The 144,179-nt window shown below is 35.5% G+C and overlaps 4 protein-coding genes and 1 long non-coding RNA gene across 7 annotated transcripts; 2 read left to right on the forward strand and 3 right to left on the reverse strand.

Moving 5' to 3' along the window:
- The first annotated feature begins 4,629 nt into the window (after positions 1-4,629).
- esyt1b (extended synaptotagmin-like protein 1b) lies at positions 4,630-49,758 on the forward strand. Its single transcript, XM_046844640.1, has 52 exons — positions 4,630-5,245; positions 6,240-6,281; positions 8,373-8,507; positions 10,944-11,017; positions 13,074-13,146; positions 13,294-13,383; positions 13,628-13,683; positions 14,276-14,396; positions 14,521-14,697; positions 14,829-14,911; positions 15,603-15,651; positions 15,813-15,902; positions 16,088-16,183; positions 18,156-18,227; positions 19,059-19,145; positions 20,273-20,422; positions 20,608-20,712; positions 20,788-20,964; positions 21,046-21,131; positions 21,216-21,264; positions 23,667-23,756; positions 23,844-23,939; positions 24,901-24,972; positions 25,232-25,318; positions 25,754-25,900; positions 26,790-26,893; positions 27,024-27,195; positions 29,247-29,423; positions 29,542-29,624; positions 29,772-29,820; positions 30,498-30,587; positions 30,675-30,767; positions 31,483-31,554; positions 31,630-31,716; positions 31,797-31,943; positions 32,387-32,661; positions 34,632-34,740; positions 34,818-34,933; positions 35,333-35,438; positions 36,650-36,826; positions 38,190-38,272; positions 38,622-38,670; positions 40,786-40,875; positions 40,983-41,078; positions 41,193-41,264; positions 41,526-41,612; positions 41,701-41,847; positions 44,843-44,982; positions 45,914-46,045; positions 46,263-46,368; positions 46,454-46,503; positions 47,367-49,758. The coding sequence occupies exons 1-52, from the start codon at positions 4,910-4,912 to the stop codon at positions 47,389-47,391; spliced, it is 5,574 nt and encodes a 1,857-aa protein (XP_046700596.1). The 5' UTR covers positions 4,630-4,909; the 3' UTR covers positions 47,392-49,758.
- A 2,128-nt stretch (positions 49,759-51,886) lies between these two features.
- On the reverse strand, positions 51,887-57,962 carry eif6 (eukaryotic translation initiation factor 6). 2 transcript variants are annotated; one of them, XM_046858325.1, is made up of 7 exons: positions 57,844-57,962; positions 56,455-56,601; positions 56,265-56,350; positions 54,655-54,830; positions 54,240-54,416; positions 52,358-52,539; positions 51,887-52,232 (listed from the first exon to the last, which is right to left on the reverse strand). In XM_046858325.1, the coding sequence occupies exons 2-7, from the start codon at positions 56,559-56,561 to the stop codon at positions 52,223-52,225; spliced, it is 738 nt and encodes a 245-aa protein (XP_046714281.1). In that variant the 5' UTR covers positions 56,562-56,601; positions 57,844-57,962; the 3' UTR covers positions 51,887-52,222. The 2 variants fall into 2 exon arrangements, with proteins under 2 accessions (XP_046714281.1, XP_046714289.1); XM_046858333.1 differs by lacking the exon at positions 57,844-57,962 and adding an exon at positions 57,672-57,835.
- Positions 57,963-58,095: 133 nt separating this feature from the next.
- On the forward strand, positions 58,096-60,336 carry LOC124391646. Of its 2 annotated transcripts, none has more exons than XR_006927019.1 (3): positions 58,096-58,230; positions 58,455-58,646; positions 59,791-60,336. It is a non-coding gene; the product is annotated as an uncharacterized LOC124391646 (long non-coding RNA). The 2 variants fall into 2 exon arrangements; XR_006927020.1 differs by having other exon boundaries at positions 58,519-58,646.
- Positions 60,337-61,537: 1,201 nt separating this feature from the next.
- Positions 61,538-100,098, reverse strand: mmp24 (matrix metallopeptidase 24). Its single transcript, XM_046856682.1, has 9 exons — positions 99,811-100,098; positions 79,625-79,773; positions 78,370-78,477; positions 75,707-76,011; positions 74,314-74,475; positions 73,373-73,587; positions 73,011-73,149; positions 70,354-70,620; positions 61,538-68,056 (listed from the first exon to the last, which is right to left on the reverse strand). The coding sequence occupies exons 1-9, from the start codon at positions 99,934-99,936 to the stop codon at positions 67,719-67,721; spliced, it is 1,809 nt and encodes a 602-aa protein (XP_046712638.1). The 5' UTR covers positions 99,937-100,098; the 3' UTR covers positions 61,538-67,718.
- Positions 100,099-122,307: 22,209 nt separating this feature from the next.
- fam83c (family with sequence similarity 83 member C) lies at positions 122,308-133,858 on the reverse strand. Its single transcript, XM_046855233.1, has 5 exons — positions 133,522-133,858; positions 132,867-133,385; positions 130,882-131,049; positions 130,308-130,432; positions 122,308-124,569 (listed from the first exon to the last, which is right to left on the reverse strand). The coding sequence occupies exons 2-5, from the start codon at positions 133,353-133,355 to the stop codon at positions 123,630-123,632; spliced, it is 1,722 nt and encodes a 573-aa protein (XP_046711189.1). The 5' UTR covers positions 133,356-133,385; positions 133,522-133,858; the 3' UTR covers positions 122,308-123,629.
- Positions 133,859-144,179: the final 10,321 nt, after the last annotated feature.

The following is a 144,179-nucleotide window of genomic DNA, read 5'->3' on the forward strand; positions in this document are numbered from 1 at the left end:
CCTTTTGTGAATAAGTTTTTCTTAAGTAAAGAAGCAGATCTAAAGGTATTATGATTATAGAGTATTAAATGAACTACGATGTTTGGATGCTGTCATCTGCCAACTCTAAGTTTTTTGATAATTTCTTGCTTGATGGCTTCACTGCTGGCCTATAACTACCAAATATTTTTTTAAGAGTATGAAAAATCTTTTGTTAATTTACTACATTCTTAAAGTGACAAGATTTGATGAAATTTAGACAATAGTTTGTAAGCGGAATAGCAAAAAATTGCTTCTCAGTTGGTAAGAAAATACACAGTAATTAGAAATTGGTATTGTAGGGCACAATGAATTTTTTTGCATCCAAGAGAATCCAGTTTTTATCCAAAATTTTAGAGACAGTTCAAAAGTTATAACCATAAACATACTTTTTATGGCTAAAATTTGATCAAATGATGGTGAAGCATTGGCAGCACTTGGTCCTTCATCATACTTATAGTGTGCCAAATTTGTAAAATTTCTGATTCTTTTGGCTACAAAAAACATCCTAGATAGTAGAAGAAGAAAGTAAAAGGAAAAGAATTTGTATCCTGCCCACCCTTTCCTGAATCCATGGAAAAGGCAGATCCTGGTAATTGTGATTTCAGAGAGGGGGAGCTAAGAAAGCACACATGCCTTAGAAAGTATGGTCCAATTCACCCTTCTGTGGATACTACCCCCTCGCTGTCCCAGACTGCACAGGTTGCAATAGGAATTTTCCAATGTTTTTTCCCACCTTTACCTGGTTGCAAGAACCTCACAGAAACACCACATTGAGACTTCTCCAGGTGTGGTTGTACACAGGCCCCCATAGCTGAAAAAAAGGTTTTATGGTTAACTCGGGGCTATGCTTGAAATGGGAGTAATCAATGTGATAAAAAAAAATGCCACAGTGATTGGAGCAGCCTGGTGGTCTTGGCACCAGGGAAATTGTAGCTAAGTGGTTTACTACTCAGAAGAACAGGGGTTCAAGCCCCAGTATCGCAAGCTGATGTGGTAATATTTCCTGGATTTGGTAAGGACTCTTGCTGTTGCATTCTTGACTAACTAATGCTTATTTATGCACTGGAACATCCACACAGTAAATCATTACAATAGTCAAATCTAGATGTAACCAAAGGATGCCTTCTGTAATAACATTATATTTCCTACTTTAGCAATATTTCTAAGATTTAAAAAAAAAGGCTATCCCGGTAATGTTTTTCACATGAGCCTTAAAGAAAAGACTACAGTCAATAAACAAACCAAGGTCTTTGACTGCTGTACACACAGAGACAAAAAGACCATGCAGAAATGCTATGTAATATGAAGGTTTAGTTCTAGCTGCCTGTGGTCCTAGTAAAAGTACTTCCATCTTATAACAATTAAACAGAATGAAGTTATCAAGCATCCACTGTCTAATGCCCTTTACACATTCCTCAACATATTTAACGTCTCTTATCTGGCTTTGCTGAGACATACAACTGTGTATCATTGGCATAGCAATGATAGATAAATACATGTTTACAAATAATTTCACCCAAAGGTAGCAAATCTTTCCTCAGTGAGTGTGGAAAACTCACTATTTACATAAACAACTAAAAACAATCAGTGAAATAGACCTAAACCAGGAGAAAGCTATTCCCTTTATTTCAACATTTTCTAGTCCAGCACGGAAAATTTTATGATCAGTAGCTGTCAATAGGTGTCAAAAGCTGCACAAAGATCAAGCAACACAAGCAACGAAACACAACCCTGATTAGAGGTCAGTAGCTGGTCATTTACCACTTTAACCAGCGCCGTCTCTGAGCTATGATGAGGCCTAAGTCCTGACCGATACATTTTATTAATGTTATTCCTTTGTAGGTGTGAGCAAAACCGCTGTGCTAGAACCTTTTCTAGGATCTTGGAGATAAAAGGGAGGTTTGATATTGGCCAATAGTTGGACAGCTGACAAGGCGCAACTTTGTAATTGATTATCTGTTATAATTATAGTGGTATATACAGGGTTATTTCTAAAATTGTTGGAATTAAATCAATAGTCTGGATTTTTTGGCTAATATTTTAAATTTTATAATTGAAAAGGTTCATGAAATCATCACTCACTATTGATGGTGTGGATGTTAGTGCTTTCCTAGTTAAGAGGTGGATTAAGTCGGGTAAGTCCCCACTAAAGGCCCAGGTACCAAATGCACGGCCTGCCACTGGTTGAAACAATAGATGACCACCAACAAACTATCAACAGCACTCAGTTGCTTTAAGAGATGCAGAGGCTAGTTTGAAGTTGCTGCAAGATTCTTTCAAGCAGGCATTAGAAAAACTTAAAAGGAAAAGTTAGATAAAAAAGGTTAAGCAAATCAGAACCCCTACATTTTGCAGACTACATTCCCCAGTTTATTCATCAGTTTCACCTTATATCTCCTTATGCAAGTGTCTTACCCCCTGAGTGGTAAGTGCACTATAAGCCAGCCGATGCATACCCAAAAAGCAATGCATACCATCTCAGTGAGTCCTCATTTTGAGCAAGATCTCTAATATGTCAAGACATCGTTGACACCGGCAGCACATATACTTTATTGCCGCAGAGTTGATGGCACAAAAAACTAAATATTGATAGACTACCCAGTGCCAACTGCCTTAAAAGCACTCCAATGCATCCTGAGTTTTTCAGCCTGAAATCATAAATTCATTTACGATTTTACCGATCTTGCAGTTCCTTTGAACCACATAAAGAAAAAGGGGACTGGTCACTGGAGTGTCAGGGCTCCTTTTAGTAATTAATAATGGCATTAAACAACCACTAATGCTTACACACCCTAATCTTTCTCTAAATTTCCAGGTCCTCACTGAGGCTAGAGAGCTCACAGCAGGCTAAGGAGGAAGTACAAGTTATTCATCAGGGATAAACTTTTTATAACAATTATATGAAACAAACTGATAGGCACTGAACTTATACATTCTTTTATACAACTTTATAACCGCTTTATCTCTGTAAATCTGCATTGAGACAATATGCATTGTTAAAAGCGCTATACAAATAAAATGAATTTAATTGAAGGTGAATCTGACACCTTGTCTCAATGTTTCCCACCAAACATTTACTCACCATATTTGGTTTGAGGTCCACCTAGTCGTAGTCCTACTAAAAGATAGTGGGGATTATTAGGGGAAGGAAAATGTGCAGTGCACTGAAAGACTCACACAGTGGAAGTAGCTACAGGAATCTCATTAGAAGCCAGTGTTGGATTGTTTTTGATCCCCCCACATGCAATGCAGACATTATATATTTATGTATATAAATATAGATATATATTTATTATGCATGTATGTACCCAGGACTGAGTGGTCATCTAGGGAAACCTAAGCTGAAAACACCCAAGAACATTATTGTGAGCTTTTGAATATCTCACAAGTATGTATGTGGGTTGCGACAGCGATAAGTTCCCTAAATGGCAAGCGATAGATACTGAGGACCCAGTGTCAACCACCAAATCCATCACACAAGTTGGTGAGTCAGAAGTAGATGTAGTCACTTCGCTTGCAATGCTGGGAATACAAGCTTAATATTTTGTTTACAGTAAAGTAATGTCTGTTAAGTTGATTTCAGAGACTTTGCTCATATTTGATTGCAAGGATTGGCACAGTTTTGCGTAATGTCCAATCTTTTTACACTTTCTGCATGTTGCAGTGAGAGCGGAACAGTTTATGGCATTAGCTAAGTTTCCTACAATCCACAGCAAAAGCATGACCTCCTCTTCCACATCAGAATAGAACAGAATTTAAAGTTATGGTTTCAATGCACCAATGCATCCTCTGTGAAGTACAGTTCTTTATCTTTTGTCTGGCCAGGCATCCTCTGTAGCATCAGTGACTCAGATAATTTTCAAAGATCCGGAGCCAAGTGCTAAATGGCAAGATGGCTCACCGGGCAAGGCAGGGAAAAAAAATCAGGAAATGCACATTTGCAGCAGCCATCTTTGCGATGCTTAACCCTTAATACTAGGGAGGTGGTAGCTCAGTCAAGGTGCTAGGTTACTTATCAGATGATCGAGATTTCAAGCCCCAGTATCGCCAAGCTGCCACTTTTAGGGCCCTTGAGCAATGCCCTTGAGGGGCACTGTATCATAGCAGACCCTGCCCTGATATGTGAAGAGAGAATTTTACTGTGCACTAAAGTGCCAGTAGTAAAAAAATAAATAATTCTACCACACATAACCCTGAACTGCATCATATCATTACTTTTGCCATTTAACTCCCACTTCCTGCTTCAAAATAACAGCAACACAATACACAATACATTAACACAAAATGTAGGCCTTTTTGTTTTTGACATACTAAAGATATGCAATATTATAGTCTGTAGTGTTATTCTAGAGCTCATAACTGGCCCAATCACTCTGGAAAATATCTTTTTATGATGTCAAAATAAACAACACTTATAGTAGGTCCCAAATAGTTACGTTGCAGAAAGACGTCTGCTGTTTTGCTAGAAGGTAAATATTAAGAAAATATATTCAGATTCGAATCTGTGTATATATGTGTGTGTGTGTGTGTGTGTGTGTGTGCGTGTGTGTATATATATAGTGTACACACTGCAACTTTTTGGGCGTTTCCATCAGTCGAAAGTTCTGCCTTGAGACCAGCAGTAGGCAGAAAGAGGGGCATGTGGCGCACGAGCTCATTTCAGGCAACGTTACAGAGTGAGGAGGGGAAAAATCCCATGCTTTCGAGCTGAGTCACGACTCCCTGAGATCCGCACTGCGACGCGCTTTTTTTTATTATTATTAATACCGCTTGAACCTAGTGCAGCTAGAACCTGGAACCAACTCGGATGCAGAATTTAAGCTGTAAATAGTTTTATTGCATTGTTGCTGTTTGTGATTTAAATTAACTGTTTACAAATTGTGCAAAGATGTCACAGAAAGATACAGAGCCAAGCTCTTTAGCAAAGGAGGACCTAAGTGAACCAGGAGAGAACCAGAACCCAGTCCCTAAAGCCAAGGGGATTGATGCGATGGGTATTTTATGGACTTTTGGGAAATGCCTGACAGCTTTGCTGCCCGTTTACCTGGCGGGGTATTACCGAGTCAGCAGCAGTTTGGTGGTGTGTGGGCTCGCGCTCTACTCGGGATGGAAACACACTCGAGAAGCCAAAGAGGCGAGGTTGAGGTCCGCCATACAGCTTCTCAACGAAGAGCATGAAACATCCGCCAGCGTGTACAAAAGCCGAAAAGACCTACCTGTCTGGGTGAGAAAGCGAAATAAAGCCGAGAAAAACTAAGCAAAAGAAGTATTGCGACATACTTTTGCGCCAGTTTGTAACATATCACAATCCACTTCATTTTTTTTTGCAATGCAACCTTACCGTTATGTACATGAGGAGCCGCTAGCAATATATCATTTTTCTTTGCCTTAAGGATATATGATTAAAAATTATTATGCCTTTACATAATATGAATTATATCTTGACTGCATCTCATTTCCGTACTCGTTCGCGTCAATGTTTTTTATTTCATGTTGCACTCCGTTTTCCTGGAAGAACTGCTTCGTGTTTATCATGAAATGTGTTAAAAATGTAAATAAAGCCGATTTTCACTTTGTTTAGAATAAACCATGCGTGCTCACCTACACCTCAAACTGTACTAAAGAAGCATTTAGGGGAAAAAAAACAGCCGACTTTAGTACAGTAATAGTCCATAATATTTCACATGCTTGATTCTTCTTGTTGACTGGTTGTCATTCTAAAAATTGTAACTAAATCTAAATACTTCTTAAAGCTATGTTTATGAAGTCATGGGCAACATGCGTATTATATAATAATCCTCCAGCATTGTTTGTTAACAATGTTTACTCTGTAATTACCCATGTTTTGAGCAACTAAACCACCTCCTAGCTTTCTGTCCCACACTCTGTCAGTGTATCTGTGTCCCAGCCCCCATTTCTAGTGTATTTTATTGATCCTGTTTAGGCAGTTCATGTTGTCCATTTCCCAAATGACCTGGCATGTGTTTCTTTTAAGGGCGGGTGAAATTCTTTTTGAGCAGATAGAGGAAAATGGCTGCTGTTATATCCATAAAAGGCATGCCTGTTGTTATAGTAATGAAAGATTTGAGCTAAAGGGGTTATGAAAAAGCTTTTTTTGTTTTTCTAAAGCCACTTCCTTGTACAATACCTTTTCTGGTGCAGTTAATGCAATATGGTATGGATATTTCACATTTTCTTTTCTCCCCTTTATCCCACAGGTCAATTTCCCAGATGTGGAGAAGGTTGAATGGCTTAATAAGGTATGCCACTTGATTTAATGTTCTGAAATACGGTATGTTTACTGCCTTTAGCAGTTTTTAGTGGTTGCATGGAACCACAAAGCCCTCACTTATGCTCCACCTATAGCCCTCCCACAATGGCAGAGCAGAGAAAACCCTTGATGTCTCCTAACTTTGCATAATCTTTTTATTTAAATAAACACAGCTTCTTTGTAATAAAAAGCAGTTGCATTAGTCAAAAAATTATTTTGTAAAATAAAATAGTACGAGCAATGAATGTTTTTTTTTCCTTTCTCTTCTCTTTTTCAGTTCTGGAAAGGTTTAGTCAAAACACGTAAGAAATGATCTAGCCCTGCCTAAACCAAATTCTTGGCTTAAGAAAAGGGTAGCTACTTCTGTTAATGGCATCAGTGTTGCCGAGCATACACACACACACACACACACACACACACGCACACGCACAGGCACATAACCACTTCCTGGAATAGATGTGCTTTGCCCCAGACACTTTTCGGTTGTAGAGTTCAAAACCTTCTATTGTCAGATTTTCCAAATTAGTATTTTAAAAAAGGAGGCGAGAGAGAACAAACACCATTCCACTGGCCATAAGCCAGAAACTATTCGCTCATCCTGAAGCCATGCCTATGCTCTAAGAATGAATTAGCTAGAGTTTAATCTGAAATCTCTGTGTAACCAAAATAAATCCAGTCAAGCAGTTTTTGAGTTTGTGTAATAGTTGCTCTGGACCACACCCAATGAGCATGTTCAGCTACTTCTAAATGTTTAATAAAATCAGTAAATTGATCAATTATTTGTGTGTATGTACATATATACACACACACACACACACACACACACACACACACACACACACACACACACACACACACACACAAAACATGCCTGGGCAATAACATTGGTGAACTTTCACCGGATCAAATCAAGCAACCACAGATCTTTACTGCCACTGCCTCCTTTTCTAACCCTGATATGCTCATCTCTCTGGAGCCAGTGTAATTCTGGCCCACATCATTTTCCATAGCTTCATAATCCAACCTTTATGCCCCAGAAAAACCCTAACCCTAACCCTAGTTCCAATTCCTTGAGTTCTGTTTGCATTGTGAGCACGTAAATGCTTTTACTCTCTGCAGATTCCATTCAATTTCATGCTATCGTGCTTATATGTCCCAAAATATATCCAAGGAAAATAATGACACCTTTGAATTATTACAGCCAAGTCACCTAAAATGCCAGTTTTAGTAAGTAAATGTCAAGTCAAGTTTATTTCTATAGCGCGTTTCAAAACAGACATCGTCTCAGAGCAGCTTTACAGAATTTTAAGAGTTAAGGTGTACGGTGTGCATTTATCCCTGATGAGCAGCCGTGGCGACTGTGGCAAGGAAAAACTTTTTTAGACGTTATGAGGAAGAAAACTTGAGAGTAACCAGATTTAAAAGGGGAACCCAACCTCATTTGAATGACATCAAGAGTGTGATCATAAATCTTTAAACAATACAGAACACTGGAGAGTGAGAACTAACACGAGCACTAAAGTGTGTGATTATGAGTAATGTTCTTTCTACAGTCTTAAAAGGTTAATTAAATAGCATGAATACTAATTCCAAACATTTCTTCTAAACAATATATTGCAGTGTGTCATTAAGAATATTAAGAAATCCTCTTGCACAGGAACTTTCTGTGGTCAGTCGCCAACACATCCAGGCATTTAACATAGCAGTTTGTTGCTATGGCAGCAAAACAAATACGGACAATAGGGTTTTTGGAGATGTGTGAGGTCGAGGGAGGGAAAGATATAGCTGTATAAGATGCACAATAAGTTGTGTTGGTTGACAGTTTTAACATTCTCGTTTAAATGTTTAAACAGTGCAATCCTAAATAATAGATAATTAAAACTATATATTTTTTATTGGTAAATAAAAATATTACAGTTCTTATTAATTGTTCAGAGATAATGATTGTCAATATATTAGTTTTTTTCAGTTTTATAAATTGACATTTAAGCATAATTATGTAAGCATAAGTAAGTTATGTACTTATGTAAAGAAATATAACTTCAAATTCTTATTCACTCTTTCTCTGTCCGCTTTACAGGTCATCCAGCAAGCATGGCCATTTATTGGCCAGTACTTACAGAAATTGCTGACGGAGAGCATTGCACCATCCCTCAGAGCATCCAGTCAACACTTGCAGACCCTCAGCTTTACCAAAATTGACTTTGGTGACAAGGTTCGCCTTTTTTACCATTTATTTCCATTTTACTCATTTATTTTTTAGAATGAAAATTAATACAAAAAAGTGTGAATATAAAAACTTTTATTTTAGGCTCTCATCATTCCTGATGAGCTCAAAATGTCTGCTAAATCCCGCAAATGTAAATGTAAATGTAAGCAGAAATAGCATTTTTTAGCTTTAGATCTGTGTAAGGAGCAATATGTGTATTTAAATGTTCACCTTGCTTTAGTGGTAGAAAAGGGGGTGTTTGGGAATAATATCTCTTCCTTTATAATTTCTGAATTAATGTTAATAGAGAGAACAGCATGTTTTTCTAAAGTTGAAAGGAAATCGCAACATAAATGCCTGGTCAAATAACTGCAGCAGTGTTTCTGTTCTTCTTCTGATAACAACTCATAAGTACACAAGGATGAAATTTGGTCTTGATAAACACAGTTGTTTGTTTAGTAGTGTTTGGGAATCATTGCTTAATATTATTTATTATTTAAGACAAATTTGTTTGTTCTCACTGTAAGTGGGCATTGTCTCACTGCATTGCTTCATTAGTTAGAGGTATTTCTTTGTGTACATAAATGAATATAAAGGTTGCACTGTATATGTCTAATGTTTTGGTTTTGAAATATTCAGATCAAAATCGCATGTCAAGGCCACTATCCAGAAACAATCAAAGGTTAATGGCATGTGGAAACAGACTGTCACATAACAAAACTATGATTACATAACAAGAAATGTGGGCCAAAACCTGAAATAGTGCACATGAACAATGGCTTTGTATGCCAGATGAATGTCAATTCTGAATAAATAAATTGCAAAGTGTTTGTATTAAAAGAATACTTTTGTAGTGTGAAGATGACTAGGTGTGTGCAATTAGTTGGAGTCTATGATGGTCATGATTATAGGCAAAGGTGCATTCTGGGAAATGAATTCTGATTGCAGTTTCAGTATTTGGCTTTTCCCATTAGGGGTCACCACAGCGGATCATCCGTCTCCATACTACTCTGTCCTCTACATCTGCCTCTTTCAAACCAACTACCTGTATGTCTTTCCTCACCACATCCATAAACTTCCTCCTTGGTCTTCCTCTTTTCCTTCTTCCTGGCGGCTCCATCCTCAGGATTCTTCTCCATCCTCAGCATTCTTCTACCGATATACCCCATCTCCCTCCTCTCCAAACCATCTCAATTACGCCTGCCTCACTTTGTCCCCAAATTGTCCTACATGTCAAGTCAAGTTTATAGCGCTTTTCACAAAAGACATTGTCTCAAAGCAGCTTTACAGAATGTTAAGAGTTAAGGTGAATGGTGTGCATTTATCAGTGATGAGCAAGCCACATGCGTGGTCCCTCTAATAAATTCATTTCTAATCCTGTCCATCGTCGTCACTCCCAGTGAAAATCTCAGCATTTTCAGCTCTGCTACCTCCAGCTCAACCTCCTGTCTTTTACTCAATGCCACTGTCTCTAAACCATACAACATCGCAGGTCTCACCACAGTCCTATAAACTTTCCCTTTCACTATTGCAGATACCCCTCTATCACAAATAACTCCTGCTATCACTCTTCTCCACCTACTCCACTCTGCCTGCACTCTTTTCTTTACTTTTCTAACACACTCTCCAATACTTTCACACCTTCTCCACCTCTTCTCCCTGCAACCATACCACTCCATTGCCCTCCCTCTCATTTACACACATTTACTCTGTCTTAATCCTACTCACTTTCATTCCCAGATGTTTTAAAAAACATACACAACGTGCAACTTTTTGAGCACATTACAGTGATCAAAATTGGAACATTACTGATAGTTTTTTCTTGTTTGCCAGCTGTGCCAGTGCAATGTCATGATTACTGTCACTTGTTTTCAGTTCTTGCCTTGATTAATATGTGTATTTAAGCTCTAATGTTACTTTTGTCTGTTACAAATTAACAAATGTGTTTTTGTCGTTCTTGACTTACCAAGTCTATGAAAATCAAAATATTTTGTATACATCTAAAAGTGTCATATTTTATCAATAAATAGTATGTTATAAATATTCTGAGAGAGTCATATAAATTATAAATATTCAGAGAGTCATATTTTATAAATAAATAAATAAATACAGTACAGCATAGGACAATTTTAAAATCCAAGTATGTATGTTTTACATGTTCAGAATACATGTTCTGTATTACCACAAACAGATTTGAATAATGATGCAGATTAGATTTTAACTGTGGACATTGCTACTTTGGACATTGTTACTTTTAACAATGGATTTTGCTGATTTGGGACAATGTTTATTGTTAAAAGTTAAATTCACATAACATTTTATTGTACTGAATAGATTTGGACTTTGTCCTATTATCATTAATACAATATTAATAGTGGCATGGTTTCTTTAAAAAGATTTTTGGTGTCTTATGGAGAAATAGGCATTTTCTTGATTTTACAGGCTATGAAGGTTGTAGGAGTGAAGGCTCATAGTGAGACTGAAAAAGGACAAGTGCTACTGGATGTCTACATCAGGTGAATCTAAAATGTTTTGAAAATGTTAAATGCTATTCCAATATTTTGTCATTTTTTAAACATTTAATAATTTGTATCTTGATATACAATGTATTCATTTAAATATATTTAAAAGTAGGATAAAATGCATTTCCTCACTCTTTACAGCAATTGTGCTTATGGGATTTAACCTCTTTTCCCAGTGTAACCCCCTACAGCATAATTCTACTTTTGTGCTGAATCTGGTTTAGTGTATTATTATTATTATTGTTTATTCAAACCGTCGTGCTGCTGGATGCAAATCCCTGCTCAACCAATAAGTATTTGCTTTAAATATAGCACCACACACTTGGACAATGCTTAGTTGAAGTATTGGGGATGTGTCTTAGACATTTGGCAACAGTGAGTCAGGAACCACATGACTAGATGTGTCAGAAATAAACTTAACTTTATGTACAACCAGTGGATGTTTACAAATTGTACGATCTTTCAAAAAATATATTTTGCTTGATCTTTTAATATAATTTTTTTGTTTTGTATAATATCTTGAAGGAATCATGCACAGTTGGTTTTGCTTGAGATTATTTTTTTCTCCCCCCAATCACGCAAACCAAACCACAAGTCACAGAAATGTGAAATTTGTTCAACAAGTCTCACCCACTACTCAGACTCGCCTGTCATTCTAATTATAATCCTATAACAGCATTATAATATTTGCTGTATATTAACAAATGTACTCAGCTGTATAGAACCTCTCAACATTTTGAGATAAAAAATAGTTTACATACTGCAAACTTTCTAATCTACTAAATGTATGATTGAGTAAACATTTGGTATTCTGCATCTATGTGCAAATATTTTATTTGCAAAATTATTATTTCTTATCTCGCCCTTAGTTGATTTTGGATAATTTCCACCCCCAACCAGCTCTGCCATATCATACAGCTGGCAGGAAGTTTGGTCACGATGCGTCACAGATCAGCATAACACAAAAAAAACCCTTTCCACCGTCTTCTCATACCCTTCGGTATATATGGACACACCCATAATGAACAAATTTCACTGCGACGATTTGATAGACACTGTGTTTATTGTGATACTGTCTGGATTTAAGCATCCAATCTTTGGTTAAATGCTTTTAGTTATTTAGAATCTGCCATTGGGCAATCAGCTTTAGTAAAGCTTTCACAGTGACAGCATTAACAATTGTTAAGAAAATTAAGTAGGTCAATCGAGGAACCTTCGATACACTGATAGAATAAACTATGAACTACAGTATTTTCTCACCCACATGAGAACACAAGAGGAAATTAGTAATTAATGATTCTATTGCTTATAAAAATACACCTACACTTTTATTCACTCTGCTGCCACATGATTAGTAAATTAGACAAATGATGGAATATGCAGTGATACTTGAGTTCCTAATAAGTTGACAGTGGAGCAAGATATACACAGCTGTACAGGACTGCATGGATTTGAATGAAATTAAAAAGATGAAGATGAATAAAGGGGTGACTAGTCTTACGTTTGACCGTAAGAGCAGATTTAAGTTCAGATTGCTGTTCCTGTTAGTTTAAATGGCAGAAGGAATGGTATTACAGGGTAAATTTAAATATCGTCAGCTAATAAGTACCGTAGGTATTTCACAGGCTGGACACAATGATATGAAAGGCTGGGTACAGATAAATGTAAATTTTTGTATGTAGTGTAGTTTTTTATTTGTTTTATGCAGTTTGTTTTATGCTATCGCATATAAAAAGAAAAATTAGCTATAAGACATTTAGTTTAAATAGAAAGGCCAAACCTCACATTTAAAAATAAGCCCTTGATATGAGTATGTATCTAGCCATTTGCTAAGTGTACTCATCCATTTGGGCTGCCATTTGTTGTGAGAGTGAGACAGCTGCCCAGGGCAGTCACTTTTAAAATATTTTATAAGTTTCATAAAAATTACTCTGTAAAGTATGGCTGTCAAGGTAGATATACTTGATAATAAATGTTCCTTGTTTGGACAAAGATGTTTTTGCACTATTATTTAGATGGCTAAGTAACTGTATATTTCATATTTGTGCAGCTATGTGGGGAATGTAGAAATAAATGTGGAGGTGAAGAGGTATTTCTGTAAAGCAGGAGTGAAGGGGATACAGGTGAGCTTTAACTCATTTTGTTCTGTGGCTAGTTTTGAAACATCAGACTATAATTACTGTACTTCTAGAATAACTTGCAATTACTGTACCAAGATAATATAGTAATTACATGGTGGTGAAGAAATATTCTATGACTGTCTTTTTCAGCTCAACGGTATGATGAGAGTGATTTTGGAGCCTTTGATTGGTGATGTTCCCATTGTAGGCGCACTCAGTATGTTCTTCATCCGTAGGCCTGTAAGTTTCTGTACATTCACAGCTCCTCTGCATCCATCTATACTGCATGCTTCTTTTTTATCATATTACTTTTTTAGAAGTCTGTTTAAGATTGATCAAGTTTTGTCTTTTACTATATCAGTGCTATAGTTTTACATTATTTTGTATATACTTTGAGCTTATTAATATAGAATTTTGTTATGGAAATGCCTTGTCTTCTATTTTCCTGCTCATCATACTTTATCCTTGGTATTCACTTCATCAGAAGCTGGACATCAACTGGACTGGTCTAACCAATTTATTGGACATTCCAGGACTCAAGTGAGTTAAGTTGAAATATTTGAAATATATAAATATTTTTTACAGTGACATTTTTGCACAATTGTTGAAAAAGTTTTTGTTTGTTTGGTTAACCAGTAAAACCTACTGTTTAAAGAATATTATTTTATACAATGTGTATGTTCTTAAATAATAACAAAATCATGTTGAAAAACAAGCATTATATTGAAATAATGCTTTATACACAAACACAGAAGCTTTGACATTTGAGTACAATTATAAAAATAGCTTTTATTCAAAAGGCCCATATTTTTAATATTGGTTATCAATATTTTCAATTTCATATGGACTGGTAATAGGGTTTACCTTACAAAGAAACTTTAAAACAAACCCACTGTTGCTGTAAATGACAGAAATAATTAGAACACTTAAAAGATAATGACACACAGCATAAGAAGCATTGAGAAAGATATGAAAGCAATTGGTAGCCTTATTGATCACTTGATGGTACCTTTTGTGTAATGGGGAGGACTAGCCTGCTAGCGATAGGACATTTTTGCAGTTGAACACATTGGAAGAAAATAGGGTAAAAAAAACTTTGTATTGACTTTTTATTACTTTTGCTCTCTCTCAGCCTGAAAACAGACACGATGATAATGGATGCCATTGCGTCTTTTCTGGTGCTGCCTAACCGCCTTACCATTCCATTAGTACCGAATTTACCAGTGGCACAGCTACGCTCCCCTCTGCCCAGGGTAACACAGATAGATGCGAATCCATACAGACACATGCATTTAACTTTCATTTATACATAGGTGCTTTTACACAAAATGATGTATACCTATATTTATTCTGTCCTGCTTATTTCCTTCCTTTTAGGGTGTGGTTCGTATTCACCTATTGGAAGCCGATAAATTGCCTGCTAAGGACAACTATGTGAAGGGTGTGATGTCAGGCTTGTCTGACCCTTATGCATTGATTAGAGTGGGGCCACAGACATTCAGATCCCACCACAAAGACAACACAGACAGCCCAAAATGGGGTGAAATGTATGAGGTAAGACATACAAACACACTCACCAATCACCAATCAAGCGTTTTAATGCACATCTGTAACAAAACAAAATCACATAACAATCATATAACAAGATGTGATCCACACTGTATTTGACCTTGCCTGTTTTTCAGGTAATTGTTCATGAAGTACCTGGACAGGAACTGGAGGTAGAAGTGTATGACAAAGATCCAGACCAGGATGACTTCCTGGGGAGGTACCATCATCGTTCTACTTGCACTCATTTTAGACTTTTGCCCCGGAAAATAAATTTCATGACCAATATTTTGCCAAGGAATGTAATTACATTACATGTTTATGATTTGTATTATTGCCCTGTTGCAGAGGATTTATAGTCAGCCCTCAAGGATTTTTATTTGTTTAATTTGAATGCATATAAATGTCAGATTCTGTTTATAATTCTCAGTATTCTAAGTGTCCTGGAGTAACTAAACCTGTAGAAAAGATACATTTTATTGCACAGTGTAAAAGATTTACAATAACAAAATTATGATTATTTGCAGACATCAACACAATTAGGCTACCCATGTGGGGTCACAGTCTTGCGGTGATGACTTTCTGAACGAAACCTGGTGTTTCAAAATGTAAAGAAGTTACAAGAAAGAATATGGAAATGTTTACATTGCTTAGAATAGTTTGTTTGCATTTATTCATATTTATATCTGCCTTCATTTAAAAAGTGAACAAGAAAATATTAGGTTTAAGGTTTCAAGGATCCCCCTTTTAGAATTCTAACCATGGTAACAGCAGACAAACATTACTTTGCAAAAAAAAGTACACTAGCACTCAAAGTGGAAAACAAAAGTGCTATTGTTTTGTAAAAGTAGCACTAAAGCTGTGAAGTAGCTAGATTTTCTTTAGGACTTTATTTTTGTGTTTATTTTCAGAACTAATGTGGATTTGGGAATTGTGAAAAAGGCTAAAATTGTTGATGAGGTGAGATATAAAGAAATATTTTTCATATTCGTTTTATCTGTTTGTGTTTTCTAGACATATACACACATGAATAAAACTGTCTAAAAGCACTATCTGTCTAATGTTATTTATGACTCATTATTGCTCTACCTTAATTTCTTAACTTTTAAACTTTTTTTCAGTGGTTCACTTTGAAGGATGCTCCTACAGGGCGTGTTCACCTCAAGCTGGAATGGCTGACATTGCAGGACACCACTGATTCCCTTGAGCAGGTGAATGTGTAGAAACACAATTACATGTACACATGCATTATAATAAAAATGTATATTAATGATGGGTAATAGTGAATCTGAGATGCTTTACTGAATGCTTTACAGGTATGAATGTTAAATAGAAGTAACAAGGTGTTCAACATTGAGTTCTCTGTTTTTAACCACAAATTTCTTTTTTACCACAGGTTCTGAAAAGAAACAAATCAGTTCTGAGTAAAACAGCAGACCCCCCCTCAGCAGCCGTCTTGACAGTGTATTTGGACAAGGCAGAGGCACTTCCTGTGAGTCACAGTTTTCATTTATTTTTTATGTGCTTAAAATGTATACTGTAGGTTCCATAAGTATTTGGACAGTGACAACTTTTGGAATTTTTGGTTCATTTTTCCTCTATTTTTACATGCTCAAAAGATTTTAAACAGTTGACTGATAATTAGTTTCCTGATTGTAAATAGTTGACTGATAATTGGTCTATTTCATGACAAAACAGGTCTATTATTGAATCAAAATGCTGAATCTGGGAGTAGTTCTTGGGAAGTTTTAGTAAGGCCATCATTAGTCTGAAGAAACACATGTAGGAAATCCCTGGAAAGCTTTGAAGCTCCTGAAGAACTTGAAGACCTTTGTAGGGCAACTAAAGGGGACGATTGCAGTGTTCCTTCCTTGTGGAAGACAAACCCCACAGATTAAAAAAATAAAAGTCAAACGAAGTAAAAAAATAGACTGAAGGGTGTAGGCTTATTGTTCATGTTTAAAGTCAAGGTAGATGATTGTACGTGAATGTAAATACAGTGGGTTTACTTGCAATTTATGCAAATTCCTGGTAGCATGTAGAACAAGAAAATCAGATTAGCCTGCTAGAAAAGATCTAAAAAGCCTGCTCGTTTATGGAACAAAATTCTTTGGACAAATGAAACCAAAATTAATAGGAATAATTTAAGAGAAGTATATGGAGAAGGAAAGGAAAGCTCATGATCCAAAACATACCGCATTATCTGTGAAACATGCTGGAGGAAGTGTAATAGCTTGAGACTATATGGTTACCAATAAAACTGAGACATTGGTGTTTATTAATGATGTGATATCTGATAGAAGTATCAGGATGAATTATAAGGTAGCGCTAAATTTTCTGTTCAGATTCATTCAGGTGCTGCAAAGCTGATCTGACAGTGATTCACAGTGCAGATGGATAATGACCCAAAACATACTACAAAAGCAACCTAAAAGCTGTGCAAGGCAAAAAAACATTCTTAAATGAACCAGTCATCTGACCTTAACTCAAATTAGAATACTTTTCATTTACAGGAGACTGGAGGCGGAATGACTTGCTGAAAAGTAATAATCAAATGCAGTTGCAGTAAAGTTGCTGGAACTCGTTTGTGATTATTCATGGTTCCAGACTTTAGACTAACTGCAAATGTATACCTTCTAAGTATCAATAATAATCATTGTAATTATAATTATTTTAGTTTGTAAGTTACTTTTAAGCCTGTGAAAATAAAGGGAATATAAAGTGGAAAAAAAGGCTGTCATTCTCATGCAGTCGAAATATTTATTCGAAAGATGTTTCATTGATAGAAATAAGGAAAATAATGGGAAGACAGGGGCATCGTTACAGATAGCACTAATTCACTTTCAAAAACAGCACTGGAGTCATTGAAACAATATTTGAATTGGTATTTGATTATGGTTTAAGCTTTGTTTAACACTTTAGTCTAAATAGGTCTTTCAATTGTTTGATATACATATGGTGATTATGAGGACAGTAGCTTGTAATTAATATAATTTTCATTTAAACCATTCAGTAAGCCCATTTGTCCTGTAGATTTGGTTATTGTAATTCATATTAAACTGTTCCATTCGCAAAATGTTACACTATAGATTAAAGCTGACCAATCAAAATAATATTTATTGGTTTGTAGTAACCTAACTGTAATTAAGTCATGGTAACAAAATACCCTACACAGCATGTCAAAGCCACAAGCTTTTTGCTTTGTCATTTATCTGTATATACTGGATGATGCTTTTTTTTTTTGTAAGCCTTGATTGAAGGTACTGTAACATATGCAGCAGAAATATTGATTTTCTTCTCCAAACAGACAAGTCTTGGAGACTATGCTCCATAGTCTGTATTATAAATGAAACAAATGGACAAAACAGTGACTGATAGCATCAAACCTCTTCAAAAACCAAAGAACTTGGTTGTGCTCAGATGTTTTAAACATCATTTCAAATACTTTTTTATTTAAATTTCAGATGAAAAAAGGCAATAAAGATCCCAGTCCAATGGTGCAGCTTTCTGTGCAGGACGTAACCCGAGAAAGCAGAGTATGCTACACAGATAAGCACACACAAACACATGGATTATCTTTCCCAGTGCAAGTATAATTTCATGATTACGGTTAAGCAACACTTAATTTTGTTTCCTCTCATGACGTATCTAATGCTTTACATTTAGATGTGCTTTTTAAAAGAGCTGCATTCAGACTTGAGTTTGATAAACACATGAGTCAGAGTTTGCCACTGAGGCAGTTCTCGGTTATGTACTGATTCTGACCTTAATTGAATTTAAGTTCAGTGGAGGCAAAGAGCATGCATCAGAATTATGGAATATGTAATCAGTTGTACTTTCTATTTTCTCCAACCTTTTTTCCATTAACTTTTGCATGCAGTGACAGACACATAAACTGCCTTTTTGGCTCCAGTGACAAGTTTGTTTATAACAAGAAGAATTTTTATTATAACTTATTTTTATCAACACATTATCTGTGTAAAGCTGCTTCGAGACTATGTTTATTGTTAAAAGCGCTATACAAATAAAAATGAATAGAATTTAATTGAACTGAATTGAATACTTCGAAAATAGCATAAACAGCTTAATCAGGAAGGAATTCCTGAAGGGAATGAGAGGAGCTGATATGTTTAGATATTGCGGTTGTCTCACCAAACCCCTTAATAATACTTACAATTATTTTTTTTCTTATGATTACATAAACAAAATGGCATGATCTTATGTCATGTGTGGTATGATTTAAAAATGGAGCATATATCTGTTCAGCAAGCTTGCAGAGATACAATTCTATTGATGTACTTGATTATTAGTATTCTTATATTATAACTATTATTTGTACTCCATGATACCCCCATGATTTTGTGTAGACCTGCTGGAACACGGTTAATCCTTTGTGGGAAGATGCCTTCACATTCTTCATCCAAGATCCACACAAACAGGAAATTGATATCCAGGTACGGAAATGTATTAAGGTATTGTTTAGCTGGAGTAATGGTGCAATACTGCAGTGCAACAGCACAACACTAGCTCCATTTCTGTTTCTATAAATAAGATATCACAGACAACACTCTAAAACAGTATGCTTTAAAATTGTGTGTGTTTCATCCCCTGACCTCCTTTAGATGCCAAAAAAAATCACAAGACTGTCATGTTTTTAAAACACAGTAAAATCCCTGTGTACTTCCTGTTGGTTTACTTATTTATTTAAAGAAAGCATTAAATTCTGAGGTTTGTGCAAGTATTTGGTTACTTGATATATCATAAATCATAGACTGGGATTAAATTGTTGTGTCACACAAGCACAGGATATAATACTTGTAATAGCCACAACCATTTTAATTCACATACCCTTGCAGGGCTTTAGGCACAGTTATTATTGTTAATAGAAAAAAAATCATTAAAAACTGTCAATTATAAAATTTAGATAACTAAAAAAATGTATCTTAAATTAAACTACGACTATAATATTCACCTGCAATACGATTGGAAACTATATGATATTTTAGAGCAGCACCTCCATTTTCATGTTTCTGGGTGTTTGACTTGAGAATGGAATATGTTGAATGGAATGAATTCATTAATGTTGCAAAATCATAGATGACCAGTAGGTGACAATGTAACTAGTTCCAGGGTTTAATGGCGCAGCTGCAAATTGAAAGTAATGGAGTATGTTTTCACTGCAGCATGTACTATACTATGACACTCAGATTGTGGGGGGAATAAAAAGACAATAAAAGTAATTACTGCGCTGGTTTGTAAAAACATTTAATATTGTTTTGTAAGAACAGACAAATGTGTACTAGTTTGCACCATAATTTAATAATAGACTGAATTGAAAATTGTTAACATGCCTGAAATTTTTTTTTGGTGCTATGAATTAAGTTATGGTAAATTGACAGTGGCCCAGTCAAAGTGATCAATTGAATTCTCAGTCTCACTGAGAATCTGTGCCATTATTGCATTGATTATTGCAGTCCATAAGTATCACCCAATCTCTTTACCAGTATTCCATTGAACAAATAAATGCTTCACATTATTATAAATATTTAACTTTTTATTTTCTTTTTCTATGTCCTGCCAGGTGAAAGATAATGATCGTGTACAGCCTCTGGGCAGCCTGTCCATCCCAATCTCCCGTCTTCTCTCATGTTCTCAGCTCAACCTGGACCATTGGTTTGATCTGAATAATTCTGGCCCAGCCAGTCGTATTCACATCAACACTATTCTCAGGGTAATGTCATTTCTAAAAGTTAAAACTTTTTAACAAACAAATACAATATGACCATAAGCATGTGCCTTAAAATTAATATGTAACCCTACTCTATTCAGATTTTTCCAACAGTGGAAAACTTGATTTAAATTAAAAAAACATTAAGAATTATTGTAATAATAAAACTGTGATTTTTTTTTTAATAGGTGCTCTGGATTGATGAAGCTGCTGTTTCCTCCTCCCTTCTCTCAAGCAGTCAGGCTTCTACACGACCTCAGCATACCTCCACTGATGACAGTTTTGCCACTGAGGTAAACCAAAAGCTAAACATTTTTGACCTTGAAAAGCATTGTTTACTCTGTTTTACTGTTGATTCCATTCCATAGGGGGTGCTGCGTATTCATCTGGTGAAGGGACAGAATTTGATACCCAAGGACAACTTGATGGGGGGCATGGTGAAGGGCAAGAGTGACCCCTATGTCATCATCAATATTGGGGGTAGCACCTTTAAAAGTTGTGTGATCAAGGGAAACCTTAACCCCACCTGGAACGAGATGTATGAGGTAGTAATGCTGGGATTTTTGAGTCTGCACGAAATGTTATTTTCTGTTATTTTTATTCAGTACATAATTTCCTGTTTTTAGGTGGTTTTGACTGATCTCCCTGGTCAAGACTTGTCATTAGAGATATTTGACCATGACATGGACATGAAAGATGACTTCATGGGCAGGTGATGTACTAAACAAACATAGTTGGGTTTCTGTTCTACTGTGTTCACCAACCATGTTAATGTGATATTTTTTTTTATTTCCAGATTAAATATCAGTCTAAGTGACATTATTACATCCAGATATAGGGATGAGGTGAGTTTTTTATGACTAGCAAGCTAATGCTGAATGTAATATAAAGGTACACGTATAATTGTCTAACTGTGCATTTTTATGTAGTTTTAACAGTGAAAGAAAAATAGTGACGGTAAAATCCTGTAAATGATACAAAGAAATTACTGTTTATTTAACAGTTAAATACTGTTAATGTAAATACAAGTAAACCTATTACTTTTTGCATTATTGTTTTTTAAATCTATTCCCTACATTAGTTTACTAGTTTCTGTTGACAGAGTGAATGAAAACAAATGAGTAAATTCAAACACTGATGAACACCTGCTGTTAACAAGCAGAATCACTGAAGGAAAGAACAAGAATCAAAACTACATAGTTACGGCATTAGATGGAATCAACTGAATTAAAACAGGATGATTAAACAACTCCAAAAACAGAATTACCAGCTTCACTTATTATAGTTTGACTTTGAGACTTAACAGAGGTTTATATTATATTGAAATTATTTTTTTGAGATCAGTTGGGCTCTTGACCCGTGACTCTTTAATATTAAATAATATTTTTCTCTGGTTGTTGTAATTGTGTTTGTAAAGCACATTTGTTATGAAAAGAAAAGTCAAGAGAAATTGTAATTTGGTTGTTTTGGTTAACTATCGATGGTGAAATGATCATCATTTAATAATATTATCTTTTATTTTTACGTGTGGTTTTTAAATATTTTCTTTTTTTTTATAATGTTTATATGACTTCAAGGTAACCTGACAAAATATTAAGGCTTTTAAAAAGATTTTATGTACAAAACCTTTAGAGCTCTAGCACCATTTAGATATTAAGAATAAGCACATGAAACCCAAGAATAGTGATTATTAACAAGCTTTCATGCCCCAATGTATTCTGGGTGCCAGAATAGTACAAAACTCCCAACATGCATTGCAGCACAAATAAATTATTTCAGCTGAATGTTCTTACTATTTTCTTTATTATGTTTTATTTTAATGTTATTTGATTTATGACTTTTTACAGTGTTGTGTTGTGTTGTTTAGCTATTATATGCAACTAAAGCAAACACTGATCTCTATTATGGTGACTTAAAATGAAAGTTCACCTAAACACCTAAAATCTCAATTAGCACTTTTAATAAGTGAAGCTGGTAATGCTGTTTTGGGGGTTGTTTAAACATCCTCTGCTGAAATCCTGAGAGATTTAATGTTTTATTTTCATTGGATTTCATCTTTGGCTTTGGCTCTAAGTTGTGTTTCTCTGCTCTTGATTCTATTTTTATCAGTGATCCTGAACACAGTTGTTCATTAAAATTCAATCCTCATTTAAATAGTCACTTCATTGTCTCATTAACTTCATCACTGCTTCAGTGTTACTTCAACAATCTGTTGTGTGGACACACATAAGTGCTCTTTTAAAACTAAGGATTTTGCTGTGGGAATAAAGTGTGTAATGAAATGTATTTTAACAGTGAAAACTTAAATTGCAAAAGAAAACTGTAAAAAAAATCTCAGAGATTACTTGCAACCCTGCTGCCTTTAGTTTACCATAAAATCAAGAAAATAAACAGCTAATTACTGGAAATCCTAACAGACAAATTTCTGTTGTGTGTTTTGTGGGTTACCTGAGAGTAGAGCCTGTGTGAAAGTCAAGATCGGACAGCAGGAAATGTTGATGTTATACTGTATGTTGCTTTATATAAAGGCAGTAATTGTGTTGGATTGATGCAGTGAGAATCTCTTTACTAATTTCAATTGCACGTGAATGTGTGCTGCAGTTATCTACAAGAGATAAGAGAATTTTTTTGTCATGGATCTACATCATAGAATACATTCTGAGTACTAATATGCTCACATTTTTTATTTAAATTACAATATATTTGTTTATAAACAAATGGCCATTGATTAATTTAAGTGCAGCCAGTTTCTGCAAATACAATGAGCTGGCAGTATTTTACCATTAATTTACAGAAACGTTTATTACAATGTAAAGTACCAGTTTAACCTCAAATGAAGACACAATAAATGTATTACATCGTAACAAAACGGAAATAATTTTTTAACTAAGCTATATTCCTGTAAATGACAAGGAGTCAAGTCAACAAATGTTGTGGTTAAATATAGTCAGTCTGCCTAAAGTTATCTAAACAGTGAATGGCAGGCTTTCATCAAGCTAAAGATAGCTACATGCCATAGCGACTGAGACATAAGCCTAACAAATTTACTTTGAAATCTGACACCAGTTATTAAAAGACCAGCAAAGTTTTTGTGCCGCAGTTGTAAATGCAAATTACTCTCTTTTTTCTCTCTTTGCGTAAACGGATTTAAAATGTTACAACTTTACTGGACAAAAGGTGAAATTGCAGTTCAGAAAATCTTTTGTAAATTGACTACTGACCATATTGACTCCTCTTTCCATCGCAGTTGTTTACTCTGAATGACGTGAAACATGGCCGTGTTCATCTTGTTCTGGAGTGGTTGAACAGTGTAACCCAGTCAGATAAACTGGACCAAGTATGAAGTATTTTCTTATTCCAACTTTGAATGATAAAAGTATTTTAAAAGGACATACTAAGATGCTTTAATTAATTCTCACTGCAGGTGTTACATTACCAGTCTAAGAGTTCGTACATGAACAAGGCAACACCTGCTGCGGCCCTGTTGTTTGTATATCTGGAGTCTGCCCATGATCTTCCAGTGAGTGTGGTACCATATCAATTCACTTAAACTTATCATGTGGAACCAGTGAACTGGATTCGATCTAAGTCAAAGCTTTTTCTCAGAATTTGAAAATTATGTGAATTGAATCTTGCTATTTTAGGCGACATCTAAACGTTGTTTTCATCTAAAACTTTCCTCATCCACTTTATCGTTTTCAATCGTTTCCCAAATGTTGCTAATCCACACTGAAATGTATAAAAACTCTTACATCCCTGTACTGCATATGAGCAAAAAGTACAAAGAGTAAGGCGTTATTTCCACCTGGCATATATTTACTTTTCGGTTCTTTCGTTATGCCAACGACTAAAAATGAATCAGCATTTCGAAAAGCCTCCATTTATACAGTTCACACTGTGATGCGAAACCACGTTTTCAGATTTATTCACTTGTTGAATGTTTTAAAAAAAACTACGTTTTCGTTGACAGAAAACTCTTAAACTCCGTCTCAGTGTAGATGAAAGGCCAAAACGAAGAGAAGAAAAATGTAATTAGTGTGGACATGGCGTTAACTTGCTTTGAGAACATATTTGTCATATTTATTTAAATTGCTAGAATTTCATTCAGAAATTGACAAGTATTGCCAATTATTAATTTAAGTTTGTGATTTATATTTATTTTGGGATGTGATTTATAATTAATTAATTATTTTTTATTGGCTATCACATATGAAACAAAACTGCATAAATTCTAAACATATGTAGATGTAAATTGCACATAGGTAATAATGGTAAATTAATGGGTGGCTAGGAAAATAAGATGCACAAGATATCCTTAATATTATTAACCCTGAATACTGTAACTGTGTATTGATTCGCATATGTTTTGAAATCTGTTTTCTGGCCGTTTAGTTTATTGTGGCTAATTGCTGAACTAAACATTAAATTAACAATATTTTAGACAACAATGAAAATGAACTTGATTATGTTTGTCTATGTAGTTAAAGAAGAGTGGCAAAGAGCCTAAGGTTGGTGCTGAACTTGTTCTAGGAAAGACCACACAGAAAACCACGGTGAGAATTTCACTTTTGCTATTTTATTAATATAGAAATGGTTGATATTTTTCACATTTCCTAAATGTGGTTTATTATTTTGATCTGTATGGTCCTTGTACACATTACATGTAAGCTATCAATGGTTTTATTTGTTCACTGCTAAAATATTTATTATTTGATATAGTTCTGAACCTTATCTCATTGGCTTTTATTATTAAACAGCACAGCAATTTTGTGAATTTAATCAATTTATTCTCTGTTTTTGCTTTAATTAAAGGTGTGTGAACGTACCAGCTCACCCCAGTGGAATGAGGCCTTTCATTTTCTAGTTTATAATCCCAATGAAGATAACCTTATTGTGAAGGTATTAAAAAATTTGTTTTAAAAGCCAGTTAAGAACATATTCTGTAGAACCTTTACTTCCTTTTTGGTAGTGTAACTGGGTGTTAATACAAAGTAATGTTTATCGGCAAAGAACAACAATTTACACATAATCAACTATGACCTTAATTCATATGTTGTATGCTTCCAACTTCAGGGCAGTAGTTTGTGAAAGGCCCAGAGCCTTTGATGGTGTGTGACGGTGTGTGATAGTGTGGTGGTCATTTGCCACATATAATTGGCCATATAGTAAAAGATATCCATGAATGCAGTGCTACTTTGTCATGGATTAATAATTGAGATTAAATAATGAATAGATTAATAATAAAAGATTAAATATTTTTTAGACTTTGCGATGTAGAACATTTACCATGCAGTGATCTGGACCAGTCATTGTTATGAAAAATTTTCTCTACAGCTGTCACACTGCTGGGACTTCTCTCTTGGCTCTGTGGTGATTCCTATAAGAGAGCTTCTCGACCAACCAAATATGCTGCTGGACCAGTGGTTAAATTTGGATGGCGCTTCACCTGAAAGTCAGATCCTACTGAAAGCACAGCTTAAGGTATAAATCACAGACCATATCATAAAACTAGTGAGTCCATGCTGAACTTTAGTTAGTAGCATAATTCAAAGAGAAGTCTATATTCACCGCCTATTATATATATTGCACATTTATGAAATATTATATAATTTTTTTTTTAACAGAAATGTTATTTTTGTAACAATGTCTACCATAACTTAAGAAATATTATATAAAGGAATTATAATATTACAAGCAATGAAAAATTCTATTTAATAAATTCTAAAGACACAGGAAAAAACATGCTAATTAAAAGCAGTACACCAAGAGAGAGATAAGGACCTTGCCCAAAAGTACAGTTTGGCAGGGCCAGGAATGGATTGTTGCCCATAAGGTTAAATGATAATCCACCCGTGCTTTATTACTATTATGAAAGTTTGTGTAGAGCTTAATTCTTAAGAAGTTATTTTTTTCATTCAACAACTGCCATGCAGGGAGGGAGAAGGCTATTATGTGCTTGCTCCAAGGCATGTTAGCTTAGCCAAAACTCTAAATTTTTTATCACCACTTTTCCTATGCATGTACACACCTACACTGTACACATACGTACATTGCACAAGCTTCAACAAAGCCACAACTTTTTTTCCAAGCTGACAGTGTCAAAGAGGCAGCATTGCCATGTTCAACTTTGACCCCAGCAACATCTGAGGCTGGGTGTGCTAGATATCAGAAGCTGCTGACAGGCTCTAAAATAGGTGCATTAGCTAATATTAAAATAGTAGCAGTCAAGGTTGTATTGAATTGTGCGAGGCAATAGACATAATAAAGTGCACACTTGAACAGTGACAGTTTTAGCAGAATTAACGCTACCCTAGTAAAAAGTTTGTACTGATAGAAAGGTTATTTTGCACTTTAATGTTTAATGTCTTAGATCCTGTGCCCCAAAGTGACAGAGAAATCCACAGAGAACATAGAGACTGCTGTACCAAAGACCTCTGCCAAGGACAGCAAACCAGAGAAAGAACAAGATGCAAAGTAAGAATGAACACATAAACGCCCCACATGCACCGCCCTACATAAACACACAAATACATTAAATTTAAACTTGTTTCTTCAGTTTATTTTAAGGTTTAATTCAAAACGTGTGTGTGTTTTTGATTTTAAGGCCAAGTGAGCTACTGGTTCCAATCACTATATCTTCCAGTGTAACGTCTTCTGATGATAATGGGAAGGAGAAAGAAAAGGAGAAAAAGGAGAGTGAGAAACCTCTAGTGGACATAGTATCAGTTGAAGTTCGACCTCCACATACCAGCCCAGATCCCAATTTTGGAACTGAGGTGAGGAAAAATAGCAAAATAAATCTGGTTATTGTGCAGTGTTTTACACATGGATTCGTGGAGAGTACACAAACATAAGGTCTAGTGTCAAAAGGCAAGAGAAACTTTGCTGGTAAGTAAATTTCCATATATAATGATATAAAAACCTGCTGTTCAGAATACATTCAGAGCAGTACACATTTTAAAAATTATTCTGGAGGTAATTCATTCACATCAACTGTCACTGGTTTTTGATGTTATGGCAGATTGGTTCATTTTTTTAGGACTTTTCAACTGATCATTAATGCAGCTAAATGCAGTGGTGTACAATAATAAGGGAAATGTAATTTGTTACTGTACTTAAGTAGCTTTTTTGAGTATCTATACTTTACCGAAGTATTTCTATTTGGAAAGACTTTTAATTGAACTTTATACATTTCAAAGGCAAATATATTTTATTTTAAATTAGTTGTTCCTTTTTATTTGTGAGTGGATAAATAACTGATCAAGCACACAGCAAAACACCAATCAGGGTAGTGCACACGTTCTGCTTTGAACTTGTTTTGATTGCCGCCTGGTGGCATCTACTTAACATGAAAATACAGTTTGGCATCAGTTCAACAGCAAGCAGAATATTTTAAGAGTAGTACATGATGAAAAAGACTCCCGACTCTAACTTGCCACAGCACCTATGGCCTTATTTGCATGATTTTTTTGCAGTAGCCAAAAGGAAGCTTAATAGATATCATTCAGTGTTTGATTAATTAGTATCATTCTATTAATAGATTAGAATGTTGCTAGTAATGAGTTCACATAAATTGAGTTGATAAAGCAAGAGCCGTGTGAAAAAAAGATAATAGGACATTATAGCCATAATCAATCATAGTACATTGAACTCTTAAGTACATTTAAATTCAAATGCTTTTGTAGTTTTACTCAAGTGAAATTTTAAAGGGAGAACCAATTCAAATGGAAAGAACACTTTCCAGGATATTTTACCTAGTATATCTCTACTTTAACTCAAATTTATGGTTTGGGTACTTTGTCCACCACTGACTAAATGATAATGTAGCAGCATGTGCGGTGAATAAAACCCTGCAGATACAACTCATAAGCCTTAGCTAATGTTCACAACCAAAATCAGAATAGGGAAAATGCGAAGTCAGTGACTAATTGCTTTTGGGGTATTTCATAAAACATCAAATCTTTTGGGAATTTCACACACAATATTCTTTAAGATTTACACATAATATTGGACAAGGAGTCTTTTGTGTTGGGACTGTGCAGGCTAAAACACTTTTTGATGAGAGAGATAAAGAGAAGAAAACACTACCTAACTTGAACAGACAAGTTATCTAAAGGACTCTTTGCACCTGGAATGCACAATACATAAAACTTTGAGGTTGATGTGCCACTACAGCAGAAGACCACATTTGGTTACATTCCTGTCAGTAAAGTAGAAATGTCTGAGGCTGTTCTGAGCACTGACTCACAGTCTGACTTTCTTCACAGGCATGTAGACAGGAAAGAACCAAATTTGGGTGCGAACCCAATGTTTCAATGTTTCGTCATGCTGAGATGCTTTTCTCCTCAACATGATTTCAGCTGTTTTCCTCTGATCTCTATTATTTTTTCCCATTCTGTGTAAACTTTGAGATTGTTGTGTCAGACTTTCCCAAGAGATTCTGAAATACAAAAATTAGCCTGTGTGGTACCAGGAACAATGCCACAGTTAAAGTCAGAGATCACATTTTGATGTTTGATGTGACTTTAAATGAACTTTGATGAACTTTAAATGATACTTTTGGCTTGTATTTGTAGGAGTTTGTATGTTGTGCTACTGCGTGAAGGTGTGTTTTTACAGGTGTTCTTAATTAAAGTGGATGTATATGAAATTGTGTAGGAGTGTTTTAAATTTAGCTATTAAAAAGTGAGTGAATATATGTACACATTGTGACAATGTAAGATCACTCTTTATTAATGACTAACGATGCTGTTTAAACTCCATGCATTGGTCTGCTTACATGTGATTTATTAATTAAAGAAAACTCATTTTTATTTGTATTGTATAGGGTGTAATGCGTATCCACCTGCTGGAAGCGCAAAATTTGATTGCGAAAGACAATCTTATGGGGGGAATAGTGAAGGGTAAAAGTGATCCCTATGTTAAGATCAACATTGGAAACAACACTTTTAAGAGTCATGTCATCAAGGAGAATCTTAACCCTACCTGGAATGAGATGTATGAGGTAAGCCTGTAAGACTGTTTTCTGGATATTAGACAACTATACAACTTAAAAATTTTTGATATACTGGTAAAAGGAGTAATGAGATTAAGTCTAAAATGATTCCCAATGATTCTTGCAGCTGGTTTTGACTCCTGAGTCAGCTTCACAAGTCAGCATAGAGGTGTTTGATAAGGACTTAGATAAAGATGACTTTCTAGGAAGGTATGTATACTACAACAAACATGTACAGAAAACTTTTACTATTACAGGGCTGCAATGTTGTATGTTTACATCTCTCAAATGGCAACATAAATCTTTATATGCAAATATAACAGTATTTGTTTGTGAAATATGATATTTTTCCAACAGATTCCATATCAGCTTGAGTGAAATCATTCAGGCTCAATACATTGACCAGGTCAGTCTTTAACTGTATTACTAAGGCTCTAAATCCTTATTTTGTTTTGTTATAAGAACACAGATTAAGTAATATGCAGTGGTTGTAAACTGTCTACACAATTCTGTTAAAATTGCAGGTTTTTGTGATGTAAATATGAGACCAAGATAAGTCATGTCAGGTCAAATAAAAATAAAAATATTCCTGTTCCATAAGTATGCACAGCCCTTAGCTAATACTTTGTTGCAGCACATTTTGCTTGTACAACAACACTGTCTTTTGGGGAGGAACCTACTAATTTGGAATATCTTAGCATATGGCATTTAAAAAAAACTTTTTATTATTCTACTGACCACTGATATTTACCAGGATTTAGATCTGAATTACTGACTGGCCCATTTCATAAGACTGGTCATCTTCTAAAGCTATTCCTTCATTGACTTAGTTTTGTGTGAAATGTTGTTATTGTGAAAATACTTCTTTGTCTTCGGGTTTTGCTGTCAAAATAACTATCCGTGATCTTAAATAGGGGCCCAGTATCACCTATGGAGAAGCAGTCTTGTAGCTTGCTAGCTCGGCAATCAGAATGCAGAATGACACATTTTTCTGTGATAGGAAGTGTACTCAGACAGTTTTCAGTACATCTGGGATCAAGCAAAGTCTGTGGTTGTGTATAAATTTTTTCTTGTTTTTTTTAGTGGTTTACTCTAGAGGATGTAAAACATGGACGCCTTCATCTGGTTCTGGAGTGGCTCCCCACAATAACAGAGTCAGATAAACTACAACAGGTACTACTGTATTTAAAAGTATAATTTACATAGAATTGTATCAAAGTGTTTTACTGAACAGTCCAAATGAATTTAAATCATTTTTAGGCACTGCGGTTACAATCCTTCTCCTACGAGAACAAAGCCTCACCCGCTGCAGCCTTGCTGTTTATTCTTGTTGAGAAAGCTCATGCACTGCCAGTGAGTTAAACACACATCACAACACACACAACACTCACACACACACACACACACACACACACACACACACACACACACATATTAACTGTAGTCTTTGATACCATACATACTGTACATGAACTCAAATTAAATGAAGGTGATTAGAATTACAAAGATGTTTGCTCAATTTAAGCCATATGCAGCTATGTATATACATATATTTTTACATATATTTTCATATATTTTATATAGTTTATACTTTTTAATTTATCTACCTTCTTTTGGTTTTATTTTTTTATCCTTAATTCCATTCCTTTTTAAGCTTGAATGCCGGACAGACGTAAAAAAGCATTTCATTGCATGTCACACTCTGTATGTATGTGTATGTGACAATAAAATTTTATTTGATTTAATTTACATAAGCATACCCTGTATTACATAAGCATACCCTGTATATACAATCTTTTCTATTTTTCATATATATATATATATATATATATATATATATATATATATATATATTTTTTTTTTTTATATATTTTTATATTTTACATAGTTTATTGTTTTTATTTAGCTGTCTTCTTTTTTCCTTGTTTTATTTCTTCCCTCCATCCTATTCCCTCATGCCGGACAGTCGTACAAAGCATTTCACTGCATGTCATACTCTGTAGGTATGTGTATGTGACAAATAAAATTTTATTTGATTTGATTTGAATTTTAAAATGTCTGTGTGTAGATGGTGAAGGGTGGGAAGGAGCCTAAGGCTGGAGCAGAGCTTAATGTTAGTGGAACATCTTACAAAACCAAGGTAGGTCTTAATTCATTTTTAAGTATTGATTGTTTCTGTTATTTTATATTTTAATTAACTTCTCTCTTTGCAAAGTTGTGTGATCGCTCAACCTCTCCTCATTGGAGTGAGAAGTTCCACTTTCTGATTCATGATCCCAGAGAAGACATTCTTATTATTAAGGTAATATGGATTTTTTTTAGATGTTTGATTGGGGAGGCAATAAATATAAAGCATTTCTAAAATAAAATCTCCTTCCTTAGCTCTCCAGTGGTTGGGATCAGCCACTGGGCACCCTGGTTCTACCAGTGAAAGAGCTTCTGTTAAAACAAGAGATGCTGCTAGACCAGTGGCACAATTTAGATGGTGCTGCACCTGAAAGCCAAATTCTACTGAGAGCACAACTTAAGGTATAATTTGGAAATTATACTCTGCTACTGTTTTTTTTTATGTATTAATGTTACAGAGTAGATTGGCATGGAGCCTGAAACAAGGATGACAATAAAATGGTAACACAGTGGGTAGTATTATTGCCTTTCAACTGCAGGGATCCAGGTTCTGTCCTGATCTCTGGTTACTTTTTCCAGAGCTTCATTTCTGTTGCCCCGTTTTCATGTTGCTTTTGTGGGTCAAGGATCTCCACTTTCTTCTCTTCTCTCAAATTATATCTTTTTACAACAGGCTGAGATAAATTGTTCCCTGATGTGACTGTGTGTTCATGGCTACAGTGGGATTTCATCCAGGGTTTATTACGTATTTCTCAATGTCCTATGTGTGTTTCTCAGTTTACTACACATTGAGGTATTTGTTGTGCATATTCGTTGAATGTAGAACATTTTCTTTTGGGTTCCAGATTTTGGCCTCAAAGTTTGACAGAAAAGTTGAAAAACCTACCGAAAAAACTACTGAAAAACATCCTGAAAAGTCTATTGAAAAGCCAGTGGAAGAACCTATCGGAAAAACAGCTGAAAAGTCTGAAGAACAGACTACAAAAAAGTCAACAGAAAAGTCTGTTGGTGAAAACAGTTCTACTGGTGGACAAAGTGGAGGGAGAACACCAATCAATGCTGAGCAGACAACACCCAATAAAGAAGACCAAAGAAAACAAGAGACCAAGTCAACACCAAGGTATGTTCTAGAGCTTAGATAGCACCCTCTGGAATTATTAGCAAAATAGTTTGTTGATTTAAATCAATTTATTTTGAGATGTTACATTTCAATACTTATATGTACATTTTTTGAGTGGTTGTTGTAATTGTTAAATTTCTGTAAAATATTTTTTGGTAAAATTTATTATAATTTTTTTTAAAGCTGAGTAAAGAAAGGACGTTTTTGAATAATATGTGTGTGGTCTGTTTTAATTTTGCCTCTTATATTTATTTATTTTTTGTAATAAATATGGTCCACCAGAAATGCACGCTGCATTGATCGTGCGTTAATAAAATTACAGCTGTTAAAATTAATTTGCATTAAATTTTGATTTTGACATTTTGACAGCCCATATATATACATACATACATATATATATATATATATATATATATATATATATATATATATATATATATATATATACACATATATATATATATATATATATATATATACATATATATATATGTATGTGTATATATATATATATATATATATATATATATATATATATATATGTATATATACATATATATATATATATATATATATATATATATATATATATATGTGTATATATATATATATATATATATATATATATATATATATATATATATATATATATATGTATATATATATATATATATATATATATATATATATATATATATATATATATATATATATATATATATACATACATATATATATATATATATAAGGTATGCACCGAAATGAAAATTCTTGGCTGAAACCAAAAACCGAAAAAGAGGAAAGCAAGGCCGAAAACCGAAAACCAAAACACCGAAAGAAATTATGCCAATTATTATTACCATTGCATTTATGGCTATGTCTGTGTACTAAACTTACTAAAATCAAGGCATTTCAATTTTTGTTTCAAAGAATGAATCAATTACAAATTATGAAAATATTTATTTATAGCACATTGCAACAATGCACAGGATAAAATTAATTAAAATTCAAACTTGAATGTTTAACTTAAATGCACCCATGTGTATATTAAATAATAATGTACAGGCCCTCTGGCCTGCTGAAAGGTTGTAAAATTAAACATGTTCTTTCATAAAAATACAACAATATCACTGTTAAACTTCCTGCCTTTTCAAAAAGGTCCACCACAGACAGAGTGCGCATGCTCGGAGGGGTTTTGCTTTTCTGTGCCGCGTTCTTCTCATATTCAGCATAGCGATCGGGATGTTTGGATTTCAGGTGATAAATTAAACCCGACGTGGAGAAAGTCTTTGCAGACGCACCCTCTCTTGAAATTTCGCCATTACATGTTTTGCAAATCGCTCTCCGTGGATCTTTCTCCAAGATATACTGAAATACGTCCACACCGACAAGCACGTGCAGGCAGCGGTTTCTGTTTGCGTCATCACAATCGGCCGTGTTTTTTTCGGTGTTCAAAATCTTTCGGCCGAAAACCGAAAATGCACTTTTGGGCCATTTTCGGCCGAAAATTTTCGGTGGCCGAATATTTGGTGCATCCCTAATATATATGTATGTATGTATGTATGTATGTATGTATATATGTGGGCTGTCAAAATGTCAAAATCAAAATTTAATGCAAATTAATTTTATATATATATATATATATATATATATATATATATATATATATATATATATATATATATATATATAAATAGGGCTGCAACTAACGATTATTTTGATAATCGTATTATTATTATTAATATTATTATTATTAAATAATAAATAAGAATGTAAATGAATACATGTATAATAAATTCTGTAGTGCTAGGTGTATATGAAAACAAGTATACCCATATGTATATCATATATTTGGACATATATAATATATGAGCAACAGAAACAAAATATATTCTGTATATATGTGGCAAGAATGGTTGTTTTACTTACAAAATAACTATTAAGTACATGTATGTGCCTCCTTTCATCAGGCTCAATGAACTAGTGGCTTCTACAGTACCAGTGGGCGTTTCATTTTCAGAAGACAAACAGAAAGTACCAGCAGCAAATATCACTCATGACACAGAACATGAGACAAAGGTGTGTGTGTTTGTGTGTTTGAATGAAAGAAAATATGAATGAATCTTTGCAAATCTTTTCTTGTGTTATGTTTACAGGATTTGAGTAAAGCTTCCTCAGTGGAAGGAGCCAGTAAGGCTTTGAAACCAATGGCAGGAAGCGATAAAACATGTACAGGCAATAACGAGCAACACTTGGATAAGGCAGCCGATAAGTAAGTTGGTCTTTTTAAACGATTTTTTAGGTTTAGCAGTGTGGCCCATTCTTTTAAATATGCTGCTGTTAATTTTCACGTGCAACATGGGTCAATACTTTTTTAGCACAAGAACAGGAGGGTATAGCAGGAGAGAATTTGACTTGGTATAAAGCATAGTTTAGTTGACAATTCACAGATTATTTAATTTCATAGATTATAGACTGAGTGATCAGATGCCAAATAATATAGTAATTACAGAGACCACTCTGCAATAATGTGTGAACAAAGGCTAGGTGTTCGTGGAATACTTAATTTTTTTTAGAAAAGGAGGATTAAACATTGAACAGTATAATTAGTATTAGCTGATGCCTCACATTGTAAATAAAAGCTGTTTTTGTTTCATTTTGTGTTTTTCAGTTCTCATGAAAAGGTTCCTTCGACTGCTCCTGCTGCTGAAAAAAATACAGAAATACCACATGTGCTACCCCATCACACAAGTTCTTACTCTGGCTTTGCCACTCAGGTTTGTGAATCTATAAATATTCCAAGTAAAGAGAAATTTCTTTTCTTTTTTTTTCTTTTTTTTTTTTTATTCTGATGTTTTTGCAGAAATGTGCAGACATGAAACTTGGTCAGTATACAGTATTGCCTCTTGCTGCTCACACTGTAAAAAAAGATCCTGTAAAATTTTACAGTAAAAAACTGACAGCTGTGGTTGCCAGAAATCTACCGTAAAAAAAAAATGGTTAAACTGGTACTTTACATTGTTAACAATTGTCCTGTAGATTTTAATTTACGGTAAAATACAGCCAGCTCATTTGTTTACATTCTGTCAAGTGGACTATACTAGTAAACTAATGTAGGGAATAGTTTTACAAAGAAATAATGCAAAAAGTAATATGTTTACTTGTATTTACATTAACAGTATTTAACTAAATAAACAGTAATTTTCTATTTTATCATTTACAGGATTTTACCATTGCTAATTTACATTCTTTCACTGTTAAAACTACAAATTATTTTACAGTGATAAGCTATTATTAGCCTATGCTGGTACTATAGTAAAGTGGTTTATATTTTGGCTCATATCATGAATACTGTAAGTTATACAGTAATAATTCTTTTTGGTATTTCCTTGTCTTTTTCGTTCCTTACTAAAGAACAGCTATATTCTGATTTAATGCTGTATACTACATCTCTATGCTAATTATCAAGTGAATCTTTGATAAAGACTGTAGACTTTATAGACTGCCAAATGTTTAAAATAAGGTAATACCACAAAATTTATAATTAGGTCCCTACTCAGCCAGATGAAATTGAATTATAATTATAGATATTTTTAAGTACATTTGGCTGCCATTTTCAGTTATCTATTAAAAACCTACTTTTTAAAACTAGTTTTATTCATTTTATGTGCATTCATCTGATCAGCAATAAATCTAAAATCAGTAAAAAGTAAACAATTGTTTTTATTTCCGCAGACATAAGCACATGCATGCTGGTACAAATGCAGAATCCGTACACACACTCTCACATCCCCAATTCCTACTCCAGTCTATAGTACCCATAAGGCACTGCACCTAAATATTTACCCTATTATTTCAAACACTAACTTTCTTTTAATGTTTTTTCTGAGCTTTTATACAAAATGCATAAATGTTTGAAAAGGAAGAAAGAATTTGTCTGGTTTCCTGAAAGGTTTTCTTCATTTGCTTCATCAACTTCTCTCTATAGGGAGTGCTTCGTATTCACCTTTTGGAGGCTCAGAATTTGGTTGCAATGGACAATTTGATGGGTGGCATGGTAAAGGGAAAGAGTGACCCCTATGTGAAGACTACAGTCGGGACCACAACCTTTAAAAGTCACGTGATCAAAGAGAATCTCAACCCAACCTGGAATGAGATGTATGAGGTAGGATTTCCTTGGGCTATAACAGTATGTTTAATAATAATGTGTATTAATGAGCTGAAATTTTACTGTAGTCCATAAGGATTTATAAATCATTTTTAATTTATTTAACATTATGGTTTTTTATGTGCACACATTTTTACACGTAGGATGTGATTTATTAAGTTATTCTTGTGCATCATGTTGTGTATACACATTTAGAGAGATTTATTAGGAGCACTATACTGAGTAGAGCCTCCCTTTGCCAATGGCAGTTGACAGTTCCCGGATATTTTTCAGGTGCAATTTCATGCAGCAAATGTCCCATTCTTCCATATCCATAAGGGTTTTCAATAGATTCAAAGCCAATGAAGAATATTGAACATTTTCATGTTTATGAAACCAGCATTGTTCTGATATCACGATTTTATTTTATATTCTATCATTAGAATATATATATATATATATATATATATATATATATATATATATATATATATATATATATATATATATATATATACACACACATATATATATATATATATATATAAATTATAAATTGCACATGGTCTGCAAAAATAATCATATAAACTATGGCATTCAAGCAGTGTTTGATATGGTACAAACGGGCCCGAAGTGTACCAAGAAAGCATTCCCACACCATTACTCCACCAGCCTGGACTGTTTACATAGTTTAGATGCACAAAAAGCAAGATTCATCATACCAGGTTATGTTTTGCAGTATTCTTGGCTGAGAGAAATTGTCTTTTTCTATTGCAGCCTATTGACCTCTATATTGTGCACTAAACCTTTATAGAGTGTTATTTCTGTTATACCATAGCTTTTCTGTCTGCTTAAACTAGTTTGGCCATTATGTGCTTATCTTTCTTATTGACAATTTGCGTCCATCCTAAGAAGTGCTGCTTACTGGATGTCTTTATTTCTCTCTTCTGAGTACATTCTAGAGACTGTTCTACCTAAAAGTCCCAGGAGAACCTCAGTTTTAAAAATGCTCAAAGCAGCTCATAGGGTACCAACAATCGCAGTCAAAATCTCCAATTAAATTGTTCCCATTTCCCTAAAATCACAAATTGCAATTTTTTTAATGGCTGATGTGAACCATACCCAAGTGCAGCGGGAGTTTTAAATTCTTCAATTTGTATACAATTTAGAATGTGTATGGGTTTTATTATCTTTTAATAAATGTGAGGGTCCTTACACACAACCTTAAACACGTGTGTGTGTTTTGATAAATGAGAACCCTAGACATGCATATTTAACTTTTTTTAACCAATGCAAGTATCTTTTAGCATATATGTTATAGATGAGAAAAAAAAACAGATTTGATTATGGTCACTTAATATTTTTTATGATTTTTTACTAGGTGATTTTGACTCCTGACCCTAATCTAGAAGTGAAGTTTGAACTCTACGACAAAGACATTGACTCAGATGACTTCCTTGGAAGGTTAGTGGAGTCACTGTCAGTATCGATGGGGCATGAAATGTACACATAAACCTCGAATATATTCATACAGTAAACCCAACACTTATATGTACAGTGTTGTATGTACAAAAACTGTTGAGAAAGATGGTTTACTCATAGACATTAACAATACAAGTATTACTGTTATTTATTGCAAATAATGGAAAATAAAATGCCGGTATAATTAAGAGCATTGCGATTAGGAACCATACATCTATTAGCTATTCAATCAGCTTCACTAGCTGACATAATTTACAATAAATTTTTTTTTTTCGATTATATGGTTCCATATGACGAGGAAAAAGTATTTGACATTTTTTCTCTACGACAGGTTCAAAATTAAGCTTGGAGATATAATTAAATCCCAGTATAATGATGAGGTGAGTATTACCAACATTTTACCAAACATTGCCCTCATCTTTATATTCATATTAATTTATTTTTTGTTGTAATATTAATTATATCCCTGGTAATAGTTTCTATACAGCCAGTATTTTACATTATGTCCAGGTAAAAAATTGGTTTTGACATTCTAATTTGTAACAGTGCAACACATAGATTAGGATTAGGCATACAAGTGACAAGACAGGAATGAATCAACAGAATACTCTACTATGGACACATACATGCAAGCACCTTCTAGAACTGCCTATAATAAACTAAAACTACATTTTGCAGCTGACATATTAAAACATTAAAACAAGAACTTCGAACACAGACTACAAACAACCATGGAAAACATCAACTAAGACATCACTAAAAGAATACTGGTGCAATACTGCGTAATTACCAATTACATGTACATCGACTTTTTTTTTTTTTTTTTTGGAGATTTTTGTTGAGCACAAGCGAGTCAAACAATTACATAAAATCTTCTTGAACACATCCCAGGTCTCTTGGCTAATTCATTTGCAAGAATAATTCTTCATGCTTTTTGAAAATTTTTTTCAAAATTTGTACACAGACTGGTTCAAGGTGGAGGTTGGACTGCATCAAGGATCGGCTCTGAGCCTTTTCCTGTTTGCAGTGGTGATGGACAGGTTGACGGACGAGGTCAGACAGGAGTCTTTGTGGACTATGATGTTTGCAGATGATATTGTGATTTGGTGAGAGTAGGGAGCAGGTTGAGAAGAGCCTGGAGAGGTGGAGGTATGCACTGGAGAGAAGGGGAATGAAAGTCAGTAGGAGTAAGACGTGTGTGAATAAGAGGTAGGGCAGTGGAGTGGTGCGGTTGCAGGGAGAAAAGGTGGAGAAGGTGGTGGAGTTCAGGTACCTGGGGTCAACAGTGCAAAGTACTGGAGAGTGTGTTAGAGAAGTGAAGAAAAGTGTGCAGGCAGGGTGGAGTGAGTGGAGAAAAGTGATAGCAGGAGTAATTTGTGATAGAAGGGGATCTGCAAGAGTAGAATGGAAAGTTTATAGGACTGTGGTGAGACCTGCGATGTTGTATGGTTTAGAGACAGTGGCATTGAGTAAAAGACAGGAGGTGGAGCTGGAGGTAGCAGAGCTGAAGATGCTGAGATTTTCGTTGGGAGTGACGAGGATGGACAGGATTAGAAAAAAAGTTTATTAGTGGGACAGCGCATGTAGGCTGTTTTGGGGACATGGGGTATATCATTAGGAGAATGCTGAGGATGGAGAAGCCAAGAAGGAGGAAAACAGGAAGGCCAAGGGGGAGGTTTATGGATGTGGTGAGGGAAGACATGCAGGTAGTTTGGTTGAAAGAGCCAGATGTAGAGGACAAGGGGTATGAAGATGAATGATCAGCTAATGGGAGAAGCCAAAAGAAGAAAACGTACACAAAAAAGTTTTATCTGGTCAATTAAATCAATCCTGTAAATTCTCATCACATTGTGCGTGTGGAAATGCTCTAACTTTCACTATTTAATATAGTTGTAGGTTGTATAACATTACATATTATTTTGAGCTTCAATCCCAAGAAATTAAACATTTCTTAAGAGTTCTTAAGAAAACAGTATCCTTCCAGTTTTCAATAATGTGTTGAATATCTTTAAAAAATTTTCAAGTGATTTCTTATAGTTGTCTTTGCTTGATGCAGGCAAGAATATGTCCCTGTTACATGTTAAAAAAAATTTCAACAACCAAAATGTTACATCTTACAGCATGTTTGTTTAACTGATGCAGTGAGTAGCTCAAGTGTGATTGTAAATTGTTGCCAGGCAGATCACTGCAATAATAATCCAATTATAGGCTCTTTACTTTATGCTTATTAAGTTTAAAACAATGACCAATTTTCGGTCAGGCTGTGTGTTAACAGGGATTATATAATTGATCCAATTGTAAAAAGTGGCTGTTTTTCTAGCATTGACTTTTTACAAGTGAATATTAATCTGTGCATTCACACTGTGATCCTTTTTTTTTTTTTTTTTACATTTACTTTCAGTACTGTTTTTGACATCTGAATCAGAATGCTTACACAGTGAATGGTAAATGAAAACTATAGCTGTATTGGAGTAAATTGTCTTTCTATATTGCAGTGGTTTTCTCTAAATGACGTAAAACATGGCCGTCTCCATCTGGTTCTCGAATGGCTGCCCACTGTAACACATCAAGATAAACTACAGCAGGCATGTACTAATGAATGTGTAGCTAAAATAAATTTGTCCAGTCTGCCTTGTTGAGACATGCATATGTTGTGCGTACATTGTGTAAATTGTAAATTCATTTTGTTCAGGTGCTGCAGATGCAAAGTTCCCAGTCAAGCCAGAATAAGGCTGTTCCTTCAGCCGCACTGCTGTTTGTTCTTATTGAGAGAGCACATGCACTGCCTGTGAGTTTTACACACACACACACACACACACACACACACACACACACACTCGCACACACACGCTGTTTCTGTAAATGTTAATGCTTATGCATGTTATTGTTTATGCATCTGTAGTTAAAGAAGAGTGGGAAGGAACCTAAAGCTGGAGCTGAACTTGTACTTGAGAAAACCTCTTACAAAACGAAGGCAAGCAATTACCTAAATTATAATAATGTACTCTTTATTACACACACACACACACACACACACACACTCACACATACATACACACATATGCACACACGAAATATGACAAAAAAATAAAGGCCAACTACTCAAAAAACAAAAAAAAAACCCATATGGGTCGACCTCTAATGTTTAGGTTATCCAAATAAGACTATCCACTGCAGTCAATGTATATCCATATATAGCTTTTTTTTCATTGTTTCTTTCTCTTTCTTTTAAAAGGTTTGTGAGCGCTCAACATCTCCTCAGTGGCATGAAGCATTTCACTTCCTGGTTCAAGACCCGAACAAAGAAATGCTTATTATTAAAGTAAGGGCTACTTTTTTGTAAAAAACCTTTTAATAATTCATCTGTTAATGATTTTACAGTTTTTAACCTCTTAACCTTTTCTTTATAGCTCTCTAGTGCATGGGATCAGCCAATGGGTTCCCTTGTTTTCCCAATCAGAGAGCTTCTCTTACAGCCAGAGCTTGTGCTGGATAAGTGGCTGAGGCTCGATGGCGCTTTGGCTGAGAGTCAAATTCTACTAAGGGCAGAACTCAAGGTATCAAATATTACACACTTGAGGGAAAATATGGAGCTTTCATACATTCAGACTAACACTGACATTGGGGGGGGGAATTAAATAAATATATATATATATATATATATATATATATATATATATATATATATATATATATATATATACACACACACACACACACACACACACACCGTAATTTCCGGACTATAAAGCGAACCCATATATAAGCCGCACCCACAGAATTTTACAAATATTTTTATTTTGAACATAAATAAGCCACACCTGTCTATAAGTCGTCTATAAGTCTACACAAATGAACTTTACACAGGCTTTTACGTGTCTGTGCTTATATGATTTCTGTTGCAACTGGAGTTAGTGAGCTCTCCCATGACCCAGACTCAACGCGTTACAACGGCTTGTATCTAAACAGTAGCCTACCAAGAACGTCATTGTTCACTGTCTTCCTCCTTCCTTTCACAACAATTTCTCTCGGGAGTTTATCTTTTGGCATCGTTGTGCGTTAAAAAAAAACTTTTTTTCTTCCGATGCCGTGCAGCTCAGAACACAGGTGAGGTGCGTTTTTTCGTTTCTGTTTGGAAATTTCATTGGTCTAATGTTATGGGGTTCAGTTTTTTGGCTTGAAGTTTGTGAAACCGGGAAAACCCAGGAAAAATTCATAAATAAGTCGCTTCATTGTTTAAGCCACGGGGTTCAAAACGTGGGAAAAAGGTAGCGGCTTATAGTCCGAAAAATAGTGTGTATATATAAATATCAAAACAAATCAAATTTTATTCATAACATACACATACATACAGGGTACGACATGCAGTGAAATGCTTTATACGATGGTCCGGCATGAGGGAATAGGATGGGGGAAAAAGAAAAGAAGGCAGATAAATAAAGTATAAAGTATAAAAAAACTATATAAAATAAAATATACAGTGAGGAAAATAAGTATTTGAACACCCTGCTATTTTGCAAGTTCTCCCACTTAGAAATCATGGAGGGGTCTGAAATTGTCATCGTAGGTGCATGTCCACTGTGAGAGACATAATCTAAAAAAAAATCCAGAAATTAAAAAATCCAGAATCTAACCCTAGATTTTTTAACTATTTATTTGTATGATACAGCTGCAAATAAGTATTTGAACACCTGAGAAAGTCAATGTTAATATTTGGTACAGTAGCCTTTGCAATTACAGAGGTCAAACTTTTTCACCAGGTTTGCACACACTGCAGGAGGGATTTTGGCCCACTCCTCCCCACAGATCTTCTCTAGATCAGTCAGGTTTCTGGCCTGGTCCTGAGAAACACAGAGTTTGAGCTCCCTCTAAAGATTCTCTATTTGGTTTAAGTCTGGAGACTGGCTAGGCCAAGCCAGAACCTTGATATGCTTCTTACAGAGCCACTCCTTGGTTATCCTGGCTGTGTGCTTCAGGTCATTGTCATGTTGGAAGACCCAGCCTCGGCCCATCTTCAATGCTGCCTTGTGGAGGTGTACAATTTTGTCTCTAGTGTCTTTGGACAGCTCTTTGGTCTTGGCCATGTTAGTAGTTGGATTCTTACTGATTGTATGGGGTGGACAGGTGTCTTTATGCAGCTAACGACCTCAAACAGGTGCATCTAATTTAGGATAATAAATGTAGTGGAGGTGGACATTTTAAAGGCAGACTAACAGGTCTTTGAGGGTCAGAATTCTAGCTGATAGACAGGTGTTCAAATACTTATTTGCAGCTGTATCATACAAATAAATAGTTTAAAAATCATATATTGTGATTTCTGGATTTTTTTTTTTAGATTATGTCTCTCACAGTGGACATGCACCTACGATGACAATTTCAGACCCCTCCATGATTTCTAAGTGGGAGAACTTGCAAAATAGCAGGGTGTTCAAATACTTATTTTCCTCACTGTGAGAATATAAAGATATAAAAGATATATAAAGATATATGTATGTGAAACAAAGAGAAAAAACTGTATATATATATATATATATATATATATATATATATATATATATATATATATATATATATATATATACACTCTGTTTTTTTTTTTTTTTCATTTTGCTAGCTTGGGGGTTTGAATTTAGCAGTAATGTATTGTGTTAGCGGCCGGAGCAGTCCATTTAAGAAGGTAGAGGATGGAGGTAAAACATGTGACCGAGGCCAAGTATCTTCACATACATTAAGAGTAAGTCAGAGATAGATGTGGTGGAGGGAATCCGGTAATTTTCCAAAATAAAACATTGTTCAGAATCAAATAATAAATAAAACAGAAACAATGAAAGTTATGTATTCTTTCTGTGTGGCCCGGTAACAATTGACCCACAGACCGGTGCGGGTCCGCGGCCCGGGGGTTGGGGACCACTGCTTTAATCAACATCGGCATGGACAAATATGAATGCAAATGTGTTTATTTTGAAAGATACCATACTCAACATAGAGCATGAAGACAAAATATTCTTGTAAATGTAAAGCATCAGGATACCAAATGGAAATTTTGCTATGTTTCCACACGGACGGTTTTAATGTGCACCACAGTGGATTTTAATGCTTGATTTGTGACTTGGCGCATCAGAAAAACAAATGTTTAGTGATTAAAAATATTTTTGAGTGGAGTAAATTTTTTTATATTTGAGTAATGAAAGGACATAGTGAATAAAACAATGACTGTATGTTATTTTTAGAGGTCAGTAAATCTTTACTGCTATAGAAGCGCACATTGATTAAAATATATCCAAGTTTCATTTTTATAGTATTGTTCCTTGAGAAGAAATACTCAAATTGTGTTGCTAAAATTTGAGATACTAATGTGAGATATTCTAATTTTCTCTCTCTCTCTCTCTCTCTCTCTCTCTCTCTCTCTCTCTCTCTCTCTATATATATATATATATATAATTATACACAGTATTTATAATTTTGCAACTTCATCTTCTGTGTGAATTTCATAAATAAATTGAGTCATTACTAGTACATTTATCAGAATGAATGTTATGTGTTTCTATGCAGATCCTGAACTCTAAGATGGCAGCACTAATGGCACTGGGTGCTGGTCCTGTTCTAAGCAATAAACAGATTCCCACCACTGGACAGATCAGAATTTCTCTATCTTATCAAAAGAAACTTGCTGTAAACATCCATGGCTGCAGGTCTATTATTTTCTTTTAAGTGTATTTATTTTTCAAGGTACAATGTATTAATTCAGATTTTATGTGAGACAGTATTTGCAACTTTTCTATAATTATACAAGCACCGGAACATAACTTGTGTGAATGTTGATTATTATGGAATGATAATTCCAAATCACTTAATTTGAGCAATGTAGATAATACACTCCACACGTCTCTAGAATGGGTCATAAGGAGATTTGAGGGTATCACTCTCAAAGCAAAAAGGCAAAAGAAAATATAATTTCAGAAATGAAACTTACAAAGGCATTAAACATTTGTTTTTCCAAGAGTGTCTTATCTCAACTAAAATGTTCTGGAGACACTCATAACTACAACTACACATTTACCAACTAAACCAAATCCCAGTCAAGAAACAATGGTTTCTATGTTTTTCTTAGATGGCATAGTCTTTCCTTTAGTATTTTATCATATTGTGTGGAATTTTTGTGGTGCAATTTTTTTGGTTATTCCATTCCAAAAGAATAATGTCCATTTAAATGGCACATCACATGGAAAAAGTTCAGCCCTGCTTGTCATTGATGTCAAAAGTATAATGTTTATTTATAACTATAACACTATCATTTTAAAACCTATGTATGCTGTTTTATATAAACATATAAGCTAATATAAATGACTAAGTAACCAGTATAAAGTAATCATTTTTACAAATCTAAATAATACAAAAACACTGTAGTTTAACATTTTTCACTAAACCTGAGACAATGTTCTACCTTGTTTAATAAAGTGCATTTTGAAAGTTATTCTAGAAAAAAAAAGGTTTTTTTTTTCTGTTGTACTTGTGTCAAAAACACCACCATAGCAACTACATGGGAGTTTTTATATTGTTAATACAATTGAACTCATTAGAAAAACTTAATGACTTGATGTGTGTGTGGTTTTTTTTTTTTAGAGGACTGGTGACATCATCAAAAGAAGGTATAGACACTTATGTGTCTCTGATTTTGATGCCTGATAAAAGCAAAGCCACAAAGAGAAAGACTGCTGTGAAGAAGAAAGATCTGAACCCTGAGTTTAATGAGAGGTATGGGGTGTGAATGTGTATGAATGTGAGAATATTATAAGGGCAGCTATTTAAATTATTTTGCAATGTTTATGAATGTATATTTCACAGATATTTATTATATATTTTTATTCCGTCCCCAGTCAATACACTCAGTTAAAGATGAAAACCTAAGAGTAGAAGGATGGAGTGACTTACCATTGTGTACATGTTGTGTATTGATTAAACTGTTTTTCAGGTTTGAGTTTGACATGACTATGGAGGATGCGCAACAGCGAGTGCTCAGTGTATGTGTGAAGCACAGTTCGTCCTTCATGAGTCGAGACAAAGATGTCATTGGCCAGGTGAGTCAGCAATAAGTGAATTTAGTGAAACAGATTGCCACTCAATAAATATATTAATATTATATATAACTTTTTATGCTTTTAGGCAGAAATTGATCTGGCACAGATTGACCTTGTATCAGGTGTTACAGAATGGTAAGTTCTGTGATGTGTACATACACTCACATTTTCACAGTATTTTTGTGAAACACGGAATATTTTGGTTAAAAACAGACATGGATCAAGCAATGCGTTTTGGTAGACAAAACCATATTTCAAAAGGCTTGGTATATCAGCAGTGATAAACAGGATGAAACGTTACATTCAGAATGTGAAGTATCATTGAAGCCTGTGTGGAGAGATACAGTATGTGTTCAGCCTGCTTAATTTGTAGCTTGTGTAGTATTCTGTGAACTGGCGTGCAATGCTAGTGAGAGTGTAGATTACCATCATTGTGCCTTGAGTGTGTCTTTGTTACTTTGTAAGCTGGTTGTCTTTTATGTCAAGAAGTAGGAGAGGTGTTTAGGGGTGTTCAGCCAATGGACTTGTGGTGGCTGGAATTAAACAAGACAAATTAAATGAAGAAGCAAGGTGGCAGTGATATGTTACATCCAGCTTTTATGTGACAGTGTTAATGCACTACAGAATTTTTAATAATCTGATATACCATGCATTAGATTTCTGACAAGTTTCCATTGTGACAAATTAATGTCTTATATGGAGAACGTAAATGCTATCCAGGTTCATACCATTGTGCTTCAATTCTGTAATGGGACCATTCCTTTGTGTGTGTTACCTGATTGACAGGGATGGGTACATTCCTTTGATGCTGAACATTAATTCTCAAAGTTTGCAATGCTTGTGTTTAATGCAACTGATAGTGTGTAAAAAAAAGTCAAAACTGTTCATGGTGTGCTATTTAATGTGTAGAACGGATTACAGCTACCAAATATCTTTTTTAATTGTATTGCAACTCTAACTTTTCCTTGTTTTAACATTTTCCTTTATCTCAATGTCAGGTTTGACTTAAAAGACCACAATTAGCTGGAGCGTCTGACCTTCTCTCAGTGGCCAAATCCACTCATCGATTCAACTTTCTACTCAGATGCCTTGCTACAATATTGCTTTCCATTTCCCCTCTTTTATTGCAGCTATGTTTCGGACGCGAGGATTACGAAAATCAATGGTGGAATCAATTTTACTTATGAACAGAGTTTTATTTAAGTTTATTAGCAAGACATAAGTGGGCTTCCAAGAAATGTAATCTATTTACATTGCTGCTTATGCAAACTGGCATAATGATTGTTTGATTATGCAATAATGATAGTTTGAGATGTTACTGTCAGTTTGTTATCAGACATTGGAAATGCCTTTTCGCTTGTCTGTTGGTTGTTTTTGGCCAAGGACTTACGGACATCACTGTGTTTTTCCATTGTACCACTTACTGTTATTAGCATGGACCAGTAAATTTAAAAGAGATCAGTGCAGTACTGTGTAAAACTTGTTAATATATTATAACACTGATGGCTGTTGTGTGCATAGTGGGATACTCACAGCAACATGGGTATTGCAAAGGGGAACGGAAATCCATTTGGAATTTGCAGCTTACAGAGAGCATTTTTCTTATTTCAAGATTAAAGCAAGTTTTCTTTTTTCTTTTTATAATTTTTTTCTTTGGGCTACAAAACTCGTTTATATTGTGCTGCTATAATCACTTTTACTGGCAAATGTTTATGTATTTTGCACATTTTATTCAAGCAAAATCAAATATTGACAGACAAGGCCTTTGAGCTTTGGCCCACTATGAATGTTAATTTTTGCAGACAGAATTAATTAAATTAGTCTAAAAAATGTTTCACAGTCTTCCCTTATAATAATATGATAGTGTGGGTTTTGAATTCCTCCTTTACTAGTGGAATTCCTTCTGAAATCCTGAATTTTGAGGAAATGGGTTTTATGTAATCAACTACTCCACCAATCAACTACTCCATTCCACTCGAGATGTTAAGTTATGGTATTACACTATCTATTTAGATACCTTGCAATTTTATATTACTACATAGTTCAAAGAAAATTAATATCGCAAATCGCCAAGGAAATCTCTTTGTTTATTGCCAAAGGCAGGGGTGTTTATATGTTACATGTGTCTACAATACCCCTTGTGCTGCATATGCCAACTCCTGCAGAGAGCTGAGAAGTTGTTAGTAGAGGGGTTTGATCTGCACCAGAAAAAACATAATTCCAATACAGAGTTTCTAGACTGTGTTATGATTAATGTGTTAGTATTAATAGGAATTAGATTGGCCTTATGTATAAATAAGCTGCACTTCAAAATTTTGGGGTTGTTTCCCTACAAGTTCCTGGAAGATTGAGAACCTGGGTGTACCAAATTGATGTGATTATCAGTGGGTAATGAAACTTTTTTTTTTTTTTTTTTTTGCTAAGAACAAAGTCCAGTTCTCAATATGCAAATCTAAAAAAAATTGAAGATGGTGTGAATAGACCTTTACTGCATTTATTAGAACATATGTTCATGCTTGCACTCAACCTTGGATGGCCTTACCTTTACGTGCAACAAACTGCATATATCCTTGTTGCATTTTTATATTTTGCTAATTATATTTGAGTTAATTTTTTGGGGTTTTCTGTTATGGAATAACAGGAGATATGGAGATGGACTTTGTATTATGTATATGCTATTGTTACTGATGTTAAAATGGTTAAATTTCAGACATACGTGGATAAAAACTAGGGAAGCATATATATTTTTCCAACAATATCGCTTTTTGGCAATAGATCAGGGGCATATTCACGAAGAATCTTTAGGCTAAGGTTTGCTCCATAATCCAAACATTAAGACACAAAGCATATCATAAGAGTCCTCTGGATGACCTTAAATTCAACAAGCTTTAAAAAGGCTTTGTGTTGCTTGTGGGAGTATTTTATATAACAGATTAGGGGAAGTTCCTCCATCTGAACTGAAAACATGTATCAGTCATTAAATCTTCTCTGCATTGCTACGGATGACTGGATTACTGAATAATAATTGAATGTAGAGGAAAACTTATAAATGCAAATCTAAAGATGGAGAAATCTTACTAATAAGAATCTTTGTAAATATGCCATATTTTAGAGTGTATACTTTTCCTATCTGCTAAGTTTTTTCTTTAAGTATTATTATTTTATGATCCAAAACTTGCTTGAATGTAACTGCTACATGAATGAACATGAAAAAGCAAAAACACCAAAGAATTAAATAACACAAACTGTAACACTGTTACTAATAGACTGCATTGTACACAGCTCTGCATTGTTTAATATTCACTCTGCTGGCAAACACTTGAATAATTGCTTGAATATTACCATTCAATACTATTAAAATGCCATTAAAGTTCACATTTATCCACCAAATGGTCTTGCTAGCATTTTTCAATATCATCATTAAGCAAAATACAAATTTTCAGCCTGACATTTTACCCTATTGTAGGAAAAACAATCGCTTATAGGCTAGAAATATTTACATTGCAATATATTGTTACTATACAGGTGCATCTCAATAAATTAGAATTGCATTAAAATGTTAATTTATTTTAGTAATTCATTAGTAATTATTTGTATATTATATAGATTCATCAAACACAGACTGGTATATTTCAAGTGTTTATTTCTTTTAATTTTGATGATTTTGGGTAACAGCTAATGAAAACCCAGAAATCTCAGAAAATTTGAATATTGTAAAAAAAAAGTTCAATGCACCTGCAATGGTTTCCTGAGCTTTTAAATGGTGTCTCAGTCTGGTTCAGGCTACACAATCATGGGGGAAGACTGCTGACTTGACAGTTGCCCAGAAGATGATCATTGACACCCTGCACAGGGAGGGTAAGCCACAAAAGGTGTATCCAAGCACATTAATGGAAAGTTAAATGGAAAGAAATAATGTGGTAAAAAAAAGGTGAAACGAAGCCCATTCAAGAATTTGGGGAGATTCACAAAGAGTAAACTGCGGCTGGAGTCAGTGCTTCAAAAGCCACCACACACAGACGTATCCATGGGCTACAACTGACACATTCCTTGTCAAGCCACTTCTGAACCAGAGACAACGTCTGAGGTGTCTTACCTGGGCAAAGGACAAAAAGGACTGGACTGTTGCTCAGTGGGCCAAAGTCATCTTTTCAGATGAAAGAAAATTTAGCATTTGGAAATCAAGGTCCCAGAATCTGGAAGAAGAGGAAAGGCACAGAATTCAAGTTGCTTGAGGTCTAGTGTAAAGTTTGCACAGTCAGTGGTGTTTTGGGGAGTCGTGTCATCTGCTGGTGTTGGTCCACTGTGTTTTATCAAGTCCAAGGTCAGCACAGCCGTCTATCAGGAGGTTTTAAAGCACTTCATACTTCCCTCTGTTGACCAGCTTTATGGAGATGCTGATTTAATTTTCCAGCAGGATTTGGCACCTGCCCACACTGCCAAAAGCACTAAATGTTGGTTAAATGACCATGGTGTTGGTGCACTTGACTGGCCTGAAAACTCACCAGACCTGAACCCCATAGAGAATTTGTGGTATTGTCAAGAGAAAAATGAAAAACAAAACGAAAAAAAAAATGCAAATGAACTGAAGGCCATTGTTGAAGAAACCTGGGCTTCCATACCACCTCAGCAGTGCTACAAACTGATCACCTTCATGCCACACCAAATTGAGGCAGTAATTAAAGCAAAAGGAGCCCCTACCAAGTATTGAGTACATATACAGTAAATAAACATACTTTCCAAAAGGCCAACAATTAACTAAAAATGTTTTTTTTGATTGCTCTTATGAAGTATTTAAATTCTTTGAGAATGTGAGCCAAAATTTAAAGAAATAAACACTTGAAATATATCAGTCTGTGTGTGATGAATCTATATAATATACGAGTTTCACTTTTTGTATTGAATTACTAAAATAAATCAACTTTTTAATGATATTCTAATTTATTGAGATGCACCTGTATAATTCCAAAGGAACTGCAGTGCTGCATTTAAAAGGTTTGGGGACACTTTCCTACAGCATCTACAGAAGTAAAGAAAAGATTTTATTTAGAATCTAGTAGTGAAAGCAATAACATTCTAAAGTATGATCAATCTGATAGATCAGCATTAGAGTAAATCTGTAATAAAGGTGGGATTGATATTCTTGAAACATTTATAACTATTTCATTTTTTCCATCAACCACCTCTAGTTGATCACATGACAGCAAGTCATTGTGGGCTGCAACTAATGGTTTTCATTTATATAAAAAAAAAACCTATGAATTTATTAAACTACACAATTTTCACGATTATACAGTTTTTGCTCACCGTGATGATGTTCATCCGTGACTTGGGATGCACACTTTTTCCTGCTGCCGGTTGACCCTCCATTTCACAAGCGGCTGTGTTTTATTACAGTCACGCTAAACGCGTAACTTCAGCAGCCCAACTAAACAATAATGGCATTTGTTGTCAATTTCATTATTGATTAGTTGTTGCAGCCCTAAATCATTGGTTAACATATTACCAGTAAACTAGATTCTTTTAATAAACTTTATTGGTTTGTAATGAGGAAATTACAATGTTAAGCAACAATTCTGCAAACATCTGAGGGTTTGTTGACTTTTTTTTTTTTTTTTTTTTTTATGAGACCATGTTATGTACTGACAATGAAAGTGACAAAACATTTCAAGCAATATAGTAAGCTTGCATTTTGTACTTAAGCTTAGATTTACATCAGTTTATACAGTACAAAAGCTGTTAATATCTCTCGAGATGTGACCAAGAAGAGACGTAAATGTTGATCTTGATGGTGAAGTCCACATTCTGGTCTGTATTCAAACCATTTCCAAAGTGTTTTAAACCCATTCCGAATCTATGTGAGACTGGAACAAAAAATGAAAACAAAATGTTTCAATTAGCACTGAGCACAAGTATTACTTTTTGCATGAGGCCATAATTCTAAATGCTAGAATTCATGCAAATAATAAGAACAGGACATGTTTTGTACCTGTCAATGAGCGAGTCCCTCATATTGGTGGCTATGGTGCTTGGTTGAGTCTCACTCAGCCTAAACACACTCTCAATGACGGACAGCTCAGTGCTCGTTGTATCCAAACCACAGAAGGCACACCAGTCGTTCACCACCATCCCAGCAGCAATCACCTCACTGCCACGGTTTACAGTTCCAGCCTAAAACAAGAGCCAAATTAATAATGAGTAGCATTAACCAAAATAAAAACAGATATTTCTATTTAAATAAAAAAGTCACAAAAGTAAATACACCCCTCACATTTCAGCAACCATTTTAGTATACATAAGGGACAATACTATTTAATATGAAACTTGGATATATTTTAGTCAGCTTGTGTAGCAGTACAGATTTACTGTCCTCTGAAAATAACTCAACATGCAGTCATTAGTCAAAATAACTGCCAACAAAAGTGAGAACACCCTAAGTGATAACCGCTGTATGTCGTTTAACTGTGCAAAGCCACATGTCTTATTCATCATGTTTATGTTTTTGTCTGTTTGACAGGACCATACAAATTTGTGTATCTTGTATTAGAGCAGTTAAAATTTGGTGCTTTGAGTAATTCTCTCATACTGACCACTGGATGCTCAACATGGCACCTCATGAAGAAGAACTCTGAGGATTTGAGAATTAGAAGTGATGGCCCTATGCTATAAGAAGATCTTTATCACCTTGAAACTGAGTGACAGTACAGTGGCCAGTGTCATACAGAGGATTTCCAAGATATGTTCCACTTGGATCAGGCTTCGGAAGGGTCAATCGTGCGTCATGTGCAGATGCGGTCTTAAAAAACAGACATGAGTGCTGCCAGCATTGCTTTGGAGGTTGCAGAAGCAGAAGGTCTGCTTGTCAGTGTTCAGACTATACGCCACACTGCAATAAGTCGGTTTGCGTGGCCGTCATCCCAGAAGGAAGCCTCTTCTGAAGCTGGCTCACTAGAAACCTGCAAACAGTTTGCTGAAGACAACCAGTCCAAGATCATGAATTACTGAAAGTATTTCCTGTGTTCTGATGACACGAAGATAAACTTGTGTGGCTCAGATGATGTCCAGCATGTGTGAGGAGTACCAAGAAAATTGTGTCTTGCCTACAGTCAAGCATGGCGGTGGTAGCATCATGATCTGGGGCTGCATGAGTGCTGCTGGTACTGGGGAGCTGTGGTTCATTGAGTTGAAACATAGATTTCAACATGTACTGTGACATTCTAAAGGAGAAAATTAAGCCCTCCCTCCAGAAACTGAATGGCAGTTTTCCAACATAATAATGACCCCAAACACACCGCCAAGATGACAACTGCCTTGCTGAGGGTGACTGAGTGGCCGAGTAAGTCTCTGGCAACCTCAAGTGGAAGGTGGGGAAGCGCCATGTGTCTAATACTCAGCAGCTCAGTGATGTCATTATAGAGAAGTGGAAGAGGATCCCAGCAACAACCTGTGCAGCTCTGGTGAATTCCATGCACAGGAGGATTGAGGCAGTGATTGATAAATGGTGCTCACTCAAAATATTGACACTTTTGACACAGTTCTGACATGTTCACTTAGGGTGTACTCACTTTTGTTGGCAGTTATTTTGACAATAAAGGCTGTATGTTGAGTTCTTTTCAGAAGACAGTAAATCTGTACTGCTATAGAGACAGCACATTGACTAAAATATATCCAATTTTCATTTCTAATGTATTGTCCCTTGAGAAGATCTGCTAAAATGGTTGCTGAAATGTGCTGAAATGTGTGAGGCACTACATATAAAAGCTACAAATGCAAAATCGACTCAATATTTGTAAATATGCATTGAGGACAATGTAACAGAAAAACACAGTGTATGAATTAGATATGTGAGTTTGAGAAAGCTATTTACTCACAACTAGAGGCACTTGCAGAAGTGATGAGAGCTCATCTTGATCTTCAATAGAGGTTTTTGGGTGTACAAGGCCTCCCTGGTTACTGAAGGCACAGTAACTACCCACAAGCACCTGCTCAGCCACTGTCTGCCTGAACACCTCCACTTTAAGAGTGTCAGCCAATATCTCTTCTGTCTCCTGTGTAGCACAGTAGGCGTTAATCGCACTGGGAAATATGTCACAGCACACCAAATTTAATTAAATACCCACAATGTTGGTCAGTAAGTAGAAAATATGACAATTACTTATAACACATATCAACAAGTTATAGTAAAAACTAAAATCTTATGGAGGTTTTCCATACGCAAATTCTGAACAATATCAAACAAGTATTGATTCATTTTTTTTAGTCTTTAAGCTCAAAAATGATTCTGACCCTGTCAAGGTCTGGGTGAACCAGAGCCACATAGTCATTACAAGCGACAACATTTCCAAGAGCAGACAGTCGCTCCTCCACTCTCTGAATGCGCACAGCTTCTGGCAAGCTGTTCCTCATGTGCTGCAGCTCCTGATCTGTCGTGTTGTTGGGCACGAGGAGTCCATGCCGGTTTCCTAGAAAGAAAAGATTTCCAGCAAAAATCAGGGCACAGATAAACATGAATTCAGTTTAAACATTTGCTGGTAATTAAATTCCAAAAATAAGCAATGGAGATGTCTGGGTCAGAATAATTAACACCACAAGTGTAATCTAAAGACTGGGCATGATTTTTTTCTGGGGAAAAAATGCTCAGTATAGTCCTATACATGCAAATGTATTAATTTTATACCTCATGGAACATTACCAAACATCACAAAACTTGGTCATTGTGTAGTAGTTATGACCTAAACGATTCTGGTGTAACTAAATTGTATTACAAAAATGTAAAGTTTTTATACTAACGCTTTTGTTATTCACAGCCGTCCCAGATAAGGGATGTTATGAGATGAGATGATTATCACAGCACTGAAGGGGGATTGGATGGTCAAAAAATGTATTGAATGTCAGGTACTTTAGCCATGTACAGATCGTTTCAGAGTTGCGATTCTTTGACTTACGATTTTCGATTCTTATAATGATGGTAGCAATATGACAAATTTTTTAATAAATAAATGAATAATTACATTTTGTCTGTAAGTCTTTGATAGGCAAACACGTGTCTACTGTATAACTTATGCAGTGATCACATCAAGTATTATATTGGGGGAATAGTATGATCTCCGTGACTAACCATGTCATGGTTATTGGTGCCAGATGAAGTTTAGATAAGATCACCACATAAATGTGCAGGTATCCCTGATAAAGTGAAGGTGAGTGTATACCCACTTCAGATTTTTTACATTGATTAGATCATAAATTACATAGGCTGCAATCATCAAGGCAATTATGAAAACTTTTATGAAAGTGTTCCAGGCAAATCCCAGTTAAGAGAATCATTTAGAACACCTGCCTAAAACACTCAGTGCTGCTGAGGTATGACTCTACATAAACAGCCTACGGATACATGAGATTATTATGGAGTGGTGAGCTCAAGAATCATAAAGATGTTTAAGGTCTATAATTTATAACAGTTTTCTACAATGGCTTAAGCCATAAACACTTCATGCATTCAAGTGTTCATCAGTGAAATGTTAGGATGAAATTATAATGAAATGGACATTTGGGGGTCACCCGGATGAGGATGTGTTCTCTTGAGTAGGGTTCCTAAGAAGGTTGCTTCTCATCTTATCTCCTTTTTATAAGTCACCACTGGCTTACTCAATAGGGGTAAACTTGGAGACTAACTTATGAAAATGTCCATTTTCCATTTGTGTGCTATAAAAAATAAATCTGAATTGCATTTCATTATACAACCAGGTTTGACTGAATAGGACATACAGAAGACAGCAATTCTCTGAAAATGCCAAAGCAGGGACAATATTTTCCACAAGAAATATCTGTATTCATTTACACTATTTACCAGCAAAAACAGCAGATGTCTAATGTCAGTGATAAAGTTCCAAACCTACCCACACACATCCTTCCTATGATCCGGCATCCTGCTATAGACGCATGCACCACTGGGATTGTTTCTGAAAGCTCGCCTTCAAAGACACTGTAAAGATTTATCTCCATTTACTTCCAACACAGACTTAAGTGCAACACCTATGTTACAATTTGAATTACATGTAGCCATTTACTGACTGACACAGAACTTACCTGTAGAAGTTTTCTGAGCCTCCGATTGCCACTAAGCAGTATGTGTTGGTGAGTTTGGCAAAGCAACCAATTTCATTGTTCTTCTCAAAGGATGCTCTGACTGCCATTTTTGAGTGAGAACTGCAACCGGATCAATCTGACCAGAAACTGTGGAACAGTGTGGTTGGTAAGTAAAAATAAAACCTTCTAACTGTACTTAACAATTAACCAGAAAACTGCATAGCTACTGTCAAAACGCAACCATAATGATATGAAGGTCTTTGTTATTTCTCATGCTATATGCTCTCTCATGCATATGGGGACCACAATACTCAAACTTTACAAACAGAACAAGAACGTCTAATCTTTTACAAATGCTGGTCTCTAAAAAAATCTTTATTTTAAAGAAATAAATAGAATACATAGCAATGTGTAGTGAATGCTTCAAATCATGATGTTCTGTAGCTGATACATATACAATACATACCTACATATATACACACACACACATATGCATTTGTATATTAATATATATATATATATATATATATATATATATATATATATATATATATGAGAGAGAGAGAGAGAGAGAGAGAGAGAGAGATAGATAGAGAGAGAGAGAGAGAGAGAGAGAGAACTGAAAAATACTAGCCCAATTTCTAGTTGCTTTCATAAGTAACCATTGTGGTGTTGAAGTAATTAAAGATGAATATATACAACCCTAATTCAGAAAGATCTGCTGTGTAAAATAAAAATAAAAAATAAAAAACAAATCTGAAAACATTTGTATTTTAAAACTGAGAATTTTTTCCATAAAATATTATTTTACAGAGGAATAGGGCAATTTTGAATTTGATGGCTACAACATATCTCAAATAGCAAAGCTTTTCCTGAAAAAGATATAAACTCTAAAGCTCCAAAACTCTTTCAGTATTGATGGTGTCTTTCCAGATGTGCAAGCTGTTTATTCCATAGGCACTAAAGCATGTTGGAGATGCAGGTTTTGAATCAAGCGCTAAAAAGCCGAATGGTCCCCCATCTGCTCTTTAGTCTGGAGACAGTGTTCACGGTTTCTAAACTGTCCATAGATTTGTTTGAGAGAGAGACACACACACTATATCTTATATATACATATATACTGTATAGTTTCTGAGCAGACTGTCAGAAAGACTGGTTTTAATTTCGTCTTTGTCAGTCGGTATTTTGATTCAGATTTTGATGAAACGCAAACTCACAAGTAATTCGCAAGTAGCCAGCAAGCTAACGGGTCGGGAAACTATTGCCTTTAGCGGTTGTTCCAAACGTTTTCTTATAATTGCTTGTGGCGCCTCATATACACAGACTTTCACAGACTTGCGTGTAGATAAAAAAAAATACGTTTTTAATTCTTTTTTTAATTATATTTACCACACAGCGCCCGGATCTTCGTGAAAATCGTGGACTCTTGTGACCCACGTGTTCACTTCCGCAACAACCCCCTTTACGTAACCACGTTCGGGGGATTCAATGCAATGTTGCCAGATCCGCTGTTTTCAATGGCGTTGGGTTTACTTTCCACAACTACTGTGTTTTGTCTCATATATATTTCGTTTTTGTGACAATAGCTGTAATACTACAACATACTTACTTGGCTTAATAACTATGTATACCCTTTTTATATGCTAATGGACTACTATTGATTGGCCATTAATTTGCCTGGGACTCACTGGCTGAATATTCTCAGGCGTGGCAACCCTGCCTACGCATCCCGCAGTGAATGATGGGATATGTTCCTGTTTTGTCGTAATGACCAAGGTATGTTGTTATTTCTTTAGTCAACCAAAGAAACAAAATATTTACTCACGAGTTTGCCTTAGGACAAGGCTTAAAGCATTATTATTGTTAATTCTTTACTCATATTAGATTAAATCGTGTTTGTGATTTAATTTTATTATATCTTGTTTCACTGGTTACATTAAATGAATATAATGCTTGAATATAATTACCCCCCCCCCCTCCACAAAAAAACCCCCACACAGCAACCGCACCACTACCACCATAGCAACCACTCATCATAGTGACGCTGATTTGTCAACCAATCAGGTTGAAAGGGTCGTATGACGTCATTTGTAAGTCATTGATTAGCTCACTAGATGTTCAACGAGCGTCACTGCAGCAGCGCGGTTTCTGCCTGGAAACACAGCGAGCGAACCGGAGAGGGTGATCAAGACGTAAGTAAGTGTGTGTGTGTGTGTGTGTGTGTGTGTGTGTGTGTGTGTGTGTGTGTGTGAGAGAGAGAGAGAGAGAGAGATGCACCCAGGCTACTTGTATACTTCTCATGTGTAATTATGGTTATAAAATCAAGTCAGTACAGTAATTGAATCTGTGACTTGATAAGACCGTTTTTGAAAATAAACATGTACTATAATTGGCAATGGACTGATATTTATTATTAGTTTTCTCCACATGGGGGTGACACTGAGAATTATAGAGGTCAAGTCTTTACTCTCCCCATTTCAACTACAAATATTGCCATATCTTACAGCTTATTAGATCATTTAATCTAAAATCTTTAAAAATTAATTTGTTTTTGTATAGTGCTTTAAATGATGGCTATTGTCCCAAAGCAGCTCTAAAGAGATAAACAGGTTATAAAATTAGTCAGTAGGAGTAAGACAGAGTACATGTGTGTGAATGAGAGGGAGGGCAGTGGAGTGGTGCGGTTGCAGGGAGAAGAGGTGGAGAAGGTGGAGGAGTTCAGGTACCTGGTGTCAACAGTGCACAGTAATGGAGAGTGTGTTAGAGAAGTGAAGAAAAGAGTGCTGTGGTGAGACCTGCGATGTTGTATGGTTTAGAGACAGTGGCATTGAGTAAAAGACAGGAGGTGGAGCTGGAGGTAGCAGATCTGAAGATGTTGAGGTTTTCATTAGGAGTGATGAGGATGGACAGGATTAGAAATGAGTTTATTAGAGGGACAGCGCATATAGGAAGATTTATAGACAAGGTGAGGGAGGCGAGATTGAGATGGTTGGGACATGTGCAGAGGAAGGTTATGGGGTATATTGGTAGGAGAATGCTGAGGATGGAGGAAAGAGTAAGAGCAAGGAAGAGGTTTATGGATGTGGTGAAGGAAGACATGCAGGTAGTTGGTAGGGGACGGGGACGGGGGGGGACCCCTAAAGGAAGCATCCTAAGGAAGAACTCCCTGTGATGGTATGAGGATTCAAAAAGGAACCAATTCTCATTTGGGTGGCATTGAATATCTATTCATTATAGTTCTATCATTGTTAAGGGGTGCTTAAACATTGTAACTGTTGATGTTAATTTCTAACCAAATCTTCACAGAATCTAACGCTCAGATCTCTTCTTTTGCAGTCATGGATAAAAGTTCCAGTCCCTCAGATAAGGAGAACAGTAAGGAGAATCAGTGCTGTCCGTCATCCCAAGGAAATGAAGCAAAAGTCACGGATCTGAAAAAAGAAGTCACGGATCTAAAAAAAGAAGTCACAGATCTGAAAAAAGAAACCAGCAGTAATTCAGAGGGAGAAGCAACTGAACTTCCTCAGTGCAAAATGGGTTGCAAGAAAGTAGATGACATGAGCTTCATGATATCATGTACAAACTGGTACTAAGGGCATGTGATATATGATCACTACAGTGTGTGGTGCAGTGATGTTCATCAGTAAAGTAAATGTATTATACTGTGTAAATGTAATGGGAATATTCTAACTTTGGCATCCTGTATCCTCCACAATGCCATCTGAATAACTGCTGATTGTGAATATAATGCAATCTAATTAAGAGAAATGTAGCATAATTTAGTTCTTCAGATTTTCCAGCTCTGTCATGTTCTAATATGTCTATTCTGCTCATTTAAATAAATCTCCAATGCTTCGAAATAAATGAAAAATGACATCCTCATGGTTCTCATCTCAGAACTTTCTGGTTGACTGTGTTGTATAGCTGCTCGACATGAATCAATTTTGTGTTCCAAATTTTTGTTTCCACTACACTGGAATTCTTAATATGACATTTTGTTGAGATGTATTTGCCAACAGAAAAAGCTGACTTATCATTTTTACTTGAATTCATGGTCACTGTATATGTGGTAACATCCCTCTTTGTGAGACAGGAGCAGACCCTGTTGAAGTCTTCTGCTACTGGAGGCCGTTAATTTGTTGTGCATTTGGAGAAGTTCTTTTGATCACCATGGTTGTAATGGATAATTATTTGAGTTATCTGCATGTTTTGCTGATTTATTACGCATTATCAGGCATTGTGTTGCTGACATGTGATTGGCTGTTGTGTGACAATGTGATATGTGCAGGTGTTCCTCTTAAATTGGTTGGTGTGTTACAATGTGATCCATAGTTGATAATCAGAATTTCAGGACACACAAAGCTTATTTTAGTGACTTCTTGTAAATAGTAGAGAATTTAGCCATAAATACAAGTTTTATGTGTATAGCACTTGTACTAATGAACATATTAACCAAAGCAGCTTTACAACCAAAGCAGCTTTACATAGATACATAGGCTATAAAAATATGAATTTATATGATAGTGCCTATAAGTTTGATGAAGCCCATAATTTGATCTCTTATAAGTTTATCCCTAATGCGCAAATCAGTGTTGACAGTGGCAAGGAAAACTCCCAGAGATACTAGAAATCCTTAATTCAAAAGGGAACCCATCCTCATCTGGGTGGCAGCCATTGTCCATTTTCAATTTAGTTTTATTTGTATATTGGTTTTTAAAAATGGACAATGTCTCAAGGCAACTTTACAGAAATAAGTCATAAATTAGTTCCTCTCTGAGATGGTTTGAGGAAGAAACCTTGAGAAGAACCAGACTGAAAAGGAAACCCGAAATATATATATATATATATATATATATATATATATATATATATATATATATATATATATATATATATATATTACATACAGTGGTGTGTTTTTTTTTGCATGTATTTCAGATCAAACAAATTCAAATATTGGTAAAAGTGAATATTTGAATTAGTTTGATGATCAACTAAGTATTTCTAAAGCACTGCAAATTCACATGTAATTACACATAACAAGCAACATCATGTATAGAAGAAAGTATTCAGTGACAATTACTGATCATTTTTGCTTTTATTGAAATTTTGTTAATAAGACATGGAGATGATGTTAGATACACCTTATAGAACTTCAAATCAAACAAAAACAGATTAATCTTGCAAATGAAGCTTAAATAGTGTTCGATCAAGACTATTTAAAATGTCAGTCATTGATAGGAATGACATCCTTGTATACGATGCGTAAAATTATGTGCTACTCTTAAAGAGTGAGAGAAAACAAAATACAAAAGTCCTCTGTTAACTGTTGTATTTACATGATCCATGCATGAGGCTGAGCAACAATGACCCAGAAATAAGACAATATCAAAAAGCCGTACAGACAGATTCTCTGTTGTTTGGTCTAAATAACAATTTTTTTTGTCATAAATTCATTCAATAAAGCAAATGTATATGTACATTAAATACACTGATACTTAAAAAAAAATCTAACAAATAACTTTAAAGCTTCATCAGATAAAATTTCAGTTATAATTAATCCTTTTGTAGACAAAGAACATAAATCAATTAGTGTAAAGTTCTAAACAAGCTCTGATATGTTTGTTCGCCCTCTTTGTTTATTGTTAGTCTCTTAAAAGGAGTACAGAAACTAAAGGCAACAGCAGGTAGAGGTTAAGAGTGGCTGTCATCCAGTGTCACCATCACACCATAAAATGAGGCAATATCAGCAGAGAATATTCATATCCCCACTTTTTGTTTGACTTCCCAGAACTATCCTGTATTGGCATGGCTTCACCTTTACTTAAAACTAACTTTTCTATAGAAATTATAGATACATTAAGAAATTCCTTTCATAAAAATGATATTTCAAAGTCATCATTAGAATCTCCAGTGGTGCTTTCAGAACCATTCTAGCAGCAGGACCAAGAGTAGCACAGAAGTAGGCATGGGGGCATTAATGAACATTTAAACCTTATTATGAATCCAACTATCAGTCATATTTATACAGTCAAATTGCATGTGTGTAAGATTTTTGAGAAAATAAAATTTGGTCAATTTTAAAATAGAGTTGTAAGTAAATCACACAAAGTTTAACAACTATGTTTGACCTCCTCTTCCTCTGTTTGTAGGAAATACTTTGGAGGTGATTATAACTCTAACTCTGAGCTGAGTAAGTAGTAAGCAGTGTTTATTAAATAAGCCATAGACCATAAATGTGACCATAAAATGAATTTGAATGTTCTAAAAATATATTTGATTAAATATACTTTAAATTAGATATAAATTGCAGAACAAGCAGCCATTTAGGATTTGCAATTAATTTACCTATAGGCTACAATAAGTAAGAAATAAAACACTGGACGATTGCATTAAACTACTTACTTATGAATTGTTTTCCTATAGCAGCACTCACTTTCAGGATTTAATCCTCTTCTACTACAGTGCTTTCTCACAATTATTGTTTTTAGTTATCCCTCATCCACTCATCAACTTCTCATCAATCCCTCAATCCCTCATCAACTTCTCATTTCCTTACTTTCTTGAATTAATGGTGAAGGATAATAAAGCAAAACGTTTCAAGTCAAGTCAAGAGACTTGCCATGTTGTTACCATGTTAGTGAAAAACGAAAAAATCGTCCGTCAGGAACAGAACTAATTGCTACATTCCAAAAGCAGCACTGAATTTACTACAATAATATTTTTTTCCAACCTTTTTCAATGACTATATGCTTTCTTTTCAAAATGGATTTAAAAAAGAAAGCATATAGTCATTGAAAAATGTATACTATAAGTATACTATATCCTTTTGAACTATATTAGTCCTTTTGACTATATACACTATACAATTCCTTTCAAAAGAAATGTAATTATAGAATGAATAATGTATTTTTAATGTTTTATTATAAACCTGTTTTATACAGTCAGAGCTGCTGTAAAATTTATCAACACCTCTTGACCAATCAGAATTAAGTATATAACAGCTTTGTGAAATAACATTAAATTAATCAGCCCATTAAATATTTTTTTTTTCTTTCTTCCTAACTATTAAACCTATCATAAATTACCCCATACATAAGATTGTCTTATGATTTTTATTTATCAGCCTCAAATATTTATTTAACCAGTATATTGGATTGGAATAGAGGACATGGATATCAAGTAGTATATGAGAAATAAATAATTTCATGCAATTCTCTCTCACTCTCTCGTCAGATAGAGATAGATAATTTCTTCATCATATATTAGGATTTTTTTTATGTCCTAATGTTCATAATGGAATGACCATGTATGTGTTCTCTTGTCCTTCTTCAATCAGAATATTCCTCTTATAGTTATGTCTTCACTCCGTAACCACTTCATAATCAACTGAATCAATCCCAGGGATTTATTCATGTGTATATATACAAAGTACCTAGAGATTTTATAAAAGTATGTGAAAAATTCGAGACTCACTTCTGTCCTACAGCTCTGCACGCAATTGGCCTTTTGTCTTTTTATTCTTTAAACCTTATGCCAGTTGATCAGATAATTCAAAGTGGAGGAAGACAGTCAGCACAGTGTGTTCCATTTAAATTAATCCCATCCTGTACTTCCTGTAACTATAATATAGAACCCCCTCCTTGCCACATTGCAGACTGGCACTGCCAGGTGCTCGATTCAAACTTTCATCGGCAAGACAGTATGTCATTACTGAGCTCGTACTGTTCGTTTATCCACAGAAAAATTGCTCAGAATGTAAATTTAAAAAAGCAAGAAAATATGTGATAGAGAGACCGAGGCCTCCTAAGAGTAGAGAACGAAAACAATGTTTCGGTAATCATGCTCATCATCATTTACATTAAATGATGCAAAGTAAATTCAACTAAAATAGTTTTTGTAATTCATTGAATAAACTAAGCCATGACAAAGTTTAAGACGTGGCACCATGTCTTTATGTAGGCCTAGACGCTGTCTTAAGGCAAACAAAGCAACAAAAAAAATAATCAACAGTGGAGATGTTTGGAAGACAAGAACACAGGAAAACATTTCTCCCAGAAATATCTAACGTTAAAAGAATGTGTAGAACACAAAAACCTTTTTACCATTTATCAGATGCTTTTCCCTAAAGGGTCAAGGGGTATGAACCTTGTTTTCTCACTTGCAATCTTGGAAACTGTATTCAAAACCTTCCAGATTGTGTAACCTTTTATACAGAGCTTGGACTTTAAGAGAACATCCATATTAACAAACATACATAAGCTGTATAACAACCTTCAATTGCCCAATTCTAATATGGTACCAATACACCAGCTGTGGAGGCATAATGCACGTTAATGCTGTAACTAGACAACTAGACTATATACCAATAGTTACATTGAACCTGGGTGGAAAAAATTGCACCCAAAGACAGAATAAATATGAAGCCTCACACGCTATATTCATCCCTCAATTAACCAAGAACGTATAAACCGAGTTTTATATGTATATTATGTGGGAGAAATAAAAAGCAACTAGAGTGGCACAAAAGTAGACCAAAGAATGGCCAGCATCTAGATAATGTTACCATAGTGGTCATCATGTATATTGAAAAGGGCAGTTAGCTTTTCATCCATATGTATTTAGCTGCCCTGTGACATAGCATGAGCCACATAGAAAAAAACAAAAAAGAAAAAGTGTTTTAAGGGAAGCATGCACTGATCTTTTTCTGGTTGGTTGCTTTTGCGTGAAAACTAAAACTGGAAGAATATGGGTTAAAATATTTAAAAAAGAAACAATGAAAGAAAAGTACTTTTTCATTGTTAAAAATGGCTGTGGTCATATTTTTTAAAAGACCTCCATTTTGTCTAGGCTTGTAAGAGATTTAAAAAAAAAACGAGGTATTTCATTTACTGGGTTTTTAACATGCCAGTTTGCCAATACATACTGCTTTTTTCATGCTTGATATCATTCTTAAAGAATTATTGTAAGAGATGAAACAGAAACCCCAGTAAGACATATTCCAATAAAATCTTCATGTGTTGCCCTTTCAGAGTAACACGCACCAAAATTACCCAACTAAAACAAAACAATGCAAAATGTACAATAAGCAGAAGCTCATTCATTCCTCTTCAGTAACCTGCTTAAACCTCACACACATTCATACAATCATTCACATCTAGGGGCAATTTAGTGTAGCCTGTATATCAAATGGCAGCTAGACCTGGTTAACAACATTTTACTATTTTACAGGATTTAAAGCTTCCTAAAAGTGGCCTTAGGACTTCTGAAAAAAGTAACATAAAATTAGGTGAATGTAGATTACTTAGGATTAAAGTTTTATAGCACTGCAGAACTACTGCACTGCTGGTTACAATGACCAATTAATGTAGTTACTTCACACATAAAATGATAGAACTGAGCAGGAATGAACAAACCCAAAATATACACATTCTTAAAATGATTAACATGATCACCACAACCCATACTTCCCAGTTTGTTATGCAGTTGCAGTACAGTCAGTACCACATGCAAAATCCAGCATATTTGAAAAATAATTCTGCAATGTCTGCCTGTCACATTAAAAACTGGCCTGTTAGCCACTAAAATGTTTCAGGCCAAACAAATTTGCATATTCGTCAGGGGAGGTGCATTGCTGATATGATGTGACACCAACCGGTACATCAGTGAAAAACAAATCTATAAAATCTATAAAAACTCACCCAAAAGGGCACATAATAGTGCCTGTGCACTGCACTCAGATATAAGAAATAGTGGTGGCTTAGGACATCAGAATGGTTTTGAAGATGAATAATTGCTAATATTTAGCATCAATGATTAATATATGTACAATAGGCTGACTGATCTATGGCATGCCACATTAGCAAACATTTTAAAACTATAAACAAATGTGAAAACAGACTGCAGAAAACACACTCTGTGTCAAAGAGCTAACATAATAGTTTTATGTAACAGGAAGGAATTATAGGCATAGAAGAGTTTTCTTGAATTTTTCATGAAATGTTTTTGATTTTTTGTTATGCCTCCTCACTACACACACACAAAAAAAAATCTCAACCTCAAGCAATACTGTACTTGTTCCTTTATGATACAACATAAAACTCTCTCTCCTGGAACTTACAGTGGGGTCCAAACATTTAAGACTACTATACTGATTTTACTCAGCATTACTTTCTTATTTAAATCAATAACTCTCAAAACAAATTATATTACTGTCCACAACATTAATGAAAAGTATATAATAATTGCATGAGTCTCAGAGTTTCTTGGTAGTTAGTAGGCCCCCTTTGTGCTTTGATTGGTGTGCACTTGAAATGGCATGGACTCCACAAATGTGTGCAAAATCTTATACTCCATGTAAAATCCAAAAAGTTTTAAACATGTTATAGTAGAAGAGCTTACACATGAAGAAAATGTTATCTTTTGCACAAATTAATGAACTGTCACACATTTGTTCCCATTTAAATAAGGGCCTAGAAGCAGTGAATATTAAATATTCACCATAATGTGTTAACATTTATAGTCTAAAATAGACATTTGACAATGTTAAATAAAAAAAAACAAAAAACAATAAAATATAAGAAAAGAAATGTAGTCTCTAATTTTTGGACCCCACTATAAATATACTAATACAATGTTAATGCTTTTGTAATGCTTTAAAAAGTCAGATGTCCAAGATATGATAAAAGACTATAAGATACACACATCCACCTTTTGTATTCTTTTCAACAGCCTTTCTACCTATGGTGTTATTCAAGTCTTAACAAAGAACCACATTTAGTTGTTTTTCAGACATATTCTTTCAACAATTCTTTAAATTCCTGTACAGGTCCAGTGTTGAGCACTTATATAGGACATATATTTGCTGGCAGCTGACCATTGTTCCTCTTGTGTTCCTCGACATACGATGGTAGGAATGCACTGTGGTGGTCCTCAGACTCCCAGGTTGTAAGAGAATAGGAAAGGGGATTTTACAGTAGCAGTGTACAATGGTTAAGCTCTTGTCCCTGCAATCCACCATTTAGTTAAAGCCTAGCAAACCAGTGCTTTTGGCTCTGTTTCTTTTTTTATTTTAAAGATCTTTTAGATTTGAGTGTCAAAGTTTAGTTCCAGATGGAAAGACATAGACTCAACAACGTTTCAATCCTAACCTCTCGCATTACAATGCAGTAAACAGGCACTGGTTTTGTAGGTGCTTCTGAACATTGTCATGGTAGCCCTCGCTAACAATTTTAGTGTTTAACTTTGCAGTGTCCCCAAGTCTGTCATACCCATTCCTGCACTGGTTGTTTGTAGTAGGTCACAGGCTGAGGGACACTTTTGTTCTTAAACTGGAAGATGGTGTAAACAAGGACCAAGATGCACAAAGACAGAATGCATGGGATTACCACAGCAATAGCATTAACGTTGCTTGGCACATCATTTATGGCAACCATGATGTCGACATCGTCATGCGGGAGATGTCTGTCCTTGTTCTTCTCCATTTCTGTTTGGTCACAACCCATCCAATCCTTAAGAATGGACTTTGGGTAGCCAGGTTCCACTGTAAGCTTCTGGTTGTCAAACTTCCAGTAGTCCTTTCCTTTGTAAAAGTAAGTGTGAACTGGATAAAAGATAAAAAAATAACAATAAGAGGTAGATCAGATTCAGAAAAAAAAGCTGAATTAAAATCATAATGTATGTGCACTTCTGGGCAAAGAAATGAGGTCAAGCTTGAATGTCTGCTAGTTCAGTGGTCCCCAACCTTTTTTGTGCCAAGGGCCGGATTAATGTCTGACAATATTTTAACAGACCGGCCTTTAAGGTGTGGCGAATAAATACAACAAAATAAAATGAAACGACCGACATTAAAACTGGTATTTTCTAAATATAATAATAATCGTGAATCCACTCTGTTGTATTTTTGTTAATTTTGCTAGCTTGGGGGTTTTAATTTAGCGGTGGGGACCACTGTGCTAGTTTACCCACATGTCAAACTTTAAAAGCAAGTGAAGCTAAGTTCCTGACAAATTATTTGTTGTTAAGACTATTAAAACCTTAAAATTTTAGGCTAAAATATTTTATCTATTCTGTAAAACAATCACACAAAAACCTGCATGTAACCAATGGATATTTCACTTAAGCTTTTTAACCATTTAACCTTTTATTTAGTTTTATCAAACAAACAAATTTGCTCGCAAACTTACATTTTTAGTCATCTATTTAATATTTTTCATGAAAACTTTCTGCACTTTCTGATTTTTTGCCATGAAAAGATGCCAAGTAAATTCTAGTGTTGTTCATGTTCATGTGACAGTGACTAATAGAGGACACACTCATTTTACATGCAACTATGAATATGTCACCCTGTGCCAACATTGACTCCAAATAATAAGTATAATTTGCCCATCTGTCACTCTGGTCAGTCATTTATTCTCTCTTTTGCACCAGTTATCCTGATCCCCATGGGAAATAAAACGGAATAAAATAAGCCGCTTAGTTTAACTAATTGGCAAAGCTAGCTCAACCTTACTGCCTATCTGTGCCCCTATTCATTTATTCATTTTATCATCCAACATACCTGACCTCTATAATGCTCTTGTGGCAAATCCACACCTTTCACCAAGTATAGAATAAGCACATCTAGCAAGTAATATTTAGGTGCGCACAAGCTTTTGGAGTATAGTGTATCTCACTTGGGGATGCACAGTTAGCATTGATTGGTCAGTATGTTTACTTCCTTTTCTGAATTTGCTCCAGCAATTAAATTCATTATTAATTAGAAGCTTGCTATAGCAGAATCTGTGTAGAACCTTAGCCCTACAAAGTTGACAACACTGTGAAACACAGTGTTTCATAATTTGTATTTATTAAGAAACTAGCCTTTAAGCACAGTGAGCATAGAAACATCAGAGCCTAAATCAATGTAACTCAGCCCTTGTTCTTTATGTGAAATCTACTATAAAATAACCATGAAGTGTTACTCACACCACAACAAGCATCAGCAATATACACAGCTGTGTACTGTGCTAAACAAAAAAGACTTCACAAATATGATTTAGGTGTCATCTTCAGTAAAATGTAAAATATTATTTCAGTGAGGCTTCCCTGGATTTCCTATTTAACACATTTGCCTTGTAAATGCTAGGTACTACACTATACCGTTTAAGATTCAGCACCAGAACAAAAATGTGCTAAGAAAAAAATAAAATAAAACAGGGCCGGATAACTTTGTTAGACCATTTGGACCATTTTGGATTTGCCAAAAGTGCAAGAGATGAGCCTCTGCTTTTAAGTACCAATTGTTTCACTCATTTACATTCTCGCTCCTTGTTGTTTTCTGATGCTTGGGTTAACAGCACTCATTGGAATCTGCAAGCATTTCACTTGACCTCATGGTTTGTTTTATGCTCTAATCTGCATTTTCAGCAGTTAGACCTTAAACAGATAGTTATGAGTCTTTCAAAATCATGTCCAATTAATGAAATGTGCCACAGATAGACTCCAGTCAAAGTGTAGAAACATCTAAAACATTATCCAGAGAAATTACACCTGAGCTAAATTTCAAGCGTCATAGCAAAAATAATTTTTTGGTATAATACTTTTGTAAAATTCTGATCTGGATATTTGGTATGTCATTCTGCTGCTATATAACAAAACGTGAAAATAATTAAGGACTCTTCTAATAATTTTAATACTAATAATTTTTACGCTTTACTTTCCACACACACACACACACACACACACACACACACACACACACACACACACACACACACACACAGAGAGAGCAAAGCACTTTAGCAAGAGAAAGTCAGCTGCTGTTACACAAAAAAATTAATTTGAGTGCTAATCTTTTTTTAGCACAGCCTTTCAATATGTTCATAATGGAATTTCCCTTTCTCAAGCTCTTTAACTTACATCCTTCACGGCTGACAAAGGCTCCTTGAGGTGCTTCAGGTACGCCCTTCCACACGGTGATGGGCTTGGGATAGCCCGGGTCAGCTGCATGCTTTTCCTCATTGTAGCGCCAGTATTGGTCACCCTTGAAAAAGTAGGTTTTGCCCACAGGCTCCCATCGTAATGCTGTGTCAATACCATCACGAGGCAAACAGTTGCCCAACTCCACTAGGCTGTGCGGGTAACCTGGCTCTGCTGTCACTTCCTTAAATACCCAGTACTTGTCTCCTGTGAAAAAGAAAAGTAGAACAGAGGTGATATAGGCATAATAGGAAATATGACAATGAATGATGATGTACCTATTATAACATTTAATTTAATGAACAGAACTAAAAAATTGATTTCTGATGAAGTAACACTGAGACTGTTTAGCTTTATACTAATTATAATAATTTACTTTGTGAATTTTGTGCACGCTAAGGGTTTTTGGATAACCAAAAACGTTTATAGATATAGTTCTTCTTTGTGAGGCCCCAGAGATCTACAGCCTTGAATTAAATATAGTATTTCTTTGCACAAGTAGATTGGCCTGGCCTAATTTGCTTAGGGAGAGGGGAAAAAAGTAAAGAAAAAGACAAAATGAAGACACTGGCATCAGAAGTGCTCAGAGGATGAGTGGAGCTAAATGATGGACAGATTCATGGCAAGGATATATCAGTTGATTCCGAGCTTTCTATGAGATTAGGTACTGCTTCTGCTGCCACTAAAAATCTTGGAGGAGTGCTACTGGTTTAATGCCAGTTCTCCCATTACATAATGATTTATGAATGTTGTTCCTACTCTTAGAACATGTTGTTCTTTACATTTGGAACCTTTCAACCAATCTTTTAAGAGAAATGTAACACTTTGAAGTTTTTTTTTTCTAGATAATGAAGACTAAAATTGGTAAATATGAGCAATAATGGCTGCGAAAATGTGTCTTTCTTGTTTAACGTTTTGATCTTTTGTTTAAATGCTCTTATTTTATTTTTATTTTTTTTATATATCTTTTCCAAATATGTGTGGCAAAATTATCGCCACTCTTATGAAATCATAGGAGCAAATTTACATACATGTATTGAAAGTATTCCTATTGAGGATGGTTCAAATGGCCAAAAAATCTCAAAGGATAACAGCTGGAAAATTTGTTGGATCTTGGGGTCAGAAAGTCTCCAAAATACAATTTGCTCTTCCAGATTAAATACATCAGAATTAACAACAACAACAACAAAAAAAACAGTCCTCTGACTTCAACCCCATAGAAAACGTGTGTTGAACCAAAGAAGAGAGCTCCACCAGGATGGACCTCAAAATGTAAAGAATGGGAGAGAATCTAAATGCAGGAATGGACTAAGATTCCTTGCTGTGTATTCTCCAACCTTATCAGACATTATAGTAGAAGACTCAGAGCTGTTATCATGGGAGGTGGAAAGATAAGGTAGCACAAACTAAAAATGTGTTAATAATTGTTCGACACACATTTATCATTAATAAAGCCATGTTGTGTTTAAAATTGTTTGAGATTTAATAAAACAGAATATTGTTGTAAATGTTTTGAACATAGATCAAAATGTGTAACAATAAAGGCACTTTTTCAGTCTTCTTTGCTTATATTTACCAAGGGTTCCAATATTAGTGGATACAATGCATAGAGTTTTCATTTCCTGATATTTACATCTAGATGTGTTAAACACCCCATCAGTCTTCTCCTTAGGAGATGAAATGCACAATGCTCAATTTCTTTAAGGTCTGCATGGACAGTCTTTTTTTTACATTTCCCCCTAATTATATCTGTGTTTTGGGTTTTGCTGCATTATGAAGTTCCCACCAATTAGGTTGCATTCCTCTGTGAATTGGCAAGCACATTTTGTTTTGCAGACTAAATTTATTCTGCAGCAACCATAATGGATTACATCAATAAAAAGTAGTGAGCCATGACACTACCTTCACTGATGCGCTTGTATATTTTGGATTATGTGCTTTCTTTTTCAACACTTTAGCACTTTGGCCCAATCTCGAATCTTACTACTGGTTGATGGTTTGCATATTTTGGCATAAGCAATATATTTCTGCTTTTAAAGTCTTTTTTGAACTATGATACATTTTTCCATTTCCCGTGGAGGTTGGTAATGTCACTGACTATTGTTTGGGGCTTTTTCCTGTCATTAACTGCTGATTGGTATCCTTGGCAGATCTATTCAATGTCTGGTAGATTTTTTAATTTTTTTAGAAATTACAAATTATTGTACAAGCTATGCCCAAAGTTTGTACAATAGCTGTGATCAGTTGTCCCTCTACCCTCAGCTGCACTGAAACTTGCTTTTCTCTTATGAGCAGCACTTTCATCTTGATGTTGGTTAATCTTTTTTAATAAGTGTAAGTGTAATCCTCTGCATAAGTGTAAGAATAACAAAATCTAAGAAAGAATAACATAAAAAAATAGATTGCAGTAAAAAAAATAAAAAAATAATAATAATTAAATTGAATTGAATACTGGAGATTAAATAAAATTGTGTATGAACATTACTTAATGCATTTTTTTGGCTAAAGTTTTTAATATTCAATTCAAATAGTAATTAGAAATCTTCAATTTACTCATGATGTACATAAGCCCATATAAATTAGACATGTGTACAGACCTTTAAAAAACACAAATTTGCCATCGGATCTCTCATAAGCAGCATCAATACGGGGTGGGAGACCTTTCCAAAACTGATCAATCAGCATGGGATAACCCTCTTGAACCTTGTTACTGCGCAAACGCCAGAACCAGCGATCCTATCACAAGAAAACATTTGCCATTATGATTTAGATAACTAGCACAAAAACAATTTAGTGGTCATTATGCCTTGTGCTTATTGCCTTAGAGAAATTGATGCCAATACGAATGAATGCAATGAATGAAAATTAAATTTGGTTCATGTTACTTTATTAAACAAATACATTACAAATGACAATTAAACAGTTGATGGTAGAAGTCAGAAAAAGCAAGTGATCTCACCTTAAAGACGAACATCTCCCTTCGGAAAAAGGCCACTGTGTTAAAATTGCCATCACAAATGTTGGGTTTTCCATAGCCGGTAGAGGGCCTGTCACCGGAAGGAGGGCGAGGAGGACGGGACTGACGATCATTTTTCCTCTCAGAAGGAGAGTAAGTCCGCCGTGGTGGGAGTGTTGGGAGAGAGCGAGTTGGTTCCAACATTGCAGTTGGGACACCTGGAATGGATTTCAAGACATTTTGAGTGTAAGCTTAACAGGAGAGTGATAATATCAGCTCACTGCAGACAAACATATAGACTTCGGGTTAGAACTGGCCCAATAAAGGTTTTAATCCAGCTCAGAAATAGAATTTAAAATAGTGGTTGTTATAAATAAAAACCATCTTGTGGGCAACTCAATTGGGGGAAAAAAAGAGCTGGCCCTTGTGTTTCCCTGGAGCAAAATAAAACAATAAACAAAGCCATCAACAAAATGTGCTGAAATGCAGATCTTCATTATCAAGCGAAAACGTTTTGATACTTCCACTGATTTTCACAGAAATAGCAGTGAATACACAACCTTTATGTTTTATTTTTGCCTTTCAGAAAATTAACACATTCATGAGGTGTTGGAATGTTATTGATCTTAATTATTTTAATAAGATAACATTTTGTGTTTGACACTCCTGCATTAGAATCTTTCAAAAGGAGGCCATAATGCAGAAGTCTGTAAACGCATATGTCTGCAAAGATATTTTCAGAAAACAAAAAAAATTAATTAGATGATGTGAGATCTTGTATTGAAGATTTAAAGTATTTTGTCTACTAAAGTATGTAATGCAATAACACAATGCTTCATATTTACAATATACAATCTTAATATTGAATCATTTTTTCCATCAAATTTTACCTAAATTACATGTACAGAATTACATATCCTGAAGTGTAAATATAGACTCTTTACCATATATTTTCTGGATGCCTTGAAGGTCATCTAGTGGCAGTTTGAAGTTTTGTGTCTCCATGTATTGGTAGAAAGGGGCCATGATTGCACTCGGGTCATTGGAATGTTCTAGACCTAATGCATGACCCAACTCGTGCACTGCCACCAGGAAAAGGTCATTACCTAAAAGAGCCAAAACACTGTTGATCATCTTAAAAACAATGTGCCAGTTATATTTTCTATGCTGCATTTTACTGTTGAACTTTGTTCTTAAAGGACTCTCTCAGTCCCTGAATGTCTGCAGCTATACACCTATACACCCCCAACCCCCTCCCCCAATCCCGCTGTATTTTCTAATGCTCTCTAATGCTCAATGGTCTGTCTATCTTTTATTCCTTGTCTCTTTGCCAGACGAGGCCTTCTTATACCTTGTCTGCTTATTTTTCACATCTGTGAATTACTAATAGCCACAAAGACATGCAAAAATAAAATTCACCTTTCGGATGAAGGATGATTGCAATTTATCCATCCAAATATCTATTTTCTTGAACAGATCATATGTTTGGCTGTTCGTTTGGCTTCTGCTTGTTCAGATAAATATGAATATTTATCAGTGATTATTATGTTCTGTGTCAATTCTTACAACCTTTAATTATTTCTAGTCAACTGGACAATTGGTCCAGTTGCTCTATTCCCTACGGTCACAAGACAGTATCATTTCATTTTAGTCCAAAGAAGATAAAAGCAGAAGTCCTGTTTCAGATCTCTATCTGGCATATCTGTTTTCCCTATAGATCCCTGCAGTTACAGTATATCTGTTACATGAGGAATATAACACAGCAGGGTTTGTTAAAGAAAAATAATTCATGTCGGTCTGGTGTGATGCTGTTACCTCTTCAAAAGTTCATTAATAAAGTACATTTTATTTACGGTCATATTACAGCAATCTATCGACAATTATATATTTTTTATTTATCAATGAACATGTGCTTTTAAACCATTTATAGTTACATTTATAGTTTGTTATAGTTAAACCATTTATAATTAGTTCTGTGGAATGTCTAAGACAACTTTCCCATAACAAGGCCTCCCTATTTCCTCTATTGTTTTTAACATAAAAAAGCAGCTTGTCATGTGACCAAGAGAACAGAATCCTTGCTATTCTGAAAACTCTCCTGTGGTGAAAAAGTGTTACAAAGTTTTGACACTTTAGACTAACCAAGAGACTAACAAATGTCTTACAGAATTATTTGAATTCATGTATTAACAGCTTTAGATTACATGGAGCATGTGCAATACAAAACATTGTGTATAATTAACCTTTAATTATGATTTTTTTTCATGTTACGCTAAATTAAGTACAGACAGACCAGAAACACTTTACATAAATTGTGACATCAAAATTATGACTCACCATCATGGTTGGCATTGCCTAACGTCCAAGGCTCGTCAGAGTCGAAGTGTGTGTCCCCTCCGATTCCAGGGCCAGGGAAGTAGGCATGAGCTAAAAAACCTCCCTCTCCGTCAAATGGTGAACTATCACCATGAAACCCTGAAGCAAAGAAGATCATGATGTCGGCTTCTTTGCCCTCTTTCTTGATCTCAGAGTAGGCCACTTCTTGAAAGGTCAGAGGGGTTGCAGTCTGCCACACATCAAAGGCCTGCCGGATTGCTCTCTGTGTGTCTTTCTCACCAACCTTAGGGGTGAAGTTGTGTATGCTGAAGAGAGTGGGACAGAAAATAAAGAAAAATATAAGACATACTATAAAACTTTTGTGATTTTGTGATTTAATTCTATAAGACATGCATAAAACTATTCAAGGTTTAATTTTAATCACCAAATATTTATGTGCAGGTCCTTAAAAGATGCTAAAACCGCCAAAAACACCATTCCATGTTAGATAAAACATAATATATACTGGAATTTGCCAATACATAAATAAATACATATTTGACCTCCAATCATGTGAATTAAAGCCTTTTGATTACAAAAATCTTCTTCTTTCAGCTTCTCTCATTAGGGGTCGCCACAGCGGATCATCTGTCTCCATACCCCCCTGTCCTCTACATCTGCCTCTTTCAAACCAACTACCTGCATGTCTTCCCTCACCACATCCATAAACCTCCTCCTTGGCCTTCCTCTTTTCCTCCTTCCTAGCAGCTCCATCCTCAGCATTTTTTCTACCGATATACCTCATGTCCCTCCTCTGCACATGTCCAAACCATCTGAATCTCACCTCCCTCACCTTGTCTCCAAAATGTCCTACATGCACTGTCACCCATCCAGCTTCATGTTCATCACCCTATCAGAAACTCTCTTCACCTCCACTACACTCTTTCTGTATTCTTCCTTTAGAATCACCCCTACACCATCTCTCTTTTCATCCACACCATGATAGAACACTTTAAACCCCCCTCCACTGTTCCTGGTCTTACTCCCTTTCCACTTAATCTCCTGAACACATAACATGTCTACCTTTCACCTCTTCATCATATCAGCTAACTCTTTCCCTTTACCAGTAATAGTACCAACATTAAGAGTACCAACCCGAAACTCCACCCTCCTACACTTCTCCTTTCCCTGCTGTCTCTGTAGACGTCTTCCTCCTCTCCTTCGGCCAACAGTAGATACCTGTGGCGGTCGTTGGTAACCCGGGCCTCGACCGATCCGGGATGAAATTCAGGTTTGTGATCATAATATTTGATTTGGCGCATGTTTTACACTGGATGCCCTTCCTAACGCAACCCTCCCCATTTATCCATGCTTGAGACCGGCACTAAGAGTGCACTGGCTTGTGCAACCCTAATGGGTGGGTTCATTTGAATGCAAAGTGTTTGTACTGAATAAACACTTGGTGTGGGAGATTATTGAGGGAGAGTTTATTATTATTTTGGATGGTAAATTATTAAAATGTCTCCACAATCTATTTATGCACAGAGTGTGTACATGGACACTAAAGTAATTTTTTCGGTTACAAAGAAAATGCTAAGACATGCCATGCCAAATCATTTTTGAATTTCTGGAAGTAATTTAAGCTGGGGTTGAATAGAACCATGGAAGAGGGAAAAACACGGACTGTCTCGAAAAATATTCGGGACAAAAATGTCTTTTGTGATTCAGCTTAAAAAGAACCCTGATATATTTTTATATCTGGTCTACCAATCCTGTTTCATATTTACATTCTTAAAAATGCTTAATCCATATCAGAAATGTTATTTCACAGTTTCCTCAAACAACAATACAAACTCTAATCTTGGAGAAAAATAAATGGAACTACAACATTTAAAGACATTTATTGTTGTATAAGTGTAACTATAATGTAACCTTTTTGACACTATAAATTACCGTTTAAGAAATGATACATTCAAGAGAAAGAATACATTAATAACCCACACCGGGGGTTATCTAATAATTTAATTTACTTGCTTACTTACCTTATTTACTTAATTTACTATAGATTTGGCAGCAGCACAGACATCACAGAGACACAAAGGACAACACACATACTGTACTGTATATACAGTACACACAGACACACACATACTCTTTTAAAGCACACTGAACGAAGGATTTTTGCCTGAATGAGGCTCTGTTTTTCTAGAAACGTTATGCATCATAGTGCAATTTCATTTTTGTTCATATTAACATAGTGGGTAAAAACTTAGCTTCTATAAAGAAAAACACTACCCATTTGCATAATTGTGAATAAAGTTGTGAAGTTGTCAAACATCTAAAAATAAAAAATAATAAAAAATAAAACATTTATCAATTTTCATAAATAGTGTAGATCTATTCTATTATGTGAATTAAATTGTAATAGGTTCTCTTTAAATGTCACAGTGGCATGGTAATAATGTCATCATAGAGAGAGGATTTAAAAAAGAATTTAAAGTGCTAACCTTTAGTAAATTGCTTACACTGCAATGATGAGAATTAACTGTATAGTTTAGATGCAGCCATAATATTCCCACTATTTATTAATCGATCACCAAACATTCTTCATCCATATTTTCTTGAAAGTCAAATAACAGCTGTATCTAATCAAACCATGCTTTTATATTAAAAGGTGCTTGTACCTGTATGTAATTTTTTTGTCCCTCCATTTTTGACCAGTAAGAGCATAGCGTTTATTTCTCCTCCGTTGAGGGTGATCAGGAACCCCACACCGAGGTTTCTTCATCCATCTACACAATGAGCAGACACAAATTACAAATTACAAATTATTTTTCTATAATCAGCAAAAAAAAAGGAAGCACGTTTAGTCACATTTCTTTTTCTTAAAAAGGGTATAAGTTAGTAATAAATATTACATATTAGACATAAAACACAAAGGGAAGTACATCGCATGTGTATCCATATAATGGACATAGTGTTACTTTATTTTACTGCTGTTACACCCTTTTCTTCTCATATGATAGAGAAGAGGGGCAGAATGCTGATTTTCCAGTGTTCTCATAGGCCTTGTTCAGATTACCATATCACTTGCATGCAGCTTATGCTTGACTGATTTTACCTGCGTAAAAGTGTTGATGACTATGAGTTTTTAAAAGCATCAAAAACCATAACCTTTAAACATGTGGACGTGCATTCAGATGTCCGTACAGCAGAGTCCCTGACTATCTTCAAGCGACGACTTCAAGACCTACCTCTTCCTGAAATACTTAAATTAGCACTTCCAAGCTTGTAGAATTCAAGGGTTATATTTATATCAAGTTTGTAATCTTGCGTACCAGTGTAGATTTATTCATTACTAGAGACTCAAAGCACTTTTGTACGTCGCTCTGGATAAGGGCGTCTGCTAAATGCCGCAAATGTAAATGTAATGTAAATTTAAATGATGTGGACCAAAGAATTAGATAGTGTTTTTTTTTTTTTTTCTTTTTTCTTTTATTTTGTCACCATTACTGTATTTGTCAGTTTCAGCTGCAACTAACACCTCTTACTTGTTCATGTGGTACCTGAATCTACGTCCAAGTTATTTTTACAATAATAAAATTATTAAATGAATTTATGAGTTTTGCAAGTTTGTTTATTTAATAATCTTACGATATAGACTTAGGCTTTGACGATAGTTCAGAGTTATATTCTGTAGTTAAAATAATACACAAAACATGTTCATGGTGTATATTTCTTAATAAAAATCACTGTATTGGATATAGTAAATATCCACTTTAATATATATACCAATTGCAGATCATTTCTACCTACCAGTTTTAAAAGGTTGCGTAACACAGGTATTACGACTTTTTTTTTTTTTTTTACACACTCACAACAAGAGCCCCGATTCTCTTAAAAAATTAATTAACCATGTTTATCTGTGTAAGTACTCACTCTATGGTTGTTTGGTCAAGTACTCCAGTCACTGGGATGCCGTAGAAACGCTGCATAGCAGCGACTGCTGATTGCATGGCTTTCTCCGAACGCAAGTCTGATGTCCGGATGTCATGTGGAAGTAAGTAGCCATAGTTCTTCAACCATGTCTGAACAAACATGCACAAAGAGGAAATACATGATAAATAATTGGCCACATCCAAGGAAAACTGCATATGTATTATAAAAGACATAAAGAAATGTATACCGTCCCCTGATGTCACAGTTAATGAGAGTGACTTCAAGTAAGGATTGTTTACAATAAACATCACATAATCATCGGCTCTAAGCACTGAAAAAAAAGAGGCGCGTTCTTCTTATAGTGTACTACAATGCTGGAGTTAATACGACTCATATATACTGAAAGTCTTAAAAATTTTCATTTTTGTTACAGTTCATTATGAACAGCATATTTTGATCCACAGATTGTGGTATCTCTTACGTTCAACTGGCAAACATTTTTATCATAAAAAGGAAAGTCTTGCATAAATATAGGAGCACAAGTTAATGTAGAAGTCTCCTGTCAATATAGTAGTCACTATCTCAAGTTCACCATCTCCCTCTATGAACAAGTGCAGAGTAAATTGCAAAGCCCCATTTCTTTATGTCTTACAAGGCATTATTATTATGCTCATAGCTGAGGAAATGTTTTTTTTTCCCTCACATGAATATTTATGTCTCAGGATTTCAACTACTTGTGACCCTTTTGATAGGGCAGTGAAAGCAACCCTGACCCAAAGGCAGAACACACTAAGCATTTTTTCCCAGGTGATACCGATGCTACTGCACTAGCATACTACTTTTAATCTTAATATAAGGGCATGAGAGGGTTCTCTTTTGAGCTCAACTGTACTGTCACAACACTTGACAATAATATAAATGCCAAGATTGGCTGAAATAAAACATGCATATCTATGAATCTTCGGATTTGACAGGTACAACCTACAGAGTCTGCCATGTGTTAATAGATTCATAGAGAGTATCAAAATAGAATCATGTTTTTTTTTATTTATAATAATGTCACCATCTTTATTCGAATCTAACAAATCAAACACAGATTTAACAATACTGAGCAGACTTCAGCTGCTAATGCTTTGTACTGATATAGTGATTGTATTGGTATTACTATTCTTATGCATTCTCATCAACTTTATTAAGAGCACCTGCACATTCATGCAGTAATTCAATCACCTAATTATGCGGCAGCAGTGTAATGCAAATAAGACTGAAGATACAATACGTCATGAGTTTTAGTTAATATTTAATTAGAATGAAGAAAAATTAACTTGCTTGTTGTTATGTTTGAGTATTACATAAACTGATCTCCTAGAAACTTCAAACACAAAGTTTTAAAAAGTTCACACAAAACTGGGGCTGAAACGATTCCTTGAGTAACTAAAGTCATTCAAATAGAAAAAAGCCTCAAGGCAAATTATTTGTGTTTACTCCACTACACAAAAAGGTTGTGTGTGCTATCTGTGCCCCAAATTCTCCCTTTCTCGCCTTTTGAGTTCCACGTTGTGTGTACGCAGAACTCAAGATTTTACTTACAGGTGCGCGCTTTCTCCCATCAAGTTTGTTTTTAATAAATGGCAACTGTTGCACGAAAAGTGGTGCACGCACGTTTTTTAGCCTGGTTTTGTGTGCACGCCACATTTATAAATGAGACCCCTGAACAGTTAAACGCAGAAGATTAAAAAAAATGGAGGAAAGGAGAGAAAACAGCGAGGGGCAAGAAGATTCAGGCCGAAGAACACAACAGAAATTTTGGGAACATTTTAAACTGAAACAAAGAAACACTGTACAGTGTGTTTAACTTTTAAAATGTTTTATATTTTTTATTTATATATTTGTAATTTGCCAATTAAATGCACTAAATGCAAAAATTGCAATTTCAGCAATAAAAATGTTAATATTTCTAAGAAGGAAACAAATTGCTTGTTTATTTTAAGAGACCTGTCTTATCTTCTTGTCTATTTAGTATTGTTCTTTCATAAAGAAAAAGGACCTCTTATCCAATTACTCAATTGACTATTTGGTATAATACTTAATTACTAAAATAATCGATAGCTGCAGCCCAACACAAAACAGTGATAAACTAAAACAAAAGCACTGAGTGGACGACAGTTTAATAGGTGAAAACACCTGTTGATAAAATAAGCCAGAAGAAAATAGTTAGATTGGTCTAAGACGTCAGGAGGAAGACCACGAAGTTCCACTACTGTCAGATAAAAACATTTATTTGAGGCCAGAGACACAAGTTCACCCAAATAGGACAGCTGAAGATTAAGTTAAAGAAAAATTACAGAGTCTTTTTCCAGTTCACATTCAACTGTCCACAGTCTGTGTGAATGATAGTTTCAAATTCTTGTTCTTGGCTGAGTTTATGTAAACTGCCACATGATTGGCTGATTGGATAACTAAATAAATGAGAATATATATTTTTGAACAGCTACTAATGCTGCATCACATAATAGCTAACACACCAGGCAGAAAATCTATCTGCCCTCATCTTCATACATGAGCTCACAACCGACAAGAGTTCCTGTGATTGTTGTTAGGCGAGAGCATGTCATCCTCCCACCCAGAGATCACAGCCAGTTTTCCATTGCCATGGTACTGTTAAATTTCAAAATCTTGATCTCCCAACAATAAGGTTATGGTGTATATATATATATATATATATATATATATATATATATATATATATATATATATATATATATATATATAAAACTGGCTGTGATCTCTGGGTGGGAGGATGACATGCTCGCCTAACAACAATCACAGGAACTCTGTCGAGGTCGAGATAAGCAGGTTCCACTGTGTGTGTGTGTGTGTGTGTGTGTATATATTATATATATATATATATATATATATATATATATATACACATACACACATATATATACACACACACACAGTGGAACCTGCTTATCTTGACCTCGGTTATCTCGACAACCCTATTAAGTCGACGTTTTTGAAGTGGAACCGCCAAATTCTCGCTTTGTCTTAGCATTTTTTATCGGTTATGTCGATTCATTTATGTCGCCGAACCCTAATATCTCGAGCACAAGGAGGGAAAAATTTGCCATTTAACGTCGGTTATCTCGGTGCAGCCACAGAAGAACTCGCGGAAGTGGCGGAAAAATCAAGGCTTACAGCTGCTACAGGTGTTGTATTGTATACTGGTGAATCTCTGCTGTTAGTTAGTGCACATATGCCTTTTGTTGTTAAATGTTATGCGATGAACGGGAGGTAAAAGCCGCGCTTGGCGGCGCGGAACGAGCAGCAAAAGCATAGAATGAACACCGGCAGGATCAGGGGGAATCCGCGATGAGCTTTGGGAAGAAAAGCGCAGCCGTTGAGAGAGTGCCGGTGGAAAGGCACGTACTGGGATACACATGAGCGATATCAACGACCGCCGTGAACCAACATATACCAACAATAACGGACAGTGGGAGTGTGGAAGTTTAAATAGGAGCTGGTGATGATGCTAAACGAGCACCATATGTGCGTGATTGAAGCCGGGAGCTTCAGAGAAAGCGGCCGAGAAAGCACCCGACACGCTGAAGGGGGCCAAAGGGGGCGTGGCAGGTGGATTCCTGACAGATAAACATGTACTGTATGTATTTTTATAGCATGCCTTCATCAAACAAATCGCGGCAACGCTGTTGTGTAAAAAAAACCTTCAAAAACACGTGCATGCACATTCTCATTTATTAATGCACATCATGTACATAAAGAAATTTCAAGCACGTTAATATATTGGCGCCATTTTGATTTTCGTTTATCTCGATGCTTTTTGGCGACCCCCTAGGACATCGACATAACCGGGTACCACTGTGTGTATATATTATATACACACACACACACACACACACACACACACACAGGCGATCAAAATTAGAGAACAATTTATAAACAAATGCACAATTCTGAAATAATGTCATCTTCACTGCTCAACAGTTGAAGGAGTTTTTGTCGTGTCTATACCATGCTACCAGAACACCTTTTCCATGAAATAACTAAGGCATTTAAAAAAAAAACATTATTTTGCAGAAAACACACTAAAATGTTAATGTTAAAAAAATATTAGAGAACAACAATGACTGTAACATGGAAAAAGATTACAACAAAATTTTCTGAAGGTTACAACAGTCAGCAATTAGTAGGAAGTGTACAGGCCTCTGCTCTGAATGACTTCAGCACATCCGCGGCCACAGGACAGCACTAGTCTCTCACACTGCTCTGGTGTGATTTTGGTCCACTCTTCTTCCATTCTCCTCCACAGTTCGATGACTGTAGTGGGTTTCTTGGCCGTAACTTTGTCACCAAGGATTTTCCAGAGGTTCTCTATTGGGTTGAGATCAGGACTCTGGGCAGGCCATGTCATTATTTCAATGTTTTCAGTTTCAAGGAACTGCTTTACCCGTTTTGCTGTGTGACATGAAGCGTTGTTCTGCATGAACACTGCGGGCTGATTGGGTGATGAACGCAGGAAAGGAACCATATGTTGTTGAAGAAGGTTCTGATAAACATTTGCATTCACTCTGCAATGTAGCTGTATAAGAGGCCCAACTCCTGCTGCAGAAAACATGGCCCAAACCATGACGCTTCCTTCTCCACTTTTCACTTTACACACTTTGGGTTCAGTCTTTCTCCAGTTTGCCGCCGAACATAATGTTTCCCATCGGACCCAAATAAATTAAACTTGCTTTCATTACTGAAGTGAACTTTGGACCAGTTCTCCTCTGTCCACACAACATGCTTAGTCTAGCCTTTTGATTCTTTTTGCTAATGAGAGGTTTGGTCACTGCAGAGTGGGCTTTAAGTCCAAATGCTCTTAAACGTCGAGACACTGTATGACGAGACAGATCCTTACCCTGTTCAGCGCTGAATTGGTGAGCAATTCCAGCTGCAGTCTGGAAATGATTGCCCTTTGAGATCCTCCGCAGTATCCTGTCCTCTCTTGTATTTGTTTTCCGTGGACGACCAGCCTTCTTGGTGGACTTGAATGAGTTTGTGATGTTGTAAAGATTCAATAATCTTGAAATCACAGATTTGGAACAACCAACTTGTCTTGCTATGGCTGATAGGGTCATCCCTTTGGCCTTCATCTGGACAACCTGCTGCCGGAGGTTTTCAGTCACTTTAGAACGGCCCACTATCTTGCAGAGTCAGTGGAACTGCAAGTTAGGCTGCCAGTTAAATAGGGGTTGACAGATAATCAAGGAAATTAGCACCAGGTACCAGATTAACACCAATAACTGTGAGGTATCTGAAAGTGTTCTCTAATTTTGATCAATGTGTTTTCTGGAAAATAATGTTTTTTTTGGAAATGCCTTAGTTATTTTGTGGAAAAGGTGTTCTGGTAGCATGGTATAGACAGGACAAAAACTCCCTTAACTGTTGAGCAGTGAAGATGACATTATTTCAGAATTGTTCAATTGTTTATAAATTGTTCTCTAATTTTGATCGCCAGTGTATATTAGGGGTGTAATGCTACACAAAATTCATGGTTCAGAATGTACTTTGGTTTTTTGGTTTGGTAAATAATATATAAAATAATATTTTATAATAACAAATTTATGCAATACACTTTTTATTATTTTGATTACATTGCCACAAATTAAATTGATTAAATAAAATTAAATAAACAGGAAAATGTAATTAAATAGTTTACATTTGTTAGACCCCATTTGGTGTTTTACATTAAATTTTCTAAAGATATGATCTACTTAACTGTTCTACTTATTTCAGCATACTTAAGGAAATGTCTTTAATTCTAAGCAGGACATAGAATACATAGCGCTAGCTTAACCTAACCCTAGCGCTATGGATCCTTTAGCTATTTCAAAACAAAGCTGTTTCAAAATGACCTCACAAAAGTACACCTCTCACATTTCACCAACCATTTTAGTAGATCTTCTCAAGGGACAATACTATAGAAATAAAATTAGATATATTTTAGAGTAGTCAATGTGCAGCTTGTATAGCAGTTCTCTGAAAATAACAACATACAGCCATTATTGTCAAAATAAGTGATAACAGCTGTATATTTTATAACCAAAGCCACATGTCCTATTTATCATGTTCATGTTTTGGTCTATTCATGAGAGGACCATACAAATTTGTGTATCTTGTATTGGAGTGGTTCAGTTTGAGTACAATTCTCTCATGAGTGCTGCTGGTACTGGGAAGCTGAGGTTCATTATGGGAAACATGGATTCCAACATGTAATATAACATTTTAAAGCATTCTGAAGCCCTCCCTTCATAAACTGGGCTGAACGGCAGTTTTCCAACATAGTAATGACCACAAACACACCGCCAAGATGACAACTGCTTTGCTGAGGAAGCTAAAGGTGATTGAGTGGACATGTATGTCTTCAGACCTGAACCCTATTGAGCACCTGTGGGGCATCCTCAAGTGGAAGGTGCAGGAGCGCCATGTGGCTAACATCCAGCAGCTCCGTGATGTCATTATGGAGGAGTGGAAGAGGATCCCAGCAACAACCTGTGCACCTCTGGTGTGTTCAATGCCCAGGATCATTAAGGCAGTGCTGGATAACAATGGTGCTCACACAAAATATCGACACTTTAGACACAGTTCTGACAAGTTCACTTAGGGGAACTTACTTTTGTTTAGGGCTGCAGCTATCGATTATTTAAATTTAAATAAGATGAGTCTCTTAAAATGAACAAGCCATTTGTTTCCTTTTTAGAAATATTAAAATTTTTATTGCTGGAATTTCACATAGGAATATCTGTGAAAACTAAACCTGTTTAGTGTATTTAATTGCCATATTACATAAAAATGCAAATACATACAGTGCCTTGCAAAAGTATTGACCCCCCTTGGCGTTTTTCCTATTTTGTTGTCTTACAACCTGGAATTAAAATGGATTTTTTGGGGGTTTGTATCATTTGATTTAAACAACATGCCTACCACTTTGAAGATGCAAAATATTTTTTATTGTGAAACAAACAAGAAATAAGACAAAAAAACAGAAAACTTGAGCATGCATAACTATTCACCCCCCAAAGTCAATACTTTGTAGAGCCACCTTTTGCAGCAATTACAGCTGCAAGTCTCTTGGGGTATGTATCTATAAGCTTGGCACATCTACCCACTGGGATTTTTGTCCATTCTTCAAGGCAAAACTGCTCCAGCTCCTTCAAGTTGTATGGGTTCCGCTGGTGTACAGCAATCTTTAAGTCATACCACAGATTCTCAATTGGATTGAGGTCTGGGCCTTGACTAGGCCATTCCAAGACATTTAAATGTTTCCCCTTAAACCACTCGAGTGTTGCTTTAGCAGTATGCTTAGGGTCATTGTCCTGCTGGAAGGTGAACCTCCGTCCCAGTCTCAAATCTCTGGAAGACAGAAACAGGTTTCCCTCAAGAATTTCCCTGTATTTAGTGCCATCCATCATTCCTTAAATTCTGACCAGTTTCCCAGTACCTGCTGATGAAAAACATTCCCACAGCATGATGCTGCCACCACCATGCTTCACTGTGGGGATGGTTTTCTCGGGGTGATGAGAGGTGTTGGGTTTGCGCCAGACATAGCGTTTTCCTTGATGAGCAAAAAGCTCAATTTTAGTCTCATCTGACCAGAGTACCTTCTTCCATATGTTTGGGGAGTCTCCCACATGCCTTTTGGCAAACACCAAACGTGTTTGCTTATTTTTTTTTTTAAGCAATGGCTTTTTTCTGGCCCTCTTCCGTAAAGCCCAGCTCTGTGGAGTGTACGGCTTAAAGTGGTCCTATGGACAGATACTCCCATCTCCGCTGTGGAGCTTTGCAGCTCCTTCAGGGTTATCTTCGGTCTCTTTGTTGCCTCTCTGATTAATGCCGTCCTTACCTGGTCTGTGAGTTTTGGTGGGTGGCCCTCTCTTGCCAGGTTTGTTGTGGTGCCATATTCTTTCCCTTTTTTAATAATGGCTTTAATAGTGCTCCGTGGGATGTTCAAAGTTTTGGATATTTTTTATAACCCAACCCTGATCTATACTTCTCCACAACTTTGTCCCTGACCTGTTTGGCGAGCTCCTTGGTCTTCATGGTGCCGCTTGCTTGGTGGTGCCCCTTGCTTAGTGGTGTTGCAGACTCTTTCAGAACAGGTGTGTGTATATATATATATATATATATATATATATATATATATATATATATATATATATATATATATATATATACACTGAGATCATGTGACACTTAGATTGCACACAAGTGGACTTTATTTAATTAATTACGTGACTTCTGAAGGTAATTGGTTGCACCAGATCTTATTTAGAGGCTTAATAGCAAAGGGGGTGAATACATATGCACGCACCACTTTTCCGTTATTTATTTTTGAAATTTTTGAAACAAGTAATTTTTTTTAATTTCACTTCACCAATATGGACTATTTTGTGTATGTCCATTACATGAAATCCAAATAAAAATCAATTTTAATTCCAAGTTGTAAGGCAACAAAATAGGAAAAACGCCAAGGGGGGTCAATACTTTTGCAAGGCACTGTATATGAACATTTAAAAAAATCATAAATAAAAATCCATTTCAAATTACTTTAAAAAGGGTAATAGCACTGTATGGTGTTTTTTTATGTTTTAGTTTGAAATGATCCCAAACCTTTTGGAAAGTTTCTATCGTTTCAAAGAATTTGCCTCGATGCAGTTTTGTATTCTAATTACTCAAGTTACTCGAGGAATAGTTTCTGACCTATTTTTGTTGCCTGCTATTTTGACAATAATAGCTGTATGTTGAGATACTTTCAGAGGACAGTAAATCTGTACTGCTATACAAGCAGTGCATACAAGCTTGTCCTGTTACATGACCCAATTTCATCGAAGCTTTAGCTGTGGGTCAGTTCACCTCACATTTGACTCTAGAAAACTTTAGTATACAGAGAAACGCATGGCTAGCTCAGTGACTGCAAAAAAACCCTGCTGCTGTGAGCCTAAAAAAAAAAGCCCAAATCCTCACCCTTCCATCACTGTGCTTGACAGGTAGACTTTGACTTCGCTTGTGCTTATATATTGTGTTTTCACTAAATGTGGCGCTGTGCATTATGCCAAACATCTCCACATTGGTCTTTGGTCCTTTGGTCCAAAGAACATTGTTCCAGAAGTCTTGTGGTTTGTTCAGATGCACCTATGCAAACCTAAACTGTGTTGCCATGTTATTTTTAGTGGGAAGAGGCTTTCCTGGCAATTCTTCCATACAAACCATATTGATTTTAGAAAATCTTTTTTTTTTTGCAATTCGTCTCAGAATTGCGCACTCTGACCTTGGGGTGAATTTGCTGGGACATCCATTCTGGAGAGAATTGACATATTTTCCACTTGAATAAGCTTCCTCATGGGTCAATGAAATGGCCTTATAACCCTTCCCAGACTGATGAGCTGCAACAATAGCTTGTCTAAGATCAATGCTGATATCTGTCCATCCTGGCATTTTGTAAACAAACCTGAATCAGAAAACGGATAAAATTTGTGCTTTTTATAGAGGTGGCCACAGTGATGATCAACTAATTAAAAGCACTTAATTAATCAAGAGCTATTTGGACTCCCAATTTCTATGGAAGTTAAAAGGGTGCACTACGATTTTGACACATGGTTTCTCTATTTTATTATTATTAATATTTTTTTAAATAAAAAATAAACAGTGACATGGTGTAATATGTAATGTGCTTTTGTTCATCTTATGTTGTATTTACATAATTTTAAGATCCGATAAGGACCAGATATTTTAGAATCAAGACTTCATAAAACCTGTGCCGAATCAAAAATGCTTTGAAAGCAAAGGAAAAAAAAGACAGTAAGTCCTACCAATATTCTTTCACAAGTATGGTCAATATAATGGTTAAAATTGGGTGTTGCACATACAGTATATATACTAAACTATCCAATTACCATAAAAGAAGAATTCAAAGAATAGTGCATGCCATACATATGTATTTTTCTACATTATGCCATTTAATTTTCTACAAACATTTTGATTGATATTTCCTTCTCACTTTTATATGATAGTTGCTGCTTAAACTAACAAAAGAAAAGACGACAAATTAGAATGCAAACAGACAAAGAAGATAAACCACCATTACAAGAACAGAGAGTGAAGAGGGAAATGGAACGGACAAGCCAAAAAAAGAAGTGTGGATGTGGACAAAGAGAGTGAGCAAGAGAAAGATGGGAGCACAGAGTGTACAGTAGATGGAGGATGGGGGATGGGAACTGTAAGTGCATCAACACTTGAGGAGAGAAGCCCAGACAAAGAAAGAAAGAACAGCTGCCATCTGTTTTCATTTGTTTGTAGTGCAGAATATTTAAAACTATTAAACACAAGTTCAGTTTCATAAAAGAAAGCATCATCATTCATTAAATGTATCCATGTTTATCAATATGCTACTGATTTAATTAGCATCATTAACAAACACAGCTACTGTATTACTATAACTGTGTCATATTTACCTATATGCAGCAGTAGGAGAAAAAGAAGAATTCAATGAAAATACACACAAATAAACAAGGAATAAACTCAAGCAATTTCAAATTAGGTGCTAAAAGGTGCTTTTTCTCAGCATGTTACAATGCTTAACAGATTTAGTCATTTTTAAAGATTTGTTGACATTTTAATCACTTTCCCCGTGTCCACTGTTCTAACACCTTACTCTTAAAACCTCCCACACAGACACACACAACCAGATATAGACTTGCGAGGCAAAAATCAATAAAGCATTCTGTTACTCAATGAGTAGCATGCTGCCTTTGTGTGTTTTAAATAAGAAATTTAACACTGGAAAATGCTCATATTATGATGCATATAATAAATAAGTATACCCATGATCAGAGGATACAAAATTCACAATTCACATCAAATCCTGTACTGTATTTATCCATTAAACTACAATAGGAGCATTATAATTTTAGAGCAGTGTTAACAATGGGTATAAGTTCACACACATCTGTTAAATGCAGGTTTTTGGTGATAGAAAACAAAGAAAATGAAAGAAATCCCGAAAATTTACGGAAATATAGGGGGAAAACCGCCCTGATGCTATTTTTTTTTTTTTTTTTATAATTAGGGATAGGACCCATACATTAAATTATTAGGATTCTGATAACTTAAGGATCTTCACATCAACATCCACCTGCTGATGTCATGTTCCACAAAGATCTTACAAAGCATGCATTGTATCTCACTTGGAAAACAGTCATATGATGATCAGTAAAAAGGAATAAAGGAACTTTAAAAGAATTTTACGTACTATTGCTGCAAATATATCGGACAAGTACTGATTATTGTCTGCATGATACAGCAATCTATACACTCTATAATCATACAACTTTATATTTGAGCAAGGTATTTTGACCCAAATCGTCTCCGTCTCTCTCTCTCTCACACACACACACACTCTACATACAGTATTCCACATTCCATTACCACTACACTTAGCACTTGTCTGGGATATCTAATCCCCACACTACAGAACTGTTCTAAACCTGACAACATTGGCCGATTAAGTGGGCAATTCTTAAAAGTAAAGATGTACATGCTTGGCCCTCCATGGTTGGTGAAACTCACACATTTTTTTGTAAATTGCTGTCCTTGTTGGTGGATTTAAAACCTAACCCTTTGTGATGTCTGTATGTGAGTGTTGATATACTTTATATATCAAACTGACGAGGCTTCCTGAAAATACTGCAGTGAAAAAAATATAAAAAATAATACTGAGTGCCTGTTAGCTGCTATTCCATCACTCTCATCCCAAACCATCTCAACTTGATTTAATCAGGTGATTGTGGAGGCAAGGTCATCTGATGCAACACTCCATCACTCTGGTTCTTGCTCAGGGTTAGGGTTACATAACATAAACTTGAGGTACATTTGAGGTCACCGTCATGTTGAAAAACAACATGACCTCCTCCTCCATGCTTCACAGTACTTAGGAACCAACCGTTCAACCCTCTGTATGTTTAACAAAGACACAGCAGTTAAAACCAAAAATCTCAAACTCTGACCCTTTAGACCAAAGGACAGTTTTCTACTGATCTAATTCTCACTCATGTTTTTTGGCCCATGCAAGTGCTTTCTTCTGCTCGTTGTTCTTCCGTTGTTCTTCGCAATTTGACCATAAAGGCCTGACGCGTGCAGTATCATCTGAACAGTGGATGTTAAAATATGTCAACCACTGGAATGCCAAGAAGCATTTATGCTAATCAGTGGTTTCTAAGGCTGGTAATTATTATAAACTTCTTCTTTGCAGCAGAGGTAGCTCTTGGTCTTTCTTTCCCTGTATGGTTCTCATAGGAGCTTGTTTCATCGTAGTATTTGATGGTTTTGGAGACTGACCTTGGGCATATTCAAAGTTTTTGAGATTTTTTTCATTTTTCTCTTTACTTAACTAAATGTTTCTATAATATGAATTTGTAAAATAGTTGTAATAACACTAATAGGGCCTTTGACTCTGTACCCACCCTTCCTCTGCACAAGACAACTGATGGTCTCAAACACATTAAAAATACAAGAAATATCACAAATTAATTTGACAAAGCACAACTATTAAGTAAAAACCATTACAGGTGGCTACCTCATGAATCTGATGAATGCCATGGCTTTTTCAAGCTGTCAGCAAAGCTAAATATAGCTACTTTAGACAATGTAAAATTTAAAACATATTCTTGGTTGTTGAACTTTTTTTTTTACTGCATAATTCCATATGTATTCTTACATAGTTTGGATGTCTTCAGTATTACTGTACAATGTTAAAAATACAAAAAAACAATAATAATAATAATGAAAACCAGTGAAGGTGAAAGTGTGTTTTTTTTCCCATTACAGAATAAACTGCATTTGTATTCAACAAAATAGGTGGATTCCTCCTTTTAACATCTGACCAAAAATAATCTTAAAATGGTTTAGTTTAATAAAAATTGTTTCATATTCTGTGGGCATGGCAATTTAATCACTATAGCTAATTTGTTGGATGAGGTAACAAAATGAACAAAAATATGCATTATTTTTGTTTCAGTCTGCACCAGTAACACACCATAGTACTTGCGGGCAGCATAAATGATTGTAAATGCTTTAAAAGTCTGACATTTTGCAAACAAACTTGACAAATTAGTCAATAACTAAATAACTACATTAAGAGATTAATGTTGCATTGTTTTGCATAAAAAGATAGACTATAAATGTATAGCAATAAATGTACATTAGACTGTAAACCCAGTGACTGGAACCAAATCATATTTTTTGTAGATTTTATTAATAACAGCATCTAATAATTTACAGTTGTAATTTTGACTTTCATATACAGTGTAAAATAAAATCCATTATTTCTAAACAGGGAATGACTAATGTGTAGTACATTAGGGGATTGACAGAATTTAAAAGATCCCAAAGGCCTCTGCTCATTTTGAAAAGCCTCCACTGCCAGCACCCTACTTGGTTATAGAACATTAGCTGACTGATTCCAAATGAAATGCATTTAATAGGTGTGTTAGTTAGTTTGGATCAACAGGAAGAGTATGATTTTTTTACTTTGGGAAAAACATCTATAAGTAAAGTAAGATTATTGTCCTCTTAGTATAAAGTCACTTATTAAAAAAAATAGTAAGTGATTGTCAAAAATGATATACTGGGTAAGAACTTGGCCAGTCAGTGTTCACCAGCTGTTGCTTTGCTTCTTTTTGACTGCAATTATTAATCATAAAGTAAAGATTCAAATATCACTTCAGAGATATGAAATGGGTTTAAAAAGTAAATGTAAAAAAAGTACAAATGTAAAATAAACTGCTGACAGGTGATGAAAATAACATTTATTTTATACAATGCTACCTGTCAAGAGTTGGCATACAGTATATCAAACAGGAAGGTCACAATCAGTTTTCGAATTTTACATGTAAAAAGGGCAAAAAATGTAAAAGCATAAAGATCTGAAAAATGTACCTGATATACTTTTGTAAAAAAAAAAAAAGCAAGTGGATGGAGGTGGCGTAATGCTCTGGGCAATAGTCTGGTAGGGAAACTTCCTGGCATTTACACTGACACCTCCAGCAACATATTTGTTAATGGCATTGGTCTCTTTCAGCAAAATAATGCAGCCTAACACAACAAACAGTTGGCAACAAGGTGTCACTTTGACCTCCAAATTCCCCAGATTTCAATTTGACTGTCTAGACCAGTGGTCCCCAACCCCCGGGCCACGGACTGGCACCGGTCCATGGGTCAATTGGTACCGGGCCTCACAGAACGAATACATAACTTTCATTATTTCTGTTTTATGCCACATCTGTCTATGACTCACTCTTGATGCATGTGAAGATGCTTGGTCTTAGTCACATCCGTTCCGTGGCACAAAAAAGGTTGGGGACCACTGGTCTAGACAAAAGAAGTTGATTACATGGAGGCTTAAATCACAACTTTTAGAACTGGTCCCACCATCTCATGGGGTACAAACACAACATTATCAAAACTCTTCTCTGTTTAGGCACCTAGAAAGTGGCATTCAATTACTATAGATAGCAGTCTACAAACGGCATCAAAAGATCTACATTTGTGTGATGAATTCTATGGTTTTGCATATAAGGGCATAATAAAAATCGTCTGGTCCTTAGCAGATCTTAAAATTAAGTAAATTCAACCTCATATAAACAACATTTGACAGTACTGATAGTTAAATAATTCACTATTTATAATGAGAGTGCCTTTTTTTTTTTACAAAAATCAAGCCGGACTAGAGAAATCTATAAAGTACATGTGTAAAAGTTCAACTTATGATTCAATCGCTTGTAGACCAACCTTTAGCAAGCAATACCTTGAAATGCTCTTGTTCTGCATGTGTATCAGTCTCTCGTATCATTGTGGAAGAATTTCGGGTCACTCTTCTTTACAATGTTGCTCCAGTTCATTGAGGTTCGTGGGCATTTGTATATATATATATTTGTACAATAAATATGAACATATAGATATGTCGCATACATATTAACACACAAATGTCATGTGTTCATCTGAGGTTGTATTTACTTAATTTTAAGTCCTTCTAAGGACAGGGTTAGGGAGAAGTCAAGTTTCACCTGACTGTGCCTCTTCCAGTAGAATGTAAATTACCACTTTAAAGATGTGTATACTTTTCGAATTATATTACCTCCCCAAAATATTTTCAGACTGATGGTATTATTTGGGAGACCTAGTGAACCAGTATCAGGATGTGATTATATATTGAGACTTCAAAGCACTTCTGTACATTGCTCTGGTTCAGGACACCTGCTGTTAATTCCATAAATGTAAATATGCTTCTGTTTTGGTGGCACATGAGGGACCTACAAAATGTTAGGCAGGTGGATTTTAGCATTATTTGCCTGGATATTTATTTTTTTATTTTTTAAACTTTTTCTTACCTTGCTCAACAAACTAGTAAGCTAGCTTTACAGAGTAATGTATATTTTCTTTCTCAAACAACAAACTGTAAAGTCAGTGTTTAGATTTTACAAATACTAATTTCAATTGTAAAATATATTTTTTTGCTAAATCGACCAGCCTTAGTATAATGTATATATGGTTATGGTAATAGTATATAAATATATATGGTTGGGGTTCAAGCCACGTTATAACCAAGCTGCCACTCTTGGGCCCTTGAGCAAGGCCCTTAACCCTCTGTGCTCCAGGGGCGCTGTATCATGGCCGACCCTGTGCTCTGACCCCAGTTTCAGAGCAAACTGGGAAATGCGAAAAACACATTTCACTGTGCTCTAATGTATATGTGATTTTATTGATGTTATTTAACTTTTGTTATGTGAATGACAGCACTATACACATAGCAATAGTCTAGAGCCTTATATGTTTGAAGTTTGGTGCCTCCTCCCTAGGATGCTCCATACTCCAGTAAGAACAGTAATGGAAACTTGGTTTACATTTGCCCTTTCTGTTCACAAGTAAGGCCATTGCATTCAAATGCAGATAAGCATAGAGACAGAGTAAGTAATGGATATGGTACTGTACAGAATGTCCAGTAGGTTGCCAGATCAGTAATGGGAAACTGTGCCTTGTTTTAGTAGTTGGTAAGAATAATCAGGAAAACCATACTCAATAATGGCAAAAGAGTGTGCCTGGGTAAATTTCACTGTCTACTACACTGTTTTCCTCTCCATGAGGAAAACCTTAGTGAATCTTAAGATGGAAGCATTATATAAGATATAAAATCTGCTTAAGTCTTATTTTGCCCTAGTTGTTTATGTTCCCATCAACGGACTTTGGAGCAGTGGAAGAGGGTTGCCATGTCAGATGAACCACATTTTCTTTGACTTCATGTGGACAGCCAAGGGCATGGGTGTCTCTTACCTTGGGGGAGCTGCACTATGATGCACTATGAGAACCTGGCAAGCAGGCAAATGCAGTACGATGTTCGCTGTTTTGCTGGGAAACTATGGGTCATGTGGAAGTTATTTTTACATATACAAGCTATCTAAACAGTTTTGCATCCCAAGCAAAACTATTCAATGACATTCCATAAAAGCAGTGGCTTCTTTCACCAAAATAATGTACCTGTCACATAATTGTTCAGAAATATCTTGTGAAACATGACAAAGAGTTCAAGGTGTTGAATTGACTTCCCTATTACCCAGATCTCAATCCAATAAAGCTTATGTGGGATGTGTGGACTTGCAAACCTGATCAATGAAGGCCCCACCCCACAACTTAAAGGATCCGCTCCTAACATCTTGGTAGCAAATACTACACCACACCACAGTATCTATTCCATATTATGGCCCATCAGGTGGCACAAGGGGGATGTACTTAATATGTGGCAGGTGGTTTCAATGTTATGGCTGACCAGTGCACAATATATTACATACTTGAGTATGCAGTACTTAATTTTTGTGTTGCAATAAAAGTAAAACTTGGGAGATTTTCCCATTTGCTTTCACAGTCTGATGGAGCACTGCATGGCTATTTAGCAATTCTTTTTTTTTTGTATCTCCAGTACCCTTTAATGGCTTATACAGCATTGAGTCTTAAACCTTTTGCAGGCCAGAAATCTGTTTACTGTAAAAACAAACAAACAAACAAAAAATTCCATGAATATACTTTAACTATAATCCAACTATAGCCAAATATATTGGATATATGTTACTTTGTGGTTTTGTTATATTATTTACATTTTTAAGGACATTTGATGACAAAATATAAATATGCAGTGCAAAAATGTGCAGAATGGTATTCATAAAATGCCTTTTTATGCCTCTTTCTAAAAATGTCCTGCTTCAAACAGCACTCACAAAACCTTCTATTCAAGCAGCATCACAGACTACAAACCATGTCAGACACTTCACTTAAACTCATTTAAGTAGCAGTCAATTATCGCTCAGGATAAGCATGTCTGCCAAATGCCATAAATATAAATGTAAATGATATCCCACGCCTCTTGTTCCAGCAGCCCTTAAATGGTGCACATCTTCATTTAACTTGATCTCAAATCGGCCTAAAACCTGATCCGCATCTGTGAGTGTGAAGAAAGGAAAATGGCCTTTAGCACCACCCCTGGCCATTATGAATACTGTGACTGCTGTATGGGCACCATAATGCCCTCGAATAATGCCTGTCCTCCAGGCCCTAATCAATGTTATTTTGTGTAACATGCTGGGAAAATTGGTCACCGCCTGTAAAGATGATTTTGCTATACATCCCCTTCCATTGAAAGCCAGCAGCATGTAAAGCAGCTTTTGGAAACCCCCTGCAGTTATAAGCATACTAGAAATCCAAGGTGTATATAAATACTTACGTTATCAATAAGAAGAGAGTAAGCACTAACAAAAGAGTGGTACAAGCAACTCACCCCAAAAAAGGCCCATGTAATCTCTTGCTGGTCAATCTGCTGGCAATGTGTCTCAAGTCTAAGGAGGTCCTCATGCCAGCCCCATTTTGAAAAGCTCACAAAGCCCCCATCTCACAAGCACAACTCCATTTCCAAGCAGCATCACTTGATTCAGCCACACACCCATTTTCAGTGGACTTCTGATAGCAGACACTTTTATCCAATCATGAACAATTCAGATGTTCAAACACACCTTGCAAAGTCTCAATCTTACCTTGTTTTGGTGAAAAAGTATTTTGTTCTTGTATGTTTTGCATAAAACTCTGTTCATTTAATAATTTGTTTTTCATGCTTGGCCTTGTTAAGTGTTTGCTGGCACACCTGTCTTGTGGATTTTCTGCTTCAGTTTTTAATAAACCTGCACTTGCTTCCAGCCCAAGATACACATTCTAATCACAGAAATCAGCACACCTAACACAAAACCAATCAACAACTTCCCCATCTGCTTATCAGAGGAGCAGATAATAGCTTCATGATTCTTCAGCTGTATCAACTACGGAGCTTATTTTAATCACAGCTTATCTCATATAACATCAAGGTGTCTAGTAGTAGAATCACAAGTAAGATTTATCTGTGAAAATGGGGAATTTACAAGGTCTTTATAATATATATATATATATATATATATATATATATATATATATATATATATATATATATATATATATATATATATATAAAAAGACCTTGTAAATTGTTATATGAGATAAGCTGTGATTAAAATAAGCTCCGTAGTTGATATATATATATATATATATATATATATATATATATATATATATATATATATATATATATATATATATATATATAAAAAACATCAAATCCTGTGGTTTATGTGCTTTTTTTTTATATCATTTGTATATCATTTTGTAGGTTATAGTAACATGCATTTTCTCGAATCCAATGATGTGGTAGAGTGATACAAAACCTATAAATGCATGACAAGTGTAAAAAAACATAAACCATTCCACCAAAACCAAATCATATCATGGAGGGTGTCATGACTTTTTATTTAGGGTGATTAATGTAAATAGTAGCTATTTTGTATTACACACCTGATTTTTTTTTTACTAAATATCTTATTAGATTAAACCAAAACCTACTGATTGTGTAGACCATGCAGAAAGACAAGGCAGATTTAAATGATGCAAAAGTATAATTAGCCATATTTCACTTTTTTTTTAAATATACATTTAATTTAATGAAGAATGCAATCATTTGCATTATTTTCTCCTAAAGGTTAATATAAACAGGTGAAGATTCTAGGACAAATAAAAGAAAATTGTAAATATAACACATTAATGAACAAAATAAAGGCTGATATGTTGTCCCATATTCAAATAACAATAACAACAACAAAAACAACAGCAGCAGCAACACCAAGCTATTGCTTACTCAGTCTGAAATGCCACACCAAAATGCATCTGCTCAAATAAGCAAACATTGCTTTGTTTTATACAAATACAGACAATTAAAACTATAAATTGCTTTCAAAACATATGTCCAAAACAAAACAGGCAAAGGATTATTCAGACCCATTATTTGGTACAGTTGTATAGGGGTTGGATTGTATCTGGAGCTCCATGGCAGCCACAGCATCGCCATAAATTATGAAGGATGCTATATCTGGAAGCCTTAAGGACAAAAGAATATGGGCTGGCTTTTGTTTTACATAAAGAACAGAATGGTCGCATGTCTTTCTTGGATTTACTACAGAAAATATTCAAAATACAAATGATAAACAGATCATGGCCTAAACGTGAACATTTGATTCAGTGTATGAAAATCCAGCACCGCTTGGATACAATGAAAATATTTTCATTGGAATATGGAAGTGAAATATGGCGAGAAATATGGAAAAATAGAAATATCGTGTAAGGATGATTGAGTGTGCAATGAGATTGTACATAAAGTCGACTGTCAGTACTGTAGACTGTAAATGCAGTCGTTGGCAGTGGGGCATCCTGCTGCTGTTTAGATATAATGCTGATTATAATAAACGTTAAATGTTTAGGTCAGGAAATACACAAGCCAAGTTTTGTATTCAAATCACAGTTGTGTATTTGTTTTTTTTTTTTGTTTATTGTTTTTTTAAACACAAAATATGCGCATCTATATTCGTCTACATTTCAGACTCATATCGGTAAAAGGGTTAATTTTTTTTTTTTCTTTCTTGATGATAAATTGTATCCGGGATGCGCCCAAAAGGAAGCGATCGACATGGACAACGCGATGTGTTCGAGTTCATTGTGTCCCCTACCTCCACCACGAAGCTCCTCTCCTCTCCACACACCGACACGACCCAAACCACGACGTGAAAGTAGCAGGTTTTCCAACATAAACCCGGGAGCCCTGTCCTTTTCCTCTTCGCTCCCACCCCCGCCATGACTGTCCCTCAAACAAATATCCTCCAGTAGTCGAGCTCCACTTCTCTTTATTATTGTTTTCTAGTAAGCTGTCTGAAATAAATAACCAGCTTTTGTGTCCTGTTTATTTCCAAGCACCAACCCGACCGTCAAACTCGGCCAAATCATTGCGCAGGCGCGGAGACGTACAAAGGGCGCGCGCGTGTAGAGAGGAGCGCGTGTGCCCGCGCTGTCAAAACAGCCAAGACTGTAAATTGGTTTAAATTGGTATCATTTAAACGATTGTTTTGCACAGAAGTTCAATGAACATCATGCATTACACATTTGTTTTTGTTCATCAGGCATTAAAGGGTTTATAGGGGATCGTATTTCTGCTTTGCATGATATTTCTTGGCCAAATACTTGGCCATTTCAAAATTGTAGTAGTCTTTATTTATACAGTGATTTAGGGGGATTTTCACTTGTTCTTGTTTGCTTTGTATGGCTACTGTCTCTTAAAAGGAAAATCTGTCTTGTATAATTACATGCAATATTTCCTGGAGCTACAAGTCAATTTTTAAATAACTTCTAATTTAAGTAATACTTTGTAGATCTATTACCAGCTACAGCCAGATAAAGTTTATTTCACACCTGGTTGCCAGTACAGAAATGGTGCATATCTTTAGGCAGTGGGTCTGGTAAGTTTTGCTTTTATAGAGGTGCCCAAACTTTTTCCTAAGAAGGACCAAACATGAAACTTTTTGAGGCCGTCCACCAAAAGGTTTCATGGGTGTTCTCATTGTCATACTTTAAGAAAACTTATGTATGATTTGTTTTACAATAACAACAAATAGTGTATTTATTCAAAACAGCAACCAACTGTTTGCAAACTAGACATAGTGCCATTGAAGTAAAATGTCTTTGTCTGTGTGCCACTGTCTCAATTCCTCAATAAATAGCTGTTTGTTGAGCATCACAAAGAATGTTGTATACCTGCACCTTGAAGTATGCATATACATTCAATTCTAAAAATTCAATTCACCTGTATTCTCTGCATTCATTTCAATTTACATTTTTGCAGCTTAAAAAATTATGCTAAATTTTACATTATAAACTATGTTTGTCAATTGCATTTTCTTTTTCCCCCTTTTCTCATATATGGCATGTCGAGCGTTCAAAGACCAGCCTTTGTCCTAGTTTGGGCTAGATGGTCAAAAGAGAAAGTGATGGGGAGTGGGCTGTAATACTGCATGCATCTTTATATAGGTAACTATAGCATCTTTAGGGTGGCAGGGCTAGACCGAAAGACCTTTCGCATAAGAAACAAAACCTTGGGTAATGTTGATTTTAAATATTCCCCAGGTTTATTGATGCATCCGTGGGATGTGCTGGACAAAGTCCTCACAAGTTACAGGACTTAAAGGATCTACTCCTAACATCTTTGTGCCAGATACCACAGCGACCCCTTCAGGGCTCTCGTGGAGTTAATGCATTGAAGAGTCGGAACTGTTTTGGTGGTACAAGGGGAACCTACACAAAATTGGACAGGTGGTTTTAATATGATGACCAATTTCCGTATACTTTTACGTTTTTAAACAACACTTATTTCATGTGTACACATTTGAAAATAATAACTTCAGGTACCTTGAGGAACAACTCCAAATAGGGACACTATATAATCAATTCTACAATGTCCCTATGTGGTTGTTATTAGCTTTTTTCTTAAAACCATAGCAAATTTTACTCTGAGATGACATGTGAGATAATATGAGATAATTGCAGGACAAACAGATGACATGTAAAACATTTCCTTGCCACATTGCGAATGTAGCAGTTGGATGCTAACTTTTTATATAGCATTTCGATATACTAATCAATATAATACTGCAACAAGGATGCAAACTTGTCGTCCAAATATAATTTCATTTTTGTACAACCCACACAACGTCGGTGTGGAAGATTCTGAAGCCTTTATTTATTTGCACGGTAGTTAGCCATTTGTACAGCATGTATTTCTGTGTTATGGTATTTTTCTGTGTTGCTGCACAGTTTTGAAGGTACACACAGTGTATCTCATTTCACTGTATCTGAAACCCATGAAACATGCACCAAATATGGGTCACAATGTGCCAAGCCAGAGTGTGAGCCATACTAGCCATGGAGGAGGAGTGCATCTCACACTCTTTTCATCTGGTGCTATATTGGGGTGCATATACACGTATTACCAAGGTACAGCCAATGTGAATCACTGTCACTGGATCTGAAGCCCATAAAACATGCACTGAATCTGGGTCACAATGTGCAGAGCTGGAGTGTGGGCCAGACAAACAGTGGGGGAGGACTGTATCTCACACTCGTTAAATCAGGAGCTGTGTTTCAGCATATTACAGAGCTCACACTGCCAAACACTAACCGCACATGTGTACACTTCACATTAGGTTTTTGTAATGTTCATTGCATGAAGCATATATATCAATATATTTGAAGGAACATCTAGAATATTTTTGTTCTGGTGATGGATCATGGTGTGTGATACTGCAAGTTTTTATAGATAGATGACTAGAGTGGTATGGTGGAGGTAATTCATTATTCATTTTTTTAAACAATAAAAAAAAAGGACTGTTTTCACTGACCTTTGTTCCAGATTCATAATCATCAGAAGTTATGTTAATTTATTCTACAGATAAATATATACAATATAAATAGAATATGTGCATAAATGTAATGTTTATTTGTGGAGCAAAATAATTGTATGCTTTATCAAATATTATTTTGTAGTAAGAGGTAAATTGTGGTTAATCGTTTGTCTATTAAAATGAACGTCAGCCACCCTAGTAATTTTTTTAATATTATAAACTGCATTCTTTAACAACTTAATATGTTGTAACATAAATGTTTCATATATGTTGTAAAAATGTTTTCAGCTACTGAGTATGCTTAATTTATATATTCAAATAATATCTTATTCATTCATATAATATTATTCATATAATACATTAAATGAAGAAACAAGAATATATTTGCTTTTTGAAAGCAAAGGTTAAAATTCTAAAGCAAATGCCATGTTAATAAGTTATGCTACATTCGACTAGATGTTATAACTCATGATTTTCGACCTCCCAACCAGGAACAAAAGCACCAAAAAATCCCCTTAACAAAGTTCTGGTCCTTCATGAACTTTCTTAAAGACTGATTTTCATGGCAGCCCTTTTAGAAGAGGTCCATTGTGAACTAGCTGTCCTTGAGATATAAAACATATTTCACATAAAAAATAAATATATTTAAATTAGACATATGAAAAACAATATAGGTGCCAACAAAGGTTTGAACTACATGTGGCCTAAAATGTGCAATTATATCTATAGCCAAATTAATTTATGTTCATGTATTTATATGTCTATATATAAACAGCCCTTTGGTTAAGGGCCCATAAGACTGTAAAAAAAACTCCTAGTTTAATTGCAACAGATAGAAATATCCATTGTCAGGTTGCTAAAGGTCCTTTGTTATCTTCCTGGCCTTGGTCCAGGTTACAGGAAACTGTTCACTATTATTGATCAGGAGAGGGTGGAAGCTTTACTCCTATTTCCTGCTCTATCAACATTTGGCCTTCAGGCTCTTAATATCTTCCAGAAGATTCCATTATCATTAGCAAACATCAGGCCCACCACAAGAGTGTCATCAACAATCTTGATAATGGTTAAAAGTGGCTATGCGGTGAATGCACAATAAGTACACCAGGAGGCTTAGGACCCAAACCAAATTCTTCTTCTTCTTTCAGCTTCTCCCATTAGGGATTGCCACAGTCGATCATCCGTCCCCATACCCCCCTGTCCTCTACATCTGCATTTTTCAAACCAACTACCTGCATGTCCTCCCTCACCACATCCATAAACCTCCTCCTTGGCCTTCCTCTTTTCCTTCTTCCTGGCGGCTCCATCCTTAGCATTCTTCCACCGATATACCACATGTCCCACTTCTACACATGTCCAAACCATCTCAATAGCACCTCCATGGAGTCTCCTGTCTGACCTCATCCGTCAACCTGTTTATCACCACTGCAAAAAGGAAAGGGCTCAGAGCCGATCCTTGATGCAATCCAACCTCCACCTAGGACCCAAACCAAAATGGCTGTGTTTAATAGGTGTGTGGCTGCATAACATTCCAATCATTGCTTACTGTCTTTTTTTTTTTCCTATCTATTTTTTTATTATTCAACCTGTGGCCTGCCATTAATCATTGCTATTCTTATTAATGATGCACTTTACAATTGTGGTTCAGCTAGTTGTAGTGATTATTGAGAAGTAGATGAAAGATGGCAACATCTGTTAAGTGATTGGAATGGTATGCCATTCCAGGGTCCAGTGTTTCATTAAATGAAGTGGTGATGAAGCCTTTGACCAGCTTATCAAAGATTTGGATTTGTATCTGTCACATTTGAGAAATCACCAGTAATTCTCTGTATATTAGAAATGGATAATACAGTATAAGACTTCATATTTGCACATGCTTATTTATAGACCTACTTTGGCAGCTTCCCGTAGTCTACAAAGTGATATTCTGATACAGTTATGTGTTCATGTTTTTAACAGTCAAAAATCGTGTCAGAAATTGACCTTCCTAAAATACGATGTCGGACTTTTTAAAACGAAGGCGCTTTGGTTCTTATCCAAAAAAAAGAATAATAAATGCAACACCATTCTTGACCACATGAGGTCACTGCAGGCATTTTAATAGAAATACGAAATATCAGAAGCCCATTTGCCAGTTTCATTGTAGAAAAAATTTGTAGGAAAGTAAAGAGTAAAAGTTAAAAAGTAGTAAAGAAAGTAATGATCAATCAAATAAAGCCTCATGAAACACCAAACTATTGGAAGGCATGCTTTCTGGGAATGTACTGACACTCCTGTTAAATGACACCTTCTGGCAATATGTATTAAAACTACATAACAATCGTATAATTTGGTGCAGTAAGGTACAGTGTAACTAAAGAAAAACAAAAACTGTGTATCTATAATATAATACATAAATTCTTATCAACAATTATCAAGTATGCGACTGGGTAAAATCCAAAGTTGCGTACTTTTAATTAGTAAAAAATGAATAGTCATTAGAAAATATTTAATCAGTAAAAACATTTTAAACAGTAAAAATCCAGATGGTGATTAAATATTACTTAACATTGTGACTATAACGTGCTATACATTTCCAAGTATATCAAACATAAAAAAGACATGCACATTCCAGCCCATGCTGCAGGAAGCCATGCAGAAAACTGTTCTGACTTGGGTGTGGTAGACAGGGAGAGGAACGGTTGGACCATGATTCTCACCTGCATGTAATCTCTGTGAGGTTACTTACAGTTCTATCCAAAAGTTTAGACACACCTTCTCTTTCAGGGTTTTTACTTTATTTTTATTATTTTCAACATTGTACATTAATCCTGAATACATCCAAACTATGAAACGTGTGGAATTATTTAGTAAGCAAAAAACTGTTAAATGTATATAAGCATATGTTCTATATTTTAAATTCTTCAAAGTAGCCATCTTTTGTTTTGCACAGTCTTGTGGAATTTCCAAATGCTGCACATGTGGCACATTGCCCTATCTGCCAGTGTATCCCAAATTGATAAGGCCCTAATAATCATAGCCAGAAAGTGGGTGAGACAGTTTTTGGGGTGGGTTGGCTATTAGTGGAGTTTGTACCTAATTTATCAGTAATCACCTCTGTCTAACATTGTTAATAAGGGTGATGGATAAATGGATCCATGCATAAAGGAATATAAGTAAAAGCTGTTTTGTAGCCCATTGTTGCACTCTCCTTGCATTTTTCTCTCTCTTTTGTTCTGCATTCTGATGCTTCAGATAAAGGACTTGGCCCTGTTTTGTTTCAGTTGGAGGAGGGGGAGAATCAGGCTGCAAGGTTTTTTAGCATTGCTTGCACCACACATTTGGTTGATTGGACAACAGTATGAATGTATTGTGGTATAGGTGTTCCAAATTAAGTGAATGGTGAGTGTCATATATAGGTTAATTATATGCTACAGTGTGGCAAAAAAGTATTTAGTCAGCCACCAATTGTGCAAGTTCTCCCACTTAAAAGATAAGAGAGGCCTGTAATTTTCATCATAGGTACACTTCAACTATAATATCTTCTATATATTGCGTGACAAGTTTTCTTGATAGGATAGGAATAAAATTTTTTGTTGTACATCAACACTTTCTTTCGGCTTCTCCTGTTAGGTTCGCCACAGCGGATCATCTGCATGTTTGATTTGGCACATGTTTTTACGCTGGATGCCCTTCCTAACGCAACCCTCCCCATTTATCCGGGTTTGGGACCGGCACTAAGAGTGCACTGGCTTGTGCAACCCTAATGGCTGGGGTTTGGGTTCCTGACCGGGAATCGAACCCGGGCCGCAGCGGTGAGAGCGCCGCATCAAGTCAAGTCAAGTTTATTTGTATAGCAATTTTCACAACAAACATTGTCTCAAAGCAGCTTTACAGAAATCAACAGTCAAGGTGAATGGTGTTAATTTATCCCTGATGAGCAAGCCGTGGCGACTGTGGCAAGGAAAAACTCCCTTAGATGTTATGAGAAAGAAACCTTGAGAGGAACCAGATTAAAAAAGGGAACCCATCCTCATTTGGGTGACATCAAGAGTTTGAATATAAATCTTTCAACAATACAGAACACTGGAGAGTGAGAACTAGCATGAGTACAGGAGTATAAGATTATAAGTAAATGTTCTTTCTACAGTCTTTGGTATAAAAGTAGGAGCTACTGAGCTCAACATCTGTGATCATCACAGATCCAGCAACAGCTTCTCCATGCCAGAGCCTTTAAACACTCCCGGAGGTCCAATGTCAAAACTCCACACATGTAGTGGGATCCAACTGGCACTGGTACGTCTCTAGATGGTTCGGGATGTTTGCGAGTTCGCATCTACTTCTTTAAAAGTCCATAATCTTCACGAGGTGGGACGTGACTGGAGCTGGCCAAACCTCAGGAAGCCTTGGGATGGGTAGAGAAAGAGAAGCAGTGGAGAGGAATTAGCGTAGCTGCTGTTCATGATATTAACAGCACAAGTTGATAATGTGCATGTGATCAGATGTTCTGGAGCACAAGGTTATGATGTGATGTGATGTGTGTTATGTGTAGGCTTTGCTAAAAAGATATATTTTTAATCTACACTTAAACTGGGAGAGTGTGTCTGAACCCCGAACACTGTTAGGAAGACTATTCCAAAGTTTAGGAGCTAAATGTGAAAATAATCTACCGCCTTTAGTGGACTTTGCTATTCTAGGAACTACTAGAAGCCCAGAGTTTTGAGATCTCAGGGAGTGTGACGGATTGTAGCGTGTTAATAGACTGGAGAGATACATGGGTGCCAAACCATTCAGTGCTTTATAAGTGAGTAGCAGTAGTTTGTAGTCTATTCGAAACTTAACAGGAAGCCAATGTATGGACGATATCCTGGCCAATTGCATCCTAACCACTAGACCACCAGGGAACCTGTTGTACATCAACATCAATAATTATTATATAATATAGGTTCAATCTCATGTCAGGGCATGAAAAATGTTTCCAAAGAATAGGTTTAAAATAGTAAAAAAACAAAAAATCTATTTAATGTAAGTTGCACGACAGCTATTCTTTTCATCTTTCTCTTTGCGGTTAATACATTGGACTACTGATTGGAAGGTCATAGAAATATTCTATCTATTATTGACTATCATACAAAGTAAGCTAAAACATGAGTGTAGGTTATTGATATGTCTGTTTTCACATTTTAACTGAAATGTATTCCCTATTTTATCTAAATGGACCTGCAAGTGACATAGGTACAACCACCTGTGACAAGAGCCAGAGGTTTCTATTACAGGAATGCCAAGAGAATTGTATCAAGAAAAAAAACTTCTGAACTGTGCATGAGATGCATTGTGTATTAAATGACTCTCACTTTGTAATGTAGTAATGTTTATACAAATTTACAAAGAAAACAAAGAAATAGACATTTCTTAACCCAAGACAGGATAGAGCAGGTGGATGCATTTCAACTAAAAACCCTGCAGGGAAGCATGAACTATTCTTAAAAGTTACTGGGAGAAAAGCAATGAGCTAAAGGTATGAAATATGTAACATGTACATGTCTGGGCTGGTTTAATTAAGTTGCTGTACTTGAAACCATCGGCAGCGGCTCAGTTATGCTGTGAAGTTGGGAAGAATTTTTGCTGTCACTGTTTGTATATAGGTGGTACAATGTCACAGTGAGTACAATGGTAAATTACAGCCTCAGGATCCCCAAATTGATCCTGAGCATGGTATACTCTTTTTTCAATGTTTGTGTACAGGATCAATCTATGTTCATGTGGGTTTCCTCCAAGATATCCAGTTTCCTCCCTTCTCCAAGAAACCCATCAGTTGGATTGGCCAGGATTTATTGCCACTGTATGTGTGAATGTGTTCATGGTACCTTGTGGGTTGGCAAATACACAATAGTTTAATGTAATGAATCTATTTGATTAATAGAAATATAATTTAAATATAATCCTTGCCAATTAGAGTTGGCCCTTTAACACCTTTTTGAGACACATTATATTTGTTTATCCCCTCTATGTATTTATTTATTTATTTATGTTTGTTTGTTTGATTTGATTTAATTATTTTGTATCATTTAAGCTTAGTAAATATAAGCTGTCACATAAATTAAAATGATGTTTGTTTGTTCGGTCATTTATATTAATGTGTTTTTCAAACAGGCCTGACATGATGTCATTCCTCAGAGTTCAGTCTCACACCAAACTGCCTTTACATCAGTCTTGCCATGACTCGTCTGGTATTTACAGCCAAACGAAAATAATACTCTTGCTATTACAAATGTTATTTGCACATAAACTCTCATTTAGATTTAGTAAGATGTGGATAGATTATTATAGATTATTCTAGTCATAATTTTGATAACTAAACACAATTAAAATATGCTTAGTTGAAGTGAATGAAATAATCCTGGGTTTCTTATTTTGGAGTGAGTATATAAGTTTTAGTCTAATAATAGAATCATTTCAGAGGACAATGCTAGCCGTGCAGAGCATTATGAAAAACATGCAAACTCTATTAAGACATTTTTCAATTAAATGATAAGATTTTTATTTAATGGTAAAAATTTTAAGTAATTTTAGGTTTATGTGTGTTTTTAGGCTAGTTGTGTGCCATTGTGATATGAGTTAGATTTACCTTAATGTATTTTCTATTTACAAAAATGCACTGGATTAACAAACTGCATAAAAATATATGTATGCTTAACCTATTTGCATGAACAGTAAAACAAGAAAAAATTATATTAATGAAAATTCGTTAATCTTTAAAATGATATACTTTCATTGGTTACTGCAATTTCATACTATACTCTCAAGCTTTTTATTACCTTTGTTACCTAATTTACAAACCTTACTATAGCATTTATTAAACACTTTTATATAGTGTGACAGATCAGCCATAAAATTAAAACCACTGACAACTGAAATGAATAGCATTAATTATCTCAGCAAGTGAACAGTCAGAAAGTTGATGTGTTCGAAAGTTGAAAAAATTGGCAAGTATAAGGATCTGGGCCAAATTGATATTGGCTAGGTGACTTGGTCAGACCATTTTCCAAAATTATAGTAATGGTGTTGTTGGGTGTTCCCAGTGTGCAGTGGTAAGTACCTACCAAAATTTGTCTGAGGAAAGGTGACAGGTTTATGTATACTGAAGGCTCATTGATGCATATGGGGAGCCAAGCATTTCATCCCCAGATAGCATATGTGGGCCACTTCAGGCAAAGATGCGGTGTTCAAGCAATGTGTAATCCGAATGTGACGCAAATGTGGCCAATGAGGTAAATATGGCTTAAATAGTGCCAACCAAATGTGGGCCACTTTTGGCAAACATGTGGCACAATCCACAAAGACTACTCAGGGTGTAAACCAAATTTTGGCAAATATAATGACATAGTGAGCATAGGCTTATCTGGGCATGAGCCAGAAGTGGCCAACATATGAAACGACAAATGTGGCCAAGTTATCCTAAAACTAATATAAGCCAGTTTTGGCAAAGATATGGCACAATAAGCACCGGCTATGTGGGAGTGCACCTGAAGCGGCCATATATAATTCCATAAATGTGGCACAGTTATCCTAAAACATATTTGGGCCAGTTGTAATGGCAAAGATATAAAACTACTAAGCTTTATCTCATGATAATTTTAATAAATATCAATCAGTGTTTGTAGTACATCACAGCGGTGGATAAAGTATGAAGTACGGAGTAGGAATAGTGACGACGTTTACTATTTCCATTAAGGTAAGATGTTGATGCATTAAATACTCTAGTACAATAGGGTATTCATTTAAAATATTTAATCTTATTTCTGTTTCAGTTTACCTGGCTGTATACAGAATGTGCTTTAGCAAAATAGGAGAAATCAATCTACATATAAATATACACTAAATGTTTTAGCTCCCAATGATCTATCCAGTCTTCTAACACGCTACAATCCGTCACGTTCCCTGAGATCTCAGAACTCCGGACTTCTAGTAGTCCCTAGAATAGCAAAGTCCACTAAAGGTGGTAGAGCATTCTTACATTTAGCTCCTAAACTTTGGAATAGTCTTCCTGACTACACACTCTTGATGTTACCTAAATAAGGATGGGTTTCCCTTTTGAGTCTGGTTCCTCTTAAGGTTTCTTCCTCATAACATCTAAGGGAGTTTTTCCTTGCCACAGTCACCATGGCTGCTCATCAGGGATAAATGCACACCATTTACCTTAACTTTTAATACTCAGTAAAGCTGCTTTGAGACAATGTTTGTTTTGAAAAGCGCTTTAAAAATATACTTGACTTGACATATTCAATTCAGTTGGTTTTTATTTGTATAGCACTTTTAACAATAAACATTGTCTCAAAGCAGCTTTACACAGATAGTGTGGTGATAAAGAATGACTAAGATATAAATATATATACATATAAAATATTGTTCACAAATAATTGACCACTTTGTAACGAATAAAAGTATAGCACATCTACTAATAATTATATATAAATAAATCATATTTTACCAATGCAATTATGTTTAAAAATGTCACCCTATATCCGATGCATAACATACTTTAATACCAATGCACTGATGCAAATCGTTGAATCTTACCATACCTAATTTTATTGATTTTTAGTTTAAATACAAATTATTACTATTATTTTAATATAATTGTGTAGTTAATAAATGGCTTTTAATGTTTTCTACTCTAAGGGACTGTCAGAAACCACAGGCTGTCAGCAAATGCTACAGATCAAGAGATGAAAGACTACATAAAAGATGGCTTCACCTTGCAAGCAAGCAAGACAGGGGGTGAAGAGCAAGAGAAGAACAAACAAATATGGTCCCCCCCAAAAAAATCAGCTGTGATTTCTAAATATCGGCATCGTCCAGAAAAAAACCCATATCAGTTGACATATAATAGCATAGGTAGTTCCAGTCAGTTTACTCACCATTCTGTATTAACACACACACACACACACACACACACACACACACACACACACACATGCACACCTCACTTGTTCACAGAAACATTTAGGTTAACAGAAACTTATTAGTGCTGTCCTGCAAATTTAAATGCACTACACTTTAGGTTAGGTGGTTCTTTGTGTCTACATTGTGCAATAAAATTGTTTAATGTACAGCTAACCATGATTTATCCATGTATAATACAGTATACTGTAATACATATGTCAAAAAGAAACTCTGGGCAATTCGGGGAAATTAGGGCCAAATTAATTTCTTTTGAAATGGTGATGAACTGTACCTTTACCTTCCTGTTATTTGAAGTGCAAACAAACAAACAAACCAAAAAAGTATTTGGTAGCATTTGTAAGAACAAAATTAAAATGCTTGAAACAACATACATTTTTAGTAAACACATGCGCAATTCCCAAAACAAAGCACAATATCTGTTAGCAAATCAAAAAAGAAAAGGTAGGGAACATAATTCTTTTTTTTTTATTAGCAAGCGTTTATTTCTTTAATGTAAACATTAATTCAATTCAATTCAATTCATTTTTATTTGTATAGCGCTTTTAACAATGAACATTGTCTCAAAGCAGCTTTACACAGATAATGTGGTGATTAAAAGTAAATATGTTCTTTGTAAGTAAGTTTGTCCCTGATGAGCAACTGTGGCAAGGAAAAACTCCCTGAGATGGCATAAGGAAGAAACCTTGAGAGGAACCAGACTCAAGAGGGAACCCATCCTCATCTGGGTTGCACCAAATGTCCATTTGAAGCAAATGTTGCAGGGTTCAGTGATGATTAGAAGCGAACTGTATTTCTGAGTCAGTGTAGCAGGCTGTTAACATTAGCTACAGTCCAATCCATCCTCAAAGTGCCCGTTCTTACTCCGGAATTTCATGGAACCACCCAAGGTGTTGATGAGAAACCGTCCCAAGCTGCACAGAGTGGCCTCCAGTCGAAGAGAACACTATCCAGAGGCAGGCCTGGACGAAGTGTGAAGATCCACGGAGGGGAGAGGGGCAGGAACAGTGTTCACTGGAGCCTCAGGGGCATGTTTAACTCGACCGAGAGAGAGAGAGAGAGAGAGAGAGAGAAAGAGGATTGAGAGGGTGACAGAAAGAGAAGGATATGTATTATTAAGTGTCCTTATTGTTGTATGAAAGTTAATGTCACTGTGCAGTTTGGACTCCGGCAAGACTCGCTATGGCAGCATAACTAAAAGGGAGAACCAGAAGGTAACACAGACATGAGGGATCTCTGGGATAAGAGACGACCCACCACACCACCGTCAACAAACCCGAGTGAACGTGTGAATGTGAGTGGACGACAGCATACAAATATCCCAGTTTACCAAACACTCTATATCCATGTTCCCTCCAGATCTGAGCCTTTACCTAAGAAAAAAATCTACTGATCAAAGGCTTGACTAAATAAATAGGTTTTCAACCTCAACTTGAACACTGAGACTGTGTCTGACTCCCAAACACTGGTTGGACATTACTATCTCTTCCTGTGGCAAACATTGCACAAATTGTCAACAGATTTACAGAAAAAGAGACTGAAAGGTTGCCAGGGATTGTTTATTGATTATTGATTATATAAAATAATCATTTAAAAAGGGGCAGTCATGTGATGTTAATTTACTTGTGTTTTCTTTACAGGTGTGCAGGTTGGGCATGAAGTTGATGGACCCAGATGGATCCAGATATTTCTGGATCACCAGTTGTAACATTTCGATTGTTTTATTGATGGCTGACAGTTGGCAGTCCTTTGGCTTACTTTTAGCCCAAATCTGGCAAGCGTACAGCAAAAATGCAATCATTCAGTAGGGCATGTGGGCCAGAACTGCATCTGGGTCAAATCTGGGCCAGAATTAGAATAAATGTGGGCGAGATTTGGGTCAGTTCTGGTTGGTTTGTTATATTCATGGCTGACAGTCGGTCATCCTTTGGCTTACTTGTGGCCCAAATCTGGCTAACAGGAGCAGATTGCCCAAGTGCCATTTTTTTACATGGTATGTGGGCTGGAACAAGGTATTGGATCTGGTCCAAATCTAGGCCAGAATTAAAATAAATGTGGGCCAGATTTTGGGCCAGTTCTGGTTGGTTTGTTTTATTCATGACTGACAGTCGGTCATCCTTTGGCTTACTTACAGTATGGCCCAGATCTGGCAAACAGGAGCGTACTGTTCAAATGGCATTATTCCACATGGGGAGCCAGATGAAAGTGTCAGATTTGGGCCTGATCTGGGCCTCAGGAATTTTGCTATCTGGGTCCGATCCTACAGAAGAGCTACTGTAGGACAAATTGTAAAGAAACTTGTTGTGATGTCAGAACGTGCAGTTTCTGTGCATGGGGTAAAAGTATCCAGAAACCTAGTCAGAGTTCCCATGCTGATCCTTGTGATTTTAAGTACAGTGGAACCCGGTTATCTCGCCCTCGGTTAACTCGACAACCCTATTAAGTCGACGTTTTTGAAGTGGAACCGCCAAATTCTCGCTTTTTCTACGCATTTTTTATCGGTTATGTCGACTTTTTTTATGTCGCAGAACCCTGATATCTCGAGCACAAGGGGGGAAAAATAAGAAATTTTAACGTCAGTTATGTCGATCGGCACTGTGCAGCCGCAGAAGAACTCGCGAAAGTGGCGGAAAAATCAAACCTTACAGATACTACAGGGGTTTGTATTGTATACTGGTGAATCTCTGCTGTTAGTAAGTGCACATATGCATTTTTTTTGTTAAATGTTATGCGATGAACGGGAGCGTGGCGCTCGGCTTCAACTCCTTACCAAGCGCGCGCGCGTCGCTCCTTACCGAGAGAGCCGTGCTCCTTACCGAGCGCACGCGCGAGCAGGGTAAGGAGCACGGATCTCGGTGGAGCGACGCGCGCGCCGGTAAGGAGCACGGCTCTCGGTAAGGAGTTGAAGCCGAGCTTCAGAGAAAGCGGCCGAGAAAGCACCTGCCACGCCCCTTCGGCCGTTCACGTTTGAGACTTTTCTGTCCCTCGTTTTTGGTTTCGGGTTCGGTTTTGGATCTTCCGGGTTTTTTTCCGGCTTCGCGCCGTGCCGCCGGTCGGCTTTTTCGGACACTTTACTTTGTGTGTTTGTGCGGATTACTTCAGCCTGATGGTCATAAGTTTTCAGAAACTTAGTTACTGTTTTTTTTTTTTTTCCACATGTGGACTAAATGTGAAACGGCACCGTGCAGCCGCTGTTTTTTTTTTTTTTTTGAGCGATCTGTGTGTTTATAATGTTGGAGAATATAATAAAGGTTTGTATGGAGAATGGATGGTGGTTTGTATTGTATACTGGTAAATCTCTGCTGTTAGTAGGTGCACTTATGCCTTTTGTTGTTAACAAACGTATGTACATTTTTATAGCATGCCTTCATCAAACAAATCGCAGCAACGCTGTTGTGTAAAAAACCCTCCAAAAACACATGCATGCACATTCTCATTTATTAACGCACATCATGTACATAAAGAAATTTCAAGCACGTTAATATACTGCCGCCATTTTGATTTTCGTTTATCTCGATCATCGGTTACCTCGATGCTTTTTGGCAACCCCCTAGGACATCGACATAACCGGGTTCCACTGTATATACTGTACATGAGCATCATAAGTTGACCATTGAGCAGTACAATAAGCTGCTAAAGCTTCTGAAGGGTCATGTTTTCTTTTTACATTATGAGAGTTTGCTGATCCAGCATTTGTGGGATGTGCGGAACAAACAGGTCCAATCCAGGCCCCATAAATTACTTGAAAGGATCTCATGTATTGGTGCCAGATACTACAGTACAACATCAGAGATCTTGTGTTTATGATTCAAAGGGTCATAGGTGTTTTTGCAGCTCAAGAAGGACAAACAAAAAATTATGGCATATTGTTTTAATATTATGGTTGATCGTTACACTACTAAACATTATATACAATATATGATCATATAAAAAACTATTTCAACATTGTATGCTCACTGTCACACACAGTTGAAAGGTTTTACAAAAGAATGGCCTGATTTTCCAGTTCCACAAGACTGCATTGCTGCAAATATGAATCGTTGCAAACATTGTAGAGCAGGGGTCCTTCCTTTTGTTTTGGGTCTGACTTATTTGTGACTGTAAAATTTATTCTGAAGGAGTGTAAGAGTGAATGCTCATAAAAATTAGGAGATATTTGCCTTTTGCTGTGTTTATTCAGTGATCTTTTGCAAATATAGGTTAAGTGCCTTTGATTGGAGGTTTGCAAGCTTAGTTTCTATAAATCCTGACAGCCATTTTATAGCCATTAACTGGTACTTTTAGCGCTACTTGCACTAAATTTGAATTATCAAAAAAATGGTGTAATAGTCCGAACAGAATATTATAATATATATGTAATAATATATAAACAGAATATTGATATCTATTATTAAAAACATCTTACAATGATGTGTTTGTTGGTATTGATGGGCCTGTTGTAAAATGGCATTTCAATTTATTCCAAATGTGTTAAATGGGATTTCAGTTCAGGCCACTTCCACATCTACGCTTTGTGCACATGGGTGTCCTGCTGGACTATCATTGGGCCTCTAAAATATAATGATGAATTATTTTTTTTTATGTGCTCCTTTGCAGTCCTTCTCTTTGATTGTATGTGTTCTACTGCCTTATGGCAGAGTTTGACAGTTTTTTCACTGAGCTCTGTTAGCAATAGGTGTGGCTGAAACCTCCTCTAATTAACATGGATGACCACATACTTTTGCCCATTTATTATAATTCAACAAGGATACAAAACAAACAAATAAATAACAGTGCTAGTTTAATCCATCCTTTGTACACTTATGTTGCTACATTTGGGGCTGAAAGTTTATTTAGTCTTTTGTTAAGTATTTCACTTTAATATTTTGTAATGATCAAAATATTTGTTTTTATAACATCTATTATAAAAGGTAACATCTGTATATAAAAGTTTCAGTATTATATTCATTTTTAATTACTATATTAGATTTTTTGAGGGTTATACTTCACAATTGAGATTGTGTTCTTTGGACTAAAAGCCTCACCTTTTTTTTGCACATAACACTGATCTTTATGGCCACACAGTTCATTCTTTTTTAATCTGATGAGAGAGCACTCCTTTAACAGGCTGGTAATCAGCTGCAGGTTTTACAATATGAGCTCCTGCCTTGCATGACTACCTTTCAAGCCATGCTAATGTAGGACTCTCTTAATGATGGATGTACAATCTATGTTTCCTGCTGCCTCCAACACCTTCATCAGCCCTTAGTTGTTTTCTTCAGATTGGGGAACCAAAGTTTGTTCATTCCTGGGACTTCTGATTAAAAAAACTGCTGTTCCTGACTTCATGAGTAATGTCCTTAACCCTCAACTATTTAGTTGTATAAATGTAGGATGCTCTCAATAAAGGTGTCTGCTAGATGCTGTGAATGCAATAAACAATTCATTGTTTTTAATTGTATTATTTAAATTCAATTCAAGTTTATTTCTATAGTGGTTTGTACAGTGCGTTTGTTTCAAAGCAGCTTTACAGAATTACAAAGCAAAAATTTAAATAAGTAAAATATGTGTACTTATGAGCAAGCCTGGGGAGATTGTGGCAAAAAACTCCCTTGGTTGGTATGAGGAAGAAATCTTGAGAGGAACCAGACTCAAAGGGGAACCCATCCTCATTGTGTGTGATTATGAGTAATATAATTTCTAATCTTATACTGTCAGTTGGAGTTACAATTGTTTGTACAATTTATCACTTTTCAATAATGAAAATGTACTTTCAGGAGTTTGAAAACTGCTGTTGGTTTCTTTTGAGATCTTGTCTATATTACTTGGATTTGCCTATGATATCATGGACAAAAAGTCATTGGCTCTGAAATACCAAGTACCAATAATTAAAATGTGCACTCATTTAATTTGTAATTACTATAATTGTCCAATTAGAAGCTTATAAAAGACATGCTCAAAAAAAAGTATAGTAACAATGTATGGCATGGAGAAACTGAGATTTTACATATTTTGCCCAGTTGTATGTAAACTTTTGTTCTCATCTGTATTTTAAGAATGAATTTGTACTAAAAAACTAAACATTATGAAATGGTAAACACACTTGTTGGGTCAGTCCATTCCAGGTGATAGTAATACAGTTGGTTGCTTAACTGTTTATATTTTGTTTTATTTTGATGTTTTAATTTTTTTTATTGATTACTTCTATGTTTAATTCAATGATTTCTATGGTGTTTTTCGCAATGGACACTGTCTCAAAGCAGTTTTGAAAAATTTGAGAATTATGGAACCAAAAAATATTTATTTAAATTAAATATTAAATATAATTGAATTATGTGTATTTATCCCCAATGAGAACGTTTAGGGGGACTGTGGCAAAGAAAAATGGATTAAATGGAATGAGGAAGAAACTTTGAGAGGAACCAGACTCAAAAGGGGAACTCATCCTCATTAGAGTGACAAAAAGACTGTGATTATAAATAATTAAAACAGTACAAACACTAGAGAGTAAGAAATATCATGAGCATGTGTGTGTGTTTATGAGTAATGTCCTTTCAACACTCTTATAGATTCTGTTTTTGTTGTGGAAGCAGGTGCTCCTGAGTAATAAATTAGCTCAACATCTGAGATTATTACAGAATCAACAACAATTACTCCATTTCAGAGGCTTTAAATGTTGATTGATGGAGAAACAGCATATGTAGAATGTTTTTTTAAGTATTGATTATGAGTTTGTTTATCCTCAAAGTCTAATGTCCGAATTCTTCATAAAGTCTAACTGGTGCTGGTACATCTCTAGATGGATTGGGATCATTGTGGAGTTGGCATCTTCTCTTTGAAAGTCCAAAATCTTCATGAGGTGGGACACAACTGGAGCTGCTGCATCTTCTAACGTTACTTAAGTAATGTACCAGTTGTGAATATTAGCAAAACAGTGAAACTAGACTGTAAATACAAAACACTGAAACCAGACTTCAGTATAATGAAGATTAAAATAGCAGAGCTGAATAAATTGTTGTTTTAGCAAGAACAATAGACTTGAATGGAACATCAGTCATTCTATGAAAAACACTAGAACACAGAGACTCTGAACTAACAAAATTTCTTGCGAGTGCTTCTATGGTGTAGTTTTGGCAGCTGAAAGACTGTGCATTGCATGTAATCTATGTGCCTACAATAGCTTTAACTGTAATTAAAAAAAATGATCATGAAAAGTCAGTTAGGTTACAAAAGTATGAATGGCATTTACTGAGTGGACATCATTTTCTTTTTTATTAATATTTATTTCAAAACTGTGATTGTTTATTTTTTATAGTAAATAGAAACTTATAAGAACAGCAACATACTTGACTGACAATGCATGAGAGTGCATGAAAATGTATGGCACAAATTAAACTCTAAAAATAAATTTTACAAAATAAAAAAGTGATAAAATAAAATAAAAATAAACTCTAAAAATAATCTAAAATTAGCTAAAATTAATCCAAAACAATTTTTCTCTTATTCCCTCTTCTTCTTCTTTTTCTTCTTCTTCTTTTTCTTCTTCTTTTCTTCTTCTTCTTCTTTCGGCTTCTCCCATTAGGGGTCGCCACAGCGGATCATCCGTCTCCATACCCCTCTGTCCTCTACATCTGCTTCTTTCAACCCAACCACCTGCATGTCTTCCCTCACCACATCCATAAACCTCCTCCTTGGCCTTCCTCTTTTGTACCCCATGTCCCTCCTCTGCACATGTCCAAACCATCTCAATCTCGCCTCGTATCCAAAACATTCTACATGCGCTGTCCCTCTAATGAACTAATTTCTAATCCTGTCAATCCTCATCACTCCCAACAAAAACCTTAACATCTTCAGCTCTGCTCCACCTCCTGTCTTTTACTCAATGCCACTGTCTCTAAACCATACAACATCGCAGGTCTCACCACAGTCCTTTAATTTTTCCCTTTTACTCTTGCAGATACACTTCTATTCCTATTAAGTCATATTCCCTACGTAGCTCATAATGAATAATCTAGCCAGAAAGACATTTTAGACAAAGACAAACTAGCAAAAATGTAGCTAATACCAGATAACACTACATTACATATTTCTTACATTAGCTGGCTATATGCAATCTGATTACTATGTAAAATATGTTGTGTAGATAGAGCTTTATATTAGTATTTAAAATGTGTAATAACTTGTAGTTTTGTTCTTAAAATATACATTACTGCTTGTTGGAAAGCACAATCATAATGTTGTCTTAATATGTCCAAAATGTTATTTATTTGCCATATAATAAGAATTTGAGATTTCCTATTAAGAAGCAATAAAACTTTAAACAACATAAACTGTATGTGTTTTGAATTTTCATAATATAAATATGGATTAACCTTGTAGTCCATGTTAAACTGTAAATGCAAGTCTTTTAGGTTTTGCTATTTGCAGTGTTAAATTATAGTAATAAGGACATAATATATATTCAAATACCAATTGTTTTTTTATTTTATTTTTTTTAATTTTAGAAACACTGCACTAACACTGAATATGATCTCCTTTTGCTCCCAAATGTTTGTGGCATGTATTTCACATGTATGTTGTAAGAATTTAATTTACAGCAGATTGTGGTTCATGTTAACATGAATGCATTACACAAGTCCTACAGATTTTTTTAGGTGAATTTACATGCTGCAAATATCCTGTTCTACTACATCCTATATAATCTACTGGATTCCAATTGATAATATATAGGATGATCTGGTGACTGGAAATGCAACTGAATAACATTTAACTCATGTCATAGCAAGTCCATGCTATGTATTTTCCCCCAGCAGTTTACAAGCACTTTACTAGTTTGTAGAATTCAAAATCTGGGCATTTGGCAATATCTGTCATACTGTATATACATCCATCCCTTCTGCCTAATTCTTGTGTGTGTGTGTGTGTTTGTTTTATATATATATATATATATATATATATATATATATATATATATATATATATATAGTGAGGAAAATAAGTATTTGAACACCCTGCTATTTTGCAAGTTCTCCCACTTAGAAATCATGGAGGAGTCTGAAATTGTCATCGTAGGTGCATGTCCACTGTGAGAGACATAATCTAAAAAAAAAAATCCAGAAATCACAATATATGATTTTTTTAACTATTTATTTAGTGCTTTGAGTAGAATTCTCTTATGCTGACCACGTGATATTTAACATCATGACAAAGATCTTTGATGGTTCGAGATTTAAAGCTGTTGCTCTCCGCAAAAATGGCCCAGAAGACTGGTAACACAATGAAACTGAGTTACAGTACAGTGGCCACGGTCATACAGAGGTTTTCCAAGATGGGTTCCACTTTTAGAACAGGAATCGCAAGAGTCGATTAAAGAAGTTGATAAGAAGCTTTTCACATGTTGCACTCTGTATGAATGTGTATGTGAAAATTCTTTAAGCAGCAGTTAGAACATGGCTCAATTGTTGCCATGAAATGATGTACATGGTCAGCGAAAAAACACCTGAATAGACTGTGGCATTCAAGAGAAAACATTCCACACACAAGTACACCACCTCCACCAGCCTGGACTGTTGAGGCTAAGAGGGTTAAAATTAATGGATTTTGCTGTTGGCACCAAATTATGACCCTACCATCTGTGTTCCTAAGCAGTTTCGATGAACCTGTGCCGAGGTTGACTTAGCTTTCTGTTCTTGAAATTAATCTGCACGATTAATAATTATATGAATGAGAACATGATCAGGTGCTCTGAATATTGTGCTTTGTAAGTGTATATAGAGCAATATTTAAGTGGTTCATATGTGCAGCCTTGTGGCTGATACCAGAGTACCCACTCTACCATACTACTAGCATGTCAGGATCACATGTCAGCATGGGGTTGGGAATGATCTCTTTTTACTGATACATGAGGGAATAGCATGGTAACAAGTAGTATCACAAATAACTTCAAGTTAAAGTAATAAGTAAAATACCATACATGGTCAATTGACCATGCAGTATATTCTCCCGTTGCTGTGTGAAGTGTAAAGGCCAATTCACAGGTATCTTCTTATCTCTTTTTCCTTATGGGTGGCTATAATGTAGCCCTATAGGTGTAATAAGAGTGTTGGAGATAGAGTTACTTCCTCTGATCCATCAGCACACTTACAGACAGGTTTCAGTGTTCAATTCTCTACAAAATCAATACAACTATGCAAGTGTATAGAAGATAGAGCTTAATTAAAAAAAATAACTGTTTTGCATATGCTTAAATTAAGTTATATTTACTGCAACACATTAATAAAACTTTCACATTCTTTCCAAAAGAGTAATCAAAATCCAAATTGTATAAAGAATTTAAAAAGTTTTGTCTTTAAGCAAGTTGCAGAAGTTTTGCGTATATGTGGACATTTAACTGCATACCTGGATCATTCCACAAGACCCACTGTTTCAGAGATGCTCTGATCCAGTCAATTAGAAATCACAAGTTATCCCTTAACAATTTTTTTCATTTCATATCTCAGTGGTTTTCACATTACAGCTGATAGGAGTTCACAATTATTTTAAACAGGAAACATTGCAGGGAAATAAAAACCCATTACTGAAGAGGCCTGACTTAATTGTATGTGAAACAAGGAAAAAGGTTACAGACATTCATAATTATTAAATAAGAATAGGGTTGATGACAAGCGCTTAGGCAGGCATGCTACTATGTGCAGAATGCAAGTTTTCTAGTCTGACTGGCATTCAACACATCACAGCAACAAGTGTCCACGTATTTGCCCTGCCACTTATGCATATAGACACACCTTCTTTGCTTTTCATGGGACAAATATTCAAATTTTCAAATATTTATTCTTGCATCAGGCATAACATTTTGAATATTATTTACACTACTTTTTTATTTACCTGACATAGTAAGAACATAAAAGACCAGAAATACTTTTGTACAATACTTGTAGTCTTACTGTGCTCACAGAGAATTCAAATCAAAATTCAATAAACAATTATCAATGCAAATGAGACAACTGACAATCTTTTAAACTTTGGACAAAAGAAGGATAGTATAACTCCTCACCCAATACACAAAAGCATACCAAGCTAAAATAAAAAGGGTCAAACTCTGCATTAGTATTTTTGCAAATTTTTCAAGAAAGAGTTTTTGTGAAAACCAGTAGCAGAATGGTTAAAACCAAGAACAAAACAATGCAAATTAACATCTTCCTGCTGACTCACTTCTGGTATTTCCAGTGTAGGCACACCATCAGCATGGTCAAATTAGTATTGTGAGTCACAATGTACATGATGTTTTATTCACACTATTATTAACAGGGTTTATTTTATTGACTTGCTTCAACCTCACATAAATAACTAAAGACATTCATACTCTCACTTAAACTGATCTTTACAGCAGTATTGTTACATATTTACCATATACTTTAACCTTCAGCAAACGCTCATTTATGCGGTTATTTACAATCAGCCAATAATGTTTTAGCAGCACAATGCATAAAATCATGCAAGTAAATGAGCTTCAGTTAATGTTCACATCATCCAGCAAACGAGGAACATGCGTGATCTCTGTTGTTATAAACATTGCATCGTTGTTTGTGCCAGAGGGCTGGATTGAGATTTTCACACACAACAGTCTGTAGACTTTACATAAAATGATGTGAAAAAGAAAAAAAAAACTGTTTGAGTGACAGTATAATGTAATGGCAGACGTGTGAATGACTAGTTTCTTAAAAGTCAAAGAATGTCACAGTATAAAAACACATGGACATCTGGAAGACTACAAACTTAGGAATGCAAAATCTCAAATAAAGAAAAAACTGTTCCACCTAAGAGATTAATACCATGTTGCTACCACCATTCTTGCTTACCACAAGAAGTACAAGTGGTATTGTTGAAGCAACACCAATTTTAAAAAATGTGCCAATCAAGCAATGCTATACACCAAAATCATATACATATAGACTTTACACAGTACTAACTGTAAATCGTGAACTTGGTAGAAAAAAACAGTCACAAAATTTACAGTCTGTCAACTGACAGTTTTTATATTTTTCCTTGTGTAACAAAAAAAAACACACACAATACCACATTCCAGTACAATTTAAGCCTGCAGAAAAATGTCTTGCCCAGGAGTAAAAGTAAACCAACTAGTGACACCAGGTGTGATTTAAAAAAAAGAAAAAAAAAGGTCAATTGTTCTTTAGTTCAAAACGGCTGTAAATCTGCTTTGATTTCAACTGGTTGTAGTGGTTGACCAGGTCTAATTTGCTGTGGCCCAAAGTCATGCGTTTCTCATCTCCACGTGTGATTCGGCCATCGTGGCCTGCTCGTTCCTTGGGTAAAGGCGCTGGTGGAGGAGGACTTTGACTACTTTCTGGCTCATTTTGTGAGAGATCAGGACCACCAAAACCTGTAACATATGGAGGTGGCCTATATAATAAATAGGGGTCCTTTTCTTTGGATGATGAGGAGAAGAGGTTGAATTTGTTAAAAAAAGGATTGGTAGGACTACGCACTTTGGGTGTTCTGCTCTCCATTAAAGGTGTTGGTTGTGATTTGGCAGCAGTTTGGAAAGAGGTTTTATGTTCATAAAGGTCCATGGCTTGAAATTTGGACGTTGGCCCTGTGAGGTTGGTTTGAAACGCACCTGGTTTGGCCCTTTCTGCTCCCGATGATGAATATTCCCCTACTGGATTCTGCAGGGAATCATTGTGGGATCCTCTGCCAATGTGACTTCCTTGAGGCTTCTGAAGTCCTGCTTTTGAAACACCTCGCTTCTCTGAACTCTTGATTGTGCCAGTGTCCTTTTTGTCATGGGTAACCTTGTAGACTGTAGGGGTTAAACCTGGAGCTGCTTTAATGCTGGAGACACTATTGCTAGACTGGCTACTGGAGTTTTCTGAGAAAGTCCTCTCTCTCTCTCTAACTCCTCTGTCTTGGAATAAATCCATGTTGGTCACCATTTTGTAATTGTAGTAAGGAAGGCCTTCCTCATCGGGGTTATGAAACCGCTCGATGATTTGCGAGTCTGCATAGAGGCAACGGAATTCCCTATCAAAGCTTTCAGCAATGCGTCCTGAAAAGTGCAAAATCATGTTGCTGTGCACCTGAGCAGATAGCCATGTAAAACTGGAAGAGAAGAATGTAACATTAGAATAACAAGAATGATTTGTTTAACAAAATGCAATGTAAGCAATGTCAACCCAAATGGCATACTGAACAGTATAAACAAACTAAAACTATATTAAATTTAACAAATTAAATTTTGTGCCTACATTCCCTGGCCAAACTCCTTTTGTGTCACCATGCACTGTAACTTATATATAATAGATCCTGGTATTTGGAACTATTCATTTCCCCATCTATCTTGACAAGTGCCCCTGGCCCAGATGAAGTGAAGCAGCTTTTAGTTTTAACTTGAATCTATTCTCTCTGGTAAGGTAGGATTCTGACTTTTGTATATTATCCGCTTAACTCAGTTGATTCTAGAGTTGATATTGTTATATTAAATAGCATTGTTCTATAGTGTTGGTCTGTGCTTATAAGATCTCTAAGGTGATTCATCAAGGGTAGTTTCAGTCTCACTTAAGGTATAAATTGTGGGCAGGGCTTAGTTATATTAAAGGTTCTCCTGCCCAGGCCAGTAATATTTAAGTGTCTATATTAGTACTGATCTTGAACTCTCCTCCACAGAATAGAGGTCACACTGCCAGTAACCTCATCTACCCTCCTCTGATGTCTCAATCTCAAACAGCAGTGATAGGTGGGCTCTAATTGGCAATCTACTCTAAGGAAAGCTGACTTTAACTTCCATTTATGCCTTCGAGTTACTGAGACCTGGATATCCCCACAGAACACTGCTACACTAGCTGCCCTATCTTCTGCCTATGCATTCTCTCACTTGCCAAGAGGAACAGGTATAGGTGGTGGTACCGGTTTACTGTTGTCACAAAGATGGCATTTCACAGCTTTCCATTTGTCTCATCTAACCCTTTTTTTTTTTTTTTTTTTTTAACACACATTCCATGCAGTTTCAGTTACGGTCCTCATTGGAGACTTCCTAGAAGATATGGACTCACTCCTCATCACTTTCCGTTCTGACAGCTCTTGGTGACCTCATATCTGCCAATCTTCAGTCATCTTGCTTTTTGACTCTTCTGAATTACTTCTCCCTGACATTCAACAGCTGCCCTCTAACACACAAGGGAGAATATGTCCTGGTTTTTACTCGCGCTACCCCAGCTACATTAATGACTGCTACCCCAATTCACATTTCTGATCATTACCTGGTTTCCTTTATAATTGTTCCCCCTATCCTACCTGAAAACTATTTCCAACAACAATTTTATGAGAATTTCATTGTACCCTCTACTCCATCTCTCCCACCTCTGTAGTTTCCTGTACTCTTTTATCTCTTACTGACTACTTTTCCTCCCTAACCTTAGGCTCTGACACTTTCCTCTTCTCTCTTTCCTTAACCATGAACCTCCTCTGTCCTCTGACTAGAAGTGCTGTGCAGCAATTAGCGAGAACTTAAATCAGCAGAGAGAATGTGGAAAAAAATCATAACTCGACCTCACTTATTACCATGCACTCCTGACCAAATTCTCTTCTACAAGGAAAAGCTTGAGGCATCTACTGAAGACTTTGCCTCCTTCTTTGATAAGAAGATTGAGAAAATCTGCCAGACCTTCACTTCAACCTGGCATTGCCTAGATTACACAGCCAGGTACCCCACTATGTTGTCAAATTAGCATCAGACGATATCCAAGTCATCCAATCTTGCAATCCCACCACCTGCCCACTGGATCCTATCGCTTTAACTATGCTCCAGACCATCTCACAAGAAATCCTGCCGTACATCACCACAATCATCAATGGGTCCTGAGCAACTGGCCATGTGTCAACTATTTTCAACTTGAAAAAAAAACTTGAAGAAACTTGCTCTGGATCCATCGGACATTAACAACTACAGACCGGGATCACTTCTCTCCTCTCTTTCGAAAGAACATTTTTAACCAACTGTCTGTCTATCTCTCGCAGAGGGGCCTCCAAGACCCCAACGAGTCTGGCTTCAGAGTGGCACATTCCACAGAGATGGCCATTTTGGCTGTCATTAAGAAACTACATGCTGCTAGATCAGCCAAGCGGTCATCTGTCTTAATCCTACTCGACCTTTCATCAGCCTTCGACACAGTCAACAATAAGTCTTTCTTGTCTACCCTCAGGAGCCTAGAAATTCATGGAGCAGAATAGGAATAGTGTGTATCCTACCTGGAAGGTCACACAAACCAGGACATTCCACTGGTGTCCCACAAGCCTCAGTACTTGGTCCTCTCCTTTTCTCTCTCTACACTCACTCTTTTGGTGAAGTTATATCCTCACATGGGTTTTCTTATCATCGCTATGCTGATGACAACTCATCTTCTCCTACCCTCCCTCAAATACCACAGCTTCTGTTCAGATCTCAGCATGCCTGGCAGACATATCATCGTGGATGAGTCCCACTGCTCGCAACCTTGGGGGGTTACCATGGACAATCAACTGTATTTTTCCTCACGTGCTGCTAATGTGACTGGCTCTTGTCAGTTTCTTCTCTAGAACATAAGAAGGATTCGACCATTTCTATTCACACAGGCTGTTCAGGTGCTTGTTCAGTCTCGAAATGACGAGACTGGACTACTGCAACTCTCTGCTGGCAGGTCTACCGCTGAAGATGATTCGACCAATGCAAATGATCCAAAATACATCTGCACGACTTGTGTTCAATCTGTCCAAGTTCTCCCACACCACCAATTTATTCATTGATAGAGACTGGAAGAAAATTTTGTGTATGTGTTTCTGGTCAGCATTTATTTTAAGGAGTAAAACACTAAAGCTGTAATAGAGACACTTCAATATAGTCATTGCAGTCAATCAAGGTAGACTTTAACCTGCGGTCATGCTCACAGTGAGCTTAAGTAAACTTAGTGTATTTAGTGTTACATAATGTTTATAATAATATGATGTTTGAATACAGACATCAGAATGTTATATTCAATAAAGCCAAGCTCTGCTTTTCTGGTGATTTAATATGTCACAAATCATTTTTTTTGTTTTTATTTTAATAGGAGGGGAAAAAAAAAAAAAAAAACCACAAAGATTTTTTGAGAATGACTGATTTTTCTCTGAGCATATTTCCTCTACATGTCATTTAGAAGAAAAAGTAACACATTCTACAGAAAATTAAACGGAAAAAACACTAAACCAAAAACAATAAAAGCCAGGCTTAAAGCAATCAGAATGTCATGCTAACCAAAACCACAGCGGTGTGTGCAAAATGTCTTTTTACCATGGAAGAACTGATTTCTCACAAAGTGAATTTCTCACTTTTATCATGAAACCTTCTATCAATACCTGGCACCATAAAAATATTCTTATGAGGAGGGTTTTTGCTCTTCTTTCTCTGGCTTTTGTCACACAAAAAACAACACTAGCCATTTAAACTCATGTAATATTGTAGGTATTGTATGCATGTTATTAGCATATGGCAATATTCGCTCTACTTTTAACAGTATCCTTCTATTGCCTCAACAAACTTCCTGTTAATGCATTGTGTTGTGTCTGTTTGCACTGCCTTGATGTGTTTCATGTTACTCTACTGCCATTGTTAAACAGTGAGCAAGCATTTCATTATGCTCTACTTTATAGATAATACAAGAACTGAACTAAAAATACCAGTAGTGATTCAGCTTTTACTTTTTAGCTATACTTTTTATGGTGACATCATGGTGCCTGGCATTAGCTTTGCTCCAAATGACATTTTCTTTATTAGATATAATCTTATTGCAAATTTCATTCATTCTAGACTTTGGTGCCACACAAGCCCATAAGATCTTATCGCTTTTTTTATAACTACTTTTTTAGTTGTTTAACAAAGCATAAACCTACTCTAGAGAAATACACACCCCACTTTACTTTTTCCTCATTGAAAATAGCATTTAAAATTTCTATAATTTTATCAGTATTCAATTCTCACTACTAGCAGCCTCCATACTTTGTGGGCTATTATTTAAAGTTTTTTTTTTTTTTTTACCTCTCTTATTAATAAGCCTCACCCATTATGTAAACTTTTTTTTTTTACTCAACCACTAAACCATAAGCGTAATGCTAACATTAATAACACTTCGTCAGTGATCGAAACAACACCCTTCAGTTTTCCAGACACTGCATAAACTCTACCTATACCACTATGTCATATCCTCATAACATTAAAAAGCCACAGACTATAACAAATGACACAATTTAAAGGGTATTGTTTGCTGAAGCACAGTGATAAATAATAATAAAAAAAATGCTAAATTACTAATTACGGTATTATTAACTACAGTAAAAGGCTTTTAATATCGTCCTCATCCTTCACATTATGCTGACCAATATTCAAAACATACAGAACTTTTAATATCCTTATAGAAATGGTTTAGACAGCTGTATCATGTCTATGTTTATTCAGTTTCACTTTATCCTGATCAGGACCTTGTGGCTCTGAAGGCTACCTCAGAAAAACAGGGTGTGTGGTGGGAATACACCTTAATGGGCTTATGGCACAATTGACAAATAGGTTGTAACGTATGGCACAAGTGACACACACAGCTGAAATGTAGACCACTTAATCCCCCTATTAGCATGTTGTTGAGAGGTAGAAAGAAACCAACATAAAACCTAGGTATCTGGATGATGGCATCTCTTGATGTCAACAAACCGGTTGCAATTGGAATTTCTCATTTATACATAAAATTAATTTTATACATAAAATTTTATTCAGTATCATATACAGTTATAGGAAAGAGCAAATATAACCTCCTTCAGTTCTATAATTGTGTATCAATAAATATAACATAATTGCAAATAATTTATTATCAGGGCCTAAACAACGTCAACTGTAGTTATGTGGTCCGGACGTAGGACTGAAAACAAAGAAATAACATCAGGTGATCAAAAAACCCTACAGATTTCAACATGTAGCAATACAGAAACCAGTTAAAAAAATAAACACACCCTGTAATTCGGGAACATTGAGAACCACCTTTAGCAACAATAAATGTAAATAAACTCAACAGAAGCGGAAGTTTATCATCCATTTACTGAAACCATATTTTATTCAGTTATTCATGCCCCCCAAAAAAAAAAAAACTTCCCAAAAATAGAATAAAAAAAAAGGTGTCCTTTTTTCCTTTCGACTGTATGAGGGAATGTTTCTAGAGCTGTTCAAAATACGCAAGAACATGAATAAAAATGAGAAAATAAATTTGATCATAATGCCTGAGAAAGAGAACTATTTTAAAATGTTGCATTTTAGTGTCTTAGTATTATTTTTGGTAACACAATACCTGGGGTCAGTATCAAAGTCACAATTATTGTATAGTGACAACAATGACAAACAGAAATAATGCCTCAGTAGGCTGCTGTTGCACACTGGACCTGGGAGTTGCCAAATCGTCATCTTTTCATTGCTAAGCTCTTAAATCCACACATGCTTGCTACGTCAAAGTAAAGTTCTGCTCACACCCCTTCATTTCCTAAAGGAGCTTTGTCATGTTTCTAAAATCAAACTAGTAGCAATCTGAACTGAATGGTGATATATTTATTTAGGATATATTTATAACCCTGACTTCACAGTGCCAGATCTTTTCTATGAGGAATTTTAGGCTGCTCTGCCTTAAAATACGTTATAGATCATAATACTTGATGGTACTGATAAAGCAAAGCTTTATTCATGATTCCACAATCCGCAATTATATAATTCTCGGTATAACTGTATTTTCATGTTAAAGAGATGCAATAGAATTAAAGTGAACATAAATGTATCTTGAGTGGTAAAGTCTTACCTGTACGATCCAGCTAGTACTTCCTCGCAGTCAATTATCATGAACTTTTCCTGCACCTCTCCTGTAAATTTCTTCCCACTTTTGGTACAATATGTGTCTCCACATACACTCCTTATCCGCATATTCTGAAGGATTTAATTACATTATGTTAGTTCTCCATGTTTATTAATATTATTGATTTTTTTGTTTATTATTATTATTATTTTTTATATCATAAAGAATACTGCATTAAATCTACCACCAAAGATCACACTGGGTCTCTAAAGCAGGGTGCATTACCTAAGACCTATTACAATAGACATGCTGGAAATCTTTTTACATCATGCTGTTTGATGTATTGTTCTCATTAAAGACTTTGACTGATGTCAATATATAATATATTTCCAACAAAAATGCATCCTTTCATTTATTCTTCTCCACTTCTGCGGAATAGAACAACCAACTCGTGTAATATTTACTAAATAAGACTGTGCTCACAAATATTTGTGTACAGAATGAGTGTGCAAATAAAAGTAAAATACACATTCAAAGAATACATTTCAATTTCGATTCCATTGCTAAAGCCATGACTTACATTTAAGTGTGAGTGCTGAATGTCTAGCGTATTGCACATGTCAGTGAAATAACTGAGATTCTTCTCATCAAGCAGAATATACACAGGAACCTTGCGCTTGAGAGAAGCCTCAAGCAAGTCACAAAACAAGTCCACGTCTGTGAAAATATCCATGACCAAGGCAATGACCTGCAAACACAAAGAAAATATGGGGCACACCATAATAAATACTGTATTACTTAATGTTTGACAGCTCTTCTCTAAGGACCTATCATGAATCAGTTTGCGCTAACAAAATGCATGGACTAACCCAGAATATGAAAATGAATTTGAATGAGATTTGTAAGTAATATATGCAGATAAAACCACCTATGTAGTTAGCTATGACAGATAGATTTAAAAAGCTAGACAGCTTAACTGTTCCCTTAAGCAAATAGTTTTGTTGCAAGAAAAACATTTCAACAATGAACAGAGAACACAAATGACAGTATCCATACATAGAATACTAATGAACTCAGATTAAAAAGAATGCAAAGTAGTGACACAAATAAGTACAGTGGAACCTTGATACAAAACAGAGTTTATACTAAGAAATTACATACATTTTTTTTAAACTATTATAGTATTATTAATTTAAAGTAGTAAATAAAACATTTATGACAAGTAATTCACAATTTTTGTTGGGTTTACAGTACAGTACAATTCCCCTTGAAAAAGGAAAGAGTCAAAACCTTGCAATTTTTGTGTTACTCGTGAGGGGTCATTGAACGTAACCCCCGCGAGTATCGAGGTTGCACTGTACTGGGAAGATACTACAATAAAACTAATACCAATTGAAATTTTAATGACCTTCTAATATTAATATAGAATTGTACATGAAATAAAGAAGCAATTTATACTGTGGGAAAACAGCATGTTGTCACAAACAAGGTGACCCAAATCATACATCGACGAACTCAAAAATTGCAATACTGTAAGACTTTAACATTTGTTTCACAAACACAATAATTACTGTAAGCTCTACTATTTAAATTGTATTTATTTTAATGAGCATGATTGTTTTATGGATATCACTTTACTTAGCTGGAAGTAGTTAATTATTCCGGTAAACAAAGTCATAAAGTGAAGGGGGTTATGACGTTAGACTTATGATCAGAAGGTCCTGAGTTCAAATCCCACCACCACTAAACTACTCAGCACGCCCTTATGTCAGTCTGGATAAGGGCGTCTGCTAAATGCCGTAAATGTAATTTTAAAGACGTACTGTGCACAGGTTTAAGGGGCAATAAACAATTTCCTGGGTGTGACTAGAACGAAAGAAGTAAATGCCATACCAAAAAATTGACGTCTCCACTATATTTTGTATTTATTGATTGATTCTATTTATCTGTCATACTTAATTTCCACCTGTAGTTATAGACAGTTAAGTAGATGGTGTGCACTTGTGACAAGTTTTCATTATAAGATCACGTCATTGTAAATATTGATTTTAAATTCTAATAAAACATAGCTAAACATCTGGGGGATGATCTGGGAAGAGGAATATTGTGTGTGTGTGTGTGTGTGTGTGTGTATATATATTTATATTTATATATATATATATATATATATATATATATATGTGTGTGTGTGTGTGTGTGTGTGTGATACACTAGCATGTGTTTATAACAGGGCAGCAAGGCAAGTTGCCGCATGTGAAACTTTCTGCAGACTTGCATGTGTGTGTATATAGCTCAAGGCCAACTTAGAATAGATTTCTCTTTTCTATTCAATGTAAAAATTAAAGTATACAATTATTTGTAAACGTAAACATAAAATTGACCTTAAAACAACGCAAAACAACTAACAGCTGATGGAGGTTTGAAGAGTGAGCTGCACTACTAGTGTGACAGCTGTATTAAACTTAATATTCGTATTATTTGTAAGAATTTACATCCTACTCCTTTTTACCAGAACATTTCATTCACTAGTGAGGACGCGTAATGTCTTCCCATTGTGTCTCTTACCTTCTTAGCTTTACTGATCAGCGATCGGACCACATCTTTGACATTGTGCGACTTGTCTCTTTGGAAGTAGATCTTAGTCTCGCAGGGCCCGTGGCGGTTGGGCACTTCGGGCCAGCCGAGCGCCAGCATGGGCGGCTCTTCATCTGACATCATGGGGAAATAAGTTCCCGAAGTGAGCTCTGACACCGCGTCTCCTTCTCCAAAGTCTCCTACTCCGTTTGTGCCATTCTCGGGATTCTCGGTCTTTGCCTCATTCTCGGTAATATAGCGGATTTCCATCGAGGAGAGAAAGTTGAGCTCTTTCTCATCAGTCAGAACGCGTCGGTATTCCTTCTCTCCTGACTCGAGAAGCGCATCCGTGGCGAGACGCGCGGCTTCGTTGTGGCTCAGTTCTAACGTGGAAGTGGGCCGCCATGGGTTCTTTACCTCCTCCACCCGCGTCGCGAGCTTCCCCAGAGCTTTGCGCCCGCTGCTTAATGGGTTTAACATCGCGCTGGTGCCCCGCAAAGCTGCTCTCGTCTTGTGAGGTTTTTTATACAAACACACACTACTAGTGATCAGTTGGTTGAAAGTCGGGTGAGCTTGCGCCCAGCCATGGTACAGTATACTAAGTGCTTACTTAATTTCTGTTTCCCGATGTTGACTCTTCACTCACCTTGTTTTTTTTTACCTGTCGAGTTAGATATGCGCTGGATCCACCTACTGGTCACGTGACCCAGAAAGGTAGCAGCCAGACAGACATGCGCTCTTGGGAGCTCGTCCCTCCAAACAAAACGCCCAGAAAACAAGCAGACAATTACCGAAAGCTCAACCGTCACACAATCAGAACACACACTCACTGTTGTGTGTATGTGTGTGTTCGTAATTACCATATGTTTTTCGCACAGCTTGAATTATAGGTCACGTGACGCGGAAGCACAACCTTTTTAATCAGTTGAACAAGTGTTGAGTGTTGGAACCGGCTGTTCGTATCGGTCCCCTGGCCGGTGCGCTTGGCGCATGCGCGCACGAGCGCACGGGTCACGACTCGCGACTCGTCACGTGTTACAAAACTTAACTTAAGCGTGTAAGGTGCAACGCGATGCAAATCCTATATCATAAGCGTTTATAATGACATGGTGATATACTTACTATGGAGTATTATTTCCGATTTTGTATTGTCTGTAAAGTAGCTACTCTCCAGTCTTTTTGTTATGTCAGTAATTACAAGATATCAAACTACAAGTTAAGCTATCCAATTTCCATAACGCTTTCCATCCCTATCTTTTGTAAAAAATAATGATAATCAGTATTAAAAAAAAAAAAAAAGTTACATTATATTATATATTGCAATCTTGATGTCAAGTTTTCATTAGTTCAGTAAATGTTTTTTTTCTGTATTAATTGATCACAGGCATTTCAGGAAAACGATCACTACTGCACAGGGCCCTGTACAAACTTATGTATGTATGTAAGTATGTATGTATGCATTTATTTATTTATGTCGATTATATAATGTATAAACATTAATGTAAGTATAAATTGAAAGTCTTTGCTAAATTTGCCCATATAAAAATTTTTCAGATCAAAACTGGTTATTGTTTGAACACCTTTAACCTGGTCATTTTACATCATCAACATTAACTCAAATATGTTTGATAATTATACATGATTCTTAACCATTTCTAATTTCTTAAAAAATTCCTGAAATAAATACACACAGGTATACACTCAGTTTAAAAGGACAAGCAATACAAAGACCCATAACAATAAAACACTGACATATGAAGAAAGCTGTAGAAAACAGATATATAACATTTTCATTACATTTAAAATCCACCCTTTAAAATTCTAGTCTGTCAAAGTTCCCCAAACAAAATCATCATTTTTTTTGTTTACACAACTACAAGTCAGTATACTGGAAGAAGCCACTGAAACTGAAATTAACGTTTAAACCACTGTCATGCAGATTTTAGGTACATGCCTAAACAAATTGAATTGAAATGAATTCATGTCTGTCAAATACAGAAGTGTTTGATTAAGGACTAGTAGTAAATAGATCTCTCCTTGCAATAGAAACTAAAACATTTTTGTAAAACCTGTAAAACATTAAATTTGCAAAAATAGTAATTTTGTGAATAAACTAACTTCCCTAAATGAACAATAACATTTGTGGCAAATATTTTAGATCTGGAAAATAGTATGTCCTCATTCAACTAAATACAATTTCACATAATACTCATTATAAATGTTTAGTTATCTGCCTTGTAGTCACCTCTACCCTGCTACAATGTCATTGTTATTATTAATTATCATATGACTGCTAAGTCAAGGTTTCCACAGGAAAAAGTTAAGGAACAAGGAACACAGTGGGGGCAGGGAGGCATAAGATTGAAGAGGATGTGCAGGATATTTTTGCTTCATCTGCAGACACAATCTGCCTTCATGTTTTAAATAATTCAAATGATGTAAATGATAATGTTCAAATGAATAGCAGTGCCTTTTGTCAGAGATATATACCCCTGAATCTACTGTTCTCTACAGTACCACATAAAGGTTTATCAGGGGAATATCACTGGGGCACAACAAAATACTAATTGAGCTTATGTCCCAGTAAAAAAGGGATGCTATACGTAATTACAGTTACAGTCAGTTACTACTTTAAACAGAGTTGTATGAAGTACCCCATTGCTGAGTATAATAAAAATGTGTGCGAATTAGAAGGTGGCTGCCAGAACACAGAGGGAGAGAGATGATATGTTTTATGTCCAACCACCTTTATGATGTAGGGCTTCCAATGAACAAGTCTTGTCCAGTTTCACACTGCAAAGATACTGAAGTGAAGTTACCCCAATGCTCACTCTGTAAAATTTGGCTGGCCATGTTTTTAATAATCTCTCTAATTACTTTACTCACAGTTTAAAAATATTGCTGTAAATTTTAGCTTGGTTGTTTCATTCTTGTACCTTCTAGGTACAATAGCTGATACCTATAGTATATATATATATATATATATATATATATATATATATATATATATATATATATATATATATATATACCTAATACCTAAGTACCAATAAGTGTAGAACTTTAAATACTACAAGCAGACTGTGAGAGTACCCTTACTTAATGGAATATCAAAAAGATGGGGTTATTTATATAGTTTTAATACATATATTCATATATACAGTACAGACCAAATGTTTGGACACACCTTCTCATTCAAAGAGTTTTCTTTATTTTCATGACTATGAAAATTGTAGAGTCACACTGAAGGCATCAAGGGCTATTTGACCAAGAAGGAGAGTGATGGGGTGCTGCGCCAGATGACCTGGCCTCCACAGTCACCGGACCTGAACCCAATCGAGATGGTTTAGGGGTGAGCTGGACCGCAGAGTGAAGGCAAAAGGGCCAACAAGTGCCAAGCATCTCTCGGGGAACTCCTTCAAGACTGTTGGAAGACCATTTCAGGTGACTACCTCTTGAAGCTCATCAAGAGAATGCCAAGAGTGTGCAAAGCAGTAATCAAAGCAAACGGTGGCTACTTTGAAGAACCTAGAATGACATTTTTCAGTTATTTTACACTTTTTTGTTATGTATATAATTCCATATATAATTCCACATGTGTTAATTCATAGTTTTGATGCCTTCAGTGTGAATCTACAATTTTCATAGTCATGAAAATAAAATGAATCTACTTCAAAGTAGAAGAAAGAGCTTGTTTGAATTAAATATGATCAAATCGTCCTCTAAAACTCTACAATGAAACAAATGACGCAAAAACAATATAGTTTTAATATTTTATTTACAGAGAATTATTAGTTTCCAATTAAAATTTGTAACAATGGACATCACAAAGCAGCTTTACAGAAATATTTTGAATGGATTTCTGAACAGTGTTTTTTGTTGGATGACCAGTCTTTCGGATTGTTACAGTTGTGCTGAATTTCCTCTATTTCTATTTAATCTGCCTCACAGATTAAAAAGTTTTCCGGGCTGGTTTCAGGTGTGATGGTCAGAGTATTTATAATGGTACTCTAGGTTTTTGACAGAAATCTTTTTCTGAATGTATCTAATTTATTATCAATAGATATGTATAATGTTCTAAAAAAGGCATATTACATCTTCACTTACCAGGTGAATACATAGCATACATTCATCAAAAAGTATCACTGTACAATATAATGTATATGTATGTCAATAATAAAATGAAGACTAATACTAAATCAAAGATAGAAGTATTACTATTTATGTAATTACAATGTTTTATTTGTTCAAAGCAAATTATTCCTTTGCCCAGGGTTCCTGGAATGAGGTCCAAATTAACTGCCACACGGAAACGGAAAGTGATTGAGCAGGAATGTTTTTTAATACAGGTTAGGATCTCATGATTCATAATCATTCACCTGACAGGGTTTTTTTTTTTTATCTTGGTCGCAATAAAATGTACTTATATGTTCATTTTATGTTAGCATTAGTTGATTGCACTCAAGAAGTGATCATCTTAACACAGATATTCTATAAATCTCTTAATTACTTTTCAAACCAGTCTACGCACAGGCTCTGTGATTCTACATGTGAAACAGCTTTATAAATGGAAACCGTCTCATTTGAATAGTAAATAAGGCTATGGTTGACATTATCAGGATAGAGTTGTAAAAACCTGACACACCTGAATGACTGGTCCTAGTACAGGGAACACTTGAAAGTGTAGTTACACTGTATTTAAATGCATTTGCCAAAGCACATGACAACTGACACAGAACAAACAAACTAGGCTTCTGTCAGAAAACACAAAGAAATGTATTAATAATAGTTTTTCTTATTAAAACACTTTTTAAAAATTTATCTTACTTGATTTTGCATTATTTGGTAAACAATTTTATTATTATTTTTTTTGTTGGAATAAGCCAAATATCTGATGTAAGCAGAAGTCAGCATTAATGTCTGTCTTTGACTTTAAGGAAGTGCTTCATTCTTTGTGGTTGTTTTGTTTTGCTGTTGCCCTTTTTAGCTCTTCCCTTCTCTCTTTGTCAAACAGTTTCCTTTCTGTAGTCTGTTTAGTGATTAATACCAGAGACACCCCCTTTGTGCTGTGGTGAACAGACCACTTTTTATGTGATTTGAATTCTAATGTGGGATTGTGGGATGTAAAGTCATTCAGCATTCATTTGATGACTGGTCAGTTAAGAGTTAGTAGAATGGCTTCCCTATAATGTGTGAGTCTGGACTGAATGATAAGAAAGGGCAAGATTCAAATAAAGTATTCAAAACTCAGAGAGCAAATTCTTTAAAAGTCAATGGGATTATGGTTGAAAGACTGTGATGAAATGACTCAAAAGTTGATCCCATGGTATATCCTCTATTGTTCTCAAAAACAAAATCCTAAAAGGTCATTAGGGACTATACTGATACAAATTTTAAAAATTTCAGAGGAATATTATTATTACATCTGATGGGTGTCTATAATTGGCGCTGTCTGAAGACCCGATGGGACATTTTTTTTTTTAACAGTGGTGGATAGTAAGGAAGTAAATGTAATTAGTTGCTGTGCTTAAGTAGCTTTTTCACGTATCTTTAAAGAAAGTATTTCCATTTGGGAAGACTTTTATTTTAACTTCACTACATTTCAAAGTCAAATATCGTACTTTTTACTCAGCTTCATTTTGCAAATCAGTCTTTTCTTGTGGATAAAAACTTGAACTTGTTGAACTGTTGAACTGCACTGTCTTATATGCAGCAGTATTATTATTTAATACTTTAATATATTTTGCAGTTTATTATTACTTATTATATCATATATCATATGATATGATATCATATATCATATCATATCATATCATATCATATCATATCATATCATATCATATCATATCATATCATATAGGGCTACGTGGTAATAGGAACCATAGCATATGAGGTTTGCTTGCATGCAGTAATGTGGATACTATGGAGAATGTCTGCCAAATATCTTAGAAGAGAATTCTCTTGAATGTAAATGTCTCTGTGTGCAGTTTACATGTCATGAGGTTACTTTAGTGTTTTCCCCTACCTCGGAAACACATGCAGGAAGGTAAAATGTTGGGGTGTTCCTGGTACTAACAATGCTGCATGGGAACAAATGCTAACCTGTCCAGACTGAATTGCTGAAAAAGCTAATTCTGACTATAATAGAAAGGTGTCAGAAGACACACAAGTCAGAGAATCCCATGCTGACCCCTGACCACTGACAAAAGCACACACATTAGTCACATGAACATCATGTTGAGATCTGGATCATGGATGAATCATAGTTTCATCATGTGAATGGTGAAATGCGTCATTTGCCTGTGGTAGAGGTAAAAGCAAATCAGCAGAGTCAGTATGATGCCCGGAGCAATGTTCTATTTTGAAAACCTAGGTCTTGCAATTCATGTGGATGTTATTTTGACACATAACACCTATCTACACATTGCAGACCAAGTACACCCCTTCTTGGTAACAGTATTCCCTAATGACATTTTCCTCATTCAAAGGATAATTCTTTCTGACACACCGAGTTCAAAAAGTATTACAATAATCCTCCGCTTTACCGCGGTTCGAATCTCGTGCCCGCGGTTTTATCGCGCAATTGCATTTGTCACATAACAAATTTTTTTGGCTGATTTTCCCGGTCTCTCTCGGATAGCACGATAGACCAAAAAAATTATAGTGAATTGTTTTTATTGAGTTTTTGTTAAAATATATTTATTTTAATAATTTTCAATTTATTAATAAAAAATATAATTATCAGTTATAAAATGAAGTAAAATGTTAATAAAGTACAGTACTGTATACATAAAATAGCATTTTTTGGCATGGCGTCCGTTTATGGCGGTTTGTCATTTACTGCGTGTGGTTTTGGAACGCAGTGGCGGGCCTACATTGTGCATTTGGTACCTGGGCCTACTTACCCGACTTAATCCACCTTTTAATACCACCATTATCACGTCGCAATTATAGAAACCATCGATACTATACAAAAATGCAATATAACAACACGTGGCATTACAGAGAGAAAGGCATTTCGCATATGGAGGTTGAATGCCATTTTACTAAAGCAAGTTTCAAACCTCTACACTACAACCGCAACTGTACACCTACATCATCTGGAGCAGTTAAGAATCAACATTTGTCTAATAACATGACAAAAACATTAAAAATGTAAATAAAATCCAAAATCCGCTCCTCAGAGGCTGTAAGCCAGTAGTACTGCTTGTATTCACTGGTCTGGAAGTGGAGAACAAACCCCTTCCTGGGCTGAGACACACTAACTAGCTTCGGGGTTGGCCGACCTCTCCTCACGATGTTTAGCTTTTCTTGAAAATGGATTTTTAAGTATATCCGAGACCAAATCATTGTCTCTTTCTCCGTAGGCATTAAAAAAAGAATATTACAGATGTATTAATGTGTGCAGCGCGCTACACACGTGTTTTGCCAGTCGAACTTGGCTGTAACAGTTTCACTCTGAACAACCAATCAGAGGACGGAAAAATGCTGAGCTATTCTGGGCCAACTAGATGGCCCTGTGAGGTGAATATGAAATCTGATTGGTTAAAGAAACAGACCCGTTGGTAATATTCTCAATGGTCAAAGAGCCAGCAGTATTGACTTCGCAGGCCCTGGGCAGATTAGATTGACATGGCAGCACATAGAGGCTGAAATCTGTTCGGACAAATACATCCACATACACGTACTGGAAGCAGTGCAGCCAAGAGAAGCGCTATGAAATGAAGAGAATAAACTGTTGGGAATAAATAAATACAATTTCATGAAACTAATGTTAGAATTTATGTTGTAAATGTATGTCAGTGCTTCTGATAGTGTTTAGGCCAGCAGAGAAGGCCTTGCTGGCCCTGACCACCCACCACTGTTGGAACGTAACCACAGCGATAAACGGGGATTACTATAATTAGATCTCAATCTGATCTATAGGATGCCCCCAAACAAGTATGATCCATGGAAGCAATTAATCAATCAAGCAATATATAAATAAATAAATGCAACAGCATACTGCAGCATACACCATTAGTAAAGTGGTTGTTGTAGACCTGACAAGCCTTTTTTATTCCTTATTAGGAGATTGGAGGAAACTTGATGCAACCCATGCAAACACATACACATGAAGAACATACAAACTTCACACAGACAGTAGGAGAGATTGGAAAACTGTACATACTTCAGTAGAATTCATGTCCTCTTTCTATCTACATAAAAAACAAATCCAAAGTGCTCCACTATAATTTCTATTACTGTACATACAATCAATATACAATTAATTCTGAATACTTCAGAATATCAGAATCAGCGGTTTAATGGTGTTTGCATAATGTGTTCCAAGAATTACATAACAAACCACTGGCAGCTTATTGCCAGAGGCCACCACACGAAAAAAAAAAACATCAGAAAAACAAGCACTAAGAACACATTAGTCACAATGATGAATGGTATCTTCAAAAAGTTTAACTTAAAAACTTATGGGTCCAAAGGCCAATGTGCTCAAGCAACCAATTATAATGTCAGTTTCTAGACTGATGTTTTAACTGCCAGAAGAATAATACTTCTATATAACTGACACGTTTGTACATAGAATCCAACTGGTCTATTTGTAAACTGAACACTTGTTAATAACATCTGTACATTTATTTAACAACATTTTTACTGGGTATATATTGCATTATATAACTGTCTGGTTTACTATTCTGTTACATTATGTCTTTACTTCTCCTGCACTATAAGCTCCTGAGACCAAATCAAATTCCTTGTGTGTGTAAGCGTACTTGGTAATAAAGCTATTTCTGATTCTGATTCTGATATTTATTTCAGATGAAGACTATAAACTTCTTATTTCTCATCAAAGAAATAAGGAAAACGTTGAGACTTTAGACTGTGACAGAGCACTGCCGTCAATCACTAAACACCTTAGAGATGAATTGGGATGTTATATAATAGAGATTGGGTTATTGTAACTGTAAAGGGTACAACATTTTCAAAAGGATGTCTGAAATCCATAACAAGCACATATGGGTGTGATTGTCAGGTCAATATAGTGTTTAGTAATAAAGCAATCATCTAATTGAAGTGAAAACTTTTATTGCAAGGGTTAATTGAAGGATTTAACAAGAATAATGCATTTATATATATATGTATATATGTGTGTGTGTGTGAAAAAAGAAAAAAATATATATATATGTACTATACTATATGTACTTTAAAGTTTATGCAGTATTTTTATTATATAATAATAATAATAATAATAATAATAATAATAATAATAATAATAATAATATATATTTACATTGGAGAGTGTGTTGTTAAAGCACATCATCTAGAGGCATAAGGCTAAAAAATACGATTTATAGCAATAGCAACTTTGGGTTTTTCTTTTTCCTTTTTTCTTTCTTTTTTTTTGTTGTTGTTGTTTTAACCTGCCAACTGATCTGCTGGTATATTTATACCCTTCCCTTTCTTCATCCATTGTTGAGTCCTTCTGTTTGTCATGTGAGTGTCTAGCTACTGATTTTGCTTTTGTTACTGTCTGCTTTTTCTTTCGCTGCCTACCTTTTTTTCCTTTTTGAGTATTTATTTTTTTTGGACCATTCACGGTTTTGCCTTTCAGGAATATTTTATGTGGTGCATTTTTAGAATCTTTTGTAATTTTGATCTCGTGGGTGATTTTTACATGATTAAATCTTTATACACTTGTCATGAACGGTTATCTGTTAATGGTTGGATTGTTCTTTTGGGAACTTCACATTAAACAGTTTCCATTTTTTTTGCTCATCCCCTGGGTCTTTACCTTAAAACATTTTAGCTGCATTTACATCTGAAAAAGCAATAAGTGTTTTCAAAGATTTTCATTGGATTATGGTCTGTGCTTTGTGCAATTCTTATACATTTGCACATTACAGATTTGTGATTCATACTATGTGTATACTATGCATTCTAGATACAGTACCAGATAAAAGTTCCAAATTAGTTAAACCATTGTATATTACAACAGAGTATATGCCTTTTAAATACTTGGCTTTCCACCAGAAGTAACAGACTGTGTAAAAGTCCATTTTGAACCTATTTTGACATGCTATTTTGTGTGCACTTTTTTTTAGGACAAGGCAGGCTATTTCTTTTTTGCTATTCTTTTATAAAGCTTATCCGTCTGGAGTATCTAGACTGCGGTTGTCCTATTAACAGCTGTTCTTCTAACTGTGAAGAAGTTAGAAAAAGCATTAATCTTTGGTGGATTCCTTCTAGGAAGAAACATTTTTTTTCTGGAACTTTGTTTTGAATTAATATTGATAGCTTTTCGGTCTTAGTGAGATTAAAGTGAGTTTATTTAAGGTATAGTCTCATAAATATAAACTCCATTTAACTAATTATGCCACTCTAATGACATCTGTTTACACTATAACTATTTAAGAAGTTTGACAACAATGTGGGTTGATGTCTTTTGTATTTATAAAAATCATTTTGCATTATCTGTTCCTCACTTCAATATTGCAGGCAATTTTGTGTAGCTCCATACCTAATGATGTTCATTTTGGTTTTAGGTAGAAACACTCCAAATGTAGAAGACATTTTTGAGGCATAGCAGGAGCAAGAGCAGAGGTTGACCATAAGATGCTGACTGAAATCTTCTTTCATAACAAATGAATGAATTAACAAATTGTCACACCTGAATACAGTATATCTACCAATATTCATATACACAATGGAGTTGTATATCTCTAGAATGCTAAAACCACTGAAGGGTTTTACACATATCTAGTACTGCAATATAGGAAGTAACTTTGTCTCAAAATAAACAATTCTTTTGCAGAGCCAAATACTTGTGCCATCTTCACTGTATTTCACATTTGTAATGCCATTGCTAATGTAAATTGTTCATTGTTCAAGGATTCATATACATTTATGTCATGCACAGTATTTATACTGTATATATTCATCTTAATTTACTAATTGTAATTGATGATTAGTTTAACTGGTAAATTGGTAGACATTTTACTATTTAACACAAGATGTAAACATAGACGATGTTGAAGATGAACAGGTATGTGCCCATATTTTGAATCATTTTACATAATGAAGAAATTGCATTTCACATTAAATATGAGGATTTTTTTTTTATCTTATGTGTTTAGTATTTGTTTTATTGTTTGTTTTGCATAAACATATTTGTTTAGTCAAACCTTTTTTCAATAGTTATATTTTTCTCTGGAGGGCATAAAGTGTTTTGGTGAACTGGGATGTTTGAATGCTGTCAATAACCAACCCACCAACTTCATTAAAATGTTCATACAGGTTTTTTGCTGG

This window comes from Silurus meridionalis, chromosome 1 (genome assembly GCF_014805685.1).
Source record: "Silurus meridionalis isolate SWU-2019-XX chromosome 1, ASM1480568v1, whole genome shotgun sequence".
Classification (NCBI taxonomy): domain Eukaryota; kingdom Metazoa; phylum Chordata; class Actinopteri; order Siluriformes; family Siluridae; genus Silurus; species Silurus meridionalis.

Excerpts from the sequence above, each read along its gene's own strand:
- esyt1b (XM_046844640.1), top strand. The coding sequence starts at position 4,910 with ATGTCACAGAAAGATACAGAGCCAAGCTCTTTAGCAAAGGAGGACCTA. Across the intron at positions 29,821-30,497 it reads AGGCTCAATACATTGACCAG|TGGTTTACTCTAGAGGATGT; the intron begins GTCAGTCTTTAA and ends TGTTTTTTTTAG. Across the intron at positions 36,827-38,189 it reads CCTGGAATGAGATGTATGAG|GTGATTTTGACTCCTGACCC; the intron begins GTAGGATTTCCT and ends ATTTTTTACTAG.
- eif6 (XM_046858325.1), bottom strand. The coding sequence starts at position 56,561 with ATGGCAGTCAGAGCATCCTTTGAGAAGAACAATGAAATTGGTTGCTTT. Across the intron at positions 56,351-56,454 it reads GGCTCAGAAAACTTCTACAG|TGTCTTTGAAGGCGAGCTTT; the intron begins GTAAGTTCTGTG and ends AAATCTTTACAG. Across the intron at positions 54,417-54,654 it reads TTCACCCAGACCTTGACAGG|GAGACAGAAGAGATATTGGC; the intron begins GTCAGAATCATT and ends TGTGCTACACAG.
- mmp24 (XM_046856682.1), bottom strand. The coding sequence starts at position 99,936 with ATGGCGGGGGTGGGAGCGAAGAGGAAAAGGACAGGGCTCCCGGGTTTA. Across the intron at positions 79,774-99,810 it reads AGAGGAGCTTCGTGGTGGAG|ACATGGTTGAAGAACTATGG; the intron begins GTAGGGGACACA and ends ATGTTTGTTCAG. Across the intron at positions 73,588-74,313 it reads AGGCATCCAGAAAATATATG|GTGTCCCAACTGCAATGTTG; the intron begins GTAAAGAGTCTA and ends AATCCATTCCAG.
- fam83c (XM_046855233.1), bottom strand. The coding sequence starts at position 133,355 with ATGTTAAACCCATTAAGCAGCGGGCGCAAAGCTCTGGGGAAGCTCGCG. Across the intron at positions 130,433-130,881 it reads TTCAGCACTCACACTTAAAT|AATATGCGGATAAGGAGTGT; the intron begins GTAAGTCATGGC and ends TAAATCCTTCAG. Across the intron at positions 124,570-130,307 it reads GTACTAGCTGGATCGTACAG|TTTTACATGGCTATCTGCTC; the intron begins GTAAGACTTTAC and ends CTTCTCTTCCAG.